At 42.1% G+C, this 144,179-nt stretch overlaps 1 protein-coding gene and 1 non-coding gene across 5 annotated transcripts; one reads left to right on the forward strand and one right to left on the reverse strand.

Moving 5' to 3' along the window:
- Nucleotides 1-5,789: 5,789 nt before the first annotated feature.
- On the forward strand, nt 5,790-98,856 carry Ndfip1 (Nedd4 family interacting protein 1). Of its 4 annotated transcripts, none has more exons than XM_063232283.1 (9): nt 5,790-5,858; nt 72,348-72,407; nt 77,949-78,036; nt 81,632-81,762; nt 85,636-85,723; nt 86,427-86,551; nt 87,946-88,012; nt 91,382-91,487; nt 97,813-98,856. In XM_063232283.1, exons 1-8 carry the CDS (start codon nt 5,805-5,807, stop codon nt 91,483-91,485), a joined length of 717 nt encoding a protein of 238 aa, XP_063088353.1. In that variant the 5' UTR covers nt 5,790-5,804; the 3' UTR covers nt 91,486-91,487; nt 97,813-98,856. The 4 variants fall into 4 exon arrangements, with proteins under 4 accessions (XP_063088353.1, XP_003477241.5, XP_063088355.1 ...); XM_063232285.1 differs by lacking the exon at nt 5,790-5,858 and adding an exon at nt 42,446-42,703; XM_003477193.5 differs by lacking the exon at nt 72,348-72,407.
- Nucleotides 98,857-114,088: 15,232 nt separating this feature from the next.
- LOC111753794 (small nucleolar RNA SNORA73 family) lies at nt 114,089-114,292 on the reverse strand. The gene has a single exon (XR_002788577.1). It is a non-coding gene; the product is annotated as a small nucleolar RNA SNORA73 family (small nucleolar RNA).
- Between the last annotated feature and the right edge of the window lie 29,887 nt (nt 114,293-144,179).

The following is a 144,179-nucleotide window of genomic DNA, read 5'->3' on the forward strand; positions in this document are numbered from 1 at the left end:
TTGGCAGTTATAACTAAAATTGCTATAATCATGTTTCCATTTCTCATGAGGAAATACCTAGGAGAGGTATTGTTGGATAATAGCATATGGATGTGTTAGCTTTATTTTAAAAACTGTTTAAATGATTCTGATGACCAGTCAGAGTTGAGTGAGAGATCAGTCTGGATGATTTGACTGATGATCTGTTGGTTGTTATTCACCGTGTGGCTGTCAGAGGGAAGTTCTTTCACTAGCAAAGCCCTCTCTGCTCTCTCTTTCCCCAGAGGAGGAGTCCAACTTTCCTCACTGGCTTTCCAATTTCTTCCCAGGAAGGAGAGTTGCCAGCCAGCGAGCCCCATGAGTCTTTAGATTGTATAGTCCGTAGATCCAGGAATCAATGGCGCTGAAGGGAACCCAAGAAGAGGCTGCCAATCTGAGGAAGGCTTTCTCTACCCTTGGGACTGCTTGGACAAAAGATGCCAAGCTGCAGTCCCTGGGTGGTGTGGAAGGTTAGCCTTTCTCTCCGCCCCAGCAATCCCACACCACTGTATGCAGGTTTGGGGTGATTGGGACAGAGGCCCTAGACAGGCCGTGTGTAAGCACCATGTGGGGCTTCCAAGGGAAGAGCAGGGGGCAGGGCCCACTTGGGCTCAGGCTAGGGCAGTCAGAATGAGGATCTGTAACTGTAATGAGAGAGGAAGGAGAAAAAGCTGTCAAAACACAACTGCTTTGTTCCAAGGGTCATGCTGGCTGTTGGCTCAGAGATCACATTTTTTTCTTCTTTCTTTCTGAAGTTGCTTTTTTCCTTTTTGGCATTATTAGAATTCACAGTTGGAGCAAAGATATGTAGGACCTGAAGTGATCCTCAAGGTCATTGTTTCCCAAAGAGTAATTCATATGCATGGGATTCAGCATGGTTTGGGCCGTCATGAAGATGAATATGATTAAAAATATGAACAGGTTTTAGTGCATAGTAGAAAACTGCAACTACACACAAATATGTGATTTTCTGGGTATGTTGCTTAGCATGAAGCCAAGTTAAAAAGCTAATTCAATTTTCAGAAAATAATAAGTAGATAGTAGCGTAGGTGACATATGCGAGTGACAAAATGCAGAAAGGAGGGGTGGGGTTGTAGACTAGTGGTAGAGCACTTGCCTAGCATGCACCATGCCTCAGATTCCATCTCCAACAGCACACGCACATACACACCCACGTGCATTCACATGCATGTATGAAAGTAGATAAGAATCAGGCACTTAGCAGATGAGGAAACAAGCCTTGAGATGCAAATGGGTCGCTCAAAGTCAGGCCCCTTCAGAGCTAAAGCAAGATCCCCAAAGTTATCTGGTTCGTGATCCAGGGCTCATTCCAGTCTATCTGGTTCTCCACTCTAGTAAAAAGGGAAAGATACTAGCAGAAGAGCTCACACAGACCACCCCCTCGATTCAGAGTGAAATGCACTTGAGGAACAGTCTGCAGGTGACTCAGACTAAACTACAAAGACAAAAGGAATCTGCCAGTAGATCTGGGCCTCAGGAAACCCGTGTTGATAAGAAGGGAAGGGTTCGGGGGAGCCTTGGTTACAACATGCTTGCCTAGGGGTGCTGGGGATTTAGCTCAGTGGCATAAATGCCTACCTGGCAAGCACAAGGTCATGAGTTCAATCCCTGGTACCAAACAAACAAACAAACAAGTGCTTACCTAGAAGGGACAAAGCAACAGATGCAGTTCTCAGCACTGCAAAAAAAGATGATGGTGATGACAATGAAGAGGAGGAACCAGATTTCTAAGGAATAAACACGAGATTTTGGTAGTTCTTTTTACACGAAATCTCAGAGAGAAATAAGGACAGAGTGGCATCACATCTGGTTTCCCTACCCTGCCTCCTGTCCCCCTAGCAGAATACAAATGACCTTTCAGACAAGCTAGGCCTGTGCACAGGGCCTACGTGGGTCAACTAACCAAACCCCATGCAGATTGTTCAGGTCCACAAAGTGGCCACAATTGTTTCTGGAAATTGCTTCAGGCAGCTGGAGACATATAAGGACATTCTTGGGTGAGTGTCATATTTTGAGTCCTTACAAACTCACCAGGGAGACTTAGAGGCAGCAACTCTGCTATAATTTGGCATTTGTTGATCCCACAGTACTGAGAGGGAACCGCAGGCCTTGGAAATTCAAGCACACAGGCCCAGAGTTCTCCAGGGGAAGTTGCTCTCCCTGGGTTTTGTTACTCTGTCTCTGCTCTGGGTGGGGTCTGTGTCCTTCTCTCTGAAGTGTCCCAGTGTCCATGGGCGGGGAGCTGCTTCTTATTCTTCTTTTGCCTTTACTTTTGGGGTGCTGGCTGGTGTGTAACTTGCTCGCCCTTTGTCAAAGAAAGTCTAAGAGATCTGAGCATCTGACCCCAGTCTAGCCCCAAAGGAGACACTGGGGGATACTACATGTAAGATCTCACAGTCAGCGTTGAGGGAGACAGCATCGTTATCAGAAGCCCAAACCAGAGTCTAAGGATGACCCCTCTGCATCCCACTTTCTGTCCTTGTGCTGGTCATTGAGAATGGGTTGTCTAAGAATTTAATAGTTGGTAAGTTAAACAAATAACTACAATTTTAAAGCTTCTCCTGCTCTTTGTAGGCTCAGAATGAAGTCTTTTGTTTAGCAAATCACCTTAATGTGTGTGTGTGTGTGTGTGTGTGTGTGTGTGTGTGTGTGTGTGTTTGAGACAGAGCTTCACTATGCAGCTCAGGCTGGCCTTGAGATCACTTTATAGACCAGGCTGGCCTTGAACTCCCAGTGGTCCTCCCTCCTTAGTCTCAGGAGTGCATCATCACACCCAATCAAGGGATTTTTATAGACTCAGCAATTTGGTTTGGATAAAGGCTGAATACCTCTGCAATTAGAAAGTAACAAAGGCCGGGTGTGATGTTGCACCCCTGTAATCCTAGTAGTTGGGGAGGCTGAGGCAAGAGGATCATTGTGAGTTCGAGACTAGCCTGGGCTACAAAGTGAGCTCAAGGCCAGCCTGAACTGCATAGCGAGACCCTGTCTCAAAAAAGACAAAAAAGAAAGAAAGAAAGAAAGAAAGAATAACAAAGAATTTGGGGACACCTGCAGGGAAGTATAGGGGAGAGGTAAGGAGGAAATAGCACAGCATCCTTAGTGTGAGCATTGAAGATAGAAACCAGTAAGAAATGAGGCTGTGGGTGGAACTTAAGTTAGTCTTGAGCTATAAGGTGTCCCCATCTGTCACATCCAGAGCTTCAGCAAAATCTGCAGTTCACAGCAGTCCAGCATTGGCTGGTCATGTGTGGAGTAGATGGGACTCCTCCTGGGGGCAGCACAGGTGAGGTGAACACGTAGGCCCCCAGAGCAGAGGTAACCTCCGGATCTGGCCCTGCACTGGGGCACTAGCCACGAGGTTGCCTCTCAGAAACAGAGGCGAGACTGTGAAAGTGAGAAGGCAGAGGGAGCGGAGGGCACGCACTGATGGTCTCACGGTGGACCCTGGGACTGTTGGCCCCCTACAGTCACAGACAGCCAACCAGGAACCAGGGAGCCTCCGCTGGGCTCTGTGATACCATATTTGGTGTTGGCTAATTAGTCCAAGGATGGGACCCTGTGGGCTGAGTCTTTTCTCCCGAAGTCTTGGGTTTGGAGAATCCTCAAGGTCAGGCTGTCTTTTGTGACTTTTGAAAAGTGAAATTCGCAGGACCCATCAGCAGTCATACTCCTGTCATGGGTCAAAAACCACTACATGGAGAAAGGAGGAAGCTGATGTCTAGAGTGAGGGGACCAGAGAGGAGACAGCGATAGAACCCTGGTATCCGCCAGGCCATAGAGCCTCTACTATGTCACAGCACATAGTGCTTTTTCCCCCTTAAACTGGCTGAAGCCACTTGCATCAATAGACGCTCAGTAGACACTAAGTGCCTCCGCCTCCCTCCTTCATAGTGTGTGTCCTGCTGGAAGCGGGGAGCAGAGCAAGCCTGGTCCTAAGATTGGTGCGCCCCAGCTCCTTTCCCCTCACTACCCTCATCATGACCCAAAATTCTCTTTGTTTGTTTGCTTGTTTACTCATTTCCTTTCATCACGCCTTTCCCTCCAGAAAATGTAAAGTCCCATTCCCTGTCGTTTAACATGGTATCCCTAGTGCCCAGGACATCCTGGGTGTTCACGTGTCACTGAATGCATAAATGAACGTACAAAGAAGCTGGCGTGGAACCAGGCCACTGTAGAACCCCTGTAGAGTCACAGTTGCTGCAGAAACATCCCAGTGTGGGGCACTGAATTCGGGATGTTTGAAGTTCGTGTGTCCGCGCTGTCTGCCCGCTGGGGCGTGTGTGCATGCTAAGTGTAAGGCTGGGTGTGCAAGCAAGGCTTCATAAACCACGGATAAAGAGCTGGGGGCTGGGTGTGGCAGGCAGGCTGGTGGGCGGAGAAGTTCAATACAGATCACAAAGATTTCAGAGAAGAGCCAGAACTGAAAGGCAGCTGTAATTAGAAAGTGTAAGCATTCAGAGCTGCCCGAGGTCAGAGGGGCTGGGACTGCAGGCTGGGAGGGTGGACAGGAAGCCCAGCACTGAGGTCCTGCAGTTCAGAGCTGACATAATTGGACAGAGAGCAGTAGCCAGTTGCCATGGTAACAGCCAATCTGAGGGGCCGCTCCTGTGGTGAGGAGTCAAGATTTCTGAAGAAGGGACTAAAAATGCTGCCTTTGTTCCCACTTTGAGCAAGTTGCCATCAAATCCCTGTGGGGGTGATGTGGCATGGGGACTGGGGATGGAGCCAACAAGTGCTGGCCACTGTGGTCAGGAGAGAGCCACGTGAGGGCCTAGGAGACTGGCTGGGCCTGGAGATGGGGAATCTAAATGTGTCCTTCCATGTAGCTATTTGTGTGTCTTCACATAGAGCAGTGTCCAGTGGCTTGGATTTCAGAATCTAGATGTCCAGTATTCAGATCACACCTGGGTCTCTTGGCAGCTGTGTGATCTGAGAATGATCAAGCCTGTCTCCTTACACATAAGGAAGGGTCACTAACACCTTTTCCCCCAGTGGTTGTAGAGTTTAGAGAGGTGAAATGTGTCGCATATCCACTTAGTGAGTAGTAGATGCTATTATTCATTATTTTGAAAAATGACAACAGCTTCCCTGAAGGGCTCTTGGCTGTTGCAGGGTAAAAATCAGATTTTGCTTCTTTAGGGGAACCAAAAAGGCTGTCAGCAGAAACTCAGACACTCCAAGGGGTGACTAGACTAACAAAGTGATATTTAGAAAGAAAATATTCTCAAGGCAATCTCGAGAGTGGTAAGTGTCTGTGATTTTCTGCCCAATCTGTGGGTGCCCAACCTGGAGAAGGTAATGAGACCATTTCTTCCTCTCCTTCTACAGCAGGAGAGAGCAAATGAAGACCCTGAAGTGAACGCTTCCTTGGATTATCCTGGGAGAAAGTGAGGTGACAGAGGAAGTGCCTAGTGACAAGGACAGGGCAGGCCACAAAGAGCAAGAGCATAGCTGCAGACCAGTACCCCTGTCTCCCCAGCTGGAGATACCAGGAGATGCAGACGTGCCTACTCTCTGGAGCTGCCCTCTGTTGCTATGGAAACTCAGTGGGCTCTCTGGCGGATGGAAGAAAACAGTGTAAAAATCGGCATCACAGGCAGCAGCCTGTCCTTTAGCTGCTGACAGGGGTGGGAACTGGGGGGAGATGTTATGTCTGCATATCAGGAGCTCACACTAAGGCCCGTGGAGCCCTCGGGCTTTTGCTGCTTGCTCAGGTCTACATGTGCCTCACTGCAGGGAGAGGTAGCCCCCTGAGAACCCTCACCATGGAGCACTTCCTCAGACCACGTGGTGACCTGCAGATTCCCTCTTCATTTCCAGTAAGTCTACCATTCTGTTGTTTGTTCATCCATTGAACAAGTATATACTGTACAAGCACTAGGACAGAGTGCACAATGCTTTTGCCTTCCTTGAGCTGATAGTATTTTTGGTTTTTTTGAGAAGACAATAACAAATAAGAAAGATCAAGAATGAAGATAATACACAAGGCCAGATGACCCAGAGAAGTTAGAGGAGGCGCACCCATTTAACCGGCAATCAGGGAAGGTCTGTCTGCAGCTGTGAAGAACCACAGGTGTGGAGGGTGGTCAGGAAGAGGCAGCCCAGAGGCCAGAACTGTGCGTGCTGGTGTCTGGAAGAAGAGGAGAAAAGGGTGCAGGTGCAGGCCAGCAGCGCAGGAGCTGGGGAGCACGGGCGGGATGCTGCAGATTGACAATCTGCCACAAAGCCTGCCTTTGCTCTGAAGGTGGCAAGAAGTACGGGTAGCTTTTAAGCAAAGGCAGGAAGTGTTTCAACACATTTTAAAACTTATTTTTGGTGGTGCTAGGCATTCAACCCAAGACCTTGCACATGGTAGGCAAGCATTCTACTGCTGAGCAACACTGCCAGGCTGGGTTTGCTGTAGATGCTCATTTTGCACCCTGTGGACACTGCATGGCAGGAAGGCCAGAGCTGAAGCAGGGGACCTCTGCAGTGGCCTACAAGAGAGCTGCTGTGGCCTGGGCTGGGGCAGTGGAGGTGGAAGTAGGAATAAAATAATTTTCAGGTAAACTTAGAAGGGATTGCTGGGAGGCTGAAGGTGGAGGATAAGGGGAAGCGTGAGTTCCAAATGTCTGCTCTGAACCTTGGCCGAGGGAGGTCCCACTGTGAAGGGAGGAGGAGAGCACAGGAGATCATCCAAGAGCCTCGGCGGGTTCACCATGAAGCCTGAGAAATGGAGCACGGTATAAGCAACACTTTCAAGGAATTAGGCGGAAAGGAGGCTTCCTTGCAATTGAGAAATGGAGAAGAAATGGTTACATTCAAACCTATCTGTGGAATTTCCAGAGTGGTGGTAGGGCTTGGGTCAACAACTACTCTTTTGGTAGGCTGGCCTCAGACTCCACAGCAATTCTCCTGCTGAGTTTAGCATCCCGAGTGCTGGGATTACAGGCATGCACCACTGTGCCCTTCGACTGCCTGCTTTAAATACATTCTAAGTTAACCCTGTTACGTGTTAAGAAATGGGAGCTGAGAAAGGTTAAGTAATTTGCAGAAGGTCAGACAGGCAGCAAGTAACACAATCTAGGTTTAAACAGATGGAGCTTATTAAGAACGCTACAATTCCAAGAGAGAAATGGCCACACCAAATAAAGCAATAGGAATTTATGAGCTGTTCTCTGGAGATTTGAATAGGAAGAGATTTGGGGAGATAAAAGAGGGCTCTTGAGAGAGAAGAGGCAATCCCCAAGTTACCACAAGGTCAGCTCCTGCGAAGTTCAGCCCACAGTTTCTGCATGGTTGAGTGGCTGATGAGTTTTCCAAGAGTGTTGCCTGGGGCTCATTGCAGTGTTTCCTATTTGGGATGGCACAGCTCCCCCTTTCTCACCCCAAACCTCAGTGCAATCAGTGGCCCTTAGGGACAGTAAAGAAGGGATGGTGGCAATGGTGAGCACAGAAGAGAGGAGAGAACAGAGGCCAGCAGCAATTCAGGAGCATGAAGTCAGGGCGGGAGGTGATCAGGAACGCATTGTTAACAGCCCTGGAATTCACAGAAGTCCTGAGAAGAGAGCTGGCCTTCTCCTAGGCTATGAACTGGGGAAAGACTCCCTTTTATTTGGATACTAAAGGGAAGGGTAGTGCTCAAAGGCTGGAGGACTTCAGTAAATCAGATCCTCCTGGTTTTATTGTACTACAAACCAGGAACAGAGCAGCTCAGGAGGAAGCTGCGTAGAATGAACACTTCTAAGTAAGCACAATCCACCAGCCATTTGCTCAAAGGGCCTGGCAACGGCAGCCTCCTGAATCTGCAATGGGGCAAACCCCCATTTTCTGTGCAGCACTGTTTCACCACAAGTCCCTGCTCCCCATGATGTTCCTGCCTGGCTTTATAAGAGCAGAGCTGGGCAGGCGAGGAGCCGGCCTAGAGGAGGGGCCGGGGCAGGTCCTCCTTGTGCTTTCTCCCTGCCCCTGTGCTTGATGACTGCACAGATGGTGTTTTATTTATTGTTCAGGGTTTGAATTCTCCTGCAGATTTGCAGGGCTCTTTTTGCTTGTGAACAATAACATCAGTTTTTGATCATAATCGCCAAAGGGGGGGAAAAATCACAGTTCTGTATAACTTACTCTGTTCCTGCCTAGTGGAAACCTCAAAAATTTCTTCTTGGAGTGTAATTTTGGAGTGTCTCTTAAAAATTTAAATGTGTTTATCAACCAGTGATTTCTTACCATTTGTTTTTCTGTAACTTTGTATTATTTCTACCCTTTTGTATCTCCATGTATTTTTTTTGTTTCCTTTTCTTTAAATTAAAAAAAAAAAACAAAAAAAATTTAAATGTGTATAACTTTTACCTCAGAAATTCTCCTTCTGGAAAAACAAAAAAAGAAATTCCCCTTCTGTATCTTAGAGACATTATTTTTATTTCTCCATGGATTTCACATAACACATTGTAGATAATAACAAAAAATTAGAAACAACCTACATATCCATCAAGAGGTAAATCCTTGTAGTACGCCCATATAATAGCATAGTAACATGGCGGTTGTAAAAAATGTAGTAGATGTATACATGTTGAATGGAAGAAGGCAAAGACTAAACATTAAATGAAAAAGCAGGCTATAAAGCATTAGGATATAGTCCCATGTAGAAAACAGAACACAAGCAATGTTCCTTACAAAACTAAATGCTCAGAACACACAAAATACAAATTGGCTACAGTGAGTACTTCTGGATAAGCAGTGAGTTTGGAGACTCAACTGGGCTTTGACTCCTAGTGCATTGTTTGACTTTTTTTCCCCTGCCTGGGAATATGTTTGGGTACTTCCTGTGCAATCAAAAAGGCTTTTTAAACATCTTAAAAAGAGCAAAGGTCTATAAGTGATGTCTAGAAGACCGAATTTGCCCTGCTGCAAGGTATGAGCCCCGGTCAGCCTTAGTGCGTAATTGCAGCCTGACTCTTCGACCTCAACGTAGTCAATCCAAGTTTAGCCTGAACCAAATCCCTCATCCCTTTAAGAATCCCCTTAGCTAGGAGTGGTACTGCGCACTTGTAATCCCAACATTCTGGGAGGCTCAGACAAGAAGATCACAAGTTCAAGCCCAGCCAGGGCAATTTAGTTATTTAGAAAGTCTTCATCTCAAAATAAAAAGGGCTGGAGATGTAGTTCAGTGCAAGGACTTTGAGCTAATCCAATCACACACCCACATGCATGCACACACACACATATACACACCCAGAACACCAAGTACACAGCTTGTTATAACCTCTAACAGGCACATGTAATGAGACTGGGTCTCCAGATAAACTACTGAGTAAAAAAAAGATTAAAAAAAACAAAAAGCCAGGCACAGGGCATTGTGAATAGAATTCCACTACTTGACTGAAAATGAAAATTCCAAGCATGAAGGCCCGGATACGCACAGGCTGTTTCTAGGAACTATTAATAGTGGTTGCTTCTGGAGCAGCCACAGGGTGATGAGAAGCTTCTCTAAGGCTCCTTTTGTACTTTCAGAATTTTGAAACATTTTGCGCTATCTAATGCACGATCTAATTTACTATCTAATTTAGAATAACTAACCTTATTTGGTTATTTTAAACATATATAACTTTTTAAAAATAAACATGCATATTGGTTCACTGAGGAGAAAACTTTCAGAAAGTCCCTTTTAAGTTGCAGAGACATGGTTTGGGATAAGCTCAGGGACTAGGACCTGCTAGGATAATACCAACCCTCAGATGCCTTTGGCAATGACATGGTGGCTCCAGTGCACACTGGAATGCCTTCTGAGTTATCCAAAAAGCATCCTTCTGCTGTGATTAAGAACTTCTGCAGGCATCTCGCCCTTTAGTTCCTACCAGGACTTTCAGGATGATGGGACACTCACTCATTACTGCTTTTCACCGGGTTTGGTTCATGCCGTAGGATTGATGTTTCCAAAATGCAGCTGAGAAAGCTTCCTGTTGCTCCTTGCCGAGGAAACATAATATTATAACCCAGCCACTCCGATTCCTTTGTGGTGAGCCAGGACCTAACTAAATGGAGGTGAATAATAAATACACCCTGCTGGGTAGTGAGTGGAGCCCATCCTAGTATCACACTCCAGTTTAAATATTGTGAACCTGCTTCCTTGGAGAGAAAATATGTGCACTTTTTCACAAGCAAGTGCTCTTTCCACTGTGACTCAGGACAGAAGAAGGTCTTGGAGGATTTTAAGCCAGGGAGTGTCTTGATGAGATCTGTATTACTGAGAGGTGGGAAATAGAAGGAATCTTTGTGAGGAGGAGAGAAGGGGCAGAGGCTACTGGCTGAGGTCCAGGCTGGATGTGATGGTGGTGATGGAGAGCAGGCTGGGTTCGATGGATGAAAGAAATTGCTTTGCAATTTGCAGAAGGTCCTTCTTACATATTCACTTATGTATGGACAGTCATTCTCTGTCCATACCATCCCTGTACAGCCCCATCCCGTGCTCCAGGCCAAACAAAGGTGACAGACTCTCCTTAGGAACAGCTAAAGAAACAGAAGGAGAGGGTTGTGCTCAGGTTGCTGCAGTTCCTGCAAATACACAGAGCGCTGAGAAACTTGAGTCTGTGCTGGAATCCTGAGCTGCGCAGGACTGCAGACCTCTAATGTGTCAAGGACAAAAGAGCTTGTTGAAAATGATATACGGGTGAAGGCAGAATGAGGCACAATTTCAGACAGAAGGGTAGAGCTGTTCGCTTTTGCCTTGCATTTATTTCAGCCAAAACTCAGCTCTCTTCTTTGAAGTCCACAGTGTTTAGCTCAGTAAGAAGTGCTGTGGGGCTGCAGCACAACAGACCAGGAGCACCTTAGCCCAAGTAAGAGCGAGGACACCTGGATACCTGGCTCCCAGCTCTTGACCGCATTCCCACCAGCTGCATGAGCCTCATGCTTATAACTCTTTGGACCTCAGTTCCTACATCAGTAAAATGGCGATTATTAACATCACTCTTGGGGAATTTAATATGAACAGTCTGTCCTTATCACATGCTGTCCTTCTGTCACAAGAAAAATAGCCATCTCATAAAGCAATGATTCTTTTTATGCAATACTCTGAGTGTCCTATGGTGACTTCCAATCTATTAAAGAGTTGAACTGTCCTCATGGGAAGTCTGGATAAGATTTCATGTGAACAAATCATTCTACTGCTAAAACAGCTTGAAAACCACTCTTACGGAGCATCTCTCACTGGGCCATTCAGGTGTCTGATCTTAACCCAGAAGTAGCACATAGATCAATGGTGGCATTCAGTGCCAGCAGCAGACATCACTAATCTATCATGCGTCCTTCTCTACTGAACTTTAATAAAGCCTCCATGTTATTGGCAACACAGTATTTTTAGCAGCTAGTTCTGCGGTGGCTGGGTGAGATAGAAACCAATTTTCTACTCTTGACTTTCCACTGTAAGTTGACCTTGAGCATTTCATTGAATTGAGGACAGTAGTTGCTCTAAAACTTCATATGCATAAATGAAATTCATGTGAAGTCTTTGCCTTCATGAATTTGCTTTAATGACACATATATTAGAAAATATCAGTTTCTCTCAATCAGTCCTGCATCCTTATACGCCCCACATTCCTCTCATTTGACACAGGCAAATCACCCATGTCCTTTAAAGCATTCCTTGGGTACCAGTCACTGTGCCATGGAGCTGCCATCTTTCTTTAAGTTTTCACAGCACTGTGTCTACTCTGCTTTTGGCATTTAATTCCTTGTATTATCTTTTTTTTTCTATAAATGCCTTATTTGTGTAATGTTTGTTATTTTATGCTATTTGAAATACACTATCCCAAAATATATTATGTTTGGCACAAGGATTATTTTGAGCTGATAACAATTGAGAAATGGATAGAAGCTAGGCTGTCTGCCACCCTATTTGCCTAAAGACAGGGCATACATTTGTAAAAGTGCCCTCTCCACTTCCCACCAGGAGGGTTGGAAGCTAATCACCAGAGATGGCTGTAGATGGAAAAGTAACAAAAGGCTGAGTAACAAACCTCACTAACCTTCTCTTCCTCTGTCCCCGGTAATCACCTCCCCTTGATTTGCTGCCCTAAAAAATCCAAAGTCTTTTTCCTTTGTCCTGTCACTTTTCTAAAATGTGTTTTTCTTCTTTCAAAATGCTCTGTAAGGGGGACTGGGGATTTAGCTCAGTGGCATAAGTGCCTGCCTTGCAAGCAGGCAGGCAGTCGCGAGTTCGATCCCCGGTACTGATAAAAAAGAAAAAGACAAAAAAAAAAAAAAAAAAAAAAAAAGCTCTGTAAGAAGATAGATAACAAGAAACAAAAGAGAAGGAGACAAGAGATGGAGGGAGGAAAAAGAGTGAAGAGGGAAGATGATGTAAGAACTAAGATGTGACATGTATGTGTAGCAACACCCCACGATGACTGTAATCATTGTGCACCACAGCTATGTAGTAATAAAAATAAACATTGAAAAAAAGATCCTCTGTAAGCCCAGGTTCTAAACTCTTTTTGAGGTCCTCATCGCAGAGTTACTCCCAGGAATGCACAATGTACATGTTAATAAACTTCCATTTTTTTCCTTGTTCATCTTTTATCAGTGTGATTCAGGAGCCCCAGCCGCTGAACCCAAGAGGGCAAAGGGAAGAAGCTTTATCTCCCCATCGAGGCAGTGAGAGCACTATACATTTGCTTTGCTGCAAAGTAGCTCAGTAGTGTCACTAATATTTCTTGAAAGAATAAATCAACACAAGCAAATCCAAATACTAGCCCAAAAGGTGATCACGCTTGTGAAGCTACAATCTGAAGCACACTCAGTTTTGTTGGCTCTGTTGGTGAGTGGTAAGGCGTTCCTAACCCTTAAATTCGGGCAGGTGGTCTTTGTTTCGATCATGCTTGACTGATACATAGAACAATCTCTGCCTGGCATATAGTGGATCCAAGATTTATCTTAAATGAATGAAAAGCATGAGCGAATGAATGAATGATAGGTTGAAAGAATACTATAGTCTGGGAATGACTCCTATTTTGCTTATCTCTTACAAAGTTAGCCATTAAATGATTAAAGAACATCCAGCCAGATTTGAAACCAGCTTGACAACTGCCTGGTGATTTTTGATAGAAACCTGCATATTTCATATTTTTCCAAACAGTTGAAAGTTAGGTGTGTGTGGGATGGGATTAAGCTATAACTTGATGTCTAACTGGCAGTTTGCTAGCTCCTGACTTGTGGAAACTTGAGTAGATATGTTCCTTTAAATATGAAAATATGATGCATACTTTTTCTGTTTATATTTGTTATCAAAATGACTTCAAAAATTACTTGCCCTGTATTTGGCAAATGAGGGTTTCTATCTTCCAGGATCATCCTATCATGGGAGGAATAGTTTGATGGTTGCTAGGAAGCAGGATTATTCAGTAATTAGGTAGTTGGTCTTACTGCTATGAATGCACTCACTGACAGAGAGGCCACATGCAGAGTATGATTATAGTCCTGATCCCCAGGCCAAGTATCATCAGTGAGATAGATTTTAAATCCTGAGATTTGTAATTCATTATCTGGTAGCACTAGGTGCTTAAGCAAACGTCAAATTCTTGCATTTACTATTCAACAAATAATTTTTTAATGCCTACCCTCCATCTGAGGTTACCAAGGTCAAATTCAGCTCTAAGAACATCACTGGGATCCTTGCTTAGAGTCAAGTTGGTTAGCAAAGGCAGACATGGTACTGTCTCTTGTCTGGCTACTGTTGCCAAATGGCTCAATTAAGGCAATAAAGCTGAAGAGGGCTTGATCTCCTTTTATTACTTATAATCAACAGGGACTCAGTTCCATTCTTGAAAATGACCCAGGGAGAGATTTTATTGGGCCCTTTGCCTCTTCAAAGAAGTATATAACCATTAACTAGTTCATCCAAATAGTCCTTAGGGAGGCCTGGTAGAACCATTATCTCTGCAATGCTGAAGCCAGGTGGCTTGTTCAAAGCCACCGAGCGAAGACAGAATTCAATCACAATGAACTGGAGCCCAGCCCTCTGCGCCAGTGTTGGTCAACTGCCTTACTCCTCTGGCACTTAACTGTCTGCCTTTACTTTTCCGACATGAAAGGAGCCCCGCTTCGCCACCTTCCAGCCCCGTGCACAGTGACCTCATGCTCACCGTCCTCTCTTCTCAGCACTGCCGGAATCCCTCTGTGAAACAGGGCTGGATGGACTGTGCTTCAGAAATGATCCCAAGTTCTCCGCAGACCTCAGCAGTTAAGGCAAATCTTAAACCCAAATCTTGGTTTCATTGCTTAGTAGCTATCTGACTTGGGGAATATCAGTCTGTCTCAAACCTCGATTCTTTTCTCTGTACAATGGGAGTGTTAATACCCCTGGTGTTGTTGTGAGAATTAAGTGGAATAATACCTGTAATCACTTGGCGTCACGCTGACACATAAATACTAAATGCTTAGCTATGAAATTATTAGGCAACTTACAAATGGCCTTTGGAAGGAAATATTAAGAGACTGCTAAATCAGTTACATTTCATCTTTGCAATAAAACACCCCTAAAATAATCTACAGACAAAACAACATAAGCCAGACTCTCAGGGATGGACAGATCTGTGTAAAGCTGCTCTGTCTCTGTCTCTATCTCTCTCCTCTACACAAGAAAGGAATATACCTCATGGAGATGCTTTCCCCAGATATAGAAAATTGAAGAGAAAGGAGACATACTTTGGAGAAATGCATTTGTTATCTTTGGAAAGCTGAGCTGATGTGAAACTGAGAAGCAAATGTTTTGACATTGATCTGTTTTCCTGATGCTTTATGGGCTCCATATAAAACCAATCTAATGACTTTCCCTCCGAGCTTGAACAATTTGCTGATAGAGCTGCAGGTTTCTGTGGGCTGTGTGTGTGTGTGTGTGTGTGTGTGTGTGTGTGTGTGTGTGTGTCTTTAATTTCATTTCTGGAATAAAGGAAGTACAAAGACATTAACTCTGAATCCATCAAAGAAAGAACTCTGTAATTGCAATTTGGCAGAAAATGGGCTTCGGCTGTGTGCACTGTGAAAGCCAGTGATAATTAATCCTGCCCATTTATCTGAGCCCAAGAGCAGATGCACGATAATGACAACTGTATGAGGCAAGAGAATTGTATCTGACCACTGGAGAGTGGGCCCACTCTCCGGTGATGCACACCGACAGCAGCCTAAATCAGATTGCAGCCAAGAAATCTAGACCTGTGTGCCCATCATGGCAGTCACCTGCCACATGGGCTACTGAGCATTCAAATGTGGCTCGTCTAAAATGAGACATCTTGCAAGTATGAAATATACACTACATTTCTTGGGTTCTGTGCATGCATGGGTGTGCGTGCAGCTCTAGAGACTCAGAATAAGCACTCTACCACTGACTATACCCCAGTCTCACACACTGCATTTTGAAGACAGTGTATATAGAAGGATGTAGAATATCTCATGTTTATATTGAGTACATATTAAAGTAATGGTATTTTGGATATATTTGGGTTAGTAAAATATATCATTAAAAATAACCTCACCTTTTTCTTTATACTTCTTTAATGTGTCTGCCAGAACACTGACAAGGACACATATGGCTTCCACTAGAATTCCCTGGGACAGAGCTGACCCACAGTCAGGGACTGATGGGAGGGGCGAACGTCTCTTACAGACGTCTCCTCCTCAGAGTACAAGTCCTCATTCTGGGTGACTGTCTTTGTCCTGATCGTGGAGTTGAGTGGCATCTTGGTTACCGTGGTGCAGGTTTTTGACCTGGGAGTGGACAGGTGCCTCATGCTTGTCAGTTGGAAGCTTCCTTGGACACTTGCACTAGGAACTGGGGGCTAGGGCCGCAGCACGCAAACCAGAGACTCCAGGTGGCTGTGGTTTTCTGCACATGGCTCCCAAAGGCACACAGAGCCAACCTGCAAAGAAAGATAAGAATGTAGCATGTGTGCGGGTGCAGAGATGGAAGATGGGGAGCCCTGTAGGGTTTTAGGTCCCGGGTTGCAAGTCCACTCAGTTGCAAAGGCCACTTTCAAAACGCTCCCCTCCTTCTGTGCAGTCCTGGAGATTGAACCCAGGACTTTCATGCTGAGCTCTATGGCCTGCCCTTTTTTAAGTTTTTGAGACAGGGTTTCACTAAGTCTCTTAAATTGCCCAGACTGGACTCCAGCTTGTGATCTTCCTGCCTCGGCCTCACAGAGTGCTAGGACTACAGGTGAGCACCACCTTGCCCCACCTGTACTCTTTTTCTGAAAGAAGGTCTCCCAAACTGTGTAAGGGTTAGGCCGATGATGGTGAACCTTTTATAGCTTTCAGTGATAATATAATCAGCGTAGTAATAACAAAATGTGGATTTTCCCTGCATGTGTATTCTTCTCTACAGCTGTAAATTACAGTGACAGTAGAGACTGTTACTGTGTCATACCAAATGTGTCATCACAGTCTTTGACAAGTCTCCTTCGGCATGCGGTATATTTCTTCTTTGCAGGACTGGTCTTTTTCTCCTCCTCCTCCTCCTCCTCCTCCTCCTCCTCTTCCCTTCCTCCTCCTCCTCTTCCTCTTCCTCCTCCTCCTCCTCTTCCTCTTCCTCTTCCTCCTCCTCCTCTTCTTCTTCTTCTTCCTCTCTCTCTCTCTCTCCCCCTCTCTTCCTTCTTCCTGCCTTCCTTTTAACATGGGCTCTCATTATTTTGCTCAAGCTACCTTCAAACTCTTGAGCTTAAATAACCCTCCCATCTCTGCCTCCTGAGTAGCTGGGACTACAGCTGTACCTCACCACACCTAGTAAATTTCCTTCTTGTGAACCAAGGCTTACTATCTATATGTCAAATGGAACCAGACACATATTAAAGGTGGAAAGGCTGATTTTATTCAGTAGTGCAGCAAGGTAGAGAGACCTCAGTGTAAACTGAGATGAGCTCATCAAACATAAGGTCTTTAATTTTTCTTTCAAGTACTGGGGTTTAACCCAGGAGTGTTCAACCACTGAGCTACACCCCCAGTTCTTTTTCTTTTTTCTTTTGAGACAGGGCCTACTAAGTTGCCCAGGCTGACTTTGAACTTGCAATCCTCCTGCCTCAGCCTTCTGAAAGGCTAGAATTAGAGGATGTACTACCATACCAAGAGCAAAAGGGCTTTTGTTGCTTCTCTGGGTGCTGGGATATGTTCAAGGGCAGGCCTATGGAGACACCAACTTCTCATACTTTTGGGATAGGAGGTAATTTTGCAGACTGAAGCAGGACAACCACCAAAGACAGGTTCCTACCCTCCCACAGAAGTGGGTGACAGGCAGGAGCCCAGTCTCCCTGGAGGCTTGTATTTCAAAGAGACAGTGTCTCTGTTCTCAAGCAGATGTTTCTGGGTGGTAGAAGATTTACATCTCATGGAGGCAGGCGAAGGATTTATAACTGCGAGCTTCCTAAATTAAATGTTCAGCCTGGGAACAATTGGCAACTCATAGTCCTGCTGCTCAGGAGGCTGCAGCAGCGGGATCACTTGAACCCACAAATTCAAGCCCAGCCTGGACAACACGGTGAGACCTTGTCTCAGAAAAAAAGAAAAAAGAATGAGAAATGTGACAAGCTGAAAGAAAAAACATATGTATATGTATGTAAAAATAGTTAAGACAGTTATACTGCTGATTTCTCTGAGTTCGCTGAAGAGAAAGATCTGTACTAGTATTGTTCAAACAATTGAAGGCAGATGTCTTGTGCTCTTGGGTGAATGATTTGGGAATGGCAATGCACAATGCATGTACCATTGTTACCCCTGAGTGATGTACTTTAAAATTTTGTTGTAGTTTCTTCTTCTTCTTCTTCTTCTTCTTCTTCTTCTTCTTCTTCTTCTTCTTCTTCTTCTTCTTCTCCTTCTCCTTCTCCTTCTTTCTTCCTATCTTTCTTTCTTTCTTTCTTTTTATCTATGACTACAATAGATTTGAAAAATAAAAAACTGGAAATCAATATTAAAATGACAACACCATCTAAAAACAAAGAGAGAAAGAAACATGGAAGACAAGTGAATGCTGTGCTAACAGGGAACTCAGTGCTGCCTTAGTCAGGTCTTGGCTGGGGTAAACAGCAAGTTCTCTTGGTGGTGTGAAACTTACCCAGGTGGGCACTTTAAAGGGCCCTGGGCTCATCCTAGGGACATAGTCTGGGCCAGTAGAAATCATGCTGGCGTTTGACTCTTAGTGCAGCAGAGATGGGAAGTGGGTGATGGTGTTGGACAGAGTCATTTTTGCTAAGAGTCACTTTTTTAAAGGATGCTTACATGTTGCCACCTCCAAAATGCCTTCTAGGTAGGCCTCTGAAGCCCCAGTGAGCTTCTGTAGCTCTGTCATCTTTTCCTTTTAATGAAGATTTCTTGCTTGTTCACTTATTTAGTCTTTTGGAAAAGGACGTGCGATGCGGGCAACAGCTCCCTGCAGCAGCCCCAGCGTCCGAACAGTGCCCGGCATGCCTCCGACACTTGACACACTTTTGCTAGAATTATATTCATGAAATCAGTACTTACATAGCCATTATTCTAATAGCTCGACAAACGAAGGAATAAATGCAGTTGCCAGCTTTCTATTATAGCTCATAGTCTGTGAGAATATCTCAATTCCTAATTTCTTTTTATAAGAAAGAAAACTGAAATTTATGAGCATTTATTCAGCTATGTTCGAGGCACTGAACGAAGCACTTGACAAATATCAGAAGCGTGGCCGGGGACGGAGTTCGATGGTAGAGGACACACTTAGCGTGCGAGAGGTCCTAAATTCAACCCCAGCACTAACACAAAACAAAAATAGCCATTATTGCAGGTGAATCTTCACAGTGACTTTCGAAGGCAGTTTATTCACTGAGGACTCAGCTCAGCTGTGTATCACTGGGGACAATGACTTAACCCACCAAGGGTTTCTTCTTATGTGTAACAAGAAGTCTGGGGACCGCATCTTTGTGAAGCCATCAAGGACCTAGAGCCTTCTGCTTTCCCACTCTGACAGTTTTAATGTGTGCCTCATACCCGCAGTGGCAAAGATCCTTTCCTCCAGACAGGAGAAGGGCAGGAACAGCAGGAAAACCACAGGTATCAGCTGAACGTCTCCTGCTGACAGAGACACACAGTGCTCGTAGAAGCCCCTTACATAAGCATATGGCTTCTGTTTTATTGATCAACCTGGGTCCCATGGCGACCCCGCCTGAGAGGTGAAGGCTTTGTAAAAGGGGATATGACTGCCCTGCAGACTCTGAATTCTGTTAGTACAGAGAAGGGGAAGGTGGACACTATGTGGGGAGTGGTGGCAAACGTATAGCAAACGTGTTGTTTTTCTTTTAAGACCAAAGAGGTTAATGTCTGAGTTGTTTTTCTAGGCTAACACCTCAGTACTCAGGTTAATTGCAGTGTTGGCACTTTGGGATAAACAAGTGGGTTTGGGGTTACAGTTTGGGCACTCGTGTCTGAAAGTTTTGCCATCACTGGCATGGGGAACCAGCTGCACTGGCCACGACTTGGTTTTGTTTACCGTGTCCTGGGTCTGAAGAGTGGCCCGGCCAGCCATTATGCTAGGAATTTTTCTGTGTTGAGGACAGCTGGAAACAGAAAAGTCTGATATCAGGTTATGTAGACTTTTAGGCAACTGAATAGAGAGAGAAAGGATGTTACTTTGCCGAGGAGGAACCGAGGTTATAAGTGGTGACATGTTTTCCTCAAAGTGTGGCATCTAAAAGAGATGCAGGGCAGAAAAACAAAGACAGAGAATCGCAACTCAAACCTGGGACTGTCCAATTCCAAAGCCCCGATTCCTAAGGATTGTGCTTTGGATACAGTTAGATGGTAACTGTCTGGGATCAAATGAGTCATCGTTTCCTGATAGCTTTTTGTTTTGTCTTGTTTTGGGAACTGGGATTCAACTCATGACCTCGTGCTTGCCAGGCAGATGCTTGTGCCACTGAGCTAGGTGTCCCCCCCCCCCCGCCGCCTTACTGACTGCTTTTTACATAGTAACAGCCACATTGACTGAGCATTTACTAGTTTTATGGTTTTCAATGCTTTTTAATAAAGCTCATTCTAAATCATTGTGTAAACAAAACAAACCTGAGAAATATGGAAATAAACTAAGAAAAAAATTTTAAATCTCCAGAAATCTCACTCCCAGAGAAAATCAAGGCTAATGTTTTGGTAAGCATTTTTCTAAACATGTCTTTTCAGATAAACACATGAATAACATGTTTAAATATCCAAGTGGGAGTGTGCCACATCGGTTTTTGACAGTCGTAAATTGTCCTGCCTGATATCTCAGCAACCTTAAGGAGTTGGCCGCATCATCTCCCCTTGGGGCTCAGAGTGTTGGTGATAAACCAGGACACACAGCGCTAACAGGGGTCAAATGAGCTTGATTCAGTTTACCTGACCCAACTACCCCAGTTCCCAGGCAGAAAAGACGTTGACAAAGTAAAAGTCTCTTTCCTTGTGAAATCTCTAGAAATGCATTTGTTCAGAGGTGCCTGCTATCAAGGCTCCTGGGAGACGGGAAGACATGCTGGCCCATGGGCTCAGCGGTTGTGATGATAACACCCTTATGAATAAAATAAAGTATTTCCAAGGATGACGTCTTCTGGGAAGCAGTCTGAAGTCTCAGTGTAAAGCAGTGCTGCTTTGATGTCACCCGGGGAGGTGCCGCTTGTCACCACATGCCACATGACCAAGTCCTCGGAGACTGTCACGTGTTTGCCCTTTCCGATCATTGCAGATAATGTTCATCCTGGTGCATGGAAAATTTATGGATACTGCTCCTGCCCCACATCAGGTTTGCTGGTGCTTGGCTTTGTAGCTGCGTTTGCCAGATGTTGTGGACCAAGCTGAATAATCTTTGTTTTTTGTCTTTTGAGACAGGGCCTCACTACATTGTTCAGGCTGGCCTTGAATTCACTATGTGCTAAGCTGGCTTCAAACTCAACTGATCCTCCTGCCTCAGCTTCCCAAGTGCTGGGATTATAGGTGTGTGCCACCATGCCTGGCTAAACTGGATGATTTTTGGAGCTACAGGGTTTTAAGTGAATTGATGAACTATAGCTCCTTCCTCCCTTATTGATGAGTAGCATTTCAAGTGGGTCACAGGCCCACTGGTCATTAGAGAGAAGAGAAAGAAGATATTTTGGTTTTGATTTGTTTACTTTGCATTATGCTACATTCCTAAGCCTTTTTTTGTTTTAAAATGGGAGTCTCACTCAGCTGCCCAGGCTTGCCTCAAATTTTCCATCTTCCTGCCTCACCTTTCTAAATTGCTTGAATTACTAGTGTGCACCATCACACTCTGCCCACCCAAGATGTCACACCATTAATAAGACATTGATTAGATAGATGAAGTGATGCACACCTGTAATTCTAGCACCCTAGGAGGCTGAGGCAGGAAGATCACAAACCCAAGGCCAGCTGGCTCCCTAATGGGTGGAGGGGACTGATAAAATACGACACATCAATATTCTAGGAAACCACAGGAATGCATAAAGTAGGTAGAGAAAGAATGCCAGAGCACATTACTTAAAGGTAAAAAAGGCAAGAAAAACAATATATCATTGAGCATGCTATTCTCCTCTCCTCCTTTTTTAAAAAGCATACGTATAGTTTGTGAAAGAACAAAATTACAGCATAATTTGTTTTTACTTTTTGTGGTTCTGGAGATCAAAGCCAGGGCCTTCACACTGGGCTACATTCCCAGCCCTTTTTATTTTTCATTTTGAGGCAGGGTAACCCAGGTACCCAAGGTAACCATGGTAGACTCAAACTTGCAACCCTCCTGCATCAGCCAGTCAAAGTGTTGGATTGCAGGCATGTGCTATCTGCCTGGCTGAAAAACTGTTAATCATTAATAGTTGCTGCCCTTAGGAAGAAAGGGAATAGAAGCTATAAATTGTCACTTTACACTTTCATGTTAAAATCTCTAAGCACATTCATTTTGCGAATGTCGTGTCAAAATTATTATCTATCACCAGCAGGAATAACCAGAGCAATAAGAAATGGACCTTACATGCTTTCTTCTCTATATTTCTCCATTCCTAAAAACTAGGTGTTTTTCAGAATATTTCTTCTTAATTTTTGTTTTCGGTGCCAGGGATTAAGTGCAGAGCCTCATGTATGGCTAAGCATTCCACCACTGAGCTAGACCCTTAGACTTGAAGATTTATTTCATTTATTCATTCATTTGTGGTACTAGGGATTGACCCCAGAGCCTTTGCACTGAGCTAATTCCCCAGGCCACTTTCTGTTTGTGTTTTTTATTTGGTGACAGGGTCTCACTGAGCCTCTAAATTGCCCAGGCTGTATTCAAACTTGTGATTCTCCTGCTTCGGACTCCCAGAAGGATGTGCCACCACATCTGGCATTAAATTTTTATTTATTTATTTATTTTTGTCTTTTTTGTTTTTATTGGTACCAGGGATCGAACTCAAGACTGCCTGCTTGCAAGGTAGGCGCTTATGCCACTGAGCTAAATCCCCAGCCCCTAAATTTTTATTTTTAAAAGATGTTTTAGAGAGATTTTCTTTCTCCTTGGAAGAAAAAGGGGCTCTGACATTTTTCAGACTTTTGGTACTAGGAGAAACTCATGAAGCAGTGCTGGATGTACAGAGATAGAGAGGATCCGAATGGTAGTAAACTGAAACCAGTTTGGAGGAGTCTTTTCTTTTTCCACTGTGGTAATAAGTCAGGCAGATCTGCCGAGCGAGCAGGGCAGGTAAGTTCAGTGTGGTGGAGGCTTGAGCACTGCAGTGAAAAGAGCCACTCAGGGTTCAGCTGTGACGTGAGAGCCCTGGCTGTCGCGGCTGTCACAGCTGTCACAGTGGTGCCCTCCGTCTGGGAAGCGAGCTGAGTGTGGGTGGGAATCACCAAGGGACAAGTCCTCCTGGGTCAGTCGTGGCCCCCCCCTACCTGCTGTGGCACCACAGCACGCTGTGCTCCCCATAAGGCTCCAACATCCCAGAGGGGGGGAGGCGTCTCTAATGGAAACAGGAGAGAAGATGAAACCTAACAACGCATGAAATTATCAGCAAGCACTAGAGAGTGGAAGCCACAGTTCTGTGTGTTCCGGGGTAGCGTGGAAAGCTCAGTCATTTCATCAGAATAATGAAAGCTAAAAAGAAAGCAAAGCTGAGTGTCAGCTGGACAGAAGGACTGCCATGGCCCTTAGAAGTAGAGGTCCTAGTACACACCCTGAGCTGGGAAAACAGAACTGGGCACCGCATCACAGCAGCCCAGCACAGCTGTGCAGCCCCTTGTATCCCATGATGCTGTGCAGTGCCAGGGAAGATGGGGACTTCTGAACTGATCACTAGATGGTACCTGAGAGCCAGCTCTGGCAAATCCAGATATGTCACCTGTAATGGGGGTACTCCTGTTGAAGCACTGTGGGGTTTTTCAGTCAGTAGGAGGCAGATCTGTCGTCTCTGATCTGACATCTCCCAAGTCTTGGCCAATGAGGACAAAAAGGGTTTTTCTCACAAAGGTCTCGTGTTTGTTTGTTGCGACAGGTTCAGGTTGGCCTTGAAGTCATGGCGATCCACCTGCCTCAGCCTCCTGAGTTCTGCAATTACAGGCATTCACCACCATTTCAGGCTCATGAAGAGCTCTTAGAACATCCTTCTACTTTGTCTTCAATCGGTCTGGCAGTACAAGGCTGTCTGGTACATAAAAGTGCTTCTTGCACCAAGCTCTATGTCTGCTATTTGCATGAACAGACTGGCCTGGTGCCCACAGTAGGAGCACTGAGCTTGTCTGCTTGGTCTGCATCTCCTGGAGCTGCAGTAGATTATATGGAGGAGTCAGGGAGGGTGAGGGTCTCAGCAGCCGCCTCTGGAACGTGGACAAATCATTTGCATTTAGCATTAAATTGGTAGGGATTTAGTGTTTTTGTTTGTTGGCTTTGAATTTGTGATTGGTCCCGCATTGTTCCAGGCTAGCCTTGAGCTCACAATCTTCTTTCCACAGGCTCCTGGGTGCTGGGATTATTAGAGGTGTCAGGCATTCACCACTGTCTTGTTGTGTTTGTTGTTGTTGTTTCTCAATACAAACTCTACATACCCAACTCTTTTCATTTTTCATTTGAGATAGGGTCTTCTTAAATTGCTAAGTTGCCCAGGCCGGGCTCAATGTTTCTGCCTCTGCCTCTTGGAGTGCTTGAATTACACCATGACCAGCCAAACATTTGGTTTTCCGTTTGTGGGCGCAGGCGCTCAACATACCATACCCCACCCGGGACTAAGGACCACACCACCTTCCGCAATGCGCTATGTCCCTCTTTAAATTAGCCAACCCGTGCGCACTTCGTGCTCACTCCGTACTCTGTGGCAACTCCTGATTGGCCACAGCTGGATATAGTAGCCAGAGCCTGCGTCCCATTCCCGCCTTGCTTCCTCGTGGCAGCCTGTGATTGGTCACAGCCAAATATATAAACCAGAGCCCGCGTGAATAAAGCAGCAGTTAACTGTCGCCCACAAGAGCGTCTCCTGTCTCATTGGGGAGCTGCGCCAGTCAGCTTTCCCCATAAAGATTAATATATTCTTCCAACTATGTTTACCTAGCTAGGTGTGGTGATGAATGTCTATCAGCCTAGCACTCAGGAGGCTGAGGCAGGAGGATTATTGTAAATTCGAGATCAGCCTGAACTACAAAGTGAGCTCAAGGCCAGCCTGAACTGCAAAGTGAGACTCTGTCAAAAAGAAAACTCTACCTACCTTAGATAATGTGTGAGGTTTTTGCTTTTTGATTTTTTGAGATAGAGATCATGCTATGTTGCTAGGCTACTTTCAAACTCCTGAGCTCAATCCTCCTGGGACCATAGAAGCCCACCACTGTATTGGCTCAAATCTGCCTATTCCGTGCCTCAGAATCCGGCGAGGCTAGGGGTTGGGGGAAGCAAACAATAGACTAGAGGCAGAAAAAGCTGGGAAGTTTGGTTCTAGACACTTCCCTCATTCTGTCATTTAGTAAGGACAATATATTAATGGGGTCTCTGCTGCCCTATCAAAGACAAGATGTAATCTTTGTTCTCTAGAACTAAAAGTTTAATGAGGAAGTCAAGTCCATTAAAAACTGTGTCTATCATATGTTTTGTTTCTTTGATTCCAAAGAACTTTATCTGTGGCAATTCTATTAATGGTAGGATTCATAAGAAAAACCCATTAGATGTTTATGCCAGTTTCAAATTGAAACTCAAATACGTGAACAATTAATGGAGTTCCTTCAACATCACTTCCATTGCAGGGGCTCAGAGAATGGCACCCCAAAGAGTGGCATTTTGAGATGTGGAGCAGGAGGAAGAGTCACAGAATGAAGGGCTCTCTGACATCACCCCCAGCATCTTTCAATCTTCAGTTCTCGTCTTCTTCTGAAGTGTAGAAGAAGGCTTTCTCTGAAGTTCTCTGTCAAAGAACACAGTGACCTTCAAGTCTTCTTATTCAAGGAAAAGATTGAAAATCAAACACCACACCATATCCCAGAGGAACTTTGTCTCAGGACATCATTTTTTTCCAAGCACATTTATTTCTCCTAAAAATCGTTTTCCACACCTTTAAAATTGTCTGTACCATTTGCATTTCCTTTCCCCTCTGAAGGAAGAATTTAAGATGTGAACATCTATGTTGGGTAGTATCCTTGTTACCTTTCTATCATTGCTGAGACAAAATACACCATACCCAAAGTTATTTAGTTCACAGTTTATAGAGGTTTCAGTCCTTAATCATCTGACTCCAAGGCAGGAAGGCAACCATTCACGGCACTGGAGGATGCAGTGCAAAAGCAGGAAAGAAAAAGGGGAAAACAAACCTCTTTCTGCCTCTTTTTTCTTATTCAGACTGCTGTGATTAAGGAGGCACCAATCCAATCAGTGGTCTCATCCAGCGATCACTCACCCTTAATCCCAGCATTACATTGCAAATCAATCACAAACTCTAGGTTCAACTGACTCTGGAAAAAACCCATCTAAAAGTGCATGAGGCCTTGGGGGACATCTAGACATAAACCAAAACAGGTACATTGGCACAGAACTGTAATTTCAGCTACCCAGAAGGCTGAGGCAGGACTAGGCAGCATACTGAGATCCTATCTCAAAATAAAATTTAAAAAGTGATGGGTATGTAACTCAACTGTACAGTACTCCTAGCCTTGAGCGCCAGTACTACCAAAAAAAAAGGTCTTTCTTTTCTTCTCTCTTTCTCTTTCTTTCTTTCCATCCTTCCTTCCTATGGCCCTGGGACTCAAATGGCCTTGTCTATGCTAAGCAAGTGTTCTACTGCTGAGCTCTGCCTTATAATACCTTATAATACCTCTTCTGAAAGAGTTTTAAAAGTTTTTTCCACATAAAAACTTGTATGTGACATTCATAGCAGCATTATTCATAATACGCAAACAGTGGAAGTAGCCAAAATGTACACTCAACTGATGAATAGATGCACACAAAATGGTCTTGTCCACACTGTGGACCGCTCAACATAACAGGAAGGAAGTACAGGTATGTGTGATGATGCCCAGGAACTTCGAAAACATTGTGCTAAGTGAAAAAAAAGACAGTCACCCAACATTACATACTGTATGATTCCAATTGCTTGAGAAGTCCAGAACAGGCAAAGTCACAGAGACACAAAGCTGATTGTTGATTGCTGCAGACTGGAGGAGACGGGTGGAGAGTGAATGTTACTCATTTGTGACTCCTTTTTTGGGGTGATAAGCACGTTTTGGAACGAGGTAGTAGTGATGGTTGAATGACATAATGTCATGAATGCCACTGAATTGTATTCTTTCAAATAGCTTCGTGTTACATAAATCCTACCTCAGTAAAAAAGAAATGAAGTTCAAATATATGCTATGCGATGGATGAACTTTGAAAACATACACATGAAGAATTCAAATAACAGGGGCTGGGGATTTAGCTCAGCGGCATAAGCGCCTGCCTTGCAAGCAGGCAGTCGTGAATTTGATCCCTGGCATCGATAAAAAAGGAAAAAGAAAAAAAAAACAAGAATTCAAATAACAAAAGGCCACATATTGTACAATTCCACTTACATAAAATCCCAGCTCTTAAGAGGCTGAGGCGAAAAGATTGTGAACTTCAGGCCAGTGTAGGCTATGTAGTAAATTCAAGGCCAGCCTAGATTACAAAGGGAGAAACTGTCTCAAATCAATCAGCCTTCCCTTCCAGTGGTGTAACTGAAATTTTGTTTACTTATTGGGACTTGATTATCGTCTCACTCCTGATTTCTTGGAAGCTACATTTTATAAATAAACAAGTTAAGTTTGGTTTGGTGATGCGGAACATTAGCATGGTATGATTCCATATTTAATCTGCTGTCTTTTTTAGAACTACTATGAAACTGATCGTAGCAAATGCTCCAAAATATTAATATATTGAAAGCCACTAAAATGAACGTTTTCTTTTTCTTTATTTTCTTTGTGGTACTGCGCTTGCCAAGCAGGTACTTGTGCCTCTGAGCTAAACCCCTGGTCCAAGCTGAACATTTTAAGTAAGTGAAGCATAGGGTACGGGAATGAAGCACCAATAAAGCTGTTATAATAAAAAGAGTATGTAGCCAGAGATGCATGATGGTGCACTCCTATAACACCAGCAACTCAGGAGGCTGAGGCGGGACAATTAGAGGTCAATTTGGGAAATTTAGTAAGAGTCAGTCTCAAAATACAAATCAAAAAAGATTTGGAGGATATAAGCCAGTGCTAGAGTGCTTGCCTGCACAAAGCCCTGAGTTTGATTCCCAGGGCCAAGGAAAAAACAAAAACAGTGGTGCTGGAAGCACTTATAAAGCTTTTCAAAAATTGAAACAGCTGGGAATGTAGCTCAGTGGTAGAGTGCTCACTTAGTATGTGTAAGGCCATGGGTTTGGTCTGTGACAAAACACACACATACACACACATAATATGTGTATATATTTTTTAAAATGGCTGGACATAGGAAACTTAAAAATATTAAAGCTTTTTTTTTTTTGTATTTGGTTTAAAATAGGGTTTGCTATGTATCCCAAGTGCACCTCAAAACTGTCAATCCTCAGGCTGGGGATTTAGCTCAGTGGTATAAGAGCCTGCCTGGCAAGTGCAAGGCTATCAGTTCGCTCCCCAGTACCACAAAAAAATAAAAGAAAAAAAACCCCCAAACCTGTCAGTCTTCCTGCCTCAGCCTCACAGTGCTGAGATTACAGGTTTCTACCACCACACGTAGCTATTTTGAAGGTTCTGGGAAGTGAATCCAAGGAACACGCAGCTGTGCCCTCAGCTTTTCTGAATTTGATTTGGGGACAAGTTGCCACCAAATTTCCCAGGTTAATTGTGAACTTTTGATCCTCCTGCCTCAGTCTCCTGAGTAGCTGGGATTGCCAGTATGTGCCACAATCCTCTACCAAAGTGTTTATATTTGAACAGTGGAATTTCAGGTAAATTCTATTCTCTCCCTCATTATAGCCAGCTGTTTTCTAAATTTTCTACGATAAATATTGATAGCTGCAAGACCACTGATCTCTCTTATAGAGATTGTGTCCAGCGGAAGAAAAGATGCTCCTTTTACCTGGAACTGAAGCACTGCATCAATGGAAAAGTTTGAACATCGGGGTGCAGGCTGGAACTGGTCTCCCACTTGCCCATTTAGGTGGGGATCTTTGTACGTGAGCAGCATGCATAACTGTTTCGTTAGAGTGCTAATACTTGAGTGACAAGTTTTCAAAATAAAAGAGGATAAAAAAGATAGCAGGTGTGGTAGCACACACCCAAAAACCCAGCACCCAGGTTGTGGCAGGAGGATTGCTGAGAGTTCAAGGCCAACCTGTTCTACATAGAGAGTTCAAGGCCAGCCTGAACTGCATAGCAAAGCCCTGTTTCAAAACACCAACCAACCAACCAACCACACACAATAAATATGAAACAATGGGAGAGGAAAAGTAATTTTAAAGCATATGACCTTTTAGAGCATCTCCTCTGGATGAACTACTGGTCCTCGTTCTAACAACACTGAACGCATTCTTCCTCCTCTACCCAAATGTGACTAATCCTTCAGGGTGCAGCTAAAATCACTCTCCCAGTGGCTTCTTTCACAGCCATTTCAGCACATATGGCATTTCTTTCTTTCCTGAACTTCTGTTGAACTTGGTCAAAAATATTTGGATGGAAAGGGAGGTGGCTGGGTGGGTTGCATTTTACTTGCCAACTCTAGACAACTGGCAATGACTACCAGGCACATGGTACTAGGAGGATTCCCGGCTGCATCTGACTTCCGTGGGAGTTCTGTGATTGATTACTGATGTCTGTCACGGGTGTGGGAAACAGAAAGCATTTGCACTTTCTCTGCCTGGCTTGAGCACTAACATTTTCTGTATCTATCTTCAATTGAAGGTGATGATAAACACAGAAAGCCCAGGCAGCATGTGTTACACATTTTGATCTTCTCATTCGTTTGTTTGCTTGTTTTTACCAACTACACAAGAACCATGGGCCTTGTTCTGTTTAATGAGTGATCCATGTTACTGCTTTTACATTTCCACACAAACTAGTAATAATACTATACAAAAATTAGAAAAAAGAATCTGGGCATAATGGCACCCAGCTGTAATCCCAGCCACTTGAAAGGTGAGATTACAGCCAGCCAGCCTGAGCAATTCAGCAAGACCTTGACTCAAAATAAAATGAAAAGGGCTGGCATAGAGTTCAGCAGTAAACTGCATAGCTAGCATGCAGTGGGCCATGGGTTCCCTCCCTTGAACCTCAAAAAATAAAATAATAAGGGACTGAGGATTTAGCTCAGCAGCATAAGCACCTGCCTTGCAAGCAGGCGGTCGTGAGTTCAATCCTTGGTACTGATAAAAAGTTAAAAAAAATAAAAATAAAATAAAATAATAAAAATAAAAAGATGATGATGGCCTTCTGAAAATAGTGCTTTTCAAGAGCATGATGGTTCCCAGAAACAGAATTATCCTAAAGCAAAACTTGGTTTATTGGAGGAAGGAAGAGAGGGATACAACAGAAATAGGCACAGTTTTACTTTCTGTAGTTAACAAAACCTGTTTACCTGTTTACCTTCACATTATCCTTACTGTATGTGGGCAGAAAATGTAGTTTTAAACATTGAAAGCTGTGCAGTCTGAATTGAGTATCTAATTATTGGATGGGTGAATGCATGAATAAAATAAAAGAACTACAAATGTCCCCGACAGAAAAAGTTTCCAGGGAGCTGAAGCATCGAGTGGTCTGGGCATGAAGCCAAGAGAAATCTTTGTATTAAAATCGATCCGGACTGGGACCAAGCTGAGACCAGCCTCTGGGAGGTCCTCGCAATGGAGCACTGACTTTTGCACGTCCCCGGTGCATTTGGTATGCTGGAAACTCAGTTTTAGCTGGCACAATGAGCTCAGCCTCAGGTCTGTTTTCTGCCATGGTTCTAATCTCGCACACAAGGAGTCACCCACAGAAATCGTGGGCTGGGAAAACTCCCCGGGTTTCATGGCTGGAAAGTCTGTGTCACCAGAAGCCGCACCAGTGAGGTCTCCCTTCTCACTGCGATTTTGCAGAAAGACAGGAAATGGGTGCAGGGCACATGACAGTCCCTGGTGTTTGCAGCATGAAGTACTTTTACATGGATTGCCTTGGTTAGTTGGTCTTCAGGAGGTCAAAAAGACCAGAGACTCCCATCCTTCTCCTGTGAAGTCATCCTCCTTTAGAGAAAGCAGTGTGTGCTAATGTTTTATGGGAACAGCGTTTTCTGTCTGGCAAGGGACACCTTTCTTCAGCAAGGAGGAAGACGAGTTCCAAGCACATAGACGCTCTCTGCATGGGAAAGGAAGGCACCCTCACTGGGTGATGAGGGCTGTGTTTTGGAAGGGAGAGGGGAGAGATGTTTTTGGTTACAAGCCTGTTCTTGGAGAGCTGAGTATTGGTCTAGTTTTAATGTGTTCTTTGACACCTTTGAAGAACTGTAAAAATAACCAAGAACTTGAGGGGAAAGTTAAGGTCCACCCTGCTTCTGCCTGTTCTGAGTTACACTGATTGATTGATTTGTCTTTTTTGAGATAGGGTTTCACTATGCAGCTCTGGCTGGCCTCGAATATACAGCAATCCTTCTGCCTCAGCCTCCTGAGTGCTGGGATGACAGAGTGTGCACCACGCCCAGCTTCTGAGTTACGTTTGACTTCATCAACCTGATACCGAAAGAACATGACACTTTCTTCTTTTCCTCCTCCTCCTCCTTCTTTTAAATCATAGTTTAGTTCTGAGGATGACACAAATCCTCAAATCATGGAAAACTGGGCCACACATTTCCAGAGAGCATGTGGCCATGGTGATACGTATTCTCCCTCAGCCACTTCCCACCATGTGATCACAGTCAGCTGGCTGAGCCTCTATGTGCCCATTTTCCTCGCCTGTAAAATGAAATCTCAGACCAAGTATTTCTAAAATTCCTTCGGCCTCTCTCTCTGTCTCTCTCTCCCTCTCTCCCTCTGTCATACAAACACGCTAATTAACCTTAGAGACTCATCCACGTGTTCATATTCCACCATCCACAGGATGAGATGCACGGAGACTCTACCTCATGTGGAGAGTGCTATCATTGTGAGTGGTGAAAAGACAATAAATGTAAAACGCCTTGTTGCTCTGGACATGTGTTATTCTGGCAGTGCCATGGGGGCCATTGACATCAGAGGCACCTGTGTTAGGGAACTGGATAATAAAAAATATTCCTTAAAACATTTAATGGTGGAATACTCAGTTGGCATGGAAACTGGGGCTGCAGGCAAGCTGTTAACTAGTATTGTTGCAGTTGATACATTGTGTCAACTCGAGAAGTTTCACTGAGAGATTCAGCAGGGAACCAAGATCCTTACTTTGTAAATATCCTCAGCCTGTGCAAGAAGAGGACAAGGAGATACTGTGAGTGCTACACTGGCCCTGGGAAGACGCCCTGTATATAACATAAGGGAGGAAAAGAGGCTTGCTCTTCCCTGTTTTGCTCTGGCTGCTGCTTTAAAGTGTCACTGTAGTACCATGGCCACCCTGCCTTGTAGCCAGCTGATTATGGACCAAACCTCCACAAACTATGAGCTAAATAAACCTTTCCTCGCTTCATTTTGGGGGCTGGGTATTTTGTTCCAGCAATTCAAGTAAAAATAACCAAGACAAGTATCTTGTCCATGTTTGCTTATGGAGTGGGGCTGCCTTATGTGTAAAGGAAAGACAAGGCAAGGGTCAAGGGATTAGTGTTTGGAAAACCAAGAACATGCCTCCATTCATCCGCCAGGCTGGTGCCTAGTACACCATGCAGAGATGAAATGTGAGGTTCATCACCTATTTCATTCATAATCAATTCTGAGCAGTGCTTATTTCCAGGGTGCTACTAATATAGGAAAAATATAACTCCCAGTCGTCAGAAGTCAAATGTGTGGAGTTCGTGGTCTCACGACATCAAGGAGTGAAGTTGTGAACCAAAGGAGGAAGTCAGGAGAGCTTCGCTGGGAATAAGGAGAATAATCAGCAAAATCAGAGTGTGGGTACAATGTGGGTCAAATTACAGTCAACCTATAGGATTATGAGTATAATGGCTTAGCTAAAATCCATCCAATAGGAAAATGAGTCACGTAGCAAGAGTACATGGAGAGAACAAAGGGAGCAGTTTGAGCCGGAATGTTCTGGTCACTCACCTATGCGTCAGATGCCTATCTGGGCCCACTGGACCAAGTGGTGCTGATCTCTCAGGCCCAGCTGTGTGGCTCCATCCTGAGGCCCAGCCCCTTTCAGATTTGCTGATTTGTTTTATTTTTGTGCTGGCTTCCTTGAGGGCCCAGTCGCCTTCTGACTGCTCATGAATTCTAACTTGTCTATAATGTGATCCTAGCTCACATCACCACTCATTAGCAGTGTTCTTTCCATTACTGCAACAAATACCTGAGACAACCGACCTTTAGAAAGAAAAGGTGTATTTGATGCCTAGTTTCAGAGGTTTTAGCCCAGATCTGTTTGCTCTGTTACTTTTGGGCAAAACTACTCTCTTCAAAGCTGGGACTTGGAAAAGAAAACCAGGAAGAGACTGTTCCCATAGTTCCTCTTAAAGGCACACCTCTGATGACCTCAGACCTTCCGAACCTGCTGGGAGGTCTCTTTTTTTTTTTTTTTTTTTTTCTGTCAGTCAAGGTCTTGCCATGTAGTTCAGACTGGCCTTGAACTCACTATGTAGCCCAGGCTGACCTTGAACTCACAGTGATCATACTGCCTTAGCCTCCCAAGTGCTGGGATTACAGGCATGTACCACCACACCTGGCATGGGAGTGTTGTTTGTTTGTTTGCTTTGAGGAAGAGTCTCACTATGTTGCCTACACTGGTTTTGGACTCCCAAGCTCAAGTGACCCTCCTGCCTCAGCCTCCTTAGGACTACAGGTATACACACTATGATGCCTGGCTTTCTAAAAAAAAGCTCCATTTCCTAAATAGTGCCATAGTGGGACCACATCTTTACCACATGGGCTTTTGGGGGTCATTTAAGATCCAAAGTATAGCACCACCTTCTTATACCACTGCCCACTCCAGAGGAGGAATTTGGCCTCAAAGGATCCTGTCTTTGATCCTATCTGCGGGCTTTGGTTATTGAGGATATTATAACAAATAAATAGTCCCTCTTCTGCGTAGTGCTAAAGAGAAAGTCCTGAATACTTTTGCCAGGATGTCAACCCAACTTTTTGAACTGAAATGTTATTTCCTGGCCCTCTGAGATGCTCTTATTTAGAGATGGAGATTCACTCTTGTACTTCGCCTGAGGCCTGCTCTAAGTCCCCGGGGCAGAGTTCCCTGGAAACCTGTAGGAATTGCCAGCTGCTGTGGAGTTTACAGCACCATCAACTTCTTCCAGTGGGGGCCCCTGCAGTGGCTTCTCTGTGTGTCCTAATGAGCACATATTGCTTCTCCCTTGACACACCCCAGGCAGTGCAGAGCTCCTAGCTTTAGCATTTCCCTAGTGTAATTTTGTTTCTTATGATACTCCCTAAACATAGCACGAAAATGAGCATCCTGGGTAATGTGAGAAAGCCTTGATTTACTTTGTGCCTAAGCCTGGGGGCTCGCAGGAGGTAAGCACCTTTCCTACCCTCCTTTTTCTTTATTCAAGGAGCTTAATAACTCAACTGCCTGGGATGTTGAGCTATTTTCAAAGATGAGGAAGAGAGGAAGAGAGGGAAATACTGTGGATGGACATTTTGAAGTTCGTATTTTCTTGGCCACCCACAATGCCCTTGTTGGGAAGGGAAAAATAGTTTTCCCTCTACTCTTCTAAATTCTAGGCTGGGACCCCCAAGCAAAAGACATTACCAGAAATGTGCTAGTGTTTGTATCTCATCTATACATAGGAGACACTCAGAAGAATGAGTGACTCTGAATTGGTTTAGAGTTTAATCTTAAATATCATCTTCAGCTACATCAATGACAGAAGGGGTTTGGGTAGGTAAGGTATAGGAAGAGGACCAGGAAACATAGCATAAACAAAAGCAAGATCTGTTATGTATATTTAAGGTAGCAACTTCATTGGTGTTTCTTGTGATGTACAACATCTCTCTCTTCCTGGTAAGGACTGGGACTCACCTTTGCTGTCTTGGTTACTTTTCTCTCATTGCTGAGACAAATACCCAACACCCAAAATAAATGAAGGAAAGGTTTATTTAGCTCAAGGTTTGTAGAGGTTTCAGGCCATAATCAGCTGGCTCCATGGCAGGGTGGCATGGCAGAGGGGCAACACTTCAAGGCAGCAGCCCCAACAAAACTGGGTGGGGAACAAGCCTTTTCTCCTCCCTTATGTTGTAAGTAGGCTAACCTCCCCCATTCCCAGAGCAGATGTAGCACTGGCAAAATCTCTGAGCCCTCTTTTTGCACAGGATAAGGATATTTGCAAAGTGAGGATCCTGGCTCCCTGCTGAGTGTTTTAGTTAAATTCTCAATTTTTTAAATTGATACAATGTATCAACCATGACACTTGCAGATGGAAATTTCCTTTGTAGATGTAAATTTTTCTTACAAAAGAATCACTTGTATATTTTCATAGTTAATCTTGTATCTCAAAATATCAGCTCAAGCTAATCTTCATGCGTAAGAGTCATATTTTGGGGTTGGGATTCTGGTCTCCTACAATCCTTAAATATACAGAGAACAACCATTTGTCAGAGAAGGATTACCCAGAGATTTTTATGGGACCCCTCTGATGGTTGTTCAGGCTGAGTATTGTGTAAATGTGGGGTGGGGAGTGTCATTTGCACAGACTACACTGTGATAGTCACCTCTGGAGTTGGTGCACAATTTGCACAACCAAATGTGGCAGCCCATGTGGAACAATTAACCATAACTCTTGGGAGGAGGAAACCCCAGATTTAAAGTATATAATCTGTTTAGGATAGAGAGATTAGTTTTAGCATATTTATAACTTCTTTTTTCATCTTTATAATTAAATATTAAAATGAGTATGGTGGTGCATCTGCATTCCCAGTTATTCAGGAGGCTGTCTAGACAATCAAGAATTTGAGTCCAGCTTGGGTAACATAAGATGCTGTCTCAAAATAAAACAAAAAGAAAAAAATTAAATGTTAGTGATGACTTTTAGAAGGAATTTCCGTATTGAGCTGGGAGTGTAGCTCACTGGTACAGCCCTTTCCTACTGTACACAAGGACTCAGGGCTAATCTCCAGTACTTTAAAGAAAAGAAAAAAAAAGAAAGAAAGAAAGAAAAAAGAAAAGATATTTTATTGGTCTTAGAGACATTGGATGGAGTCTGGGAAGGTCCCTTAAAGAGGGGATGAGAACACCATCTCAGCACGCCAAGTAAATTCTTGACTTGTGTCACGAAAATTTCAGAATGCATGAAAGGCATGGGCAGATCTATTAGGCAAAATTAAAAATTAAAGGAGAATAGGAAAAGAATTCTAATTTGAGTACCTGGAAGGGGCATCATCTGATGCAGGGATTCAGGCTGGCCTGTCACAGGAAAGGAGCCAGTTTTATGGGGTGCTGAGGTGAACTCCGGTCGGTTGATGATGATCTTAGTTTTGGTGTTGTAGCTCCAGAGGAATCCTTATAGCTTGAGGAGAAACTGGGTTCCCATGGGATGACGGTCCTTGGCTGGGAGCCTCAGTTCCCGTCATGGCGCAATTGCTCCTTCACAGGGGAGGTGATCTCATCTTGGGGTAGTCTGCAAAATTCTGCTTTTCCTTTAGCCAGCAGGGTGATTGTAGGTTTGAGGACTTCTAGGCATCACTCAAGGGGTCCTGGAACTGGGCATTGTAAAAAGCTGGCACAGTTATCCCCGAAAATCCTGAAAATTATTTTAGTTACTCTTATCTTGGGGTCCTCAGCATTGAAGGGGGATGAGATAAAACTAGATAAATTTAGGGTTAATAAACCTTTAAATACATATACTCCTTAAGTGATTGAAATGCCTCCATGCAGAGCTGAGTAGGGATCTGATCCAGGTTTTAAGATACTAAGAGAAAAAGATGAGTTTCCTTTCTACTTATTGTTATTCCTTCTACCTTACCTAACTTACATCATCTCTTTTTTATTAGCTCAGGATCATTCCCAACTACTTAACCAATCAGGCCCCTATTTTAATTGTATACCCAATTTATGGTGCACTTGTAATACACATAGCTTCATTTTTGTGTTAATTTTATTCCTAGTAATATTTTAATTCTAACAGGAATTACTATTCTCAACTCTACCTGACCGTTTCCATCACTTCCCAATAATGGCACTACGTTATGGTCTTATCATTCCACTTGATGAAGTTAGAGCCTCATGATTCAATCATTTCCCAAAAGTTTATTAGTTGGTATTGTGGGGGACATTATATAACCAAAGTCATAACAAGCCACAAATGTATCTCAAAGAAAGATTTTTCTTGGGAAGGCTGAAGCAGGAGGATTGCTGTGGGTTCAAGGCCAACCTGGGGCTACAGAGTGAGTGAATTCAAGGTCAGCCTGAACTGCATAGGGAGACTTTCAAAAAAATTTTTTTCTATTATGCAGATAAAATCTCTCAGGTAACAGAAAATCTGTGGTAATCTTTCTCAGATTGACCCCTAATGTCTCCCTGTAATAAGGTCTTTTGTGTAGGAGGATGAGGGAGGCTCCAAAGAATGTTAGCATCCACTATCTACTTCTGCTACAGATACAAATCTCCCCTCAAAAGGACAGCTTTTCAGAGCTGGTCCTATTTCTGCAGGCCTTCTGAATAGTCGTGTTGGCCTATTTTGATCTCCCTAGGTAGCAGTGCTCAATTTTGTTGAATGAAAGGATTAGTTATATTCTAGCAGCAAGAAAGTAAACCAAGGAATCAGGAATCCTATGTTGTATACTTATCTGATTAACCCTTTTCCTCTGACTCAACTTTAAAACAAAACAAACTTTTACCTGCCTGTGTTTTAGGATCTTTATAGAGCCTTGTCCTCCTCTCTCATGCCCTTCCCTTCCCAGTAGGTCCTTCGCATTACTCTCAGCTTTTAAACTCCCTGCTGATGATCTTAGCAAAGAGCTTTTGCCTTGCTGCTAAGCTAGAGATTGGCAAACTACTGCCTGAGAAGCAGATTGAGCCTCCTGCTTTTTTTTGTATGTGACTTGAGATAGAAAGAGTTTTTACATTTTAAAGTAGTTTTTAAGAATGAAGAATAATATTTCATGACATGTGAAAACCATATGACATTTACATTGAAATGTCTATAAACGAAATTTTATTGGAACAGAGCTGTCTTAGTTCATCAGATGGTGCTATGACAATATCAAGTCTGGATTAATCATAGGAATTGTTTTCCTCATAGCTCTGGAAGCTGGAAAGTCCTATATCTTTTTGTGGCTGAGTCACTTATGTCAGAGGACAAGAAGGCAAGAAGAGCCAGGATGCAATAATTAACTCACTCCACAGACAACAACATTGATCCATTATGAGGGCAGAGCCCTCAAGACCCAATCACCTCTTATTACGTTCCACCCTAACACCACTGCATTTCAAATGAAGTTTGAGACACAAATCATGTTGTCTACGGCTGTGTTTGCAATACAATGGCAAAGTAGAGTAGCGGTGACTGCTTATAACCCACAAAGCCTAAATTATTTACTATGTATCCTTTTACATAAAGGTTGCTAAGCCCTTGCTAAGCGTTTATGCAGGAACAGCATGACTGTGTATGTCTTCCCCTTTTCCCATCACAGCAAAGACTTTTTCTCATTTAAAATCCTTTCTCTCTCTCTCTCCAGTCTTTACCTGATTATCCTACTGGTCATATAATTCTCTCTACAGTTTCTCAACATCAGTTAATATAGCTCAACATGGCTGCAATTATTATTATTATTACTTTGTATGTGCCAGTGCTTAAATCTAGGGCCTCACACAGTCTAGGCAAGCCCTGTACCACCGAGCTACACCTCCAGCTCTAACTTGTGATGTCTCTATCTCCATCTCTATCTCTTTTTTTAGTCTCCGTGGGGATGCTGGTATGCGCCTGTAATTCAGGTTACTTGGAAAACTGGTAGGAAGATTGCAAGTTTGAAGCCAGCTTAGGCAACTCAGGGAGATGTTATCTCAAAACAAAAATTTATTTTTAATTAAAATGTTTATTAGTACGTATTTGCAGTACATAATGATTACATTCATCTGAGGGAGTTGATACATACAGATGACACTTCTTAATTTTTTTGTACCACATTCTTCTCCCTTCCCCTCCCTCTCTCTCCATCTCTTGGTCACTTTCATTTGCAAAAGCTGTATTTCCCTGTTTTCTATTATCTACCTATTTTTTTTTTTTTTTTTTTTTTTTTTTTGGTCTTTTGAGACAAAGTCTCTCTATGCAGTTCAGGCTGGCCTTGAGCTCACTTTGTGGCCTACGCTGGTCTTGAACTCACAAAGATCCTCCTGCCTCAGCCTCCCGAGTGCTGGGATTACAGGCATGAGCCACCACACCCGGCCCTATAATCTATCTTTCATTTATTTATACTTTGGGTTTCTCATATAAGAGAAGCCATGAGATATTTAAGCTTACATATCAGATTTATTTCACTTAATGTTATGGACTCAAGGTGCATCCATTTTTCCTACAAATGACTCAAATAAAATTAAAAAAATTTAAAAAGGACTGTTGTAGCTCACTAGTAGAGTATTTGCCTACCATGTGTGAGGCTGTGGGTTCAATCTCCAGTGCCTTCGAAACAGTCTTGACTATGTTTACTATCATTTTTTTTTTCACTGTAAAGACCAAAGGTCTTCTATGGCCCATTTGTGTCTTATTTTTTCTACTATGAACACAGCAGCGCTCACATTTGAGTGTCAGACAGGTTTGTATTTTGTTTCAACCATTCTCTAGACAAGCAAGTGATGTAAATTCCCGAATCTCTTGTCTGCAGAACAAGTTTGTTTGGAGGATTTAGGAGACAGTGTATGACAGTCCAAGAACAAAAACAATAGCAGCAATCGTCGGTGGATAATCTATTTTGTAATATGAAGATACTTTGGTCATAATGAAACTCATGGAAATATAGTGAGGATTAAAAATAATTAGAAATGAAACTGCTTGGTTCAGGGGTAAAGATTAGCTGAGAATTTCAAGGCCTCAAATGAGAGAGATGTTAGGCTAATGAAGTCTGAACAAATTTAACAAATACTGCTTGGGTACTTACTGAGCAGGCCTCATGTGCATGTGAAAGATGGATGACTGAATCTATCCTAGAAATTTTTATCTAAATTAGGAAGAGGGCAAAATGGATTTAAACTGTGCTTTTACTTGTCCATAATATTTCACCTTCTCTCTCAGAATGCGTGATTCAAAGTCAGCAATTCACATAAAAAGCGTTGCACATGGAAAATATTATCGTTATTCTGTGGGGAAGTAAGTTTCTAAGTGTAGCAATACGAAATTAATAGCTTTCTCTATGGAAACTCTCTTGACAACATCTTGAGGTGAAGCCAAAGTGCAATTTTTACAGTTTTGAATTATACACTCTGTCTTCCTGGCTTGTACCAGGCTTGTATCCTGAGTACAAGAAATTCAGATTTCCCCTTCATTGGACGGTTCGCTTGCCAACTGGAGCCCTTAAACAGCGATGACTCACTCTTAATTCTTCAGTTTACCCACCCATTGGATCAGGGCAAATAATCTCAATTTTCTTATTAAAGGGTTTGGAGAATTGAGAAAAGAAAAAGAAAGTAAAGTCTTTGCTTTTCCTACAAAATACTGATTTTTGGTTGAAGACATCAGAAAAGGAGAAGGAAAGGAAGACTGACAGTTAGAGATCAACTCTCTTGTGCTTTTGAGAGAAAATATTCCTGGGAGAAATCCTGTTATTTATACTGTGATCAATAAACACTGGGGTTCACATGCAAGGAATATGTAGCTATTGAGGGAAACTAATTTAGGAAGAAGTAGGAAGGGCAGCAACCTTTTTTCCCAGAAAATCCACAGCACTGCAGATACGCATCAAGGTGGCCGTTGCTCTAATAACCATATACGGCAGGGCAGACATATTTCTTTTTATACTTTCTTATAGGTGAATTTAGACAATCTGGACAAAAAGGCCTGGATTTCTATTTTCCACTGACAACATTTTTTTAAAATTCCACTTTAGATTCCCCCTCCCTTAAGTAAGACCACATCCAGGACATGCTGTTTGATTCACTGTACCTTATTACATTTAAAGGCTGTTTTTCTAGGTTAAAAACAATAGAGAGTGAGGAACCTCTCAGAAGGAAACCTGATAGCTTGGTGTGTGTCTGGATTTGTTCATCTCCAAGCATGCACATATGTGAGACTAATTATTGAAAATAGGGTTTAGATGGTGGTGGAGCCCCTCAAAGTGAGAAAGATAAACATCTAGAATTTTTATTGATTACAATCTCCTCCTATATGTGGAGACTTCAGGATGTTTCAAAACACACCTTCATTTTTTTTTTTTTTTTTTTTGGTCTTTTTCCTTTTTATCGGTACCGGGGATCGAACTCACAACTGCCTGCTTGCAAGGCAGGCGCTTATGCCGCTGAGCTAAATCCCCAGCCCCCACACCTTCATTTTAAAATATATATAATAAACTATACAGCACATGCCTGTGTTTCTAGCAGGAGACTGAGGCAGGAGGATCAAATGGGTATTTTGCAACGTACTGGGACCTTGTCTCAAAATAAAAACACAAAAAAGACTGGGGATGTAGGTCAGTGTGAAGGCCCTGGGTTTACTCCTCAGTACTAAAAGAAAGAAATGAAAGGAAAGGAGGGAGGGAGAAAGATGGGCAGAGCAAATCAGCAAAGATAATCATGAGTATTAATACCAAGTCAAGACTACCAATTTTCAATAGAAAGCAAGAAGAAATCTGCCAAATGTAGTTCAACACACCTATAATCTCAAAAATTTGGGATGCTAAGGCAGAGGCAGCAAGTTCAAGTCCTGCCTGGGCAATTTAGTGAGACTTTCCGTAGTTCAAAACAAAAAATAAAAGAAGTTGGGGATGTAGCTCAAGGGTAGGGTGCCTCGTAGATCCCTAGTACAGGAGGAGGTGGAGCGGTGACAGGAGGATTCGAAGAAGAAAAGGGGATTGCAATAAGCTTCAAAAAAATCCCTTCCTCTTTGGGCATGTGGCTAGCAGCCATTCTAGACGACTGGAGCGAGAAGAATGCCCTGAATGTGGCATTACTGTGCTAGACGTCATGAATGGTAAGACTTAGATAACTACTGTTTTCATGAAGCTTATAATTTAGTTGCATGATACAGTTAAGAAAGCTAGCCTGAAGGGCTTGCAGCTCAACTTTACCCCTTGCTAGGCCTGTGTCACTGAGGCAACCACAGTTTCCTCATCTGGGAAACACTGATAATTATTGTCTCCTGCGTGGCAGCCATGCCAGCCTCCTTCCAGTTCCCCCACAGGTCAAGTTCTCTTGTCACTGCCTTCGCTTATTTATGTTCCTGCTGCCTAGAGAGCTCTGGGCATGGCTAAATCCTGCAAGTTTTGGCTTTCACACCTTTCCCCTCAGGAAGGTTTGTTCCAGAAACTAGGGTTTGTGTATCTACAGATGAGGCTGTCACTTTTCAACTGCTATTATAAATACTCCACAATAACTGAGATTTAGGATGAGCAAACTTTTTCCTGTATAGTCATCAAGTAGTTTAGTGTTTGCAGGCTAATTATCCTAAACCAATGAACATGTCCGTGCTCCAATAAAACTTTGTTTTCATTTGTGGCCTCCGGATTTGGCCCCGGCCTTGTCGTCGTCCGACCACTAACCTATGAGTATGGCATAGACGAGAATCCAGCTCCCGTGCCAGACAGTACGGCTCGGGTCGCCACCGTGGAGCGCTGCAGAGAGCCGAGGGGACGGGCTGTCGCGACGGCGAGGGGCGGGGAGGCGCGGGCTGGGCGGGGCTGAGGAGCTGGGCGGGGCGAGGCGGCGGCGTGCGTCGTCGACGTCCCGCCTCCTCCCCAGGGGCCGCGGCGCAGCTTGGCGGAGGCGGCGCCCTCGCAGCCTGGAGAGAGCGTCTCTTCGGAGCGGCGGCCTTCCAGACCCGCCCGCGGCGCGTCCTCCTCAGCCCCGGTGCTGCCGGCCGCGGCGCCTGCACCCTCTCGAAGCGCTCGCTCGCGCGTCCTTCTTGCCCGCGTCCGGCTGCGCCATGGCGTTGGCGTTGGCCGCCTTGGCGGCTGTGGAGCCGGCTAGTGGCAGCCGGTACCAGCAGGTAAGCAGCGCCCGAGCCTTGTCCTGGACTCCGGACCCCGGCCTCGCCCCGCCCTGCCCGCCGGCCGCTTCCGGCCTCCTCCGCTGCGGTCAGCCGGACCCCAGGCCGGAGGCCGCGCTGGGCCTGGGCGCGCCGGGCGGGGTTCGAGGGCGCCGCGTCCCTCCGCGCCCCCGGGCGACCCCGAGCGGTGAAAACCTGGCGTCGGGCCTGGGCGTCCGCAGTGCGCGGGCTGGGCGAGTCCCGAGCCAGCACTCGCGGTTCTTCGGAGGCATCACCCAGAGGCCCTTGTTTTTCCTTTTTCCGTCTTGGTTTGATGTCATGGAAAGGAAGGAAGAAAGAAGAAAAACACGAAAGGGAAACGGGGTGGAGAGAAAAGATTAAAATCGCTGCTACTGCCTCCGACAGCTCCCCGCAGCGACATGCGATTACTCAGGGTTTTCAGAGCCTTGTCTGTCGAAACCCGTCCCCCTTGCCTCAGTTTTAACGCGAAAGGCAAGAATAAAGCGAGATACAGCCCGCAGTTTGCAGTAGATTTGGCTGGGGTGATGCCCTGCAATCTGGAGCTAAGATGAAGCCGCAGGGCGTATGCCTGAGTGTATTTTACACGCTTGGGAGTGACGATTTAAGAGAGATAATAGCGCAACTAAGGAGGCAATGTATACGGAATGATTAGGTTATTACCCTGGGTATGACTTGTAAATTGAGACCCCAGGGGAAGGAGCTCCTGGTTTTACTCCACGTCTGTACAGGCTTTCCCCTAGAAATTTAGAGAGACCTGCGGAGTTTCTAGAGATATTAATGTAATGCATCGCAATTATGGAAATACTGTCGGATAGTAACTGATTTTGTCGAGAATCACAAAGGGCTGCTTGTGTTTTGTGGCTTTCAAAGTGCTTCCGGTTTGGGGTACAGATGTCAATCCTGCTTTTGTGAAATCAGATGTCTGTTAAATGAACTACAGTATTTTTGTATCTTAGAAATGAGGAAAAGCAGTCGATTAAAACATGTAGATTAAGTCTGGTGCCGTCAATTACTGGTTTGTTTTGCCGTCTTAAACCTTGTGCTGGTGTGTTGTAATCCGTTGTGTCCCACCCCCAGCCCCCTCAACTGGACCCATGAAATAACTAGTTAAAGAATTTAGCGTCTTGGGGCTGGGGGTTTAGCTCAGCGGCATAAGCACCTGCCTTGCAAGCAGGCGGTTGTGAGTTCGATCCCCGGTACCGATAAAAAGGAAAAAGACAAAAAAAAGAAAAGAAAAAAAAATTTAGCGTCTAGGTTTCATAAACAAATTGTGGCCTAATCCTTAGGTATCTTCACAGCCCAGGGTAACACATGCTTTTTTGTATGACCTTGGACTAGACTCTGGGTTCTTGAGTCACAGATGCCACTTAACTGTTACCGAGGTGTTTGCCAATCATCTGTACCTTGTAGTGTCATCTGATTATTTTCTTCCTGACTTGGGTAAGGCAAACAAATAAAAGCTCTAGTTTTTCTTTGTACTGCCATCTTCTTGAGCTGTTGGGTAATGCTGCTATACTGTTGGAATACAGAAAATTTGTTGGTGTGTCAACATTATGCATTCCTCGGTGTGGTGTTTGGTAGGTTTTACTTACAATTAAGGTATGCCAAAGATGGGCCCTTTTTATTCTTTCAAAAATAATTTGAAGAAATAACCTTCAATAAAAATATGAAAAAAATCTTTTTAGAAAAATTGTAAAAACAAGTCAGAAAACCTCCCATAATAAAGACCTATCAGCCATAGATAATCAGTTAATAGTTTAATGTGTAATTCTTGTGGACTTATAGCTATACAAATATACAGAATTGCAGATCTGTACTACATTTGTACAGATAAGGAAAGCTAATATTAGTTTACTGTGAACCAGTCGCACGCACATAGTTTATATTCATTTTTTTCATTGAATCCTTATAAAAACCTTTTGAGTGAGGATGGTAGAATCAGGTTTAGTAACTTCTTTTGCTGAAGGTCACAAAGCTGCTAAGCTGTCATTACAAAGATGCATTTGTTTACTTGAAACACAGTCGATGATCCAAATATAGGCATATACCTTAGCATATGCTACGTATGTGTGCACATGTGTTTCTTGTGCACCCATACATATATATTTAAGCACATTTTTATATGTTCATATGCAGTTCTATGGGCTTCGGGCCATACTAGCACACATTTTTGTACATTTGTCCATGTGTATCATGTTTTCAGACCACTTCATTACAAATTTGCATGTGACTATTGTTGTACAGATATCTGTACAAAGGGATAGAATCTACACACATACAATAAAGTGGACTTGTATTTTAATACTATTTGTTTTTTAATCTTTTTTACTGGAGCTCAAACGATTTCATGTTTGCCACACAGGTGCTTATGCTGTTGAGCTATATCCACAGCCCTTTTAATACTGTTTTGTAATGTGCTTTTTCACATAATTATATCTCATGAATATCTTTCTATATCTATGGGGTTTTTTAATTTTTGTCTTTTGAGCAGGATCTTGCTACAGAGTTCAGGCTCTCCTTGAACTCATTGTCAACCCAGGTTGGCCTCAAACACATGGTAATAATCCCCCCTCACCCTGGGGAGTGCTGGGATTATAGGTGTGTACCACCATGCCCAACCTTTTTTTTTTTTTTTTGAGGTAGAATCTCACTATGTTGCCTCTACTTGTCCTGAACTTGTGAAAATAATCCTCCATAACTCAGCCTCCCAAGTTCTAGGACTATGCCCAACTTGTATCAAACATTTTTAGTTTCTTCACAGCATGTAATTGTATGACTGGACCATAGAATCTAATCATTTGCCTATTTGTGATCGCTAACAATGTTTATAATGTTTCATTTCTGAGTTTTTAAAAAACTTAATTTTTAGTACTATACTCAGGGATAAACCTAGAGTCTTCACACTAAGCTACATCCTTAACTTTTTTCACTTTTTTGAGATAAGGTCTTGCCAAGTAAGGTGGGGCTCAGAACTTTACATTCTTCTGCCTTGTCCTCCTGAAATTTTAGGATTGGTTACAGGTGTGGACCAACTTACTTTCTTTATAAATTTCTAAGTGTGGCAGTGTTTGGTTAGGGAATATACATATTTTAAAGGCTTTTGAATTATAGAATGTTAGTGAATTGTGCAGGCAACTTGATAGGAGCATGATACTCTGTCACAAAGGTTGACTTATATATGATATGGTTAATCAAATTGAAGTGTTCCTCCAGCCACATAAACATAAAGAAAAGCTGTATGATTCATTCATAAGTGCAAACATAGCTTTCTTTAGGTCACAATTTGAGCATAGTGAGTCTGCATAGAAAGGCTGGCCTTGTAGGTTCCCTGTGGTGTGATGTTATTTTTTTTTTTTCTTTTTTGCATTCTGAAACTGAGACTCTGGAAGTATATGGAAGGTTATTTGAGAAAGGCCTAGGTAGACCCAGAGACTCTCTAAGGATAGGAGTTCCTGTCCGTCCACACCAGACCCTCTTTACTTTACTGCAGAGCATCTTTTCTGTGTCATGAGTTTTGCCATTTTGCATCAAATGTTTTGAGATATTTGGATTTGTATAAGTGGGCAGTAACAACCTTTTCATATATGTTAAAAAACAAAAAGCAGTCTGGGACTTAATTTGATGATGATGATGATATAGAGCAACTTCGGGGATAAAACTTTGGGTCAGTTTGCCCAGGTTTGTGGAGGAATATTTTGATCAGTGAAAAAAATTTGTATCTCTACCAGGTCAAACTCTAGGTGAAGTCCTGATTTTGGAAGAAGGACTGAATAGTGCCATGCGAAATATGCATGCATACATGTTTTATGTATATCTCTTTTTTTGTAAGTTTAAAAAGTCATGATTATATCACAGAATGCCCTTTGTAATGTTAAGATTTTTTTTTAGGTTACTTGCTGTCTTTGTGGCCGATATGGTCAGTGATCAAAGAGAACTTTTTTAAACAAAAGGTACTGGGAAGATAAGTAAATTATTTCTTTGCAAGTTCTTGGCTAGTTCTGGTGGTGCACAAGGCAGGAGGGTTGCTCTGAGTTCGAGGTCAGCTTGGCTTACAAAGTGACCAGCCTGAACTGCATAGTGAAACTCTGTCTCAAAAAGACAAAAATAAATTAATTAATTTTTAAAAATCTTTAAAACGGTGGTAAAATACAGTCTATATCTAGAACTTTATTTAGCCATACAAAGCTGAAACACTGTACTCATGAAATAATTCCATTCTCTTTGCTCCAGCTCCTGTTAACCACCATTCTACTCTAGAGACTTCTCATAAGTGGAATCATTATTTTTCCTTTTATGACTATGATAATGTCAAGTTTCATGCACGTTGTAACAAGTGTCAATTTCTTTAAGGCTCAGTAATATTCTGTTGTATGATTTTATTACATTTCTTCATTTATTGACTCATGGATGCTGGGTTTACCTCTCTATTTTGGCAGTATGCATAATGCTGCTATGAATGTATTTGAGTCTGGTTTTGACTCTTGAGTCTATACCCAGAAGTGGAATTCCTGAGTGATGTAATTCTGTTTAAAAATTCTTTGAGAAACAGCCATACTGTTTTTTGCAATAGTTGCACATTTTACAATCATAGCAAGAAAGTGCATAGGGATTCTGGTTGTTCCATGTTCTCAGTAGCACTTGTTCTGTTCAGTTTTGTGGGCTTTTTGTGTTTTTGTTTTTGTTGTTTGGAGACAAAGTCTTGCTATATAGTCCATGCTGACCTCAAACTCGAGCCTCTTGCCTCAGCCTCCTGAGTGCTGGGATTACAGGCATGTGCCACTTTGCCCAGCTCTGTTGCAGTTTTTTGATGATAGCCATCTAATGAGTGTATAGTGGCGTGTATGACCACTTGCAGTATTGATTGCCAATTCTCTAATAATTAGTGGTGTTGAACATTTTGTTGCATTGTCATTTGTGTGTCTTCTTTGGAAAAATATCTATTCAAGTTCTTTGCCTATTTTTGAATTGGGTTATTTTGTTATATATTTTGTTACATATATTCATTTCTGAGTGATGCTCATATTTTCAAACTTTGTTACAGGGATTTCAAACAGGAAAACAAAATAGTACAGTAAACCTTAGGAACCCAACACCCAATTTAAGCAGTTATCAACAAATAACTATTGTTACTTCATTTGTACTCCCCACCATATTTTGAAGCAAATTCTAAAAATCAATTTATGTATTTCTCCACAAAATAACTGTTAAGCAGATACTGTTATATGAGAAATGTATCATAAGCGCTCTTTTGTAATTTCCTAGGAAATGGAAACAGGATTTGTGAATGTTAAGAACCATGAATCTATAATTGTCCTATTTGATTTGACTCACTTTGTAAAAAGTAGTCAGTTTATTTATGTGTGTGTGTGTGTGTGTGTGTTTCTTGCTTTTAGAGACACAAGATAGGGTCTTCCCTTCCAAGATAAGGTTTTACTTTGTAGTCCAGCCTGCACTCAAAAACACTGTAGCCCAGGCTGGCCTGGAATTCTTGATCCTCTTGCCTCAGCCTTCTCAGTCAGTGTTAAGATTACAAGTGTGTGTCGCCAGACCCAGCTGAGGAACATTTTTTTTTTTACATTTACAGAAAGTGTGAGGCGATAGCATGGAATTTTTCACAACCCACACCTATTTTCCCCTATTAACATCTTACATTGATATGGCACACTTTTCATAAATTAGTATTAAAGTCCATACCTTCCGTATTCAGATTTCCTAAGGGTTGTTTTATTGTCTTTCTTTCTTTCTTCCTTTTTTTCTTTCTTTCTCTCTTTAGAGTTTGTTTTTTTATTTCTTTCTTGGTGGTAGGAATGGAACCCCGGGATTCCTGTTGCTAGGCAAGTGCTCTACCACTGAGCTATGTCCCTAACACCTTAGTTTTTACTTAATGTCCTTTTCTGTTCCCAGATCCTATCTAGGATGCCACATTAAATTTATTCATCGTGACTCTTGGCTTGGATAGTTTCTCATATTTTCTTGTTTTTTATGATCTTAGTTTGGGGTAGATACTTGTCGAATGTCCCTCAGTTGGAACTTGACTGATGTTATTATTAGATCAGGATGGTGAGTGTTTGGGAGGCAAACTACAGAGGTAAAGTGCCATTCTTCACATCATATAAAGAATGCGGGGCTGGGGATTTGGCTTAGTGTTGTAAGCTCATGCCTGGGGAGCACGAAGTTGTGAATTTGATCCCCTGTACCCTCCCCCCAAAAAATACGTAGTCACCCACTGATGTTGACTTTGATCTCCTGGCTGAGGTAGTGTTTATCAGGTTTCTCTTTTATCAAGTAAATGTTCTTTCTCCTTTTACCTTACTGTACCCTGTGGGAGGAAGTCATTATATAAGATCCAGATATAAGGCGTGAGGAGTTAATCCTAAAAGCAGAGTACAGTATTTACACAAATTGCTTGGAATTTTGGTTCATGTTTCTTCTCTATTAATTTATTTATTCAGTCATTTACATTTCATAGACTCATAAATATTTATAATTATTTTGGGTCATAATACTACTTCATTTTCTTACTCAAACTGGTCCCGCCTGGGCTGTTGGGAACTCTTTTCAGTTGGTACCTGTGTCCCTTTGGCAGAACTCTATCGCTGAGATAGTTTTCATCTTGTGTTTCCTACACTGTCCTAGAATCAGGCATTTTTTCTAAGGAGACCTGGTTCTTTATATTGGAAAATGATACTAGAAACTAGATGTGCATTCCTTGCTAATGAGGTATTCTAAGCTTCTAAGTTAATAAAACAAGGAAATATATGGGTGTATATTAAACTTTCGGTGTATTATCTATAGATCTTTTTCTTTCTGCCTCCCTCCTCCCTTTTTTCCTCCTTCCCTCCCTTCCTGCTTTCTCTTCCCTGACAGTTGAATCCAGCACCTTGCCCATGCCATTGAGTCACACACCAACGAGCCTTTTAAATATGTCTGTCTATGTGGCAGTCTGTCCAAACATAAGTTCATGGTAAGATCTGTGATTCTAATTCATTACCACATAGCTCACTGTAGCCTACTCTCCTTATTATCTGTAAATTCCTACTCCAGTAGTGGTAAATTTTGCTCCAGCCATCTGGGCTCCATTTATTTAGTTCTTCAGTTCTAACGTACATGTGTAAGTGGTACATTACATACTGCTGTGAGAAACCATCTCGTTAATAGAGGACAGGGCATATGTACATTATACACTACTTATTTCCAGAAGTACTTTTCCCTCTGACCTCGTGAGTGAGGTTGCTTCATGTAATAGGGTTGTATGATTACATTTTACATATCATTCTGGGACTTCCCAGCTCTCTAATTGGATTTTTAGCAGTTGCAGGCAGTAAGATGTACTTTGTACTTTGGAGTTCTGTAGGTTTTGACAAATGCACAGTATCTCTTTCCCTCTGCTTTTTAAACAGTATATTTTAAGAGAAATGTTGCAATATTTTTTTTCTTTTCCATGTGTCATATTAATGATTCTTTATACTTTGTGTATGTGTGTGTGTACTGGTAATCAAACCCAAGACCTGGCACATGATAGGTAAGTCCTGTACTATTAGGCTACATCCCCTGCTCTCTTTAAGTGCCTTAAAAAAAAAACTTACATTCCCTTTACACATGATTTTGATGAAATTTTGCGGATTAGGGGATCAGCAGTAATACTCATAGTATTTTGAAACATTTGTGTTAGGAGCTTTATATTTCGCACACAATTTTGTGTTAATAAACAGTTCCCGCCCTCTTCCCTCCCCTCAGTTCTTTCTCTCTCTCTCCTTTGGGGAGTGCTGGGATTTGAAACCCAGGCCATCTGTATATGCTAAGCACATACTCTTATTAGTGTGTTACATACACATTTTTGAAGCTTGCAATGTAAGCTTCAATATCTGGAAGCTATAGGACTGTTAAAACATTTAAGTGACAGTAGTTCACCTTGTGTCTTAAACTAAATAACTTTGTGATTGTGGACAAGAATACCAACCTGTTCTAGCCTTGTTTTCTTTTATGAGATGAAGTACTTGTACTCATGTTAGTTTGATGGTTCCTTCCACATTTATAATTGATTTTTTAATGTGGCTTTGATCCAAAGAATACATTATAATGATTTATCAAATTTTCTTTCTTTTTTTTTTTTTTTTGGTGGTGGCACTAGAGTTTGAATCCACAGACTTGTGCATGCTGGACAAATGCTATACTATTCAGCTATACCCCCAACCACCTTTTTTATTTTTATTTATTTTTTGAGGCAGGGTCTTACTAAGTTGCCCAGGCTGGACTTGAAATTAAATCCTCCTTCCTCAGCTTCTCAAGTAGTCGAGATTACAGAAATGCACTGTTGTGCATTCCTGTAATTACCAATTAAATCAACAATCTTAAAGGCAAGAAATACTGTTTTTTTTAAAAGCCTTTTTACTTTTTCTAAGAGAAGCTGTCTTTTTAATTTCTTGTAGCTTATTAGTAGTTGCATTTTCATAAGTTTAGAAAATCCATGTTACTCAAGAAACAGCATTAAGTGTGAGCCGAAGGTTAACTGCCATCTTGAAGATCTTCTGCATGATTGCTGGTTAAGAGATTGTTTTTAACACTCTTGGCCTGTGTAGCTGAATAGCAGTATCATACAGGTTTTCAAGGGTGCTTAAAATCAGTTCTGCTCATTTATGCATTAGTGGTGGATAGGCAGTAACAGTACTTACTCAACGTTGAACACATTGCTGCAATTTCTTCTCATGTGCCTGAGTCAGTAGTAGAGATGATCAGTTAGGCAACAGATCTTATGAGCTTTATAGCCAGCCGTCTTGCAGTAGCCCTGGCCACAATGGCTTAGAGGCAAAGAAGAGACCAGGCTGTGTTAGGCATTACAGGTAGTCATTGGCTTATCAGCACCTGCTGTTGTTTGGAAGATAAAAATACCTTTTTAAAGTTTTGATGTTTCAGATAGATATTTACTTATTGATTTTTTTTTTCCTAGCACTGGGGATGGAACCCCAGGGCCTTTGCATTGAGCTATATCCTCACAAGCTGCTTTCCTCCCTTTCTGTTCCCCTTTCCTCTTACTCCTGTCTGTCTATCTGTGTCTGTCTGTCTGTCTGTCTCTCTCTCTCTCTGCTTGGAGAGGAAACCCTGGACTTTTACATTAAGCTACATCCCTGACCCCTTTTTTTAATTTTGGGACAAGGACTTGCTAACTTGCTCTGACTGGGCTCAAAGTTGTGATTCTCCTTCTTCAACCTCCGGAAATGCCGGCTTCCTTCCTTTACGTGATAGCATATAGAAGGTACTCAATAAATACCTGCTGAATGACTTTAATCCAGAATAAACAATGGTATGGATATAGTCAGGTGCTAAGTTAACTTAGAGAATGTGGTGCTAGATAAAAGACATCCTTTGGGGTAGACATTGAGAAGTAGGAGATCACCTAGTGACAGAAACTTCTAGGAAAACAGATGAAACTGAAACCTGGTCCTAAAGGATAAATGTTGTACAGATGGGGGAGACAGGATTTGGGGAAGGGAATGGACCCTGATCGTGTATTACTACGAGGAACTTGTTTCATTTCCTATCACGCATCATCTCTGGCCTGGTGGCCACCCCACGTTCTGTTTTCTCTGCCTGGAATACCCTTTTCTCCTACTGTCATGTTAGTTTAAGTTGGTTGCCCTGAGGGGAGTTTGAGTCCCCATTCTTGCCAGTGGGTTAATACTCTCTGAGCGGGGCTGGGGATTTAGCTCAGTGGCATAAGCGCCTGCCTTGCAAGCAGGCAGTCGTGAGTTCGATCCCTGGTACCGATAAAAACGAAAAAGACAAAAAAAAAAATATATTCTCTGAGCATGATGTTTTCCTTTTGTAATCACTTCTGGGTTTGTTCTATTTTTTGGTGGTAGAGATGGAACCCAGGCAGAACCTTGTGCATGCCAACTAAGCATGGTACCACTAAGCTACACTCCAGCCCCTCTTCAGTTTAAATCTGTAGACTTGTGCCACTTGTGATACTCCCGTGGCCTTTACTTTACTGCCTTTGCTTTTTACTTTTTATTCAGTGGTGTTTTTTGGTTTTGTTTGTTTCAGATAGGTATTTACGTATTGATTTTTGTAGTACTGGGGTTGGAACCCCCAAGGCCTTTGCACTGAACTATATCCCCAGCAAGCCTCTTTCCTCCCTTCCCCTTGTGGGATCAAACCCAGGATCTTGTGAATGCTAAGCACTTTACCGCTGAGCACTTTATCTCCAGTCCTTAATTTTTATTTATATCAAAATTATAAATGCTTGTGGTTTAAAATGAGATGAATCGTACACGCTTATTACAGACCCCAAACAGCAGTCTTCTGCTCACTTATGTACCCTTCAGCTCTTGTAGCTATTTCTCCATGTCATTTTGATATTACGCCTGTAGCTAAAAAACATTTGTAATGTGCTACGTCTTGATTTTCCAGCATTTTAAAAATTTAACCTGGCCCTGTGGGATATAAGGATTCATCTTTCTTGTATCAACTTTACCTGCATATATTCACACTTTCTGTCCCTTCATTTTTCATTTTCTGTCACACTTCATTTTTCTGATGCACTTATATCCATATGATTAGACTAATGCTTTAGCATTTATAATAATTGACTCCATGATTGCTATTCATAGCTGAGACATGTGCTGTGGTTGTTTTCCTTGCTTGACCAGATTTTATTTCTCAAAATTTTATTATTAATTTTTGTTGAAATTTTTTGTATATATTTCATACATAAATTTTCCAGAAGCACTAATTCATTTTCAGACTTTTCCCCCAAGTATGTTAATTGTTTTTTGATATTCTCAAACATATAAGGTATTTCACTGATTTTGTTTTGGGTGGTAGTGGTGGTCCAGAGATCTTTCCTTGTCTTTTAACCTGTTCTGGAAGGTTGCTCTCACGGCCCACTCATTTGTCATCCTGGGGATTTCCTTTCTCTTAAGTCAAATCCCTTCTTTGATTTACATCTATGTCTCTTGACTTACCTTATTTTTGTTTCTTTTGTTGTTTTTTGTTTGTTAGTTTGCTTGAATTTTTTTTTTTTTTTTTTTTTTTGGTGTTTGGTGTTTTTGTGTCTTACTATGTAGTGCAGAGTAGCCTTGAGCTCATGGCACCCTCCTGCCTCAGCTTCCTGAGTGCTGGGATTCCAGGTGTGCACTACTATGCCCAGCCCATCTCATGTTCTTGAAGCACGTTCTCTGGTAGCTTTCTGAGGAAAAATGCATGGCAGGTATTACCTTTCCTGTTGCTGAGACAATATCTGACCTGCAAAAAAGGAGAAGAGGCTTCTTTTGGCTAACATTTAATTGGGTTCAGCCCAGGGGTAACTGACTTCAAGGCAGAAAAGCACAGTAGAGGAGTCTGTGGAGGAGAGCTGCTTACCAGGTCCCAGCCAGTGACCCACCTCCAGCCAGGCCCTGCTCCTAACACGGTCAGCCCAGAGCTCATCCTGGGTTAATCGGTTTACCAGGGTAGCGCCCTTCCTAGAGCCCCACCTGAACTACACAAGAAGCTGTTTTTTCTCTTCTTAAGACTGTATATCTAACCCCGCCCCTTCATATTTCACTGAGACTTCTGGTTTATCAACAGTTTCCTTTTTAAAGTTTTGAGAGAATTTGCTCTGTTGTCTTTTAGCTACCAGTGTTGCTCGTAGGAAGTCTGGAGCTTTGGAGGTGCCTGATTGTTCGGGTGAGAGCCCCATCCATACACCCATGCCTCTGTCTGTCTCTGTGTCTGATTCATTCTGAAACTTCACCATGTCGTATTTTGGTATAGATCAGTTTTCATCCATTGTGCCACTATGAAAGGTGGCCCTTTCGTCTAGACGCTTGTGTCCTTCAATTATGCAAAATTCAAAAAGGATTTATTTGATTTTTCTGTCTCCCCCCACCCATTCTCTTTGGGTTTATTTAAATCTTGAGACTCTTACATTTTTTTTTGTACTGGGAATTGAATCCAGGGCATTCACATCAAGTTGCATTTCAAGCCTTTTTTATTTAAAATTTTGAGACAGGGTCTTGCTCATACTTGGCACTAACTTGTGATCCTTCAGCCTCATACTCCCAGAGTCCTGGGATAACAGATATGTGCCATCATGCTTAGTGCCTAAATTTTTGTTTTTGTTTGTTTGTTTGTTTTGAGACAGGGTCTCCCTATGCAGCTCAGGCTGGCCTCGAACTCACTTTTGTAGTCCAGGCTGGTCTCAAACTCACAATGATCCTTGTGCCTTAGCCTCCCAAGTGCTGGGATTACAGGCATGCACCACCGTGCCCAGCTAAATCTTTATTGTTTTAGGATTTTTTTTTTTTTTGGTACCAGGAATCAAACTCACGACCTTGTGCCTTCTAGGCAGACGCTGTATCGCTGAATTGTATCCCCAGCCCTAATTCTTTATTTTTTTAAATAATGTTTCACCTCTTCTTGTATATCCCATCTCTTTTTCCTCTCCTATGAGATTGCCGAGTTTACTTTCTAGTTGTTGGCTAAATTTTGTTTTATTTTTTTTAAAAACTCCTATAATTGTTCTTCCATTTATAAATACATTGTCTTTATTTTAATGTTCTAAGTGCCTTATCCATGCACATGCTTTAGCACTGGAGTTAACATCCTCAGCTGCCTTTTTTCCCTCTTAAATTTTCATTCTCCAGCCAAGCATGGTGCACTCAGGAGACTGAGATAGGAGGATAACTGTGAGTTTAAGGTCAGCCCCGAACTACATAGTGAGTCCTTGTCACAAAACATATACACACATACACCATAAAAGATTTTTGTTTTCCTGTATCGTTATGTGCTCCACATTACTTTTTTTTTCACTGATCTTTGACCTTTGATGTTGGGTTTCTCTTGCAATCTTTGCCTGCCCATTTAATGCCTATTAAGGCAGTTTGGAGTTGGGAATTTACCTCAGTGGCGTAAGCACCTGGTTGTGTGTGCCCCAGTACCAGGAAAGAAAAAAAAAAAAAAAAAAAGCAGTGGCAGTTTGAAAGCTCAGTATGTTTGATGAAGCTTCTCACTGGCCTGCACCATAGCGTGACCTGGTTAGGCTGTTTCTTTGAGTGTAGTCATCTTCGGGTCTTTTCTCAATTTCCCCACAAGATAGGCTTAGCTGCTGGTATCCTGAGAATGATGGGAGGAAGAGTGCAGGGTGATCTCAAGATTTAGTGTATAAATTTCTGAGTCACTCACTCTCTGTGTGTTACTCTTTGTCTTAAACTCTGGTTCCTCCATTCCACAGATCTGTTTTTCCTGACAATAAACTTTGGCTTCTGCTGAGGGTCCTTAGAGTTGTGTTTGACTTTCTTCCCTTTTCCTTTGTTTTTACTTGCAGGTACCTAGGACCATTAAATTCTGAGTTTTCTGGGGTGCAAAATGGATTGCTTTTCTGCTTTTTGATTTAGGATGCAGTTTTCTTGGGTTTGTCAATTACTCCTTGGCATCCTGCTTCAGCATTCAGGTTTACTGCTGCTGCTTCTCCTGTTGCTTGCTTTTCTAGATACTTGCTTTTAAAAGATACATTGTTTTAATAATATTTTCATTTAAGAAGATTTTGGAAGGGATTAGAGGCAAATGTGTATTTAATCTTTAACTGGGCCATTACAGTTGTAACTACTTCTTTGATTATCTTTTATTTGCTAAGCTACAGAGTTAATGAGATCAGAAACACCAGCCATAGTTACCTTTGGGTCCCCTGACCCCACGCTTGTGGCCTGACAGCCTTTATCAAGTGGCATTGTTAACATAGCAGTTAGGCACTTACAGAATGAAATATTCTGTGAGAGCAGAGTAGTGGGAAAGATATTATTAAATGCTTGATGCATCCATGTCTTTTTTAAATTAGATTTTATTGAAATACTTTAGATATGCATAATGATCACATTGATCACAGAGAACTTGTATCTGTACATGATATAATGTTTCCTTATTTATTTATTTATGCATCTACTTCTTGACTGTTACTGTTCTCACCAGGAAAGGGGGCCTCATGTCCAGGCCTCAGTCAAGGCAGGCCATCTTGAATGTTTTTTCCCTCCATAATCTCTGTATGAGTATACTTGACCCCAGGTTAATGGACATGTGTAACTGTTGGAACTTCTCAGCCTGAGAGCAAGCTCTGGTAGTGCATTGGGTTGTCAGACCCGAGTAGGCAGTAGTCAGCAGGTATACTTGAGTTGTAGTTGTGGCTTTGTTACTGATTTTTAGTGTCTGTGCTGTCTTTTTTAATGTGGAATATTCTGCTTATTGGATATGCTAATTGGTCATTTTAGAAGGAAAAACATTCTAGAAATTAGTGTGATCAGAATACCAAATTTTCTTTATACATACCACAAACATTTATCAAACACCTAATTGTACTTAATATGGTATGCTAAGTGTTATAGGAGATTGAGCGCTAATTTTAGTTCTAATTCTTTCAGGAGGGACGGTAGTGAGGCTTGATCCCAAGATCTTCATACAGAGCTACATCCTCAACCCTTTTCATTTTTTAAAATGTTGAGGCAGAGTCTCACTAAGTTGATAAGTTCAACTGTGCTGAGTTCAACTTGAAATTTTCCTGTCTCAGCCTCCTAGAGTGCTGGTATTCACTGGTATGTGTCACCATATTGGGCTAAATGTTTCCTATTTATAGAGACAGAGATTGGAGCTGTCTCCTCCTTTTTGTTTTTAGTTCTTTTGTTGCTATTTTTAAATGAGCTATAGAACTATAAACTTTATTATTATTGAATGTGTACAAAGAGAGTACATAATGCATATATCCTTATGAAGAGTGAAAATAAATCTGTGTGACTACTGCCCAGGTTATAGCAGTCTTTTTTGAAAGTGTGCCCTGCCTGCATCTTTGCTTTTAGACGAGTTATTAGAAGAGGACCTTAGTTGCTTTTTAGAGGTGGGAATTTTTATACCAGGAATTGAACTCACAACCTCACTCATGACTTCACATGTACCAAGCAGGCACTGTGCCACTGAGCTATATCCCTGGCCCCTTAGTTGCTTTTTAAAGGCCTTTCCCTGTTTTCTCTGTTTTACAGCCCCCTTTGCTAAGTAGTGGTAGAGAATGTACTTGCTGAGACACAGTCACCCTACAGCCATTGTCTTCCATGGTTATAACAGTTATCTGTGCTTAGCTACTTACCAACCCTGTAAATATATTTATTTAGATACTTGTTTTATTTATTTATTTTTTTTTTTGCAGTGCTGAATATCAAACTTAGACCCTTGCCCACACTAGGCAGCGCTACCACTGAATTGCTATGAGCCCTAGAATGTAAAGGTATTTGATGATTTTAAAGTAATGTATAGTGAGGTGTTGCTTAATAGTGGGGAGCTCTTCTGACGATGCATTGTTTAGGTTATTTAATGTATGAGCATTGTAGAGCAAGTGTGTCCAGTCTTTCAGTTTGCCTGGGCTGCAGTGAGTGAAGAAAAATTGTCTCGGGACACATATAAAACATCAAATACATGTTATAGTTAATGTATATAAGTACCAAAACTCCCTTTATTCTTTAGTATTTGAGAAAAAGGGCAGACCGACTGCAGGCACCCGTTTGGACACATAAACTTAGATTGCGTATCTTGCTCAACAGTGAGGGCGAACCTTTGGAGCTTTCAGTGACACAGCCCACAGCACCATGTGTTCCATGGGTTCACCGTCACCAGTGGGCTACAGTGCTGTTTGTGGTTGTGCGCGTGGTTGACTAGAACATTATGTGGTACTTGACTCCACTTTGGATAAATGTGAACTGGTAAGTTAAGGTGCATTGAGATTAGTTGCCATGTCTTCAGGTAGATTAGAAGTGCACCGTTAGATCTTTTTATCTGTTCATCACTAAGAAGCCATGTTGGAAGGTGCCGGTTCACAGAAGGCTTTCAGTCTGCATCACTAGTCCTGACAGTTTCCCTTTATTCTTTTTCTGAGTTTGTGAAGTGTGATATACATTCAGAAACACAGAGAAGTGGCAAATACGCAACTCAATGAATTTTTGACAAGTCAACAGGCATATTTAACTAGACTCAGATAAAGAAGCAGCATTACTAGTATTCAGAAGCTCCTTTGAGTGCTCTTTTGGTCACCTTCTTTCTTCTCTAGGGTAACCCTGTACTAGTGTTAGTGTGTTAGGTTTGTTTTACTAATTTTTTTTTCTTCACTGCTGGGATTGAATCCAGGAAATGATGATCTAAAAATAACCCTTTTTAAGATAAGATCTCACTAAATTGCCCAGAATGGTCTCGAACTTGTAATTCTACTGCTTCAGCTTCCTGAGGGAATGGGATTACAGCTGTGTGCCACCATACCTGGCTAAAACATTGTTATATAAATATGATCACACAGTAAATACTCTTATGTCTGGCTTATTTTGCTTAATATTGTATGTTGCTATAGTTTATTCATTCACATGTGTACAGAATTCAGTTGCATGAAGTTAGCACAGTTCAGTTAGCCATTCTGTCATGGGCACTTGGGCAGTTTCCAATTTTATGACGTTTCCTTTGATTTTTTTTTTTTTTTTTTTTTTTTTTTGTACCTGGAATTGAATTCAGGACCTCATGCTTTCAAGGTAGGTGTTGTGCTGCTGAGCTGTATCCTTGGCCCTTTTGAACATTTTTGTATGGTTTTTAATGTATCTGTGACTGTCTCTTTGACTATCCGTATTGGATTATAAAGTGTGTGTAAGTTCATCTTTAATAGATCCTGCTGAATAGTTTTCTGGGATAGTTGTATAAATGTAAAGTCTTATGAGTGGTTTGTTACATATCACCATTTGTTATTTTCTCCTTTATTTTAACCATCATCTGTAGTTTTAGTTAACATTTTGGTAATTACTAATGAAATGGAGCATCTTTTTGTAAAATTTATTTGACATAAGCTGGGGATTTAGCTCAGTGGCACAAGTATCTGCTTGGTAAGTACAAGGTTTTGAGTTTGACCACCAGTACCAAAAAACAAATAAAATTTATTGGACATTTGGATCCTCCCATCCCGTGTGCTAGGGGTCAAACTTTGATCTTTTTCATTTCATACTAGGTAAGTAACCTGATCTATATCCCCACTTGAAGTATCTTTTGTGCAGTGTCTGTTTAAATCGTTTGTCTCTTTTTCTTTTTCATTGCTTCCTTTTTTGTAGCAGTTTTTAGTTCTTTATATGTCTTGGATATGGAACTTTTGAAAAAATAACTTTTCCTGTGTTTATGTTACCTTTTTGTTTTCTTTAATGGTATCTTTTGAGCAAATAGAAGTTCTTAATTCGGGTAGCAATGTGAGTGAACCTCTTTGTGTCCTTGGATATAAGAAAGCTAGTAACTATAAAAGAAGAAATAACCCCTCTCTGAAGAATGGTCAGATGCAGGAAATAACAGACAGAAGCATTCACAGTCCCCTGTGATGGCCTAGAAGCTCAGCTGAGCTCATGGTAGAGCACATTCACATATAACAAGTAGAGTCCTGCTGGAGCAGCTGGGGCACCAAAGAACTGTGTTTGGTATTTTAGGTGACGACATGTAGTATTTTGTCAGCCAATTTCATGGAAAAACTCTTTTGACCTTGTTGACAGATAATTGATTCTAAATATTGTATACAAAGCATCATTCAACAAAATTCTCATTGAATTAACTCCAAGCCTCCAAAATTATTAACCTAGATAGTATTATGGCTTAAAGTAACATCTACATTTAGTAAATTAATGAAAAAGTAGACATACTCTTTCAAGGGTAGTAAGAGAACCATGACTAAGTAGTAAAAAATTATGGATAGTGAATGAATCTGACTGCCACCCTCCTGATCAGAGGCCCCTGTAAACCACCCCTTCCCAGCGCAGCTGTACTGGGGACTCAGAGCACTCAGCGCTGCTGTTGATAGGAGCCACTGTTTTCTCAGCTTTCCCGAACCTCATCCTTGGTCAACCCTGCTCAGGTGTACTCTCTCCGGCCTTATTCTTGGCAGGTAGGTACAACCCCCCTCACTGAACTCCCTCTCCCCATGAGCCTACAAAAGACCGCACAGTCTGTAGGAGAATTGCTGGTCTGGTCTCTAGTGTCAGAAGGGCCCTTTTCAGTTTTGTTCTGAAATAAGCCTGTCCTCTTGAGCTTGTGCCTGTTTCTTCCTCCTTTGCCTAACACTTAGTGTGATCCTGGTGTGCAGTAGCCAGTACAATTTCAGCAAACTGAAACTTGTGAATGTCTACAAAGAAGGGTGCTGTGGGCTGCAGTAGAAAAGGCAGTGGAGAGAACAGAAGGCTTGAATAATGATATATTCACCTTTTTTTTTTTTTTTTTGAGACAAGGTCTCGCTGTGTGGGCCACACTGGCCTTGAACTCTGGAGCCAAGACTGGCAGTCCTCCTGCCTCAGCCTCCCAAATGCTGGGATTATAGGCATATGCCACCATAGCCAGCAGTATATTCACATTTGATCCCAGTTCTGTAGGTTAGATATCTATATTATTTTAGTATTTCCATTTTAAACTTGTATAGAACAGCTGTTTTTCAGAAAACTCAATACAAATATATTATCTTTTTTGGTGGGGAAGTGGTATGGGGAGTGAAACTCAGGTGGACTCAAAGCTCACACTTGGCAGGCAGGCACTATGCCACTGAGCTAAATCCCCAGTCCCTAACGATACAAATAAAACTAATTTGTATTGAAAGGTATGTAACTTAACAAAACTTTGCATTGGAGTTTTAGAGTTGATTTCTTTTCTCATTTCCTTTGTAAAGTTATATTTTATATAAAGATCTGTCTGTAAAAATGTTACATGTATCCTAAATATATGGATCTTTTAATATGTGAATATACATGTGGGTAGTTATCTATATGTATATATAAGATCTTAACAGAGGATAGAAATGCCCCATATGCTAAGTCCGGAATCATTTTAGCTCTGTTTGTGAGTTTTAGATTATAAGTGATTTTTAAAATTATTCTTGAAAGCTGGGTGTGGTGGCATGTGCCTGTAATCCCAGCATTTAGAAGATTAGGGGCAGGATTGCCAGGAGTTCAAGGCCAGCCTGGGCTACATAGTGAGATTCTGTCTCAGAACACTAAAAATAAGTAAAGTAATTCTTGAAACCTGAAAGAATTCTTGAACAGATGGTAGTTGTAATCCATTTTCTGTTGTAACAACTTTTTTCCTGAAAAGGGCTACTCATACATTTATTTAAATGGTAAATAATTAGAAGTTTGTTTTTGCTTCTATTTAGAATGTCAACATGTTTTAGTTGAAAATTCTATGTAAGTTTTGTGTTTGTTTTTTAGTAACAGGGATTGAACTCAGGGCTGCTCTGTCACTGATCTGTACCCCCAGTCCTCTTCTTATTTCTTATTTGAGGTAGAGTCTCACAGAGTTGCCAGGCAGGAATCGAATTTGTGATTCTTCTGCCTCAGCCTCCCTACATGCTGGGGTTACAGACATATACCACTGTTCTCAGATCTAACTCAGATCACTGATCTCAGATCTTAAAGTTTTAAGGCATAATGATGCATGCTTGTAATACTAGTTAGTCGGAAATCAAAGTAGGAAGATTGCAAATTTGAGGCCAGCCTGAGCAATTTAGCAAGGTTCAGTCTCAGAAAATAAGAAGGAATGGGGATGTTGCTTGGTTAGGAGAGCACTGTTTGGGTTTGATCCCAGTACTGCAAAAGAAAGAAACCCGGATGGGGAGAGTAGGGGACTGTCTGTGCTTTCACATTTAAAATGTGAACTGGTTTTTAATACAAATGATTTAAAAGTGATTCTAGTCTAGCTACTATTTTAAATTTTATTTATTCTAAACAAAAGTTGGTTGCTACTGTCCATTTCCTTAGTAATCTGAGAGGTTTTCTCTTGAGTATCCCTGGAGCTCTTAGCTGAGCCTGTTTTCTTATGCAACCAAATGGAGAAGAGGCCATGACCTGATTTTAAATAGTTTGGATGTTGTTCCTTAATAAAAGTACTACAGTACAAAGTCAGAGAAACTAGTTAATACCTATTTGAAAATACCAAATGATTGTTCTCCTTCTTCCCAAATCATTATAAAATTGATGACCCATTAAATATGAACCATTAATCTGGAAGGCTCTTGACTGCAGATGTACTGAAACTGGGTGCCAGAAAACACAAGGTCCATTTGCTTGATTATATCTTGGTGGGACCACAGTGCTAAGAACTATTTGAACATATGTATGAGACGGGTTGGCAGGTGACAAATTGTGGTGCCACTCACAAATCTGATAGTGTTAGTACTATAGCCATATCAACTCATTTAAATGTATTTGTGTATGAGGAATGAGTTCTCAAACTGCCTTGGCATCTTAGAAAGTTGAAGATGAGTGCCCAGTGTATTGCCACCTACTTTGCTTTCTTGTTTCGTGGACCTAACATTGAAGATTAGAAAGTCAAGAACACCCATCAAATCAGTGGTCCAAGTTCACAGTATTTGTGCTCTCATTTCTAAGGACTTCTATAAATACTGACTTAGAGTATTTTCTCTGCTACAAAACCAAGGATTCATCAGCTGTGTTCATGTTAACAGTGACAGCCGCAAAAATCTTTAAATAGAAAGCATTACAAACTGAAGACCTTTCTAAGGAGATGTACTGCAGTATTCTCTTCATCTGTTACTGCATTGACTTTTAAATTCATTATTTTAATTACTTGCTTTTCCTTTGCTTTAGTGAATTTGGGGTTTTAATTGTGTTTTCATTTTGTTATTAAGAGGATTTGCATTTATCCTTTCTTTATAACGTGAGAGATGCTGTTGGGGCCAGTCTAAATCCAGTAGTGAGTATTTTGGTTTTGATACTTGCTCTGTCTCTCTGTTCTGCCCCCACTTCCCTCATCCCCCACCCTGGTGGTGCCAGAAATCAAACCTAGGGCCTTGTAGTACCTCATGCATGTTGGATAAGTGCTGTACCACTGAGTTAAATTGCCATCCATTTTTTTCAAAGTTATCTTTGGTGCTTGTATCTCGAGCTGAAAGCCTGCACAGCAATCTCCATATCCAGCTGTGCAACCTTGGCACATCACTGGAAACTTCTTAGGGCCTTGCCTAGCATCCTCAATCACCAGAGGACCTTCGAGTAGGTCCCTCAGGGCCTGGTTGAGCCCTGCCAGGCAATCCCAAGTGGTCAGGGAACAGCTTGCACTCCGTGTCACGAGCTGAAAGCCTGCACAGGGAACCCCATCCAGCCGTGCAAACTTGGCACAACACTCAGAGCCTGATAGGACCCCACCCAGTGACCCCCAAGCAGCTGTGGAGCTTTGGTGCGCCCTGCAACATGAGCTAAACGCCTGCATAGTGTACAGCCTGTTCAGCCTTAGTACACTACTCAGAACCTAGTAGAGTCCTATCCAGCAACCTCAAGCAGCTGGGGTCAGAGCACCATGGGGGCTGTACTCAAGGCCCACCCAGCATATGCCCCACATTTGAGGAGCCTACGCATGCCACTAGGGACCTGGTAAGGGCTGACTAATGACCTCCACTCAACAGGAGAAACTCCCTGCTATACAGACAGATATTCTCATCCCAGGAAACAGCTGAGACCTTGGATTCAGCTCCTCCAGGGAAATACAGGAAAATGACAAAATGAAAGAGCAAAATGCAATCTCAAACCTCCAGCCCATCCCAAACAAGCCTTGGAGACATGGACATAGAAGAAAATGTAAGCCATACATCTGAAACTTCTGCAATGATAGCTGCTGAAGTAAAGAAACAACTTCGGGAAGCAGTAAAGGAACTCAGATCAGAAATAATCTCCCAGGTAAAAGAAGAAATGATAAACGTAATAAAAGATGCTGAACACATCTAAAAATTGAGCACTGCAAAAAGATGGAAACTTTGAATAATACAAGAAAGAAACATTGAATGAGATATACAGGAAATCAAAAATTGGCAAAACCACTTCAGTGAAAGTGAAGATAGACTTTCAGACCTTGAAGACAAGATTACAGCTAGTGGACAAGAAAGGAAAGATCTTTTAAAAATAACAAAGAATCAGGAAATAATTCAACAGTTGCAAGATGATACAAAGAAAAACAACATAAGATTGATAGGTGTAAACGAAAAAGGTGACAACACAAATGGTATCAAAAGACTGTTTACAAAAATAATAGCTGAAAATTTCCTAAATATGGGAAAAGACCTCCAAAATTAAAAGACCCAATCCAAAAATGGCATCTGAGATGAATATATACTTCTTAGCTGAAGAAATACAAATGGCAAATAACTACATGAAAAAATGTTCAGCATCATTAGTCATTAGAGAAATACAAATTAAAACAACACTGAGATTCTATCTCACTCCAGAAAGAATGACCAGGATCAAGAAAACTACCAAAAACAAATGCTGGAGAGACTGTGGGGAAAAAGGAACTCTTTTTGCACTCTTGGTGGGAGTGTAGACTGATGCAACCACTGTGAAAATCAGTCTGGAGGTTCCTCAAAAAGCTGGGATTGGAAGTCCCATTTGATCCAGAGATTCCACTTTGGGCATAGTCCCAGAAGAATTGAAAACATTTATAACTACAGTGATATATGTGCACCCCTGTTTATACCAGCACAGTTTGGGTTTTTTTGTTGTTGGTTTTGTTTTGTTTTGTTTTGTTTTGTTTTGTTTTTGGTGCTGTGGATCAAACTCATGACCTCATGCTTGCCAGGCAGGCACTTAAGCCACTGAGCTAAATCCCCAGCTAGCATCACAGTTTGTAATAGCTAAATCTTAAAAACAATCCAAATGCCTATCAACTGAGAAATGGATAAAAAAGATGTATGTTTATAAAGTACTACTCAGCTATAAAGGATAACAATGAGGCTTTTATACGTAAATAGATGCAACTTGAGGCCATACTCATAAGTAAAATAAATCAAATTCACGTGTAAATACCATTGTGTCTCCCTAGTGTAAGAAAATGTAAGAGTAATTAGGATACAGAATCCTCAGTAAATACTGTGAAAAGGTAAGAATCTGCATAAAGGGGAAAAACTAACACAGAGAAAAGGAGAAAAAAAGGAAGGAAAAATAAAGATATAAGTTTGTATATACACATACTTAAGATAGCTACGATGATTGTGCTGCTAATTCTACTAGTTCTTGGAACAAAACAGTTAACATTCATAGGATTAAATCGATTGTGCATGTTTATATCTAGTAATCTGAGGAACTCTTTTGAAGATTATTGTGCTAAATAACAATCTTAATTGCGTTGCTACTGCCTTGTTTTGAAAGCCTATACTGTCATTGTTTGGGGTTCTTTGTTATTATTTATTTGTCTTTTTTGTTTCTTGTTTTTCTAGTAATTGGTTTTGTTTTGTTTTTCTCTTTAATACAAAAAAGATAGATGTATATTTATGCATACATGCCTAGAACTTCTAAAGCGTTTACAAGAATTGATTATATTATGTATGATGATGTGAACAGCTACTTTGAAGAAAAAGAGACAGTATGGTAGCAATTGCTGATTTCCTATCATCATGTTGTGAGGTCCAGTAATGCTTTTATTCTTTGTTTAGATTTAGTCTGTTTTGTATTATTTAATTTCAATATATATAAAGGTATGGACAGCTATTTTGAAGAGAACAAGAGATATTATGATAGCCATGGTTGATTTTCCTATAGTGTGATTTTGAAGGCCTGTAATGCCTTCATTCTTTCCTTTTGATCAGTTTTATACTGTCTTGTTTTGCATTATGTGTGAAGATGTGGACAACTATTTAGAGGAAAACAAGAGTCAATATGGTAGCCAGTGAAGATCTCCTGTTGTCTTGCTTTGAAATACTGTGTCACTTCCATTGTTCTGCTCTGATCTGCTTTGTTCTGTTTTGTTTTACCCTCTTTAAAATAAAAAAAAAAATTTAAAAAACAAAGTCATCCTTATTGGAGCTCTTGAAATAGGGGGAAAAATGATTTTCATCCCTCAGCTCCATCTTTCAATATTAGTCCATATTAATTTTACAAAGTACTGGCTTTCAATACCTGTGTTTTGATTATATCCCTCCAGTGCTCCTCCTTTGTACCCCATTACTCCTTTTAGGTCTTTTTTTTTTTTTCAGATTATACTTATTAAAGAAAACATGTAATATTTGTCTTTCTGAGTCTTACTTATTTCACTCAACACTCCCACCACCATATTCATTCAGATTCTCCTGCAAATTTCATTCTTGAGCCAGGCATGGTGGCACATGCCTGTAACCCTATCATCCAGGAAGCTGAGATAGGAAGATCACCTCAAGTTCGAGGCCATCCTGGGCTACATAATAAATTCAAGGCTGGCCAGGACTATGTATCAGTACTCTGGTCTCAAAAAACAAAATCAAACTTCAGTTGTTCCTCACAGCTGAATAAAATTTCATTGTATATAAATACAATTTCTTCATCCAGTTATCTGTTGATGGACACCTAGGTTGGTTTCATATCTTAGCTGCTGTGAATTGCACCACAATAAACATCAGTATGCAGGTACCCATGTAGAAGAAATAGCAAATCTAAGACACATGTGCAGCGGTGGGCTTTTTTGTATCATTGAAAGCAGCTGCCCTATAGTGTGCCAACTTTGTTTCGAGTATATACCAAGGAGTGGTGTAACTAGATCAAAGTGGTAACTATTTCTAGTTTTTTGAGGATCCTCCACACTGGTTTCAATAGTGGCTGTACTAATTTCCGTTCCTGCCAGCAGTGTGGAATGACTTCTCCCCCATAACCCATGTTGCCTGCGGGCTCACCACCATTTACTGTTTTTCCGTATTCCTGATGATAGCTGTTCAGAGCGGGATGAGATGGAATTTCAGTGTAGCTTTGATTTGGATTTCTATTATCTCCTTGGTTAGATTGATCTTTTAAGTTTCTTTTAAAGATGTTTTGAATGGAATTATTTTCCTGATTTCTATCTCAGCTAGTCCAATATTGGCATACAGAAAAGCTATTAATTGGGCCAGAGATGTAGCTCAGCAGCACAGCGCCTGCCTGGCAAGCATGAGGCCCTAAGTTCAATTCCTGGTACCAAAAATAATAATAAAAAAAATTCCCTTAAAAACAACTCTTGAGAGGCCGAGAATTTAGCTCAGCTGTGTAAGTGACTGCCTGGTAGACGCAAGGTCAGGAGTTTGATCCCCAGCACCAAAAAGAAAAAGAAAAGAAAAGAAAAATCCAACCAAACAAAAAGCTATTGTTAAATGTTGATTTTTATATCCTGCTACTTTGCCGATTTTGTTCAGCAGCTCTAAAAGTCTTTTGGTGGAGTCTAGGATTTTCCAAGTATGGGATCATATTGTATAGATTTATATTGCATTTCTTTCTTTATCTTGCCTAATTGCTATAAGATAAAATTTCAGGTATGACACTGGAGTGGTAAATAGACATCTTAACCTTGTTCCTGATTTTAGAGAAAATACTTCACTTTCTCCCTGTTTTGAATAATGTGAGCTGTTGGTTTGTTGTACATGGCATTGACTGAGGAATGATCTCTCTCTCTCTCAGTACCCGATTTCTTTAGGCTTTTATCATGAAGGTGGTGTTGCACTTTTTTAGGGACCTTTTTTGTGTCAATTGAGTTGAAGGTGTGATTTTTAGCTTTGCTTTTATATGTGGTATATTATGTTTATTGATTTGATTATGTTAAACCATCCTTATATCCCTTGAATGAAACCAACTTGATCGTGATGCATGACCTTTTTAGTATCGTCAAATTTGGTCCAAAAGTATTTTATTAAGGATATTTGCATATGTGTTCATCAAAAATATATTCTATAGTTTTTGTTGTTGTATCATTGCCTGATTTTGGAATCATATCTTTATCGATTAAAATAGGATATTAACCAAGTTTACCTTCGGATATCTTGATGCTAATATTTTTCTCTTCCAGAAAGGAGAATGTTAAAGGGAAAAATTTTCTTCAGCCATGGTTACTTTATAATTCAGTATGTTTGTTACACAAATAACATGTTTAGGAGATATCCATGGGAACATAACCCATTTTTACACCAGAACATTTTTAATCACTTCAAAAAGAAGCTCAAGATTCATTAGCAGCTGTCTCTTTCCTCCTTTCCCAACCCCTGGCAGCCACTAATCCTTGTCTGTGGATTTGCTTTCAAGGTTTACCTGTGTGGCACCATGTATCCTGTTTTCTGGCTGAATAATATTTCATTGTATGGATATATCACATATCCATACAATGGATTCTAAGTTAATGGACTCTTAGCTGCTGTAAATGATACAGCTGTGAACATTCATGAGCAAGCTTTCATGTGAACATGTTTTCAGTTGTGTTCCCACTATGTCTTGTGTTTAGATGTCCCCCCAAAGCCTCGTGCAGTCAGAGGTGGGGCTTTTCAGAGGTGGCTGGTATAAAGTGTGTAATGCGTGGGATTTAAGGGCTGACTAGGATTAAAGGTGTGAGTGCTACCCACCCTAGGGTAGGTAGCCTGAATAAGATATAAAGGACAGAAAGAGGCTCATCTCATCAGTCCCTTGCTTGGTTTGCTGTCTTATGCCTGCCTTGAACTGTTTCTCTTCTGACATGCCCCTCTGCCATGCCACCCTGCCTTGGAGCCAACTGATGATGGACCAAAACCTCTACAAACTGAGCCGGAACAAACTGTTCCTTCTTTAACTTTGGGTGTCAGGTATTTTGTCTCAGCAACAACAAAAGTAACTAAGACAGATATATACCTAGAAGTGAAATTGCTGGATTTTCTTTTTTTCTTTCTTTTTTTTTTTTTTTCGGTCTTTTTCCTTTTTATCGGTACCAGGGATCGAACTCACGACTGCCTGCTTACAAGGCAGGCACTTATGCCGCTGAGCTAAATCCCCAGCCCCCAAAATTGCTGGATTTTCATATAATTCTTTTACAGATAGTTTATTTCCAAAAAGTGGCTTGCCAACTAAACATTACTGGATTCTAGATTGCTTGTCTCTCCTTCTGGAGTTGGATTTCAGGTTCTTCTTGCCTTGAACAACGAATTGGACAAAAGGAACAAAAAGGAGTGGCAAAGTTTATTCAAGAAGTAAAATTGAAGAATGGGAGAGAAACTGATTACAGAATGGTCTTGGGCCAAATAAATAGAAAGAGGTTGAGAGTAAAGATAAAAAAAGTACACACTGCATCTGAGAATCACAGGATGGGCTAACAGAAACTCTTGTAGCCAAGCCTTGGCATGACCTTTTATGTTGTCTGAATCTCAAGGAACGATAACTTCTGCAGGTCTCACACCGCTCACACAGGCAGGCCATCCTGTTGAAAGCCTGCTGAGTTCTTGAGGGAATTCCACGTGCAGGCCTTTGGTAACTGTTTTGTGTGTATGTCTGGGATCTTGTAGTTAAAAGTCACACTTACTTCCCCAGCCAGGTTTTCTATGCCCTAGTCTCCTATCTCAATTCTGTGTTTAACTTTTTTGGGAAACCACTACTTTTCTGTAGCAGCTACACTATTTGTATTCCTGGTACATGTCTTATGTTTTAGCTGTCTCAGTGGGTATATAATCGTATCTTGTATTTGGACTTGTATTTCTCTTACAACTTAATGCTGCTGATCATTTGGCATTCACACACCACTTGCATGTTGTCTTTGTAGAAGTGTCTGTTTAAACCCTTTGCCTGTTTTTATTATTACTGTACTATTTTGGTAGCACTGAGGATGGAACCCAGGAGTACTCTACATCCTAGCCTTTTGAAATTTTTTTATTTCAGGACAGTATCTTGTTCCAGCTGGCCTCTAACTTGGCGATCCTGCCTTTATGTCCCCAGTCTCTGTGATTACAGGCCACCCATGCCTGTCTACATCCTTGCCCCTTTCTAACTAGGGTTACTGGTTTCTTAAATGTCTGTTGCCTTGTCAAGATTGTTTTGAAATATCATCTAATTAATAGTAATTTAATAGAGAACTACTCTGAAATATAAAGAATTTCTTGATGTTAGATTGAAACAATTTGCAGTTTCAGTTGCATGTGATAAAACTTTCATAGTCCTCACAAACTTTCTAATTTTTTATATTTTTTATTTTAAAACAAAAAAAGAACAAAAACAATGATACAGACCTTCAAAACAATATAACAGAAGATTAGCAAAGGTTACTATAAACTTTTTATTTCTAATAACAGAAAAAAAGCATAATCAGTGGTTTACTGAAAGAAATACGGTTGTTTACTTTCTGGTAATCATACTGTCTGATCTGGTAGGACTCACTATGTAGCCCAGGCAGCCCTCGAACTCACAGTGATCCTCCTGCTTCAGCCTCCCAAATGCTGGGAAGAATTTTCTAATTGATTGTTAATAACTTAAAGAATGAACCTAAAATCTGCAAGAATTAAGGAGTTAAGGAATTAAATACTAGGAGCTTTATGGATTTTATTAAACACCTTGGCATTATTTTTCATATGCTTGTTGTATTTGGATAAGAGTTATATTGATGCTTCTCCACAAGTATAAGGATTAATGTATTTCATTTAGTAGAGTTCTTCATTGTTTTTCCATTCTCAGTAAATACAAGAGAGTGACTTTTAAGAATAAGAATGACTTTTAAGAGCTGAGGATCTAGCTCAGCGGCAGAGCACTTGTCTGGCAAGCACAAGGCCATGAATTTGATGCCCTGTACCAAAAAAAGGAATGACTTAAGTTTTTTGGCACTGTCAGTTGATTCAGTTATAAATGTTGCCCCTTACAAGCCCCAGTCCTATCCCTTGCTCTGGTGTTGCTCAAAAATAGGTCCATTCCAGCCAGGCATGGTGGCACACACAACTAATTTCTCCTCTCGAGAGGCTAAGGTTGGTAGATCATCTTGAGTTCAGGGCCAGTTTGGGATACATAGATGAGTTTAAGGCCAATTTGGACTACACTGTAATCAATTCTGACTAAAGATCAGCTTTAGAACTACTTAGGGGAGGGTAGTAATGAAGTTTTCTCACCAGGATGGGAATTCAGATGTAGATGTAAACCTACAGGGTATAAGTATCTACAAATATAAAGTTTCTGTTAGAACTAGAATTGTATATGATTTCTATATTGAAGGGTTTTTGTTTTATTATTGTGGCTTTACCATGTTGCCTAGGCTGGTTTGGCCTTAACCTCCTGGGCTCAAGTGATTCTCTCCTGCATCAGCCTCCTGAGTAGCTAGGATTATTGGCACAGGCTGCTGCTCCTAGTTCATGGAGATTCTTTAAATACATATTTGGGACCCTGAAGTAGGAGGATGGCAAGTCTAGGCCTGCCTAAATAATGTAAGAAGACCTTGTCTCAAAATTAAAATAAATAATAGAAGCGCTCAGAGTATAGCTCCACAGTGGAGCACTTGTCAGGCGTGCGCGAGGCCATGCATTCTGTCACCATCACCCCCATGCGTTGTATTTATGTCAGATAGTGCTTGGCTTCAGAGGAAATTAACAAAAAAGGAAAGAAATCTTTATTTTAGATAGAGTGTAGTTCAATTAATCTTAACAAAACAAAAGCATTGTTTATAGGTTAATATTTTTAAAATTAAATATGATCAAGCCCAAGAGGTACCACATCAGATTGTGATATATCTAAAATAGGAACATGTCCAACAAATTACTATTCAGCATAAATGCTGATCACTAAATACCTCTTTTTGAAAGTAACTGCCTCTTTTCCTTCAATTTTGTTTTATTTTAAATAACTTACTTAAAAAAAAATCTGGTTAGGTGTGATAGCTCATATCTGTAATGCAGGTGTTCCAGAGGCTGGGGCAAGAGGATCACTGTGAGTTTGAGGCCAACCTGGGCTACACGGTGAGTTCAAGACCAGTCTTTTTTTTTTTTTTTTTTTTTTAATTTTATTTAAGGAGAAAAAGAAAACAAAAAGGGTACGTTATACAGAATTTCAGAAAAAACAAACAGTAGGAAATGACTAATTAATAGATTACACATTGTCATCTTAGAAGTAGTTCAAGTTACAAAATTAAAGCATATAAAGTGGACATTCAAACAATGAGACTGCAAACAGTTCTGTTCAATGATCCAACAAAACTCAGTAATATGGTTATCTATCTTACACACTTAAATATACATGCAGTTATATCCGTTAGAGCACTTTCTTTTCCTCTCTTTTGTACAATGACAATTAACACATTTTGGGTTTTATTACTCCCACAGTTCTTATTACTTTTTTTGAAGAGAATAAAACCAAATGTGACATAACAAAACAGAGTCAATCAAATCAAAAGGATGGACATAATACATAATGTAAAAACAAAATACAAGGTGATCAACAATAGTTACTATAATGCCTCTTGCTATCTTAAAAAGAATTGCCTATATTATCAGTTATAGTAAGATTGAACAAAACAGTAAAGAACAAAACCAATAAAACCAAAACATTGGAGACATTACAGGACTTCAAAAGAAGATAAGTAGTCAAACCAGAATGGGCGTCATAATGAATCTTATTGTCTTCACAGTTGTTGCCTATACTCTCGAACTTGGTACATCAAGCAAAACAGAATAGAGGAAAATCAGTCAAAACAAGATGGTGAGAGCAATTCAGGGTTTCAAATCAAGTTAACAGGAAATCAAAGTGGGTTACTATAATATATCCTGCTATTTTTTATTTATTTTTCCCTTAATTAAAAAGATAAAAATAAAAAAGTAAATAATAAAAAAGGAGATTGAGATAAAAGAGGGCATAACAACAAAACAGCACAGGTCAAAACATAACCATTTAAGCAAAATAGTGTTTCACCACAAGATATCCTGACAGGGCTGGGGATTTAGCTCAGCGGCATAAGTGCCTGCCTTGCAAGCAGGCAGTCGTGAGTTCAATCCCTGGTACCAATAAAAAGGAAAAAGACAAAAAAAAAAAAAAAAAGATATCCTGACATAAAAGTAGTTACCATAGTGTCTCTTTCCTTGAAATCTGTGAGTATAACTTCGTATACTGTAGCATCAAACATATCAAGGCAATGTAAAACCATTCAAGAGAATGACAGTATTACAGGGTATTTAGAATCAACTAACAGAAAATGAACAATGGTTTCTGTATAGTCTCCTTGTCTATAAAAAGTTTTTGTTTATATTATCACGTATAATAAAATTCAATAAGATGCAACATGTTAAGACCGATGGAGACAGAAGAACAAAAGCTTGGGCTGGAGATTTAGCTCAGTGGCATAAGCGCCTGCCTTGCAAGCAGGCAGTCGTGAGTTCGATCTCCGGTACCGATAAAAAGGAAAAAGAAAAAAAAAAAAAAAAAAAAAACCCAACAAAGAACAAAAGCTTGCTGGGACTTCAAAACAAGAGGATATTAAATCAGCACTACCTATTATGATGTCTTGTTTTCTCCAAAATAGCTGTTCCTACCATCCAACCTTCTCTGCCTCATTTCTGTTGAGCTCTTTTTCTGTCATTAGTTGTCAGTTTGTCTTCTTCATTTCACTTTCTGCTCCATTCATTGTGCCTCTCTGCCACTGTTTCTGGAATCTTGGTATTTTTCTTTTTTTAGAATATCCTATAGTATTCTCTGTAGTGTTGAATTGATGGTTGCAAATTCCCCTAGTTCTTCTTTATCCTGGAAGCACCTTGTTTTTCCATCAATTTCTAGGGACAGTTGTGCAGGATATATCAATCTTGGCTGGAGGTTATTATCTTTCAAAGCTTGAATTATTTCCCCCCACACTCTTCGTGATTGATGGTTTGTGAAGTCTGCTGTAATTCTGATGGGTGTTCCCTTGTAAGTGATCTGTTTCTTGTCTCTGACGGCTTTTAATATTCTGTTCTTATATTGGATTTCTGGAATTTTGATTATTATATGCCTGGTATAGTTCTGTTTAGGTTGTAGGTGGCTGGGGTCCTGTATGCCTCATACATCTGAGTATCTTTACCTTTTACTAAATTAGGGAAATTCTCCTGGATTATTTCTGTGAATAGCCTTTGTAGTTCATTTGTTTGTGTCCCTACTTCTTCTTTTATGTTCTTAATCCTTAAGTTATGGCTCCTCTTATCATCTTCTAGCCTTTGTATTATTGCTGTTTGTTTCCTTATTTTTTAAAGAAGTTTTTCATTACTGCTCCCACATTACAAATCTGTCCTCCAGTTCAGATAATCTGTCCTTAGTCGTTTCAAGCTGTTATGCCAGCTTTCAATAGAGTTTTTAGTTTCTGCTATGTTTTGTCTATTTTCTCCATCAAACAATTCTCCCCTTTTTTTCTGTTCTTCCATTCCACCATCTTTTTTTTCTTGGTGGTGCTTAGCATTTCTCTAACTATTCTACTTATATCTTGCTTTACTTCCTTAAATACTTCACTTTTGAACTCATCTATGAGGCTCTGGAGATGTCACTTTATGACTATTGGTGCCGTGTCTGATATTGTATGTTTTCTGTCCTCATTCTCCTTTGCATTTACCTTTCCTGGATCAGTGTTCTCAGGATTGGGGACTGAGGACCCTTTCTTGTTGCTCCCTCTTCTCATACTTTTTGTTCCTTCCATACATATATAGGAGGCCCAGTTTCTTTCTTTGTCAGGTACAGTGTGTTTGAATTGAGCCGGCTAGGTGTTCCCACCCACTGCAGTGTACTAGGGAGACACAGACCTGGGCAGCCTCTGCTGGGCCCGCCCCTCCAGGTCAACCTACTGAAGGCTTTAGTGCTAGGGTGCACTGCCAGACGCTGGGATCTGGTTTACGCTAACCTATTGGGTCTTAGTCCGCAGCGTCACCCAGGCCAAGCCCTCCCCACCAATCCCACTTGAGAGGGGAATATGCGACTTAAGTCCCTGCAGTGTCCTGTTCCAGCTAGTCTGCCCAGTCCCAGAATGTACTCTGTTGGAGCTTCCTAGTCTATGGAAGGGTCCCTGTTCGTCTCACTCACTGCCTGTCAATGCAGGGCTCCCCGCCAGTCCCGCTCTCAACTCTGTTCGCTGATTCCTGCTCTCAGAGGTTTCGTGTCTCTGTCCCTGCTGTGCTGATTCAGATGCAGCAGCGGCAGCAGGAAATTCAAATCGTGGCTTCCAGAGGCGTGGGTTCCAGCTTCAATGCTAAGATTTGATCTGTTCCAGTTATAGTACCGGGATTGCATTTCCAGTTGGTTTCTCTCAGCTTAGTTCGTTCCTGGGTCGACAGGGTATATCTCCCCTTGCTTAGGACTCCTCACACCGCACCATTCCTGGATTCTAAGCTGGCTATCTCAGAGAGCCTCTGTAGCTGCTGTTATCTATCCGCCATGTTCTCCTGGAAGTCCAAGACCAGTCTTAACTACAGAGCAAGACCCTGCCGCCCCAAGATGAATAAATAAACTAATTAAATAAAATTAAAATTAAAAACCTCTTTGCTGATGGAACATTGTCTTATCCACTGACATTATAAAAACAAGCCAGAATGGGAAGGCTGTACAGTGAATTCCTGAGGTTATCCCAGTTTGTGGACTCTCCAAGGGCATAGTAGGAATTTTAGTTGTTAATTTCTCTTTTCTGTTGGAAATACTACTACATGATTCTAAAACAGTGAATTTTAATGGAGCAAAGTGTTTCCACTGCTAATTTTTTTCCTCACCAAAGAGAAAAGTGAAGTTTCTGAGAAGGTTGGAATTTCTTTGCTCTGTAATAACCTGTTACTGTCATGTGGAGGATGATCAGATTGCAAATTTCCAGGTAGCTAGGAGACAACTTACTTTATAGATAGTGACATGGTAGACCTCTTTACCTCTTTATTCTTTGAATGTCTATATTTCTTAGAATTGCCTTGCTTCCTTTCTGAAATCTAAATTATGTAGAGGAAACACGATTACTTTGACCCAGCTCAGGACATCTAAAACAGGTTAGAAATGTCAAAGCAGGTTAAAGTACAGGACAGTGCTGGCTGCCGTAAGTAAGGTAATATTCTCAAAAAGTCATTTTCTCCCTTTCTTGCTGTTGATTTTTGCTTTTTTTTTTTTTTGGCAGCCTTTTTTTGACACAGGTTTGAGGTGGTTGAGAATAGCTTTTTGAGAGCTTCAGATCACATTAATCCAGTAATTGTGGTGATCCATGCTCTCAGGAACTCTTAAAATAACTCACTAGTTTGGTATCCCAAGATATTTGGCTTTACTAAGGCTATTTTACCCATATACTTTCATTAGCACAAAAAATTATCTTAGGTTACAATAATTTATTTGGGAAGTGCTTTAAGGTTAGATTACTGAGGTGGGGATCTAGCTCAGCAACACAGTGCCTGCCTGGCAAGTGCAAGGTCATGAGTTTAATGCCCAGTACCACAAACAAAAGATAACTAAAGGTTCAAAACATGAGCCCATGTGATAGATGCTGATAAGTCTGTGTGGCAGAAGAATCATTTGGAGTTGAGTTCTTTGCAGAATTTCATCAGAAATGTTTTGTTTAGTGTCTGATTTCAAATAGCCTAGAGCCTGGAGATTGTGATGGTTGGTTAAAATTTAATGGGTCAGTTGTACTTCAGGTTATGACATCTCAGTCCCTCAGTTGCTCTGTTTCATTTCATGGTAGAGAACTTGGCCAACAGTAAACTTTAGAGATGTGCATTTTAAAAATACCTCGGTTGACTCCTACTTTTCATGATGATAATGAAGCCAGGATCAGATCCCTAAATTGGTTGTATCAGTAAATATTGTTACTGCTTTGTAGATTGACTTGCAATCTCAACCAGTTCATCTGTTAAAGAAATGTCTGTTGTCACACAGGAAATAATTTAAGAGATGTCTTTGTTTTATGACTTATGTAGACTATTCATACTGGCAGCAGCAGGCAGATACATTTTCATTGTAGGTTACTTAAAGTAACTGAAAGGGGGCTTGATATTTATGTTAATGGTTGAACACTTGGCCTAACATACCAGATGTCCAGTGTTGAATCCATTATTATCCCAATTATTTAACATTTAATTTCTGTATGTAAATCAAATATAATGCTAAACTTTGATTTGTATTAATCGACACATTTTTCTAACTTTAAAAAACTTTTCAAGTAATAAAATTTGGTTTGTTTTTTGGACTTTATTTTTCTTTTGTCAAGGCATGATCTTGCTATGTAGTTTAGGCTGGCCTTGAAGTTGCAGCATTGCTCCTGCCTCAGCCTTCTGACTGCTAGGATTACAAGTGTGCACCACTGCACCTGCTGCAAGTAATAAATGCTCATTACAGAAAATTAGAACATATATAAGCAACAAAACCAGAAAAATTGCCTTATATTTTCATTGTCCAAAAAGATTTGCACGTGTTGTGGCTTTTGAAACACATTGGTAGCTTTCATTCTCTCAGCTGTTCCTGCTGTCAGGTTGATGTCTCTCTAATCAGTTTTTGGTCCATTAAAATCTGCCCTTTGTATTCAGTTGCAGAGTGAAGAAGAGGCTGGGGAACCCGCGCAGGCTGCCGGTGATGCTCCTCCGCCTTACAGCAGCATCTCTGCGGAGAGCGCAGGTGGGTGGCCCAGCAGGCCGTGTGTGCACTCCTTCCATAACTCTTACTCTATGCCTTGTCTGGTGTGTACTTATTGGTGTTTGCTTTTGCATTCTTAAGTTATCTTTGGCTTTGTTTTTATTTTGAAGCCTAAAGTAAAAGAAATTCACATTGTTGTTCTGAGAAACAAAACCTCATTTTAAATAGAGATTTTGGCCATTGTTGTTGTTTTGAGACAGAGCTCAGTACGTCAGAGTGGGTATGATGAGCTCACCATGTAGCCCAGGGTGGCCTTGAATTTGTGGTGCTCCTTCAGGGCTGGGCTTACAGGCAGGAGTCAGCACACCCAGCAGAGATTTGGGTTTTTTAATAGAGCTCAATTTCATTCTAATTGATTCTTCATATAAAGGAAGTAGAAGTCAGGAACTGGGTGATCGCCTACTTTTAGTTTTTGATTATTTTTTTTATTAGCTGTTTTGCCTCCTTTTTAACCTATTTTTAAAATTAGTGTATGTTTTTGATGCATAATAAATGCATTCATTGTGGAGAATTGGTGCACATGTAGCTTGCTTCTTGGTCCTTTTTACATCTGCTTCCCTTCCTGTTTTCTTTTCCTCTCGTCTCCAGATCCCCTTCCTGTCTCCACATGGTCTGTTTCACCCTTAAGTGATTCCAGTCTCTATAACCAGGAATGCACTATGTCTTTTATGCTAGTAAATTGTTGTGTTTGTTTTTCCAGTCCCAGGGATTGAAGCTAACAGCGTTCTACCTCTGATCTGTATTCCTCAGAGCTACACCTCAAGTCCTTGCCCACTTTTTCTTTTTTTAATTTGCAGTTTGTTAAGTTGCCCAGAGTGGCCCCAAACTTGCAGCCTTCCTGCCTCAGCCTCTTAGGTAGCTGGTATTGTAGGTATGTGCCACCATGCCCAAGTGTGCTAGTAAATTTTTGTTTTTCCATTTTGGACTGTTAAACTTGAACATAGGGCCTTTGCACTGAGCTATATCCCCAGCTCTTTCTATTTCTTATTTTGAGACATTCTCACTGTTACCCAGGCAGGACTTCAATGTGGAATCCTCCTGTCTCGGCTTCTTAGAGTGTGGAGATTACAAGTATGTGCCACCATGCCTGGCTGATGCTGGTAAATTCTTAATGAAAAAACCTTGGTCTCCCAACTCTTTCATACTGTTCTTGATAGTTTAAACTCTTTGTTTAGCCTTTACTCGTCACATTCTTATGCTAGATTATGTCTTCAGTTTTTGTGTATATGTGTGGATGGATTGCAAAAGAAGAAATGTCAGTAGTTGAGAGCCTAACCAGTTCTACTATAAGTCCTCACCAGTTTTGATAGAATCTCTTTCATATTCTCCAAAACAGGCAAGTACCTGGCTCATGTGCTGCTACTGAGCCCTCCCTGCTACACGGATAGGTAGGCAGATTGAAGATATCATTCATCTTTGTAAGTCGAAACACAACCCTGGAATCCTTTGCATTAGAGCACTTGAGGTATTGTTATTAGTCAATGTGAGATTAAATCTGTTGGTGGTCTCTCCAGTTCAGAGGCTGCCACTAGTTATTTAGAACTTAGCTCAAATTGTGTTTCATTTCAGTTTCTGAACTCATATTAGTTTTGTTGTATTTCCATTTCATTGTATAATTATGATTCTTTTATTTGTAAGCAACTGAAACTAACCCTGCTAAATTGAAGATTTTGCAAAAATTCTAGGGTATCTCATGGAAGCAAATCAACATCAGTGACTTGAAAAGAAATCACAGTGTCATCCCCTATTAACTCTTTTCTGTGCAGACCATAAATACTGGTCTTCCATTAAATGTACCTGGTGAAAACCCTAATATACAGTATACGAATTTGGATTACTTGTTTATTAATGATAAAAAGTCCTTCCCACCTAGCTATTCAGAATTATAATGTAGTTTTTTTTAACCTGGATATTGTCTGAGTTTCTACTTTCTTCAGTTGTAAAACTTCTGACCATTTTAAGTAGAGATCTTTTCTTGGTTGCTTCACTTCTTTATACACATAATATCTTTATATTCTTTTAAATTTTCCTCTATATTGAGAAACATTCCTTTATTCATTAAGAGTGTAGAATTCATCATTGAAGAATAGGTGCTGTATATCCTGCCCCCTCACATTGTCGGATGCAGTTCCTATTGTTGTCAGCATGGTGTCTCTTGTGTCGCTGTGTTTATGTTTGTCTTAGGGCCTGAACAGTAAACAACAAAACTTAAGCTGGTACAAGATAAAAATAAGCTGTTTCTGGAATACAAGCCTGAAGAGCTCTCTCTTAACTATAGTCTGAGCTTTGTGGTATTTCATCTTAGTACTCAGAAGCCTTTAAAAAATACTGTTTTTGGCCTGTGCAAGAACATTTGATGGATTATATTAACATTGTGCCCAGAAACTTTGCTAAATTCATATATTTTGATCGCATTTTTTCTCCATATATGGTAAGATCGTCTGTAGTAGACAATTTCTTTGTTTCCTATTTGTTTGGGTTTTTTCTTTTTTTGGGGGGTGGTACTAGGGATTGAACGCAGAGCCTCCCACATGCTGGGCCCCTTTTCCAATTCTTACGGCTTTCATTTTCTTGCCATTTTGTATCAGCTAGAATTTAAACCTAGTTATTAGTGGTGATACCAGTAATAGGCATTTTATCTCCTTCTCTTAATACTAGGGGAGAGAGCATTTAGTAATTTAACACTATGGCATTGCTCCTTTTTTTGGTTTTTTGGGTAGATATTTGTGATCATATTGAAGTTTTATTCCTATTTTGTAAGTATTTTAATATTGAATTTTATCCATCTTTTCTAGATCAAGGTGAAATATTTTTCTTTTTTTATTAAGATATATTATGTTGGTTGACAATTTCAATAGTACAGTAAAAAAGTTAGGCATTAATTACAGTTAACTAAAGAAATTTTAATGTTAACCACAGGAATTTTTCAAAAACTGAAATTTAAAGCATTGTGTAGACATTTAATTGATTTACAAATGTATTTTTGCTGATTATATTGAATCTTTTATGATGCAAGTCAGTGAAAATGCCAATGTGGTGTAAAAAGAATGAAAGATTTTATGAAGATAATCATTCTATAACTGAGTTAATTTTAGCGTATCAGAGAGAACAGTATATGATAAGAAGTAATGTTAAGAGTCAAAGTGCCAAAACAAACCTGTAAGAAATTAAATTTAAGCTTTTTTCCTCTCTTAAAGGTGATTTTCCTGTTTGACAGAAAGAAATTAGAATACCGATTTACACATACATTCGTAACATTGAAATGTTTTCCTTATTTCTGTATTAAAATTAAATAATTAAATGAGAACCCATGTGGTGGTCTAAAGTAGTATTTTGAAACCATTTGGAAGTAAGGCTGCAAAGTGAGTCTGGCTTTTATGTAACTGGAAAGTGGATACATTTTAAAAATCACCACCAGATTCTTACATACAACTATAAATATCCTTTGGTTCAGTTATTCTACATGTACTCTTAGGGAAATGCCTGAATTTAGTTTGCCTCAATTTGTGGAGATCCTGGTATTCCTTTAGTTAAGCTAATTAACTATCAGATGTTGTGACTTCCTTTTTTTCTTCAGCATATTTTGACTACAAAGATGAGTCTGGGTTTCCAAAGCCTCCCTCTTACAATGTGGCTACGACACTGCCCAGTTACGATGAAGCTGAGAGAACCAAGGCTGAAGCTACCATTCCCTTGGTTCCTGGGAGAGTAAGTATAGTTTGCCATCTTGAGTACCTGATGGGCAGCTTTATGGGAGTTAGTTTATTTTTGTTACCCAATTTTGAGTTATTAGGGTTGATTAGAGAGAGTTCTGTTAATTTTAAACAAATACATTATTAAATTTAAACAAATTATTTTCAGATAATAAACATCTCTTTCTGCAAATGATGAGATCATGAGGTATGAGTAAACAGACAATTCTCAGTTTCCCCTGTTTCCGAGACTACTGTGGATCTCTGCTTTCTTGTATCTGCTGGGGTGGCTGAAATGTCTTGGAGCGGGAGCTGATTTAGAAAGTACACTGAGTTTTTAACCCTGCACACTTAAAACTGGTGTTGTGGGTACACGCTAAGGAGATCTATGGAGAAATCAACTCACGAAAGGAACTTTAACAGTCACAAAGTCTCCAGTAGTTCAGATCATACCATTTATAGGGATGCAGTTAGATCAGATCCCATCCAGCATCCTGTTGATTTGTGGGGGTTAGCCTAGGGTATAATGAGCCTGTACTGCTTTTGGCTACTCTTGGCTCTTGACATTAGACTTGTTTGTAGGTGTTACAGATGTAGTTTCATAAATATTTATGCAGATGTGGTTAGGGCCTTGGGCCAGATATTGGGAGAATGAAGGCAGGATACAGTCCCCAGGAATGTGGAGGTGATTAAGGCTCCAACCTGTAATTTTCACAGGAAATTGGAGTGAATCATAAAAACAAAAACAGAATCCTGGTCTGGCAGTGCACTGGCATAGGCCCTGGAGTTTCTTCTAGCTTTAGGGTAATACATTTATTTATAAACTATACCTGTTATAAGAAATAGTAGTATGTTAGCCCTAGCTTAGGAAAAATAGTTTATGAGCCTGGTCTAGGCTGGATTTACATGGTAATCTGCATTCAAATCTTCTGGGTACCAGGGAAAAACTATCAAACCTCATGGAGCTTATTGTCTAAAGACAAAACAGTCATAACATAACAGCTGTATATTGGAAGCAAATATGCTGAGTGCTCTTAATATATTTTTATATATTGTTTGCAAAAGATGCAAAAATTCAGGGCCAAAGAGATGAAGTAATTTGAAATTATTTGGCTAATAAGTAGCTTAAGTTAGTCAACTTCAGATAGAGTAGACTCCAGAGGGCTTCCTTGTATGTTTTACTGTATTCTGCAGAACTGTTGGGATATGTGGTGAATATAAATATGTAGAAATTAATTCTGATTGCTTACATAACTCTTCAGAGTTCTTTTGACAGGTAGACATATTTGGAAGCTTATTAAAGCTTCTGAATATTAATTCTTAATGTATGTGGCACTTTTTTCCTGTAAGGTGCTATGTATTTTGCAATGTGTAAGTGAAAAGCTTCCTACAAATCAGGATACAGAGTTTAAAACCCTAGTAGGGTAAAAGGCCAGCAGATACACCTACACTACACAAAAGTGTCAGGCATTGTATCAGTCAGTGTTTTACTGAGAAACAGATATAGTACAAGATATACAAATACACAATCAATTACTAGATTAGCTTATGATGGCCAGCCACAGAGTTGGATGAGGAAGAGTTAGGGAGTGTGTGTATACTGGAGATCAAAGGTTTCATTCCAAGGCCTGCAGTTCACTGCATTGTCTGTGCAGGTCCATATCAGGGCTGATAAGTCTCTTCCTTAAGACTGAATAAATCAATGTAAACCAAATAAATAGTCCGTGCTAAAAAGCTGAAGAATTCATGCCGGAAGCTGAAGAGTCAACACTGGAAACCAAAATATGACATCCAAGCAGAAGGCAAAGACTGGAGCTCCTCCAGAGAACAGAAGCCAGAGTGTCCTTCCTCATTTTCTTTTATACTATCTGGACAACTAGACACCCTAGGGTGGTCTTCTACATTGTACGGTGTAGAATTGCTGAGCTGATGTAGTTTAAGCTCCTATACTTCTCAAGTTGACACAATCAGTCAACCATTACAGGCATCAAGATCTTTTACTTCACTAGATGATCATAGAAAAAAATGGGTAAGAGTTGTAGAAGGAAAAAGCCCAGAAAGTAGATAAGAATTCAGCCAAATTCAGGGCAGTTCATAGGATTATTTTTGCATAAGCAAGACATTTGTGAAGGATGCTACAAAGATGAAAACAACAACTTTTGTTGGCAGAATGCTAGGCTGAGACATATAAATGTAGTACAGCATGTAGTTCACATAGTGTCTTAAGTTGTTTTTGTTTTTATCATTTTTGGTATCGGGAATTGCATTCAGGACCTTGTGCTTGCCAGGCAGGCACTGTGCCACTGAGCTATATCCTCAGCCCAAAAATGTCAGCAATTTTTTTTGTACTGGGGATCAAACTTGGGACCTTGTGCTTGCTAGGTAGGCACTTAGGCCACTGAGCTAAATCTCCAGCCCCATATCCTAAGTTTTTGAGCAGGAGTATGGAAGGACTGTTGTACTGTTTTGGAAACATTAATCTGGTAAGAATTTGTGGAATTATTGTAGAAGAGACTAAAGGACAGGAAAAATAAAAGACATTTACAATATTGAAAGCTGTGTCTGTGTACTTTAAGAGTATATTTCTGAGTGCTTATGTACAGAACTCGATAAGTCAGAATAGTGATATTTAATATTTTAAAAAATTATATAACAAATGGATTCTTGTAAAAGTTGCAAATATATAAGAAGTATGTGCAGTTAGAAAAGAAGGCTATCAGCAACACATCCCTTTCATCCCTTTACTCTAGTGTGTACTCAGGAGAAACGCTAGCTACAGGTTAGTATGGATTCTCCTCTTTGCTTTTCTTTTTTGTGTTTTTGAGACAGGGTGTCTCTAAGCAGTTGGGGTTGGCCTTGGGATCACCTTGTATCCCAGGCTGGTCTTGAACTACAGTCCTCCTGCCTCAGCCTCCCAAGTGCTGAGATTACAGGTGTGCACCACCACGTCCGGCCCCTATATCATTTGAAAAAATAGTCCCACCTGTATTGATACTGATCAGGATCATTTTCCTTCTAGAGCCACAATACTGTCTTCAAGATAGGATCAGAGAATCTTATCTACCAATAAGATTAGAGGTTAAATTTTGTTTTGATTTGTTTTGTTTTGTTTTGAGCTTTTTGAAAAGAGTCTGACCATGTAGTTCAGGGAGGTCTTGAACTCACTTATGTAGCCCAAGCTGGTCTCGAAGTAGTAGCAGTCTTCCTGCCCCAGCTTCCCAAATGCTGAGAGAATTTGTTTTGGATCTGTGTACCAATACAAAGAAGTGCTAATGGAGTTGAGCCAAGTCAACTCTGTATGGAGCCTAGGTATGCTTCCCTCCCCTTCCAACGCTGGTCAGTTTTATCTCCTTGGTAGGCCCTGATTCTTAACTACTGTAGGGACAGTGGTAGTGAGTTTGTATCATTGAAAGCTTTAAAGCTACACTGTCCCTCTATTGGTTCTAAACATGCCCTAGACTATGAAGATTGTAGCATGTATCTCAACCAAATACATAGGAAATTTTCTTTTTTTCATTTCTGGAGATGGGAACTTTTAATGTTTGCGGTATATTGCTGTAAGAATTTCGATTGGGAATGAGTATGTATCTTAGGGCTTTTGATTCAGTCCTAAGTGCCAAAAAATAATTTGGATTGTAAAATGAAGCATTCATTTAGAAAACTGTGGAGATAGAAGGAAAGATTTATTTCAGCTCTAGTTGTTTCTTACATATAATGCAAAATAAAAAGTTTAACATATACTGAACCTCTAATGCTAATAGCTTTCTTTGAATTGAACCAGAGCAATAAATTTTGTCCTTGGTGCTCATATCTGTCCTGTTATTTTTATTGATGTCTTTCTTGTGCCTAGAAATGATTTATTAATAATTTACCTATTCTTTTTATTTAGGATGAGGATTTTGTGGGTCGAGATGATTTTGATGATGCTGACCAGCTGAGGATAGGAAATGATGGGATTTTCATGTTAACTTTTTTCAGTAAGTATATACACAGCAGAGTCACTTCCTGAAAACCACAGTGCTTTGGATTATTTTGTGAAAAGTAGAATTAAGGCACTAATGGGCGTGTTGTGTTTTTACATGCGCTAACCTTCATCTTTTAGGTCTGTGAGGCTTCTTAGCATTTCTCCTACTCATGCTCAAATGCCCTTTTCTGATGAAATTTTTCTGAAAGGTTCTATTGTCTGATAGATCAAAGTCAGGTTGATTTTCCTCCTTTTTTTTGCACTTACCTTCTCATGAGTTTCATGTAGATAAAAGGAATTTATTTGCTTTATGAAAAGCAAAATGCAGTACTTTCAGAACTGATTTTATGTAAACTCCTAGAAATTCCCAAAGCAGGAAGATGAATCACTTGATTTGGGGGCAGTAATTTAACAATTTAATGTCCAAGACATTCATTTACTAAAGTATTGAATAACGCTGCAAAGAGCACAGGTCCTGAGTACACAATGTAGTGAATTTAAGACAGTGAATAGCAGTAGACATGATAGTGTAACATGTCAGAGAAGGTATTTTCTTGTTGCTTGGAGGAAAGGCAGAAAGATGAGTGTTTGGGAGGAGGTGGGGTGAGGCTGTGAAGGGTAAGTCATCTTTCATCCTTGGGAAAGTCATTCAAGCAGAGGCCAATGTAAGGAGCACACAAGACATGTCTGAATCTTTTCCCACCCTGCTTGTATAGTGGCATTCCTCTTCAACTGGATTGGGTTTTTCCTGTCTTTTTGCCTGACCACCTCAGCCGCAGGAAGGTATGGGGCCATCTCAGGATTCGGACTGTCTCTCATTAAGTGGATCCTGATTGTCAGGGTAAGTTACAACAGAAAAGGTAAATTCTGCCAAGAAATGATAATTAAAGTGATTTTGAATCTTGGTTTTTAAAATTATGTCAACTTTTTGTTTCCTCCTGCAGCCATTGCCCTGAACAATATCCCCACGCCCCTTTGAGCCAGGATCTCCCTAAGTCACTGAATTGCTCAGACTAGACTCAAACTTGTGATCCTCCTGCCTCAGTGTCCCAGAGTGCTAGGATTACAGGCATGTGTTAATCATGCCCGGTTTATGTCAACACTTAAAATTATATTTGATTTATTTTTGTTTTGGTTGCATGATGAAGCTGAACCAAAAGCAGTTGCAAGTGGTTACTGTATACAAATTTTATAATGAGTTGAGGTGGATGTTGGTCGATTCTATAGGTTGAAGTTGTTTTTGCAATAATAAGGTTATCACATCTGTGCTAGTTTCTCAAAAGTACGCATTCCTCTCATTAATTCTTGTTGAATTATAATTACTTTTCTCCTTCCTTACCGGGCACCCTCCACCCTCCCTTCTTTGCTTCCTTCTTTCCAGGATTATTCCAAAATATGGGGGTACAAAGTATTCAGCAACTGTTACTCTGTTAGGGGTCAACATGTGAAGTAAATTAAAGAGATGTATATCTTCATTGATTTGGAAGTTGCCTGTTAGAGTTACACAGAATAACTCAAAATTCTCAGAGATCTTAGCTTTAAAAGTATTTTCCAGGTAGACATGCTCTTGTGTAATGTGATCCTGGTCCTTGGGCTGAGGCAAAAGACAGTCATGAGTTTGATGATATAATGAGACCCTGCCTCAAAAAGAAAAACAAAAATTTAAAGTATTCTTTGACTTTAAAATATTTATTGCAAGTGCTGGCCTTAGAGACAGAACCAGTTTATTTCTATTAAATTGGCATACCAGCCAAACAGTTGGCTTTAGCGCTATTGGATAAGCAAAGTAAAATTATCATCAATACATATTTGCATTTGTCACAACTTTGATATCAGTAATGTATAAAACCTTTTTTGTGGTGGAACACACCTGTAATATCGCCACTGAGGCTCTAGCAGGAGGATTGTCAGAATTTGAAGGCCAGCCTGGGCTACATACATAGTGAGTTCAAGGCCAGCTGAATTACATAGTGAGACCCTGTCTCATGAGGAAAAAAAACAAGTTTTTGAAATTATTGTCAGTAGGGCCTAGGATTTAGCTCAGTGGCATAAGCACCTGCCTGACAATCACGAGGTCATGGGTTCGATCCCGGTACCAAAAAAAAGAAATTATTGTAAGGATGAAATCACAGCAGCGGTATGACAAATAATAGCCTTGTATTTTGTATGTCCTTGAGTTAATATAGGAAATTGTGTGTACTAATGTGCTGTAAAGTGTTTGCCTCACTTTTTCAGTTTTCCACCTATTTCCCTGGATACTTCGATGGTCAGTACTGGCTTTGGTGGGTGTTCTTGGTTTTAGGTAAGTACTTTTAAAAGAAAAGGTTATGTTAAACTCCATAACTGAAATTCTTTTAGTAACCCATTACCTACCTCATTTATTGTATATTATATTAACATAATACAAAGTTTAAAATTATAATTTTAAATGTCTTTTTTTTTTTTTTTCATAAAAATGAAGCAGTTGTCACCATCAAAGTAACAGGCACAGTCATAAAAGTTCTTTGTAGAGTTAGGTTTTTCCTAATCCATTTACATATATTTCTCTATCCCTGATGAGCAGGCCATACTAAATAAGATGATCCTGTGGTGTGTGGATTTTTTTCCCCCTGTTAATTATTGCTGCCAAAGATTCACAATCTAAACCTCCATTTGCTTATGGACACATTATAAACACATGAACTAACTCATGGCTGTATGTAGCTTATCTTTGGTTAGACCTGACAAACAGCAGAAAGTGTGTTACATCATTAGATATAACTTCTGAAAGAACCATTATTGGATTTCCAGAATTTTTCTGTTTACTATTGGAGAAAATAAGAATTATTTTTGAGTGACTAGGAGGCTTTTAAAAAATATGCCTATTAGCTGGGAGTGGTGGTGCACTCCTGTAATCCCAACACTTGGGAGGCTGTGGCAGGAGGATGGCTGCAAGTTCAAGACCAGCCTAGGCTACCAAGTGAGCCCAAGGCCAGCCTGAACTGTGTAGCAAGATCCTGTCTCAAAAAGAAAAAGAAAAAAAAAAAAAGCCTAGATAATTTAAACTGTCAGGCTTCATACTATGTTTTTTGCTGTAAATATTTTTAAATCTTTTCCTAAAAATTAAAGCAAAAAAGTGGGTGACTCTTCATTATTTGTAAAGAAAATGTATGTTATACAATAAGAGGCCACCGTCATTGCTATCATCTCTGTAAGGCAATAGGCCATCATGTACTTGCTAAGGATCTTGTGATTGACTTACTGCACAACTGTGACATCACTTCTTCCTGTCCCCTGGTTTGGGCCTTTATATTGTGTCCTTATTAGGGCTACTGCTAATGGGACTGTGTAGGACAGCCTAGCACCAGTGCCCACCAGTTGCTTAAAAGATTTGCTTGGGCTTAGAGAGCCATGCATAGCTGACTTCAAATTTTTCTTAGAAAATGCAAGTCATCTATCATGTCATCCTCCCTGATAATATCATCTGCTCTAGTCTTGGTCATTGGAATTCTAATAATTCTAGAAAGAGAAATACAGATTTTTAAAAATCTTCCTTTGATTACTAAGAAATTTAATAATACAAATGATTGGCAAGGAACACAACTTACCAGGAGTAAATCATTGTCATGGTTATGCTTTAAACTGCTTTTCAGGGAGACCGGACCACATCTCTTCACCTGAGCCACAGTTAAATAAAGTTCTAAGTAGAGCTGGGGATTTAGCTCTGTGGCTCACGTACTTGCTTGCCTGATAAGCTCAAGGTAGAGTTCAATCCTTAGAACCAAAGAAAAAATTCCATGTTTTCAGGTTATTTATAAGCACGTTATTTTAATAAGCTAATGTTGATTTCCTTTCTCTTTTAAAGGCTTATTTGAGATGGACTTATGTACTTTATTGTTGGTCACTCTTAACCATGTTTACTTATGAACAGAAAATGCTGCAGCGGCAGACACCCTTATTTGCTTGCCTGGTGCTGGCTCAGTGTAGGAGCTTCTCTTCACACAGAACCGCTTGGGGAGTTTCTCCTTCAAGGGCAGAGCTCTTGAAGCTGGCAACTCTTAAACTTCCTCTAACCTAGAGATGGGTTTGTTCCGTGGTTATTTGAAGTTTTTAAAGTTAATTGCCAACACTTAAAAACCAAGATTTTTCAAATAGGAGATCTGAATTTTTAAGTTTTTTTCTTAGAAGTTGGAATAGTTAGCAGAACTGGCCTATATTTATACATGGTACTTTTTGGCTGGAGCTCAGCTGGGTGTAGCTGTCCAGCCCCTTTAAAAAAAAAAAACAAAACTCTCCCCAAAACAGTTTTGTGCTCTCCATTTTAGGAGGCTCCCCCTTGACCCAGACCCTGGTTACATTCTCTTTGTACTTTTGGTGCCACACAGAAGAATGGTGTTCATCAAACTCAGCTGTGACAACTCTTGGTTATTGCCAGAAACCATTTCTCCTATGTTGAGGGTAAAGAGTTTCCACCACTGATAAATGTGTCCGAAAGAAAGCTGAACCATTGTCCAGGGCTGGGGAAGGGGACGAAGGAGTAGGCAAACCAGGACTGCTAGTTGGTACAAGGTTTTTGGGGAGTGATGAGTATGTTTTAAAATTACATTGTAGCTGGGAGGCTTTACAAGTCTGTAAGTACACAAAGTGAACTCCATAATATATAAATTGTATCTCAGTACTTAAGACTCAGGAATCAGCCAGGTATGGTGGTGCGCGCCTGTGATCCCAGCACTCCATAGGCTGAAGCAGGATTGCTGTGAGTTTGAGGACAGCCTAGGCTACTTAGTTCAAGACCAGCCTGGAGTACGATAGGGAGACTGTCTCAAAGAAGGGCTCAGAGGCACTCTGAAGGAGTTCAGGAGCATGTGACTTTCCATGGAACGGGGCACGTCACCCCCTCTGAGGACCCTCTGAAGAAGTGCAAGCGTCTGAGAATTTGTAGAGTCTAGTGCAGTTGCACAAAATCAGCCTTAGGCTGGAAATAAAGATCAGTAGTGTGAGACCTTGTCTCAAAAAGACAAAAAAAAAAAGAAGTTAAACATCAGTGGTAGTGCATTTGGAAAGATAACATAGGTAAGTAGATTGACTGATGTGGGTGAGTGGATGGATGGATGGATAGATAAATTCATCCTTAATAAAAGAGAAATAGAGCTCAGAGTTGAGACTGAGAATTATTTTAATAGGTAAGAGGATCCTGACATCTAGTGGACAACATTATGTACTGTCAACTGGAAAAAAAAGCACTGAAGGAAGCGTGCACACGCACACTCCCTCCCTTCTTCTCTCCCTCCCTCCCTCCCTGCATCCTTAATTTGGGAAAACCAGTTCTAATCTCTTCGTTTTTTGTGTGAGTTAATTATCTTGCAGTGATTTTTTGGGATACAGAATGATTTGATGTGCTACTCAGTGAGGCTTCCAAATATAAATGTTTGGTCGCATTTTTTCCTTTTGACCAACTACATTCTGAATGTACAAAAGAAACTTGATTTTTGACTCTTAAGGTTATGCTTTCTCATTGAGGAGTTTATAATTTGGTATGAAAAGCCTTAGGAGGCACTGAATGAAATGTTCGTGTTTTCATAGCCTTTAGCAAAAAAATGATAGGCTATTGCTGTCAGGAGAAGTATTTCTGGGGAGGAAACTTAACATGAAAATTGTTAATTTATGCTTGACTTTTCTTTTTTTACAATAGGCTTTCTCCTGTTTCTCAGAGGATTTATTAATTATGCAAAAGTTCGGAAGATGCCAGAAACTTTTTCAAATCTTCCCAGGACCAGAGTTCTCTTTATTTATTAAAGGTATTTTTTAAAATGTGTTCTAGTTTCACTGCGATCATGTGATATGTTGCAGATTTCCATTCAGTGTTGGAGTAAAGATTGCTGGTAGGGAATATAGAAAAGGTAAAGAAAGTACAATCCCTGCCTCTTCTGCAGTTTCTAGTTTGGGCTGGAGAGGTGCACCAAAAAAAGTGTGATAAGGGCAAGTTAGACAAACTGCTGTTTTTCTGTCTTAACATTTCATGTTTTGACAGATGAATCAGGGGACTTAGTAGCTATCAGGGAGCTAAGATATTGTTTGATTAAAGCCAGCATCCCAAAGCCACTGCTTATTTTTGTACCAGTTCCAAAGGATATCATTCAGAACTAACCCTTCAGGCCTGTAAGCACACACAGACTTCTAACCCAGAGTAAAGAGACTATAAGCACGGGCTGCTGTCAAGCTCAACAAGACTTCTGTCTTGTAAATTTAGTCATTGAGTCTTTCCTAGTGTCTTTTTCAGGTTCACACCCAGGTATTTTCACTCTTGTGAAGAAGGTTCGTTCTCAAGACAAAGAAGGGGAGAGAGGATCTTCCCCCCTTGTCTGTAACAGGACTAAGCCCTGTCCAGGTTCTTTGATTGATCCCTGGCTTTTGCAGAAGCTGACTTCATCTCCATCTGTTGCTACCTAAAGGAAGGAATAGGGAACTTTTAAGGTCTCCAGTAAGACCATCTAGGTATTCTTGACCTGGCTTTTTGTTCTTAGGACTTGTGGCACTGTATGGATGAAGAAGTAGACACTTATATATCAGCTGAAAGTCTCAGGCAAGGGTTTTCAGCGTACATGTAGCAGTTGTGACGAATCTTAAAGAATAAGTAGAATTTCAACTAGTAGAAATTGTATAGTGAAGGGAAGGATTTCAGAATCCCATTAGGTAGAGTGAGAGCAAAAATAGAGGCAGAGAAATATAACGACAGCAACTCAATTGAAACAGAAAGAAGTATTTTGAGGGTCAAGGCTGGGAAGCCATGTTGGGTCAGTGTTGTCAGTGTTGCTAAGTACTAAGCCCACTTGCAGTGTAACTGTCAAGTTTGTAAAGCTGCCTTTTAACACACCAGCATGTTGGTATAATGCAAGGCTAAATCCATGTGAACACCATTTTGTTCTCTGGTCACTGTTGGGTTTCATAATTACTGTAGATATTCACATACTAACAGTGGGAGTCTCAGTTTTCAAGACCAGTTGTGGCTGTATACATCAAGAAAATATATCCATGGGGCTGGGGATTTAGCTCGGCGGCATAAACGCCTGCCTTGCAAGCAAGCAGGCAGTCGTGAGTTCGATCCCCGGTACCGATAAAAAGAAAAAGACAAAAAAAAGGAACAGTTTCTCTTGGCTGTTCCGAGTGCAGTGGTGTTTACAACTAATTGATCACAACCAGTTACAGATTTCTTTGTTCCTTCTCCACTCCCACTGCTTCACTTGACTAGCCTAAAAAAAAAAAAAGAAAGAAAGAAAATATATCCACTATGTTTAATTTTCCTGGTAATAGGACAGCATTGACAGAATTAGATAATACCTTGTTTAGTGTAACAAACATTTTCCAGGCATAATCAAACAACACTAATATTTATAGTTCTCCATGTATCAGGCACTATATTAAACATTTTACATGTATAATTAAATGTACTTAACACATAGCTTTAGCTTATGTTAAAGTCAGTTTCTTTAAGAGAATATGCTCTGTGTTTACGTGTTTTTTTAAAGGGGAAAGAAATTTTGCATTGCATGTTTTAAAGTGTATGACATGACATGAATTTGAACTCAGAGTCTGGACACATCTGCACATGAGCTACTGGCTTAGATTCTAAGGCTTATGCTGTGTCTTTCTGTTTAGCGCATCCTGATCATAAGAGACATAGCTGATGTTTGGCACAGTTTTATTCAGTTAAGTAATGGATTCTGTAGGTGTAGTATAATGGTAGCTCTGAATTCTTTAGTGAACTGAAATCACTCCTCTGTCAAAGGAGGAGTCTTAACCTAAGGAGGAGTCTTCACTTAAAAAATTTGAATCTTTCTTAGGAAATTGCATACCTTCTTCATCTTCGGTTTAATGCATAACAAATAGGTCACAAGAAAGCCTGAAATATTATTTTCTTGTATTTTTGGGGGACTTCAGTGACATTTTTATTGCTACTTTTGTTTTGATTTCTACAAAATTTTTGAAATGTTTCTTGTATTTCTGAATTTTCTTTTTTTTTCGAATTCTGAATTTAAAACAAAGCATCTTTAGGGTTATGATTTGGACTTGGCAGTCCTTAGTAAAATGCTAGGGATCTGTTCAGGGAACTTCTTTGAACTCAAGAGCCTGAGAGAGCTTTAGCAGTGTGTTTTAGAAGTTGTTTGAAACTTGGCCACAAATAAATGAAACTTGGTCCCACATCAGAAGCATGATGGCATTCATTTGCCTCTGTGCCCAGCATCGATACCTTGGTTGGTTTGAAGTCATTCCCAACAAGTCATAAGAGTTCTAAATTAAACATTGGGAGAACTTACAGCATTCAGGATTCTAATGGTTTCCTGACTAATTCTTACGGGAACCGCAGAAGGAATCTGAAAAGCCATAATATCCTGTGGCACTAAGTGTCCTTTGTTCGTTGAAAGCGGTCAGAACTCTCCACCCAGATCCAAATGTGGAAAGATCATCCTTCTCTAGTTCAGAGTAAATTTAGTTTAACTTGGTTAAATGATGTGCAGGAAAACCATGGTGTGATATCTGGAGGTTTTCTTTTCTTTTGACTCCTATTTTAATGGCAGTGTCACTAGTTACAAAGCTAACTGTACGCTTACTTTATGCCAGAAAGCCCACAGGTAGAGAATTTAAAGAATAACTCTGCTATTAACAGAAAAGTGATATTCCTTCCATGCTTCTCTAACACTTGGCATTTTACTAGAAGATCTAGAAATAATGACTTTGTTTAGGTACCCAAGATATAGTACAAATAAGCCAATCTTAAAATAATCACAGAGGACTCCTCTGTAATCAGCTAAAACGAGTGGTGTAAAACCTAAGAAGGCTGCTGAGCTTGGGTTATTACCACAGGGGACAGTCTGGGCCCTCGCAGAGTTGCCTTGGGCCTCAGGTTGCGGGTGGGGTACTTTAATTTTCTCAGTTAACTTGTTTCCCACTTGACACAAAAGCCAGAAGGAACTGCTAAAAGTGGGCACAGTGGCACCAAGTGTATGTGCCTGTGAAGAAGTGAAAGAAACGAAATGTTTCTTGTGTATTATTTATAAAAAACCGTAACTTTTATGCAGACATGTGTTACTGAAGTGAATGGTTAAAAAATGTAAAGCATTCATACTTTTTCTCAATTCTAGTTCACTAAAAAGTACAGTTCTGCTGGGTATGGTGATAAACACCTGTAATCCCAGCTACTCAGACTCAGCCAAGGAGGAGGATTGAAAACTCTTAAGCCTGCTTGGGCAGCTCTGCAAGACACTGTCTCAAAATTAAAAGGGCTGAGGGTGTATTCAGGGGTAAAGTGCTTGCCTGGTATCATAGGTGAGACCCCGAGTTCAGCTCTTAGTTGCAGAAGAAAAGAAAAGAAAAGCACTCTCTTCCCTGATGCTGCCAGGTAAAGGAAGGTTAGCTCCAGTAACTACAGGTGGTAACAGTTCATCGTTATAGCTAACACGACCTGTGTTATGCCAGAAGCACCTGCATGTGTGAAGCATAATATTTAAAAAATCTATTGCATCTAAAATAGCCAGGGATGTAGCTCAGTGACACAGTGCCTGCCTGACAAGCGTGAGGTTATATGTTTGATCCCTGGTACCATAAATAAATAAATAGGAAAATATTTTTAAGCTCTGGCATTAATGAGTTGAAGACTTCATAATTAAAAAGTGATTCCTGCGTCTGGTTAAACAATACACTTTAGGGGTTATATATTTTAATTTTTTTTCTATACAATAGCAAAATCATTTTTTTCCCTTTCTGTAATTTTCCCTCGTTCCAAGTACCTCTCTTAGTAAAGGAAATCATCTTAAGATAAAGTTTGATTTAGAGGACCATGTTATAAAGTAACCAGACAGTAGGGATGGTGTTTCCCTGCTTAAAAAAGTGATGGACTCTGCTTTAAAAACAGAAACACATACGCACACACACAATGTCCGTGAAGAAATGATTCAGTTGTCATCCTCCAGTTAAATGATGTGTAGGCTGTTGGTTAAATGATCTGATTCTCAGTGCTGTGGTGTCCCTGAAACCTCTAAAAGGTCCACGACCACTGATTCCAGGAAACCTGAGAGGGAGTCTGTAGGATTCCCCAGTCCCAGAGAGTTCTGCGACACTGCCTTTCACAGCGGCCTTGGACAGCGAGCTTCTCTAGCAGCCTTTTCGCTCTGGAGTTTGTATGGTGCTAGAACGAGCCTGCGGCAACCTGTCTGGGTCCTCCTAGGGGATTTTAAATGACTGTCAGGGCTTTGATTTGAAGGGCTCAGTTAGAGCTGTTATGAAATAACATCAGCTGAGGAAGTGCTCTCTACTCTTCTAGATAGACATTGTTGCATCATGTCTCACCAACTCATCAAAAGTGGCGGGCCAGAGATTACTTGAGTTTCTAATGATTCTACCTCATTGTAATCCTTCATTTGGTAGCAGACTTCCAGATTCCTGTTTTCTTCAGCTTGGTGTGTTTGTTTGTGTGTTTGTTTGAGGTACTGTGTATTGAACTGAGGTACTGTGTATTATTTCCATATCTGCTGGAAAAGTACATTTTTTTTTTTTTTTGTACTGGGAATCAAATTTAGGATTTGGCACTTGTCAGGTAGGTGCTTATGCTGCTGAGATCCATCCTCAGCCCTTTCAGCCTGGTTTTTACAGTTCTTTCTAATCTTGATACCTTTTTTGGTGTTTTTTGTTTTTGATTGGAGGCTTTTCTGAGTGTAGTTCAGGCTGGTCTTGAATTCACAGGGACCCTCCTGCCTCTACCTCCCAAGTACTGAAATTACATGTGTGTGACACCATGCCCATTTCTGATACTGTTACATTCTGGCATCCTTCTGCCTCTTAAGATGTCTCTCAGTCAGAATAAAAGTTTCAGTATCATTGGTTTACTAAGAAGAATTCAATTTTGAGTTTGAAAAATCATTCACAGTTTTTAAAGAATATTTTAATTTCTTGCAGTATTGTAGTTTCTGCATTTTGGCAGCCTTTTAAAGATTTATGCTTTTAATCAGAAAAAATAGAAGTTGTTGTGACTTTTTCAGTAATCTAGATTGATAGAGAAGTACTTGTCACTCAGTGCTGGTTACCACAAAATAGTTCTCTGTAAATACTAAGGTTATTAATATATCTATTGTTTTCTTTTAACATTATTTGTCGTTTTTCCCTAAATTATTTCCACAAGAACCAAAACAAGGATCAGTGATTTAGCTCATTAATGTAAGCACCCCAATCTCTGGTACCCAAAAAAAGGAACGAGGGGAGTCTACTGGTCTGGGGATTTAGCTCAGTGGCACAAGCACCTGCCTAGCATGCACAAGGTCATGAGTTTGATCCCCGGTTCCAAAAAAAAACAAAAAACACCAAAACCGTTTACTCTGCCAGTCCCAGAATACCTCAAAGAAAACTGAATTTAATGAAGGATATGGACAAAGTGAGGGATGTGGTTCAGATGCAGAGAATTTTGGCTGACATCCACAAGGCTGTGAGCTCCATCCTTAGCACCATTAAAAACTAATTATTTTGAGATCATATATATATGTATGTCATATATACTTCTTTCTTAAAATTAGGAGTACATTATTACTTTCAGAGAAGCATGCTCCCAAAATACATTGGCTTTTAGAGAAAACTTATTTTTAAAAAGTATTTTACCGTTTTTTTAACTTTGCTGATGACATTACATCATTGCCATCCTCACTGGAAATCACCCTGTGTGACATCTGGCACAATTGTCAGAGGAAACCACAGTTTCAGTTGTGTGAGGGAAATTACCTGTGCACTTGAATTCTGTCCCAGTTTTTAGTTACTGCTGGCAGGGTTAAATGTAGAATGAAAAATGGCTGTTTCCATTTTGTTCTCTTGCTAAAACAGAAGAGAGAATAGGGCAAAACTATTGACTTCATAGGTTTTTAGAAAAAGAATACCAGTTCTTTCTAATTCTGGAGGCCTTAGTAATGTTAACTAGAATTTTAATGTTTATGAATACTTTGATGTTGGTATATGGTAATCTTAAAACTATGCTAAAATGCGCCTCTCATCCAAACATCCTGCCTGCCTTTGTGATGATATCCTTCTCTTAGCCAAAATAACAAGCTAACTAGAATTTCACTATTCAATATCCTTCTCTGGCAGATGTTTTCTGGCAAACGCCTTCCTGCATTTATGAATTTCCTCTCAAGAAGCAAGAGAACACCTGCAGGAAGTGAATCAAGATACGGAACAGAGGAATAATCACCTGCTTTAAAAAATAAAGTACTGTTGAAAAAGATCATTTCTCTCTATTTGTTCCTAGGTGTAAACTTTTAATAGTTAAATGCAGAATTCTGTAATCATTAAATCATTAGTAGTTAATGTTTGAAAACACTCTTGCAATCAAGTCTGTGATGTATTAATGCCTTATGTATTGTTTGTAGTCATTTTAAATAGCATGAACCATGTCCCTGTAGTCAGTAGGGGGCAACCTTGCTTTACTCACCCTCCATCTCAAGAACATGAATTTGGAATTAAGGATTTTAGTGTAAGATATAAAGCTGGTTATTTTCAAGGGGTTTTCTCAAAAGGTAATACTTTCGTTACGATTGTATCTCTGCTCATAATCCATATTTGCTGTTAAAATTAATCTAGAAATTTATTCCATTGTACTATGTGTGAATACCTGGAAGCAGAATCATAGTGTGAAATACATTTAAGGTGTGCTCAAAAAATACATTCTTAATTGGTAAATAAGCATTAATTTTTTATAGTCTATATTCAAAATTTTAAAGTATCTCATTGTTCTGTGGTGTATACCTAAAGAAGAATTTTAAAGTATCTTATGTTCTGTGGTGTATACCTGAGGAAGATACCTCAAAAAGCGATGTTACTGCATAAATGGAAAGGACAAAGACAAGTACAGTGTAATTACTAAAATGTAATTCTTGACAGTCTATATTTCCTGACATTGCATAATTAAGAGTCTTAAAAGATTAAGTAACTAGGAGCAAAGAAGGAACTAGCTTGGAATTTTTGAGATGATCCCTAACATACTGTACTACTTGCTTTTACAATGTGTTAGCAGAAACTGATAAATTAGAAATGTAGAATGATGTACTTTATACCCAAGTAGCAGTTCACCTTGGTTTGCTATATTAAAACTGTAAATACAACAGAACATTAATAAATGTTTCTTGTGTAGCACCTTTTACTGTAGATTAGTGTTTAATTTTTTTGCATTTAATTTTGTTTGCATTTATTGGTTGCCAAAACAACTTCTTATGAGAATTATTCAATGAATATTAAAAAACTGATCTTGGGTCAGTTTTATTTTTTTCAGCATAGGAGGTTCCTTTCTTATGTGTCCTACTCCATACATTCCTAAAAAACCGTTTGTCAGCATTGGTTCTGCAAAAGATAGGAATGAAAATAAGGAGGAATTGTGCAGACTTTCATTCTGGAATTCCTGATTGTGCTTTACTCTGTAGACATGATCTTTTAGTGTTTTCTGCACATTCTCTACATTTATCCCTTTTCTCAGTTGAGACTAGCCTGAGGGCCAGGGTGGTGGCATTGCATACCTGTGGTCCCAGCCCTTGGGAGGCTGAAGCAAGAGGATTGCCATGAGTTCGAGGCCAATGTGAACTACATATTAAGACCTTGTCTCAAAAAAAGAAAAAGAAAACAAATAGCCTGTGGTTTGAGTCCATATATACCCAGTTGAGGCTAAAGATTCTTCATCTGGATCTCCATTCTTGTTTGTATTAAATTTAGAGACCAGTGGTTCTTAAACTGAGTTATTTGATTCCCCCCCCCATATTCCATTTAAATTATGTTTGAAGAAAAATGCAGCAGAATAATCAGATTGCGTGATTAAAAGCACAAATCAGCACGAGTTTGGTGTGATAGCTATAGATGTTCATTAATCCGATACTCATGAATATCTGTAATCACATGACCATCCAGAGTCAGCATAGGAAGTATTTTGGGATATCAGTATGTAATGCACAGAAAAGAAGGCTGTTTGACAGCCACATAGGAAAACCAACCTCCTGGATTTCTATAACAGTATATTCTTGCTTAAATGTTATTTATAATAGAAAAGTCCCCATGCCCATCCTGGGCAAGGATGACCCTAGTACCTTTAAAGTAGGCCACATTCCAAGCCCCTTTTCTCTTACTTTTAAGTGTTGATAGACAAGATCTTGCTGAATTGCCCAGACTAGGCTTGAACTTGTGATCCTCTTGCCTCAGCTTCTCAAGCAGCTGGGATTGCAGGCATACACCAGTGCACCTGGCAGGATGGAGTTTTACAAAAGCTTCTGAAGATTTTTGAGTTAGATTATACCTACAGTAAAGTTTAGAAATTTTCGGAACCTATAATACCAAGTTCCAGAATGAAAAGACCTCTAGCAATCTAAATAAATGTGGACTCATAGAGCAGAGAGAACTATTTAAATTACCTTGCAGAATACAAGGGTCCTAAATTCATTCTAACATTGTAAACCAGCTCTGAGTTTGTTCCTTTGATCCATTATTTGGTTTTGTATAATCGGCGAACTGAAATACTCAGAATTAACTGTTTGTATGCATTTGGTGACCCATTGAATCTGTTAAACATAAACCTATAGTATGATATACTTCTAAAGCAATCAAGTGGTGGCACATGCTGTAACCCCAGCACTCAGCAGGCTGAGGCAGGAAGATCTCTGAGTTCAGAGCCAGAGATCTACTACATAATGAACTGAAGTCTAACCTGAACTACATAGCAAAACACTGTCTCCAAAAGCAAAAGACAGTGGGGGTGGGGGCGCAAGCTGTCAGTAAGATATTTCAAGTCTTTTGAGGTATGTAAAATCAGGATTGTACATTACCTAGACTGTTTGCCATTCACTTCTCATTTTACTCTGCGTTTTCTTTCTTTCCTTGATAGGCTATTCTTGTTACTGTTAAGATGGAGGTCTCACTGTTGCTTGGGCTGGTCTTGAACTCCTGGGTTCAAGTTTCTGAGTAGCTGGGACTGTAGGTACACACCGCTGCCTCTGGAGTAGTTCACAGTTCACTCTTTCAAGTACAAGGTGGGTCTTTATAATAAATTACTTGGGAAGAGGAACTTCTCTTAAGAGAAGATTTTGGAATAAACCAGATTGAATACTGAGCTACAGACAGCTAGGATTTACTCATTATGAAAGAAGTTGCTGTGTCTCTTGTCATTTAATTTGTATTTATGTAGCTACCCCTCCGCAGAAAACTCGAGATTGTTTTGTGTGGAAATAAAAGGCATTATTAAAGTTTACTTATTGCTGAGTGTGGTGGCTTGCTCCTATAATCCTAGCACTCTGGGAGGTTGAGGCAGGAGGATGGAGAATTCAAGCCTGGCCTGGACAATCTAGTAAGACCCTGTCTCAAGAACATTTTTTTTTTCATTTTTTTAATTGGTACTGGGGATCAAACGCAAGACCGCCTGCTTGCAAGGCAGGCACTTACGCCACTGAGCTAAGTCCCCAGCCCCCTAAGAACATTTTTAAAAGGACTAGCGATGTAGCTCAGTGTGAAGGCCTTGAGTTCAATCCAAGGCAGCATTGGGGGGTTGTTTATTAAGAACTAGGTGGTGCACACCTGTGATCTCAGCACTTATATGACTGAGGCATGAGAAGCCCCACAAATTCGCGACCAGCCTGGCAACAGTGAGTGTGAGTTCAAGGCCAACCTGAACAACATAGCGAGACTCTCTCAAAAAGCCAAAAAAATTAAAAATAAAAATAAGGCTGGGAGTAGAACACTTGCGTAGCATGTGCAAAACCCAGAGTCAGTATTTAGTAAAGAAAGAAAAAAAAGAATAGAATTTAGGAAAGAAAAAAAAAGAATATTTTATTTGGGGTTTAGCAAAATAAATGGGTTTTGGGTTTTTTGCAGTGCTGGGGATTGGATCTAGGTCCTTGCGCATGCTAAGCAACTGCTTTACCACTGAGCTACATCCTACCCCAGAAATTTTGTTTATAAACAGAATTTTTAGTGAAATAAATATTTGCTTCCTTCCCTCCTTTCATTTCCTTTCTTGTTAAGAATAAGTTTATGATTTGAGCTCTGGCTCACCATGAGTCATTAGCCTCAACCATTATGGTCTTAAACTAAAATACACTTAAATGTAATGGCTGAAATTAGAAATAACTACTGATGTGGAGTATCAGAGCCAACAGAATTGACAACTCAGTTTGAGTGGTTGCTTGATGTGAGAAGTTTCTGGATGAGAACGAACAGAAAAAAGACCCGAGAAGAAGCCTTAGCTCTGCTGCTCTTCCCATTATGCTGACCTTTTTGAAGGCTAACACAGTGGATACTGACACCAGCTACAAGCACACACACGCTTGCCCAGGTTCTTCTATACTGGTTATCAAATTTTAACTTAATGCGTACCAGAAGTTGGCATAGAGCATTTTACCAAAAAAAATTATTTGGCCCCCCCCATTTACTCACTGTGGTCTTCATTGATTGTTAGAGGTGAATCTAAATAAGTTATGTGCAAAACGTAGTTTAGTAATTTGTAGGTGCTATCAGTGTAGGACCTTATTTTTCAGCTAGTTGCAAGATTTTCACTTTTCAGGCTGTGAAGATTTGAGGAAATGAGGTTATAATGATATAAAATATTTCCATAGACTGTTTATATATGTTTAAACATTTGTTTTATATATTCTTAAGCCTAAAGAGTACTTGTAATTTATAGGGTAGTTGAGGTGAATTAAATTGGAGCCTTTATTAAGCAGTATTAAAATACTCTTTTAACTGTCCCTTTGGCATAAACCTGTAAACTATTGCATATATGTATGATCGTACTTTTATAATACCCACAAAAAGTGTTCCTCAACAAGTGGCCTGTGCATATTGGTTATATGTAGGCTCTACTGCTTAGGTGGAAGACATCACAAACAAATACACCAGAATCCAAAAGGGGAGAGTTAGTTTTAAGTTGAGAGTAAAGGGGGTTTTTAGGAGGAAACAGTGGTTACAGAAATTGGTCTTATGTCAGTCTCATTCCAAGAAGTTATTTTATAGCCCAGTTCATTGTTTCACCGACAGCTTTATGGCCTATGGAATGAGGAGCTTTTATGAAAAAGACATGAATGGAGAGCTGTCTTCTTGAGCCAGTTTCCCTGTCTATAAAATCTGAAATAGTCTGTTTATGGTAGCATTTTAGTCCCTCACACATGGCAATTATCCTCAGAATTTGCCACTTGGAGAAGGTATATATTACTGAGGTTTTGGTTTAAGTTGGTACTTTTATCTTTTTTTTTTTTTTTTTAATTTAAGGAGAAAAGAAAAAAAAACAGTGAAAGGGTACAAGTTATACAGGTTTACAGAAGAAAAAAATGAACAGTAGGAAATCATTAGTTAATGGATTACATATTGCCATCTTAGAAATAATTGTTCAAGTCACAAAATTAAAGCTTGTAGAGTGGACATTCCAACAATGATACTGCAAACAGTTCTGTTCAATGATCCAATAAAACTGTGATATCATTTTCTATCTTATACACTTAAATATACATGCAGTTATATAGTTTAGAGCACTTTATTTTCCTCTCTTTTGTACAATGACTATTACACATTTTGGGTTTCATTGCTCCCACGGTTCTTATTGCTTTTTTGGAAGAGAGTAAAACCAAATGAGACAGAACAGAATCGGTCAAGTCAAATGGGTGGACATAATAGATAATATAAAAACATAATACAAGGCGATCAACAATGGTTACCATAATGCCTCCCGCTATCTCTTAATAGAATTGCCTATATCATTAGTTATAATACAATTGAACAAAACAGTAAAGAACAAAACCGACAAAACCAAAACATTGGAGACATTGTAGGTCTTCAAAAGTAGATAAAAGTCAACGAGAATGGGCGTTATAATGAATCTCATTATCTTCACAGCTGATGCCTAAACTTTCGAACCTGATACTATCCAGCAAAACAGAATAGGGGAACCTCAGTCAAAAACAAGATGGTGAGGGGCTGGGGATTTAGCTCAGTGGCATAAGCACCTGCCTTGCAAGCAGGCAGTCGTGAGTTCAATTCCCGGTACCGATAAAAAGGAAAAAGACAAAAAAAAAACAAAAACAAAAAAAACCCAAGATGGTGAGAGTAATACAGGGCTTCAAATCGAGATAATAGAAAGTCAAAGTGGGTTACTATATTATATCCTGCTATTTTTTTCCCTTTAAACGGATAAAAATAAAAAAGTAAATAATGGAGTGGAGATTGAGAAAAAAGAGGGCATAACAGCGAAACAGCGCAGATCAAAACATAACCATTTAAGCAGAATAGTGTTTTACCACCAGATAATTCCGACCCAAAAGTAGTTACCATATTGACTCTTTCCTTGAAGTCCTTGAGTACAACTTCATATACTGTAGCATTAAGTATATCAAAACAATGTAAAACCATTTAAGAGAATGACAGCATTACAGAGTATTTAGAATTGACTAACAGAAAATGAACAATGGTTTCTGTATAATCTCCTTGTCTTTAAAAGGTTTTTGCTTATACTATCATACATAATAAAATCCAATAAGATACAACCTGTTTAGACCATTGGAGACAGAAGAACAAAAGCTAGATGAGACTTCAAAACAAGATGATACTAAATCAGTATTACCTATTAAGATGTCATTTTCTCCAAAATAGCTGTTCCTATCATCCAATCTTCTCTGTCTCATTTCTGTTGAGCTCTTTTTCTGTCAGTAGCTGTCAGTTTGTCTTCTTCATTTTGTTCTCTGCTCCATTTGTTGTGGCCTCCCCGCCACTATTTCTGGGTTCTTTGTATTTTTCTTTTTTTAGAATATCCTGCAATACTTTCTGTAGGGTTGAATTGGTGGTTGCAAATTCCCCCAGTTCCTCTTTATCCTGGAAGCACCTTGTTTTTCCATCAATTTCCAGGGACAGTTGTGCAGGATATCTCAATCTTGGCTGGAGATTATTATCTTTCAAAGCTTGAATTATTTCCCCCCATGCTCTTCGTGATTTGATGGTTTGTGCAGAGAAATCTGCTGTAATTCTGATGGGTGTTCCCTTGTAAGTGGTCTGTTTCTTATCTCTTACAGCTTTTAATATTCTGTTCTTGTATTGAATTTCTGGAATTTTTATTATTATATGCCTGGGTGTTTCTCTGTTAGGGTTGTAGGTAGCTGGGGTCCTGTATGCCTCATACATCTGAGTATCTTTACCTTTTGCTAAATTAGGAAAATTCTCCTGGATTATTTCTGTGAGTAGCTTTTGTAGTTCACTTGTTTGTGTCCCTACTTCTTCTTTTATGTTCTTAATCCTTAAGTTATGGCTCCTCTTATCATCTTCTTGTCTTTGTATTATTGCTGTTTGTTTCTTTGTTATTTTTAAGAAGTTTTTCATTTCATTCTCCCATATTACAAGTCTGCCCTCCAGTTCAGATAGTCTGTCCTTAGTTTCTTTCAAGCTGTTATGCCAGTCTTGGATAGACTTCTTAATTTCTTGATAGTCCCTTTGAACCTGCTTCACGTACTCTGTGCTTTCTCTGTTTTCTCCATCAAACAATTCTCCCCTCTTTTTCTGTTCTTCCATTCCACCATCTGTTTTTTCCTGGATGGTGCTTAGCATTTCTCTAACTATTCTGCATACTTCTAGCTTCAGGTCGTTGATAACTTCATTCCTGAATTGGTCTATGAGGCTCTCTATATGGCGCTTAATGTCTATTGGTGCGGTGTCCACTATTGCCTGTTTCTCAGAATTGGGGGCCGAGGAGCCTTTCTTGTTGCTTCCCTTCCCCATTTTCTCCGTTCCTTATAAAATGCAAGCTTACATAGGAGGCCCAGCTTCCCTGCCTGTCAGCCACAGCCTGATCAAATTGCGCTGGCTAGGTGTTCCCGCCCACCGCTGCGCACCAGGGAGTTGCGGAGGAGGCAGCCTACGCAGGAGTCAGTCGCCCCTCCGGGCCACCATCAGGCTCTGGGATCTGGGTTAGGCCAGCCTACCAAGTCCGCCCGCAGCGTCACGCAGGCCAGGCACTTTTCACCAATCCCGTCTGAGAGGGGAATGTGTGGCTGGAGTCGCCACCGCGCCTTGCTCTTGCAGGACTGCCCGAGCCCAGCAAGTCCTCCACTGGATTCAAACTGTGGTAGAGTGTCAGTTTCTCTCATTCGCCTCGCCACCAGTCAGTGTACGCCTCCTTGTCCATCCTGTTTTCGACTCCGTTCGCAGATTCCCGTTCCCAGAGCTTCTGCGCGTCTCTCCTTGCTGAGCCGCTGTGGAGGCAGCCAGCCGCCGAGCGGCGGGAAACCCAAACCGCGGTTTCCAATGGCGCGGGCTCCAGCCTCCACACCGAGTCTTTTCTGTTCCTATTTTAGCGCCAGGACTGCATTCCAAGTTGGTTTCTCTCAGCCCAGTTCGTTCCTGAGTCAGCAGAGCATATCTCTACCGGCTCATGTCTCCTTAGTCCGCATCATTCCTGACTTCTGAGCCGAGCCTTTCAGAGAGCCTCCGGTAGTTGCTGTTATCTGTCTGCCATGTTCTCCCAGAAGCCTCGGTACTTTTTTCTTAAAAACCCAATTTTTTTTTCTCCACCAAAAATCAGTTTCTTGATTTTCAGAGACGTAACTGTAAATTCCTCAAGTGACAAATTAGTAAAATGCAAACCTTTTAGACCTGACAACACAATTTATAGAATGTAGAGGATTCTTTAGCATTCATGCAGAATTTCATCCAGGTCAGAAGTGGAGACTGCAGATGTGTGAAACGCACACCACGCAATCTGCTTTGTGCCCTGTTCATCCTGCTGTAAAAGCATGTAAAGTAGCCTGTGGACTAGAGATGCAGCTCTGGTAGAAGACACAAGGCCCCAAGTTCAATCCCCAGCATAGCAAAGATGCTGACAGGGCTGGAGTACTGTATAGCTCAGTAGTAGAGCACTGGCCCAGCATGGGTTCCATTTCCAGCACCACAAAAACACCAACAAAAACCAATCGTTTCTGTGGGAAATGAAATGTTTTACAAACTTTTCCCCATCCACAGCAGGTTTACAGATGCTAAAACTAAGGAAAATGGTAGATGACTGGCAGAGGTATGGGAATAAAGCAGGATACATTATAATTCTTCACTTGCCTTCAAGGTTTAAAAGTATATATACAGGCTGGATGTGGTTGTGCACACCTGTAATTCTAGCACTTGGGAGGCTGAGGCAGGAGTATCCTTGTGAGTTCAAGACCAGTGTGGCTACAAAGTGAGCTCAAGGTCAGCCTGAACTGCCTAGTGAGACCCTCTCTCAGAAAGGCAAAAAAATACATATATACAGTCTAGGGAACAAGAAATTGAAAAGAAATCTCCAGAGATGGTGTTGCGGTTTCTATCTTTCTATCTAAAGTGTTCCCCTAAAATTATGATGTGTGTGGTGTGTGTGGAAGGCAGTTGGATGATGGGTCTCTGTGCACATCAGGGGATTCAGCCCCTGTTGAGTTCCACAGCTGAATGTGCAGTTAGATGGTAGCGTCAGATAGGAGCCTACTCTTGGGACATGACCTGGAAGGATGTGTTCTTGTCCCAGGTTCCTTCCTTCTGTTTACTGCTGCCAAGGGTTGAGTATGTTTTCCCCTGCCATGCCCATCTGCCTTGGAGCCTGCCAACCATCCACTGAAACCATGAGCCAAAATAAACCTCTGCTTTACGTTGCAAGGGTTGGGTATTGTCTCCTGGCTGAGAAAGCGACTTACGAGAGACAGTGATTCCCTGACAAAGCATTATTAGGAAAAGGGGAACCAAGGATAAGTACTGACTTCTCATTGTGAAACCCTGACTGTGTAGCCCTTGTGAAATTCATCCAGAATGCTAGGGGAGCTATCGTGATTTTCACCTTGCATAGTTGGGGTTTGTGTTTGTGTCCCTGCTGAGGGCTACTTCCCTCGTGTAAGCCACTTACTTCCTGAGCCAAGGACATAGAATTGAAGCGACCTATTATTACAGCTCAGCTAGTATTACCCTTGTTCTACGTTTGCACAACAGTCATCAGTACCTGAAACGTCCTTTCAGCAAAGGTTTTAGAAAACTTTTCCCATCTCCTTCCTGATTACACATTTTTATTTTCCCAGAACATTTCACAGTCCATATTTGGCAGGCACTATGTTTTAGTGTCATCGTGGTCATTTTAGTATGTTGGTTTTCTCTCTGGTTACCAACATTGAGGACTTTTACATATGATTTATTTCCAATTTATGTTTTAACTGGAATTGCAGATAAGTTGCACATTTATTGCTGGCATGATTTGATACTGTATGGTTTAGAGTATGCTGTGTATAATAGAGTGTGTATGCTTAGTTACTGGTGGCCTCGATGCAGAATTAGCAGTATGCTGTTCTGTAGGTTTGGTTCTGACTCTCAGGCCCTGTATCTGTGTACTCACGGTAATGTGTGTGACAAAGCTTCTACTTACTTTTTCTATTACTCTTACATTTCATCTCTTGAGACTGTATTATGAAATAGGGCCTCCAACCTATGTGGGTCTTTGTGTGATTTGGCAGTTCCTAGATTTAGGTATTCAAATTAAATCTGTTCTTCCAGTACCTGTCCCACTGAAGTATTCATGGTCAGACATTGGTTCATCAGTAGATCCATGGAGCCTCCAAATAAGGAAAAGGATAATGCTGCACACTTAGATTTAATCTTCACTGTCCGTAGGAGAAGGCCAAAGATAAGCTTGAGAACAGGTATACCTGCCCTTATGAGTTAATTTTCATTAGAATATTTTATGGCATTGATTATTGGGTAAGATTAAGAATCATTTCATTTGGAGACTGAGGGCAAAACTTAGGCTCTGGGTTTAATCCCTAACACCACCAAAAACAAATAGTTTTAAAAAAACGTTCATACAGGTCTTGCCAAGCTCCTGGCCACAGTATTTTCCCTTCTTTACGGCAAGACTGGAAAGGGTGTGTGCCCATAGCAATGAGGAAAGGCCATAGAGAAATAATTTCTAAATATTTGGCCGAAAGTGATGTGGACTCTTCCTTGGAGGTCTTTAAGAACAGAGTGGATCTCAGACCCCTTCTGTGTGGAACGTGTTAAGGGGAAAGGAGAAGGAATGGGTTAGTGTCCCCGAAAGGTCCCCAGGAGTTAGAGGTTTGTATGTGGCCCATGTCAGTGACAGATGGAACAGTAGGTTCAGCAGATGTCACGGGTGCTGTTCCCAGGCTGTGCTTCCTTTAATGTGGTGACCTTCTGGGAGCATTGTCCTAAATGGTCTGCAAGAGGGAAAGAAGCATATCCAAGATTCTGCTAACCCTAATGTGAGCAGCTTAATTTCTACTGCTACTTCATTTTAAAGATCCAAAGAGTTGTGCTTTACCCAAGATTCTATTAAGAAATAAACCGACTACCACTCTAATTTCTGAAGCCATTTTCAGACCTTCGTTGAAATCCTGAAAAGGATTTCAGGAATTTTACTCTCTCTAGTGTTACTCCAAGAATCCTTTCCTGCTCGATGTGATAGCTCATGCTTGTAAACCCAGCACAACATATATATATGTTTTCCCTAAGAGACTAGGGAAGGGAAGGCGACACAGTGGCATCTTCTTTGCTCTTGCTTCAATCCTTCAGACTCACCAGGATAAAATTGCCAGCAAGTTGACGAGATCCTCTATGAAGAGAATTGGCATCACTTGAAAAGTGACCAAGGATTTTAAAAAATTCTTTATTCATGTCATGTTTTTTAAGTATATGCATATGTTTCCAAGAAGTGTTTGGATATCCAGTTTTTGAGAAGTGGTTGAGAAGTTTTCTTTACCAAAAAAAGAGAAAAATAGTGTCTTTGAAATTCCAAAGACCGTTTCGCTGCCACTGTAGCCCTTACATGAAAGCATGATAAACTAAATTTACCAGACTCGAGTTTAAAACTTTAAAAAAAAAAAAAAAAAACTCCACAAGATTAATGTGTTTTATGGTGGCATTTTTATACAAGTGACTCGTTGCTGGAAGTATATTGGCCATTTTAATGCGGTCTGATCTTTCAGTAGGAAACATTTAAATTCTCAGTATAGACACTGTATTTGGGGCTAATTACTGTGTTTGTACTTTGGTGCTGATCTCAGTTGTGTCCACATTAGGCGCTTGTTTCCAAATAATACCTGATCCATCCAAAAACAGTATGCTAAACCTTGTCATTAAGAATGTACAAGTTTAATAGCAAGCCATGGATTTTTTTACTGCTTCTTATTTATTGCTGGGTGTATTTTATTAGAAGGAAAGGTAAATAAATGTGTTTTGCAGAAAATATGTAGTGTAAGCCACCAGTAGCAATTATTATTTTTTTACTAGATGGTAGAGCATTTACACACTCGGTTTATTGGTGACCTTCTCATAAAAATTTTTAGGAACCCAGGGCTAAACAGAGGTCATGAGTTTATTCAAGCTGGCCCTCTAGGAAACTCCTTTGGTGACATCAGACTGCTGAAGAGAGGCCAAGAAATGTTCCCTACATTTTACAAATCCAAGTGGTGGTGACTTCCCTTCTCTCTGTGTTTTTCGTTCCCCTCACAGAATTACAGATGAAACTTCAGTTGTTAGTTGCATTAGCAGTTGATTTGAGTTACACTTTTGAAAAACAAATTTATATATCATACATAATTGTGCTCTGACTTCTTAAATACAGTTATTAAATGGTAAGTTAATTTTTATTAGCTGATGAGGACGTGAGTGACCTATGAGGGATAATGCAGGGTGCACAAAGGTTTATAGAGAGAGCTGCTGGCTGCAGGAGGTTCTAGCCTGGTGGGAGTTGGGCAGAACACTAGTTTCCTCTCCAGGAATCTTAATGCATAATGTACGTTTCTCTGCCTTATTTGCATAGTAATACAAGTTTTTAACACTTTTAAAGCCATGATTACCTGTTATTAATTTAGTTTTTGACTAAAGAGCTTCGTAAAACCCTAAACCCTCAAAAGAGGGAGAGGTTAGCTGGTGTGGTAGTTTAAGCTCGTCCTGAGCAAAGCAGCCACTTGGAGAGACCCTGTCTCAAAAAACTGTCAAAGGGCTGGGAGTGTAGTTCATTGCAAAGGCCCTGGGTTCAGTCCCCAGTATTGCAAGGAAAAAGTTACAGCCACCTAAAGAAACCACCCCAGAAAGGACTAGAAGGAGGACATCTTGGAAATGGAGCTGGGGCCTGACAAGCAGCCACCAAGGGAAGACAGACGGGACCCTCTCATCCCCAGGCCTTGACCCTCACCTCCAGCTTCCTGGCTGTGGAGTCTTGGGGCATTCAATTGCCCTGCCAAACCTTTAGTTTTGCAGTCCGTGTGCCAGAATATTTTCTCAGGGGGCTGTTTTTAGTTCTTAATAGGGTAACGTAGGTAAAAGTCCCTGGCATATAGAGGGTAGTTTTGCAGCTCTCCCACCAGCTACAGCATTAATCCAAGGGTAAGACGTTAAAAGCCTGAACCTATAATTCAAACCCAGGGCATTCATTTCCTTCTCAGGACCACATGCTTTTTATAAACCCTACCTTTCCTCATTCCTTCTTCCTCAAGGCTGTCATTACACCATCCTGATAAAATCAAACCGTTCTTTTCTTCCTCAGTTCCTACAGCCCGAGTGGTAACATCACTAACTCATACACAGAGTCTCCCCCCCCCGCAATAAAAAATGTATGCACGCTTCATGAAAAGAAAAACTTGTAGAAATATTTTAATATTAAATTTGAGACATCATGAGATTAATAAAAGTTACCTTTGGGGCTGGGGATTTAGCTCAGCGGCATAAGCGCCTGCCTTGCAAGCAGGCAGTCGTGAGTTTGATCCCCGGTACCAATAAAAAAGGAAAAAGACAAAAAAAAAAAAAAAAAAAAGTTACCTTTGGCCTCTGCAATCAAAAGAGATCCTCATAGTGGTCATTAGCTTCCAGACATGCATTCATACAGCAAACTACTGCTTGGGTAACCTTGGTCACTGAGATTGTGCACATGCATTTTCAGTTTCTTCCCTGAGAGCTGGTGGGGGAGTGGATTTTCTGCAGTGTACCAAACCCTCTACAGTTCCTCGTACAGATAACACTATCTGTTGGAAAAACTTTTTTTTCTGAAGTGTGTATACACTTTTTGATGGACCGTTGTTCATATGAAGATCTTTACAGAGTATGACAGAAGGGATTATTTCATGTTCTATACTACCAAGCAGGCAAAGCCTTCCTCTTGACAAATACTTTTTTAGCAATCATTTCAAAATACTGTAAATCTGGGGCTGGGGATTTAGCTCAGCGGCATAAGTGCCTGCCTTGCAAGCGTATGGTCATGAGTTAGATCCCCGGTACCGGTAAAAATACAAAATACAAAAAAAAAAAAAGGTACTGTAAATCCAATAAGCTGTGTTGTGCATTTCCCTCCCTGAGTTGTATGAGCTGAAGCTGCGCCTTAGCATGTGTATTACATCACAGGATTTGCCATATATGCTGTCTTTGTGTAGAGTTAGGCCTTCAAACCCGGCCTTGAACTTGTTACCCTTTGCTTGTTTCTTTCTGCACTTCCCTTAAATTCTCTGTTTTCTCTGCTCCTCACATCTTACTCATCAGACTCTACACCGCTGTGTGTTATTCCTAACATTTCTTAGTATTCGGGTGTGTTTTTTCTTTGTCTTACTCCACCCCCAGTTTCCTGTGCAATTTTGAACAGGGCCCCCTTCTCGGTGGCCGCTGAGCCCTTTCTCTGTGCCTTCCGTGACTGTTTGCACCCTTCACTTTCTGTTTGCCTTCATCATCCCACTTGGTGCCACCCAGCAGGAAAACCATGTTTTATTTTCCTTCTTGAAGGCCTCCAAGTAGCTCTGAATGCCCTTAGATGGGCCCAGCCCATGAGTGTGTGCCTCCTCTGCACCCTGCAAATCCAAGCCTGTCCACGTGTAACCTGCCTGCTTCCTCTTTGCTTAGGACAGCCTCCCTCTGCAGTCCCTCCTGTGCTGTGTTTTCACATGGTCCTTAAACGGAAGACGGGGCTGAGGGGTACCCTCTGCTCACTGTTCGTCCTCAGTGTGTATGACCCAAATGACTTCCTCACAACCTCCAGGCCTCTAGAAACCACCTGAGAATCTCCTCTATACTTCTTTTTTTTTTTTTTTTTTTTTTTGTCTTTTTCGTTTTTATCGGTACCAGGGATCGAACTCACGACTGCCTGCTTGCAAGGCAGGCACTTATGCCGCTGAGCTAAATCCCCAGCCCCTTCCTCTATACTTCTGAAGAACCTTTCAAAAAGCGCTACAGTTAGAGCTGGGCGTGGTGGCTCACGCCTGTAATTCCAGCACTCAGGAGGCTGAGGCAAGAGGATCATTGCAAGTTCGAGACCAGCCTAGGCTACAAAGTGAGCTTAAGGCCAGCCTGAAGTGCATAGAGAGACCCTGTCTCAAAAAGACAAAAACAAGGGACTGGGGGTTTAGCTCAGCGGCATAAGCGCCTGCCTTGCAAGCAGGCAGTCGTGAGTTCGATCCCCAGTACTGATAAAAACGAAAAAGACAAAAACAAAACAAAATAAACCGCTACAGTTGCGAGCTGAGAGTGGTCATGTGCACCTGTAATCCTAGCACTATGGGAGGCTGGAGCAGGAAGACAGTGTAGTGACAGCGAAAACTTGTCTCAAACAGTAAAAGAGCTAGGATGTAAAGGTCCTACAGTCATTCCCCAGTACCACAAAAAACAAGACAAACTGTAAAAACACTGTGGTTTTGTAAGCTTTTAATTGAAAGAATATTAAGAAAGGTATAATGTCTATATGCAAATGGATATGTTCAACCTGTATAGTGTTATCATTAATAGACAAAGCAACTGAACATCTAAGTTTACTTGATAAACCTATTTTTACATTGAAATGTCAGTAAGAGATTTTGTTTACAGAAGGATTCTGCAGCTGAAAAAGATTTGAAAACTACTGCTGTCAGTGCATACCACCACCATCTCACCGTTGGGCTGTCATACATCTTTCCTCCCTTGATCTTACAGGGGTTTCAAAAATACCCTAATTTAGTTGGGTGCAGTGGCGCATACCTGTAATCCTACCACTCAGGAGGCCGAGGCAGGAGGATCACTGCAAGTTTTAGGCCAGTCTGAGGCTCCATCATGAGTTCAAGACCAACGTGAACTATCTAGTGAGACCCTGTCGCAAAAACAAAACAAAAACTCGTTTTACACACACATAGTCATCTTAATTGTGATGCCTCCAAAAATCAATTTATCATTCTTTCCACTCTCAGTTTTGTGAACTTACATTTTTACCCACAATTGCACTGGTACACTAGTAAAGTCCAGTGAGGTGGTCTTATTAGGCCATTCTGCTTGTATCAGACAGTAAGTTTCTTTTTATAGTCCTTTTGCTGCACTGGAGATTATCTTGCCTTTTTCTGCTTTTTTTCTTTCTTTCTTTCTTTCTTTTTTTTTTTTTTTTTTTTAACATTGTTTCCTGCATGGTTTATCTCCTCAGTCACTGCCCAAAGGACTCTGAGAAGTTGTAGGAATATCCAGGCGCAGACACAAGGCCCAGCTTCTTCTCCAACGTCGTGGAAAGGGACTGTACATCACAGGGCAGAGCCCTATGCTCCCCTATGCCACCTGGACGGAGCCCGGGGAGAGTGACCTCCAGGGGTATCCACGTTGATCTTTTTCTGCTTTTCAGCTAGTTCTGACAAGTCCTAAATGATCCAGGTTTATAAGCCAGTGTCTAATACCTCTCCTTTCATTTTCGTTTCACTGTTAAAGGAAATGACTTAGAGTTTTGCAGCAAGCACAGCAAGGGCTTCCAATACTTGTGGTCGTCTTTCATCCATAGAATGTCCAATAGAGACCCAGTTTCTTACATCAAAATACTTGATGCCAAGGATTAAGCCTACAGTAAATTGTAATTACTGTGTTGCAGATGTTTGTCAAAAACACATGGTAAGAGGTGTCCTCTATTGAGCATTTACCATGTGCTAAGAGCCCTGCTGTATTTTGCACAGACCTTATCTTATTCAGTCACCTCCCACCCTGTGAGGTAGGTAGTACCATTGTCCTCATCTTACACTGAGAAACAGGCTCAGAGCTGGTAACCGACTTCCTTCTTGGAGGGGGAGCTCTACAGTGATGCAGCCCGTCTCTTAGGAGTGTGCACTTGCTTCTCTTGCCTCTGCATTGCTCCTCTGCTTGATCCACGTGTGGGGCAGTGCGGGCACTGAACCCAAGACCTTGTGCATACTGGGCAAGAGCTCTAGCACTGAGCTACATCCCCAGCTGCCATCCACCACTTTGAGACAGAGTCTAACTAAGTTGCCCAAGGTGGCCTTGAACTCGGGATCTTCTGGTTTTAGCCTCTCAGATAGATGGGATTACAGGTGTGCGCCACTGTACCCGGCTTGGTTTGCCTCCCCTCCCCTCCTGCTGTCTTATACTGGAAACTGAAGCTAGGATTGGCCCTTGCTAGACAAGCACTCTCTCACTCAGCCATATCCCCAGCCCCCGGTCCATTTTTCAACGCTTTTATCCCCCAGGACTCCCTCTGTTGGAGGTGGAAAGCGGGTCCTAAGCTGGGAGCACAGAGCACCCAGTTTGAGATGTTGTTAGCCCGGCAAATTCTCCGCCAAGGGGCTCCCACCCTGCCACATCGTGTGCCTTCTCACCCCACTCCCTTGTGCCACCAGCTTGTACCGTTGATTTGGTTTTTATTTGCTTCATTCAAGGCCAGTGGGGCAGGTACAGCTTGATAATCTTAATTTTTTTTTCTCATTGAAGCCCCAGTGAAGTGATTTCTTGCAGGTTCTTACTGCTAATACTGGCTCAGATGTATCTGTTAAAATGACATCCTGCTTATTCTCAAGCAAAATGACACTTTGAGACAGGATTTCAATACTGACTTTAATAACAGTTGATATTTATTCAGCATTTCCTGTGTTCGAATGCTGCTATAGGTCTCTTCATACTAAATCTCCTAATCTACAGTTCCCCAGCAGCCATGCTGTTAGCCCGGTTTCCACGAAGGGAACTGGCTTTCAGGTCCAGGGACAGGGAAGGTCTCACAGTGGTTGGAGCAAGAGTCCAAATGTAGAGACCCTCAAGTACTAACTCTTCCCCCTGCCCTATGTTTTGTTTACATATTTTGTTTATCATGGAGGCGTTTTGATTCTAATTTTAAAACTCTGTCTCCTGTGCACAGTGCTAAATCTAGAGTGCTTTTTCAACATCAGTGCTAGTCTGTAAAGAAGTCATCCTTCATGGGAAGAGTATAGAGTTCGGACCACTAAAACATTATGTCCAAGGAAAGTAAAGCTACCTCATTGATTCGTACATAGTGAGTTACTCATAGAAGAAAGTTAGCTTTGAGAGTTCATGGTGATTGTTATTAGTCTCATTCTCTCAAATCAAAGTTCTAAAAAGTACACAGTATTTAGGTCAAGAACTGTCGCAAATCTGAGAGGAAACAGTTGATAACCTGCTACTGTCCTTTCAGATACTTCCATTAGAGTAAATGCTCTAGTCTGGAGCTTCTCAGGCTTTGCCAAGCATTTAGCTGACCTGTAATCTTGTTAAAGCACAAGTGAGGGGCAGCTAAAGTCCCACTTTTTGATGAGATTGCAGGATGTCTTTGGAACCAAATTCTGATAAGCAAGCATGTTGTCTTCATTGATACACAAGAAAGAAATTTAAGCTCAGAGGTATAACGTTACAAGTTAATTAAAAAGCCAAAATTCAAACAGTCCTAAAGAAAATAACCTGTGTCCTGAGGCCCCAAAGCAGCCTGAGGTTTTTGGAGTCTATTGACTTGATCCTGACTTTCTTTTTGTTACACTGGAGCAGGCACATAACCTCTCAGGCTCCTCTCCCGGTGATTTACGCATTGGGTCATTCATCCCTGTCTGCAGTGATGTGGGTGGGTGATGGCTTGACCTGACCTACATGTGCTGCTAGGTTTCTGCAAATGCATTTTCTAGAAATCTTTCTAAATCTCCATTGTTAAGAGATACCTGTAAGGCAGGTAGAGGTCAGGGAGAAAGATTCAGAGCGGATGAAGTATTGAAGATCAGCTTAGCCCAGCCTGGTTGCATTTATCTGATCAAGCACAGGAAGAATTTGCCTCGCTCACACCCCCACTTTACCACTGTGAGCTACAGCCTTGTCCGGACTGGACCCCGAGGGCAATTTGGATGCTGGGAACACAAAGCCTTCTTGTTTGCCCAAGGGGTCTATCAGTATTTAAACAGAAACTCGGAAGCACAGGTCCACCCTATCAGCAGCTTATCGGGCCCAGGCTTTTCCGTGTACATGTGTAGTGACTCGAGTTTACCCAGCTACATCAGCACCAAGTTAGAAAATGCAAGGCCAGGCTGCGCTGTGCTGAGACAGAGCGAGGGAACAGGCCAGCTCCGTGTGAGCCTGTGTTTGAGTCCTCAGGGGCTTATTTGCCTGCTGCTCTTACATAGAAGAAGGCTGTGGTGGCCTTATTGAAAGGTAACCAGAGAGAACCAGTGTGGTTTGGGAATGCAGCCCAAGAAGGCAAGAGTACTCCGGGTTGGTGGAGAGAAAGTAGACGGAGATAGCTCTTGTGTCACTGTTTCTCTATTTCAGTTTATCAGAGTGGTAGTCGGTATGGGATGTGGTTTAAAAAGCTGGCAATTGGAGATGTAGGGCCTATAAACATCTCAAAATTGTGTGCAATTTGGAATGCAAATTTCTTGATGCATATTTATCTGGCTGAAAATCTGTGACCCAAAAGGCTAAATGTTCCTGTAGTATTTGAGTGACTCTCGAAAGATAAGCTTCAGGGAGAGACATTGTTGGGTGCCTACCTTAGAAATGACTCCTGCTTTGCTAATCTACCTCTAAGCCCTTGCTGTATGCCAGGGGCTGTGCTCAGCATCTTATAAGTATTATCTTATGTAGTTCTCAGAACAATCTTCTGAGATAGGAATTTTTATTCACCCTACAAATAAAGAAACTGAGTCTTAAGGAGTTGTGATTTATATAATGCTCGATGGCACACACCTGCAGTCCCAGCATTCTGGTAGACAGAGGCAGGAGGACTACAAGTTTGAGCCCAGCTGGGGGAACTTAGTGACATAGCAAGATGTTGTCTCAAAATATTAAGTCAAAACACACAAAACCAGCTGGGGACTCAGCTCAATGCAAACACCTTGAATTCAATCCCCAGTACTTCAAATTAAATGTTTTTAAAAACAAGTTGTGATTGGCCCAGCATCACAGTATTAAGTAGCCAGTAGAGGTAGGATTTCTTGGATTTCTGATTCCATAGCTCTTAGCAGGGAGGAATTCTGTTTCTCAGATATCCATCCACATTGGTTAAATTAAGTAACTGGCTCAGGATGGGATACATGGCTCTTTTTTCTAATCTTTGCCCACCTACAAACCAACTTTGTGAAATTTTCCCTATTTATACAACATATGTACCATTAAGTTATTAAATTTAGTTAAAATGACTACTTATCTTCATCCTAAACATTATCCCTGAAATGTGGTAATTTTGTTTTTCTTGAATTCACACTAGATAACCATTAAAGTGAAAAATGTGAACTACTTAACATCATTTAGTGTACTGTCCCTGTGTTAATACCAGACTGTGAGAAGCTTAATGTAAGGTTTAGAGGCTGCATGTCTGGGTTTCAGCAGGGCTGGGGGCAAACTAAAATCACCCTCATGGTTGGTACTGCCCACTTGCATGCAGAAGCAGGCCGGGGTGTGGAGGGATGCTGGGAGCCTCCAGGCAGCATGGTTGCCCAGAGTGTACTCCTCTGGCAGAGGCCCGGCCTGTGTCTCTCAGAACTTGTTTAAAGACAAAGGTTCCAAGAAAGACCTCGTTACTGCACTTGCCTCAGGCAGGTGAAGGGTCTCAGGGACTAGAGCAGCATCGAAGCAGCAACCCTGTGCCCTTGCCTGCCAGACATGGGGGTCTAAGGAAGCGCTGGCCTTGCAGGAGTCAGAATGGGAACTGTAAAGGGATCTCACCTAGGAAGAAAGGGACCTCCAACTAAACTCCGTTTGTTCCCATTTCCGTTCTTACCAAATGTTCCTCCATAAGTCTCAGCCCCTTTGGGGGGTAAATTAAAGGGAAATTTGGAGCCCTGTTGTCTTAACTGTATGTGCATTTGACCTACATTCCTCTGCCTTTAATACAGATAGCTAAGGAATAATTCCTAATTTCCTGACCTCATTCTTATTCCAAAGTATGCTAAGACCCTCATTAACCAAGCACCCTCACCCTTCCAATACATTTGTATTTTACTTGTTAAAATGCTCAGTTTTGGGTTAAGCAGCTTTATAATTTGGCAAGTTGCATAAAGGATAGCAACATACTCGTGCTCAGGGACCAGACTGTTGCAGTCTGTCCCCCTTTACCTGCCCGGAGGGATCCAGAGTGGAAAAGGTGCTTCTGAGGACCAGCTGGTAACAGGATCTCTCTGATGAGGCCCACAGCTGAGCTGGTACCCTGATCATCCCACAGACAGCCATCCCTTACCTTTGGGGCGCAGGCTGTTCCTGTTTCATTACTGAGATACCGAATAAATGTGCAAAAGAACGCACAAGGCGGAGACAGGCGGCCTGCTTTTTGGATCAAATTCAGCCTTTAGTGACTGTCACCATCCTTGTGATTGGGCAGTAGCTGACTGTAATTAGTTGTGCTAGTCTTTAGCTCTACTATCTCGACCCCAAATGGCGTGGCTTGGCCATGGACTCCTTTAGAAAAGGGTTCTCACCGCCGTCAGCATCCTAGCCCATCCCCCACGAGGTCCCTTCTCCTCTGAAAGCTTGAGCTTGAGCCTGTGGGACAGCCCGGCAAGCCAGTCGCAGGAGATCCCGAGAGAGATGAAAAGCACATCTCTGACCACTTCTTTACCAAGCAGACCCAAGATGTGTAATTAAAGGCCCCGGGACTCTGCTAGAAATAGGTTTAAACTTGAGGTAATCCCTTCTGGCACTTCCTCTTCCTAATAACCATCAACAAAAATCAAACAAATCCACCTGGCTCCAGTCAGTGAGTCTGTAACCAGCAAAGGTCACGGGAGGAGCGATAAGAAAGCTGCCACAGACTGCGAGTTACTGGAAACACATGTTGGGACGTGTTGGAGAGCGACTCCTGCCAGGTCCACCCTGGCGCTGGGATGGGCTCTCCTGCCTGGAGAAGCAGGGCAGCCAGGGCGGCCACCTGGGAGGGAAGGTGCTGCGGAGAGCTCACGGTGCCATTTGTCCTCCCCTTCCTTTGCTCTCTGGGAGATGTGACTGCAGGCACAGAAGATGTAGAGGTATGGCAATTCCTGACATTCTTTGAATTAATTTCCCCTGTCTTTCCAAAAGTAATGCACAGTCACTCCTGAAAATGCCAATAAGCAAAACAAAGCATAAATAATTAACCCTAACCACCAAGCATGGTGGGACATGCCTGTGATCCCAGCTGTTCAGGAGACTGAGGCAGGAGTATCTTGAGTCTAAGGCCAGCCTCGGGAACTTAGTGAGACCCTGTCTCAAAGATTTAAAAAGGGCTGGGGATGTAGCTCAGTTGTAGGGAACCTGCCTAGTACACACCAGGCCCTCAATTCAACTTCCAGCATAGTGTGCACGCGTGCACGCACGCACGCACGCACGCACGCACACACAGTGCCCCTCATGCCAGTGTGCAGTGGTTCCCTGTTTTAGTGGATGGTTATCAGTCATTTCACAGCTTATGTGCGTGTATACAGCCATGAAATGCATAAACACTTGTAGGGCGATTTTTTCTTATACGTTCAAGCTGCATTACACTGTTTTACTGGTAAGCTTACACTACTGTCACAAAATGAGTAGATTGGGGTTTCAACAGAAACTTAACTTTCTCACAGTTTTGGAGGCTGCAAGATCAAGACCAAGGTGCCGGCCATTGTGGGTTCCTGGGAAAGACTCTGGTCTTGGCTTATAGACGGCTTCCCGGTCGCTATGTCCGTACATAAAGAAACAGAGCCCTGAATCCCAGGCAGATGACCTCATTTAACCTGTTACCTCCTTACAGGCCCTCACAGGTCACACGGGGATTAGAGCTCCCAAATATGAATCTGAGGGGACGCAATTCAGTTCAAAGAAACCTTTCAAACTCAGCTTACTTTTCATTTCATTGAATTTAATTTGGGTTTTTAAAAAAGCATCCTGAGTTGCATCATTTGGGTTGTACTCTATCACCTGACTACACCATAACTTACTATTGCTGCATGTTTAGGTTGTTACCGTAGCCCTGCCATGGTTAACCTTGACTGTCAACTTGACTGGCTCGTGAGGCACCTAGATCCATAAAGGACACTTGTGGATCTGTCTGGGTGGGTTGCGGAGTATGAGCTTGGGCACTGTACAGTGCCTGGTCCTGGCCCCTGTCTCAGGCTCTTCCCTGCTGTCTGCTTCCCAGACGCCCTGAGGTGACATCTCTGCTGTGTTGTGCCCTTCTGCCTTGATGTTCCTGCGTTGGAGCCAGCTGACTATTGACCAAATTATCTGAAACCTTGAGCCAAAATAACCTTCTTTTCTCATTTAAGCTGTGAATGTCAGGCATTTTGTCCCCACAGTGAAAAACTGACTGAAACAGTCCTCTTGCCCGTGAAGCTGTGGTGGAAACATTCTGATTATGAGGACAAATGGGTTTTTGGCTGAAAGGGTGGGTGTGCTGTGGCTTGAGCTGATTGAGTGAGCTCAGCTGCTCACAACCACATCCAGAAAAGTTTGAGTTTCTTAAAGACAGCTGAGTCCTCCCCACATGTCCGAGGACCGTAGAGGTGCGGTTAAACACCAATTAGGTCCCTCTTCGGTGTTGGGGGGCAGACACAGAACCTGAGGAGGTCAGTTTGGTGGACCAGCCTGGGGAGTGGTGGTTTACTGAGGGCAGAGAGTACAGAGGTGAGAGGAATTTTGAAGAGCAGAAAGCCTTCATCCCCTTCCTGGTGTCTGGGCCTTCTGGGTGCCCAGGCGAGGGTCATGATAGCTGGATCTAGTACCCTTGGCCACTCTGTTCTCCATGTGTTCTGGGTGATGTTTGTGGCAGGGGCATTGCAATGAAAGCAAATCCCAAACTTGGGAGAGGGTTGCATTTGTCGAAGTGTTGAGTGCTTGGCCAAGGCCACACAACTGAGACAGTGGCGCTGGACTCTATCCCAGATCCCCCACCCCAGAGCCTGCTTCAAACCATCAGACGCCATACTGCCTCCTTATGGTACATTTAGGGAAGCTTCCTAGTCAGGAAGTGTATGAGTCACCTTTTTACTACAGGGACAAAATACCTGACAGTCACAATTTACAGAGGAAGAAGTTCAGCTCAGCTCATGGTTTCAAAGATTTCAGGCCGCAGTCAGCTGGCTCTAATGCAGAAATAATCAGGCAGAAGGACAAGGCAAAAAAAAAGCTGCTCATCTCATGGCAGCTGGGAAAGGCCAGGGCCAGACAGAGTCCCTAAGGGCATTCCCCAAAGGACTGCTGCCTCCAGCAAGGCCCCAGCTCCTAAATTTCATTGTCTCCGAGTAATGCCATCAAATTAAGACCTTGTCAATGGATCCACCCACTGAGGAAGTTAGAACTCTGGTGATCCACTCCCTTTCCCAACAGCCCCACCTCTGAACATGTCACTTTGGGGGGAAATTTCAGATCTAACCTATAATAGGCAAGTTTATTTATAAAATTTAATTATAATCAACAGTACAAAAGAAGTTCATTGTAAAAAACACCATTGTTTCGGTGGTATTTAGATAACAAGTTTTGCCAAAATCTTGACGGGGCAGGGTGAGGGCAGGTTCTAGAAGGGTTCCCGTCAGAAAAGTTTCTAGGAATTTGTCACAATGGGAGCAAGACTAGTGGGGGTTCATTGAATGCTGCTATCAGGATAAGACTAGGCTTCTGCTATTTGTTATGTGGAACTGACTTTCTTAGTTTGAATGTGTCGTAAGAATACTGTAGGAGAGAAGGACTTTCATCTCCTCGCCAAGATTTATGGCTGATGCCTCTGTAACAAAAGGTAGAAGAAGCTGGGCGTGGTGGCTCATGCCTGTAATCCCAGCACTCAGGAGGCTGAGGCAGGAGGATCTTTTCGAGTTGGAGACCAGCCTGGGCTACAAAGTGAGCTCAAGGCCAGCCTGAACTGCACATCGAGACCTTGTCTCAAAAAGACAATAAATAAATAACAAAAGGTAGAAATAGAGAAAATCATAGCAAGTTTATGTAACCAAAGTGTTATCCTGAGAGCTTATTGCAAGTTCAATCCCTATTTATAAAATGTTTCATTCTAATTTTTTTTTAATCTTTTTCCTTTTTATCGGTACTGGAAATCGAACGCACGACTGCCTACTTGCAGGGCAGGTGCTTATGCCGCTGAGCTAAATCCCCAGCCCCCTATAAAATGTTTCAAACCAGAATAAAATAGTAGTAGTACAATGAATGCCCACTGCCTAAGTTTGTACATACATTTTATATTTTTGGTTGGTACCAGGAATTGAACTCATGACTTGCACTTGCCAGGCAGGCACTTTGCCACTGAGCTATATTCTGCGCCCTGTACATACGTTTTTATAACATAAAATTCACCATTTTCAAATACATATCTCAGTGGCATTAAGTACCCTTGGACTATGGGGCAGCTGCGACACCATCTGTCTCCAGAAAGCACGGTCCCATTCTGTAATCTGTGTCCATTCAAAGTAACTCCTGCCCACCTTCCCCTCAGCCCCGTAACCTCTGTTCCATTTTCTGTCTATGAATTTGACTATTCTAGATTCTTTACTTTATGTGTTTACCACCTAAAAAATTTAACAATCATTAATATTTGCTCATATCTCCCTCTTTTCATCCAAACACCTTGAAGTATTACTGACATATTTCCCCCAAATATTTCCATATGTCTCTCTAAAAAGAAAAGATTTGTCCCTTAATAGCTTCAATACTGTGCATCACAATGTATCATATTAGCTCTTTAATATCATCTAATACCAAATCCATACTCAAATTTCTTCAGTGGTTTTAAATTTTCTTACAGCTGGTTTATTCAGTTCGGGACGGCGTACTGCCTCTGATTGTTACGGCTTTTAAGACACTGTTATTCTAGAGCATTCCTCCCCCACTCACCCCTCTCCTATGACATTGTGTTGCTAAAGAAAGTGGCAGGTTGCCTGTACAGCACATGTGCACACACACCCACACGCCCGCCCGCCCGCCCTCCTTGACGCGTCTAATTGTTTCCTTATGAGATGTTTCACCTCTTCCCCTCACCTGCTCTCCTGGACGCTTGGAGTTAGAGCTCAATACCTTCAAGTGTGGTTGTGCCGCACCCTTCTGTCGCCTCACATCAGAGGGATGTCCTGTCTGCTGGTCCTGCTGTGGATCCAGCACTATACCTGGGGCAGAGGTTGGTCTGGGGGAGAAGTGAATTTGCCTGCTCCCCTGTGTTAAACTGCATTTTTGTTTGCCATTTTGCAACCAGCATGCAATTTAGGGGGTGACATTTTGGCCCCCAAGTGAATATCCAGTTCCCCAAAGATCAGTTTCACCCAGTGACTGTAACATCCATCATTCATGATCCCTGCCAAAACCTTTATTTCATGGGGCCTTCAAAAAGGGATTTTGGCTAAGTGTGGTGGTGCACCCCTATAATCCCAGCACGCGGGAGGCTGAGGCAAGAGAATCACTGCAAGTTCAAGGCCAGTCCAGGCTACAGAGTGAGTTCAAAGCCAGTCTGAACTGCATAGGGAGACCCTGTCTCAAAAAGGCAAAAGCGAAAAAAATAACAAAACGGTGATTTCCCCATTCTTTCTTCTCCTTTACAGCCTAGAATTTGTAAAGCTCTTCCTCTTCCCCATGAACTATCTGATTTTCCTGAAATATAGCTCCTCCTCGCAAGATAGGATTAAATACTAAATTTTAGCCTTTCACAAATAATTTTCAGAGGGAGGAACCAAGGGAAAGTGTCTGGTCCCTAGGAGGCTGAGGAATGGATGTGACTGACAGTTTGAGGCTCTTGTCCATTATAGACTGCAAAGCTAGGGAGTAGTATGGGGGGCTGCACCCCCAAAGGAGCTGGTGCGGAAGATAACGTGTTGTAGCTGTGCTGGAAGCACATTCCCTGAAGGCCAGCATGAAGATAAGGATGGAATGACCAGACCTGCACACCTTCCTAAGGGATAAACAAGGATGACTCATAGTCTAAATAGGCATCAGTGGCCCAGGTAGGTGAGCAGGACCTCTTCCAGAAAAGGTTCTTGTTCTTTCCTTGCTGTGTGAGTGAGTTCATGTACTCTTGCTCCACGAACTGCTTCCCACTGGACCAACATTACCTAAGCAGCCGTACTTGTAATCTTGTTGGCTGATCATAGCTTTGTGCTACCTTGTACTCCCCTTGTGATTTTTGTATCCACTTCATGATTTTGCTTATAAAACTTCCTTTGAGATGGGCTCGTAGGCAACCCATTTTCCAGGTCCCCTTCTTTCTCTCTTAGGCAGAAATTGTCTCTCCCTCAATAAAATTTCCTACTCTTAACCTCCGTGTTTGTCAGAATTCATTCTTTGATTTTGGGGAACACGAACTTGGCATATTGGACATGTAGCAGGTTGGGAGTTTTAATATTTCCCTTCTGTCGCTTGGAGGCCCATACCACCTCCTTTCGCTCTCTCTGTGATCCCTCAGCTCTTTAGGAATGGGTCAGAGGGCTCTGCATGTGTATGCATGCATTTGTGGGGCTCTACCCAGAAGTTTGTCATCGCTGACCGCTGCATGGGTGAGGTGGGAAGAAGGGTGGAGAAAGTCAGCTTCGGATTCCCTGCGTGGGATTTTCTGCATCTGGGGGTGAGCTGGGAGGGGGAAGGGCAACTCTACTTCTCTCCAGGCTTCTTCACTCTGGTACTGTGCTAATGGGAGGATCACTGGCTTTAACAGTCTCTTCAGAGACCGCATGATTAACAGTGGGCCCAGGGTTGGAGTCCACCTTCACCTACGGGCAAAGGAGCATCATTAAGGGCACTGGTAGTGAGCCTAGGGTAGGCTGCCGCAGGCTGGTGGTATCATTACCAGCTCTAAAAAGTTCGCCATCACCGATCTAAGGGCTTTGTCCTCAGGTTAACCCCAGAGGGGGTGACCTGAAGGAGTCACTGTGTAGTTTGGGAGAGTGGCATGTACCCATAGAGAGCAGTCAGCCCAAATGCAGGTGTGGAGACAAATTGCCATATGTTTTCTGGTATGACAGCAATCACTTACTGGTTACCTAACATATATTGGGAAGTTATCATTTCAATAACATCCTTTATGCTGAGCAGCTTCCTTTACACTGAGCTACATCCTCGGTCCTTTTTATATTTGTTGAGATATGCTCTTGCTAAGTTGCCCACACAGAGCTCAAACTCAAGACCTTTCTGCCTCAGCCTCCCAGAGCGCTGGGATTACAGGCTGTGTCACCATGCCCATTTGGGCAGTTATCTTTAAAATATCTGAATAGATAGACATGATCATCTATATCTCAGTGAGGAAGGTGAAGCTTTGAGAGGCTTGTCCAAGTCTCACAGCTCTTCAATTTAGGCCCTCAACAACTTACCAGAGCCTTGTCTACTCATCACACTGTGCTGTTCTCTTGCTACATGGTAATTGTTGTGGTCAGGGTTTAAAAGGAAAAACTTTGATGCAGGATGCATAACTTATAGGGTTATTTTATAATATTCACCCAGAGAGTCAAATGCAAACAAGTGCAGGAGATCTGTCTATACCCTGGAGACCCAAAGAATCCAGCTGAGGGCCGGAGCCCACGGCATTGGCTCATGCAAATCTGTATCAAGGATCTGCGCTGAGAAGGCCCAAAGGTCAGTGATGGAAGCTAGAAAGCCTGCACCAGTAGGATAAAGGAGCTGTGCCGGCAGGCTGAGAGACTGGTCCTGGAGCCAGGAAGTGATGCTCAAAGTAGGGATCAGAGCTCCCCAGGAGAGAATCACAGCCATCCTCAGCCATAGGAAGGACCCGAGCTCCTCCAATGATGAGAACAAGAGAGTTCATATCAGGAAAACCAGCGTGACAAGCTTCTCCAGGAGAATCAACAGGGCACCGTCTCCTCCTCCAGCTCTCTGTTGATACTATTGGCAACAATCCTCGGGTGAGCCTTCCACACTCAGACCCACCCTGACTCAGTTCAGCTGCTTGGACAAACTGATCATTCGTTAACCCACCACACTAACCCTAATCTTTTCTTGCTGCTGCTTTCATCCTCACTCCATCCATCCACACAGAGCAGATCAGGCCAGAGGGCACGCTCCTGAGTCAAAGATTTACTTCTCAGTTTTGTTTTGCTGGGAATGTGCTTGATTCACGAACTATAGGACATCTACTAACCTCCTGCTGAACGGCGTCAGGCAGCTGTGCTAGGAGCAAACAAGACCCAGGGGCAGGTAGTGTGATGCCCTGAACTATAGGTGCTCAGAGGGAATGATTATTCTTCCCCAGGCTATGGGGAGGACTGGGGAAGGCTTCAGGGAAGAGCATCATTTCAGCAGGGGCTTGAAGGGTGAGGAAGCCTTTACCTAGTGGGCGGAGACAAGAAGTACTTTCCAGGCCAGGGAAAATGCTTGGGCAGGTGTCTGCAGGTGTCTGCAGATGGAGCATGGTTGAAGGTTGGAGAGGCGTGGCTCAGAGACAAGAGGAAAAATCCCTGAAATCATAGACTAGCTGCACAGCCTGGGGATACCTTATTTCACTTCTCACCATCATGGTTTATCTGTAAAATGGGGACAAGATAAGCAACTTCTTAGAATGTTTGTGAGAATTCAAAGGCACACTGAGCCAGGCACACCTAAAGTCCCAGCTGATCAGGGGGTTGGGTTGGGAAGATGCCACATTTGAGGCCAGCTTGGCAGTTCATGAGCCCCTGTTAAAAACAAAGACAAAAAACCCCATTAGTGAATCCAAAAGGTGTAAATTATGGGCGCAGTTTCTGTTACTACTGTTACTACTAAAGGTGGGCTTTTCTTTCTTTTCTGAGACACACGGCTTGTCCGCACACCAGACCAGGCCCACACCTGGGATGTCATTTAGGAGCTGCTGGCCGTCTCAGGGAAGGAAGCTGGTTAAAGAGAATCCACAGGGCTGGGCCTGCTGACCTTTCTTTCAGACAGCGGCACCAGGATAGAGGGTGGCTCTTGATGTAAGTAAATGAGGTTCTTTTTAATTACTTGCTGTCCACACCTACTTATTACAACCCGCTGTGGGTCAGGTTCGGGGCCAACGTCTTCATCAGAATGTGTGGGTAAAAGTGATGAGGTGAAGAAAAAGAAATCTTCTTAAAACTAGTTTTGTAAGATCAGAGATGTTTTGAGATGCCATGATTTAACTGCTTTTTGAGACCTTATACCTGGAAACTCCTGTCCTCTCACAGACCGGAAGAAAAAAGCGGAAAGTCCAAAGTATTGCTGTGCTGTCCGAGCAGCACTTTAAGCTGAAGTGGACGCTTCTCAGAGAAGGGAAGGGCAGGCAAAAGTTTGGAGCAGGGGCCCCCCAGTTCCAGTCTTACAACTCATTTTAATCTCTGGGGGAGGTTCCTTAAAGAACAGCTGCTGATGACATCCCCCCAGCTGGGATGTCACTTTCTACTTGCAGCTGACATCAGCAGTGGTGAGGCAAGGGGGTGACCGCCTACTCCAACACTCCGACACTTTGAAATCCATACCGATCTCATTAGAGGAAACAGCTGCCTCAGACGTGTTAAGAAGGAGACCAAAGAGCAATAAAACTAACTCAAAGTGGCAGAAAGTAGCCATCATAGATAGATAGATAGATAGATAGATAGATAGATGATAGTTTGTTTGTTGCTGTACCAGGAATTGAACTTATGACCTCACATATGCCAGGCAGGTGGGGTGCCACTGAGCCATATCTTTGGGCCAGTAGCTGTCATTTTTGAGAATTTACAATGTTCTGAAGAAACAAACACTTTCCATATGTTATTTCATTTAATTCTAACAACAGATGGCCAAGTTCATGCCCATTTCACAGAACTAGGGGCTGCAGCCAGCTCTATCAGGCACCAGAAAGAATCTCCCTTCCCTCCCCTCCTCTCTTTCCTGGCACCCTCTCCCACCTTCCTAATGATTCTCAAGTTACCTAAGCCAGGCCTGGTGAACTCTCCCAGGCTTCCTGGGTTATTCACAGGAGGAGCCCCGCCCCTGAGCCGCAAGGGTTAAGCTTGGCCTGGAGCCCTTGGGAGGCAGCTTAGCTCCCCTTCTAATTAAAAATCACCACTGCTTTCCTCCCCTCTCTAACTAGAAGAGTGTGTCTGTCTGCATGCAGAGCGCTTTATCTCTATTTCCTGTTTCATATTTAATTTGACATTTTTTCCAAGTTGTGGATGTGGAACACATGTAAAGTTGGGACCGGGTCTGTTTGTAATCCCTGCATGTAGGGGCTGGCTTGCTCCTGTGGAGCCTGACCAAAGGCTCACGGGTTCTAATCTTCCTGCCGCACCAGAGTGATTTCATCCTGATGGCCACTCTGCTTCGGGGCAGCGGCTTTATCTCGCAGTTGCTTTCCAGGTCTGGGATGGTTCTTGTATAAAAGGGGGTGGGCGCAGTATGGAACCCATGTGTTGGGAGATTAAGAACTAGGGCTCTGGGAAAGATAGCTCCTGTTGCCCTATCCTCACTGGGGGCTGGGTTGGGGTGTCATGTGGCCCCAGGCCTTGGGCTGTCCTGCTTCAAGGTGGTGGAGGACCGGATGAATGTGTTCACTTTCTGCCTTTACCTAGGGGTCCAGACCAGGCTGGCCTGGCCTCTCAGTCCGTCCTGGTCCTGCTCAGTGGCATAGCCTTGCAGACCCCTACTGGGGATTCTGACAGGGTGATGGCACTGGGAGGCCTGGCCATTGCCTAGGCCTAGGTGATGGAGTCCTGTTGGTCCTTAAGGTCCAAGAGGCCCCATCTGCAAGGCTGCTCCCCAGGGGTCGATGACAGTTCCCCAAGCCTTCTTACCACAGTCACCATTCTTGTCCTGCTAAGTTGAGCCGCAAACCCTGCTGAATGTTTTGCTTTGTATTGATTTTTTGAGACAGGGTCTCACTTTGTAGTTCAGGCTGGCCTCAAACTCAAAGTAATACTCCCTGCCTCAGCTTTTCAAGCAGAATTATGGGTATGTGCTACCATGCCTGGCCCTTTGGGATGCTTCTGAGCCACTGGGAGCTGTCATCTGATGCCCAGGTCTCTCTCATCTACAGAACAGGTATCGAATGAGATCCAAGTGTAGACTGAGAGCTGGAAAAACCCACCAGTCACTCTGACTCAGGACTCTTGGGGTCCAGGAATGCCTACCACAGAGCACAGTGTGGGGTTCACATCTTTCCAGGGACAGGCTCCTCGCCCTTTGTGAGCACCCGGAAGTGTCTGGGAATTCTCCAGAAAGTCTTGTCTGGATGGCACACAGTGTGGGATGCCCTAGGGGTGCGGGGGCCCCATGGCCGGTCCACACACGTCTAGGCCTCGAGCTTTCAGGTAAATTCTGGGGGTGAGAAAGGCACTCTGAAGGCAAAGAGCTAGGGTAGAAATAAGCAGCTTAGACTTCTCTGCAGATGAAGACGGCCAGTTGTTATTTGCTCTTAGCTTTGAGGATGTCCAGCAAAGCCTGTAATATAAAGAATTATAAGCAGCCCCAGCTCCCTGACTTTGAATCATCCATTATAAAAGTATAGTTTTTTTTTTTTAAATCACAATATTCTTATCTTCTGTTTGCTTCAGAGCTGAAAAGAAATGCCCTAAGCTACACCCCAGCTGTGCAGTTTCTAGACGAAAGGCTACTGTTTTCTTCCTACAGGAACCCTAGGGTGTTTCAGGGTTAAAAGGCCTGGGCCAGCCATGTTAAAAAACAAGGCTGACTCCGAAGCCGCCAGCGGCTCCAGCCTGACTCCATCCTGCTGTTAATGGAGGACAGAGGACCACTTACTACTTCCTCTCCACCCCATAACAAATAACCCACCCCCAGGCCTTCCTGCGCCCCGCCGCCCTCCCGCTGGGGCAGCGCGGCCTGGTCCAGCCTGCTTTCTCCCTAGCCCTGCAGTCTGGTTGCTGGACACAGTGTCCCAGGCCAGGGTCCTCTGTGATAAGGCCCTCACTAGCAGCTTTGGGGAGCATGGCAGCTTTGCCCACCTCTGTGTGGTGCTAGGACATTGCTGTGCCTCCCAGCACGGCGGAGGCCTTTGCCCTGCCAACGAAGTGCGGTTCCTTTAAGCCCTGCTCCTCTGGCACCTCCTCTGGGGAGTCCTCCTGACTGCTCTTGCCCAAGTGGTTGTCTCTGTTGTATTTATTTAATATGTGCATTTGTGTGGGCCTGGGGCCTGGGGATTTAGCACCTGCAAGCAGGCAGTGGTGAGTTTGATCCCTGGTACCAACAACAACAAAAAAGAAATCCTGTTTTGTGTCATAGCCTGTATGCATGCAGCTCAATGCATGCTCCTCATCCTCTTTGTCCTCCTCGTCCCCGTTTACCATAATTCACCGTGCACTCCGCCTGGTACTAAGCATCTAACATGGAATTTTTATTGACTCAGCACAAGTTGTTCTTTGAAGTTCACACCATCACTATCCCATTTTACAGACAGCAAAATAGAAGTATTCCTTTTTCCTTTACTTCACGGTGGTTTGTTTTGGTTTTGACTCAGTTTTTATCACTTTCTGTGGGCAAAGCATGTGTTTATGGCTCGTTTCCTATCTGTCTCCTGTGTTACATCATGAGCTTCGGAGAGCAGGGATTTCCTTCCCAAGGGCTGAAAAGCTAGCCTGAGCAGCCCTGGCCCTAGGCAGTGCTTCATAGATGCTTGTTCGATGGTTGAGTATGACAGAGGCTGTCACCACCTATGGCCCTGCACCTGGTCAGCAGTTGTTGCATCCAGCAGGTCCTTGCAGGTGCCTTCCTTCACCTGGGGCCATGGGACCTGCCCCAGCTCAAACCCTGATTCTCACTGCTTGGGGTGACACTAGCAAAGCTGCTATCCATCCTGCACCAAGCACCCACATTTCTGAAACAGGAAGCAAAGGCATGGGCTGTGTGACTATGTGGTGCCAGGCTCCTTCCAACCCCCAACCAGGGGCCTGGGCTGGAAGGGCTTGGAGAGCCATCTGTCATCTGCTGTTAGGCTGTAAAGCTTGTGTATGAGTGCGTGCTCATTGTATGTCTGTGTGCGGGAAGAGGGAAGAGGAAGAGGAGAGGGGAGGGAGGGAAGGGGAGCAGAAGGGAGGGGAGGGAAGGGAGAGGAGGGGAGAGGAAGAGAGGGGAGAGGAGGGGAGGGGAGGGAAGGAGAGGGAAGGGGAGGAAGAGGAGGGGAGAGAAGGAGAGGAAGTGAGGGGAGAGGAGGGAAGGGAAGGGAAAGGGAGGGGAGGGGAGGGGAGAGCCGAGCCACATATGATGAGACATGTCCGTAATCCCAGCTACTCAGTTGACTGAAGCAAGAAGACTCCATGTACAAGGCCAACCTGGGCCTGTCTCAAATCTCTTTGTCTTTTTCCTTTTTATCAGTACCAGGGATCGAACTCACGACCGCCTGCTTGCAAGGCAGGTACTTATGCCGCTGAGCTAAATTCCCAGCCCTCATTTTGGGTTTTTGAGGCAGAGTCCCTGCTTTGTAGTTCAAACTGATCTTCAACTCGCCTTATAGCTCAGGCTGACCAACTCCCGGTGATCATCCTACCTGAGTCTCCCGAGTGTTGGAATTATAGGCATGTGCCACCACGCCTGGCTTGTGTCAAAATTTCTCTTAAATGGCTGTGCAGATTGTGGTGGCCCATGTCTGTAATCCAGCAACGTGGGAGACGGAAAGATCACAAGTTTGAGTGCAGTCTGGATAGCTGAGCACTTTAGCAAGACCCTATCTCAAAATAAATATATAAAAAATTTAAAGATGTTGCTCAGTGCAGGCCCTGGGCTCAAGCCTCAGACTACAAAAATTAAATAAGTAAATAAATCAATAGCATTGGGGACATAGCACAACACTCTCTGGCTACAATCCCCAGTACTTCCCCGCCCAACTTACATACACACAAAGAAAAGAAAGGAATCAAATACAGAAATCAAAATTACAAGTTTCTGTATCTTTCTTTGCCCCGAATAGCCCATTTCTCTGCCCTGATGTAACACCATTAATATGTAGGTAGGTGTCTTTCAGACAGTTTTACATGTGTTTACCCGAAGTGCATATTTTAACAGTTATGGAATCACACTGAGCATGTCGCTCTGAAATGTGTGCTTTTCCTTAACCTGTCTCGAGGTGTTTCCAGGTGCAGACAGGAGATTTCCCTCAGCTGACCCCTGGCTGTTTTGTGCTCCTGCTACGGCTGGGCTGTCACTTATTCAGCCACGCTCCGGTCCGGTCGGCAGCTCTGTAAGCTCTTTCCAGTTTCCCCCTATTTCACACCAGACGACAACTAATACTTGTGCTGTCTACTGCTGGGCCACCAGTGCCCTGGCTGGAGGCAGCAGTCTGTGATTCTCCTTGTCCTTGTGTGGTGTCTTGCACAGTACTGTCTGGCTGTCCTCTCCGTGGGCTCTGCATGTGGCCTGGGCTTCCAGAGGGCAGAGTGTGGAGCTACCACGTCCACCGATCAACGCTGCTGTCACAAGGGCAAGGAGATTCCAAGGGGCTGGGATTTGGATGCTTGACTGTGTGCCGCGGGGGTGGGGCGCTCTTGCCCCTCTGGAGGGGCAGGTTCCTGCTGGTTAATTCCCAGAAGAGACTTGTTAGAGCTGGGTAGAGACTGCAAGTTGCCTTCCACAAGGCTGTGTGGCCAGGTCCTCTCTGCATCTCAGTGAGCAGCAAGTGGTCCTGGCACTCCTCGACTCGGGTTGGGTATTATTAGAAGTTTCCATCTTTGTCAGTCTGATGGATGAGAATTTGTGTCTCATTTTTATTGTTAATGGTGTTGAGTCTTTTTTTTTTTTTTCTGAGACAGGGTTTTGCTGTGCAGCTCAGGCTAGCCTTAAACTCACTTTGTAGCCCAGGCTGGTCTTGAACTCACACCAATGCTCCTCCCTCAGCCTCCCGAGTGCTGGGATTACAAGCGTGTGCCACCATGCCCAGCTTGAACCTTTTTTATGTATCTCATTATTCTTTTAAGTTCATTTAGTTTTATTTGTGATCCTGGGAATTGAACCCATGCTAGGCAAGTCCTGTACTACCATACTATAATCTTTAGCTCTTTGGAAAAAAAAATTATCATAAACCAGGCATGTTGGCGCGTGCCTGTAATCCCAGTACTTGGGTGGCTGAGGCAGGAGGATGGCTGTGAGTTTAAGGTCAGCCTGGGCTCTGGTGAGTTCAAGGCCAGTCTGAACTATAGTGAGACTCTGTCTCAAACAATCTAAAAAACTTTTTTTTTTATCTTAAGACAGCTCTAAGTTGCCCAAGCTGGCCTCAAACTTGCCATCCTTCTGCCTCAGCCTTCCAAGTAGCTGGGCTTATAGGCATGTACCTCTATGTCCAGTTTATGTTCCATTATTCTTTGTACTGAGTTCAATCAGGGAATAAGGCCATCAAAGAAGCAAGAGGATGGTTTGAAGGCAGGTCAGGGAAGCAGAAAGCACTGCAGATAAGGACCCCGATTCAGGACCTCCTCGCTGAGCTCTGTGGCCTGTGACCTGCCTTTGAAGGCTGAGTTTAGAAGTGTTGGTGAGGAAATTATGAACTCTCTACGGCCTTCAGGCTCGTCCCATAGATGGGCCTGGCTGTCAAGGACTGTTTAGTCCTGGAGAGAGAACATTCCGCACTTCCTGGCATTGGGAGGCTGCTATGCACTGTGAGCCCAGGGCTGGGCCGACACAGCCCTTGCTGGAGGAAGTGGCCGCTACAGGAGGTTTGGGGGGAGAGCTGCCTTTTTTAAGTGCCCTTTTTAGATTTTTTGACTCTTCCTGTCCCACTTTCTGAAGAGAAGGGAGCTAGAGGATAGGGGGTGACTTGGATATAGCAGTCCAGGGTTTAATTCAGAGACACTCGGTGATCCAGGTTGTTCTGTGATGCTCCCAGCTTTGAAGCAAGCTTTAAATCCTGCACTTCACAACTAGCCCGTCAGACAGGACGTTTTACTCAAGAGGCAGGAAAGGCAGCGTACACTCTGGCTTAAGGTGGGATGTTGGCTCACATCTGGGGCTATCCGAGGGCTGGGCTGGACTGGGCTTACTGCAGGCTGGAAACAGACTTTCATCAGTGCTTGGCTCTGTGTTCCGGGTCTCCTCACCTCACCCTGAAGTCCTGGTGAATGCACGAGGGTGGTCCCTGTCACAGCTCTGGGTCCCTTGCACAGATCCCTGTGGCTCATTGGCTCCCCCAGGGTGCTATGTCCTTTCTTGATCCAAGCCCTATGGCCTGCAGGCTCTGACAGAATAATCACCTTAAACTGGGGTGTGTGTCCCTCCCCGAAGCATGACCTTGAGAAGAGCAGCAGAGTGAACCCCAAACCATTTCCTACAGGAGTCATTTCCTAAAAGCAGAGAAAGGGACTCTAGGGATGCCACGACAAAAGCCACTGCCCCGGCTCCTCCCTGGTGCACGTCACACTGTCATTATTTAGAACGTGCCATTGACAGTGGGAAGAACTTGGGGATCCAGCTTGTCCTTGGCTCAGGCTGATCCATTTCTCCCCAGCACCAGCAGTGGTAGACAAAATGCTGGATAGTTGGAGGAGGTGTACAGATGATCCCAGAGCCTCTCTGGTGGGGTTCAGGACCTATTATCGGCCTTCTGCAAGCGGGTGGTAAGAAGGCCAGATACTGAAGGAAGGAAGGAGCTGGGGAAGATCAAAGGCTTCTTTTTGAAATTACTTTCCAAGATTGTTAATTATAAAGCTGATTACTGCAAATTATCAAGAGTTTCAGGGCAATGGCTTGTACGAAGGTGTGTGTTCAACCATAAGAAATATTGTTTGGGAAAGCCAAATGTCCTTTGCCAGACTAAGGGAACAACCCTGGAAAGTGCTAACAGGCCCAGTGGGCTCGTTAGTCTTCTGTTAATCCTTTTATGATTTACTCTTTTTTTAAAGTGAAAACTCAGGTTAAATATTTATTGTACAGGAATGGAATGCTGCCACTTCCTTCTGCTTTCCTGTGTTGTTGGTGTGAATTATTTAATTTAGGTTATAGCATACAAATAGTACAATAATTCCTGCTATGGCTTGTGTTTAGATGTCCCCCCAAACCCTCATGGAGACATAGGTAAGATTTTTTAGAGCTGGTTGAATCTGGAGTGTGCCTCTCTCATGGTGCAATGCTGGGATTAACAGTGGGTGATTACTAAATCAGCCCACTGATTGGCTTGCCACTGCCCTAATCCTGGTAGCCTAGATAGAATATAAAAAGGGGCAGAAAAAAAAAAGCCACTGAGCTCTTTGCTTTAGTTTATTCTGCCTACCATGAATTGTTTCCCCTCTGCAATGCCTGTCTGCCACGCCATCCTGCTGTGCAGCCGGCCAATGATGGACTGAAACATCTACAAACTGTGAGCTAAATAAACCTTTCCTCCCTTAACTTTGGTGTTGGGCATTTTGTCTCTGCAATGAGAAAAGTAACTAAGACAAGACTTAAATATATAAACACTGTATGGAAAAAGTATGTTACCTGTAGAACCTCTATCCCTAGGCGTGCCCCATTTTTCAAACCATCACCTCCCAGGCAGTTTCTATTAACGTGTCTTTCCTGAGAAAGTTCACTGCTTTCTTTTGGGTAGAAAATTGTACCACACACATATCACTTAATGATGAATTGGTTTTTTATTCAAAAACAAAATGATTAGAGTTTTCCACCACCATGACTTAGTGGCCTCAGAGTTAAAGAAATATATCTAGCCCTGCCTCATCTGGTGACCACCAATGAAAGGCCACAGCTTCCAGAGGTTCTCAGGGGAGTTCCCATCCCTGGGGCCTCCATTCACAGGGCTGTACTACTTCCCAGTGCTTTTGCCCAAAAATGGTCTCAGCACTGTTTGACAGGCTTCCCCTGCTGTATTTGTCATCTGGGCTCCAAATGCCCTACAGTTTCCAAAAATAAAGTTGAAAACTTGTCACCACGGAAGCTGTGCCAGAGCTGATGGCTCAGAATCTGCAGGCACTTCAGGAACAAGAGGCCAAAAAGCACTTCAAACAGAAGTGAGGTGCCACTGGAGAAGCATTCCTGGAGCCCCTACAGTGTCCCACACCTTGTTCTGGGCCCCAGGGACAGAGTGACAGATTGCATGCAGTCCCCTTTTTAGCGTGGTTACTGCGGTCCCCAAGGAACGGGCACTGTCTTAACACTGGAGTGTTAAGCCTGGAGTGTAGGGCTGGCCCTGTGGAGGTGACTGCAGTGACTTTAGACACATGTTCTGTCACACTAGTTATTTAGGAAAGGACTGTCCTGTGATCTTTGTCTTGCAGTGCAGCAAACAGAAACAAGTTCAGTTCATAATAGTAAATTCCCTCACACTGATGAACAAAATAATCGCTCTGCCCAGGTGTCAGGCCCTACAGTGACTTCCCAGGCTTTACACGTTGGCACCTCCACGAGCCTGAGAACAGGGTCAGTATCACCCTCACTCCGCAGGCCAGTCCTTGGCCCAGAGAGAGGAAGTGCGTGTGCAGCGTAGGGCCACAGAGTGGGGTGGCGAAGTGGCATTCACACTAAGGTGTTAAGAGCGGACACAGAGGCCACTCTCAGACCAAAAGGCCCTCTGATTCAGGCCACCCTGGAAGAGCCAAAGGGAGCTGGCACATCTCCAATCAAGATGCCAAGAGTCGCACAGTCTCCCAAACACAACAGTTCATTGAGCATTTATTACATTCACAGCAAGACAGAGGAGAGCTCACCTGTGGCATAAGCTGGGAGCTGGAAGGGGCACGTGGTGCAGGATCCTGCTTCCACCCGGCCGACACACTGTGAGAAGACGGTGCCCAGTGGGCTGCCCCGGAACTTGGCAATCCCGAGACTGAGCCCCAGATCTCACAGTGCTCTGGAGACTAGTACAGCCGGCCAGCCAAAGGGGTGTTCCAGGCAGGCAGAGAGACAGTCAAGGTCAGTTGTAGAGCTCAACCCCAGATTCAGCACCACCTGGGTGAGTCAGGCAGGAGCAATGTTTCCTTAGTGTGTTCCGTGCAACGCTAAGTCCAGGGAAGAGCACAGGGTTACTGGGGGAGACAGTAGCTGGACACACGTGTTCTGTGGCCCAATAGGTTTGGGAAGCAAAGTTAACCAGGCTTTTAACTTCTGGACTTGTCACTTCTTTCCCACGGGGAAGAAAGAAAAACAAAGCTGTTGGTCCCCTGTGGAGGCTACCACAGATAGTATCCAGATTTGCTTTTTTCTTTTTCCTTTGGTGGTTTGGTTTGGTTTTTGTAGAGCTGGGGACCAAATCCAGGACCATGCACAAACTAGGCAAAAGATCTACTGCTGAACTGCAGTCCCCGAACTGTTTTGAAGAACATTTCAAAGCACTAATGTTGCATAGAACCTGTTCTGGGGAGTGCTGATCTAGAGTGAACCAGAAGAGGAAAAAAAGGAGCTCATTTTATTTTAGTATTTTCTTATGAGCAACATTCCTGATCCCTAAAGCCGAGGAGGAGCCCTTAAAACAGATGGTTTCATCTGGTGACCTTCCTCCTCCAAATATCCTGGAGCCCCCCAGGGCCACCTCCTGCCCACAGGCAGCAGGTTGCTCTAGAGGAAGGGGCGGGGGGACAGTGTGCTGCTCCACTTGGACCTCGGAGGTTTTCCAAGCTCTGCTGGTTCATTCACAAGAAGTAAATCTTCAACCTGGCTCCTACTCATCCCTAGATCAAACACTGCAGCTTTCCTCCAACTAAACAACACTCACAAAGGACAAGGGGACATGAGCAGGGATTTCAAGAATGTCCATGACACTTCCTTCTTTGCTTTAGCAGCTACTGCTTTAGACTGCAAACAGGGTCTCAGTCCTGCCATGTAAGATTTGAGTGACAACTGGTTGTCAGGGAGGATTCCAGTTACGTTTTGTTGTTGTGATGCCACTTTGGTTAAGGCTGTAGAAATGGTAGAATTAGCCAGGGCATGTGGGTCTTAGCAAAATTCCTTTGTAGACAGCAAAGAGTGACCCTCCAAACTTTGTGGGCAAGATGAGAGCCCTGTAAAGCTTCTAGGGCTTCAGGATGGAGACAGTCTCTGTCTCCCAGCTCTGCTGGATCTGTTGTGCAGGTTTTCCAGGCAGTAGAGAGACTGCCTGTATGGGGAAGTAAGGTTGGTGATACTCTGAAAGAATCTATAGACAAAAACAAAATCTTTCCTGCCTCGGAAGACCTCTTGGGCAATATAACACCCTCTAACAGATTTATATGTCTGAGGTATGAAGCTGGGTCTTGGAGAAGCAGTATTATGAAAACAAAGCCACAGAGAGCCTAACTTTGCTGACTGCACAAGCCATAAATCAGTGGTAAGGGGTTTCCACTCCCGGAAAGGCCCAGTGCCAGCAGAATAAGAGGACCATGTTAGTAGGAGCCTGGCCAAACCTGCCTTTCCCACTGCCACGTACCCAGCTTCCCCCACCATCTCTGTCCTAAGAACAGAGGTGCTGCTGATCTGTGTGGGATGGGTGGGGTTTGTTCCTGGTAATTCTCAGAGCTCTTGCTACACAATCTTGGCCATCTTGAATCATTTTCTTACAGTCTCATACATCAGTTCTGTTCAGAGATTGTTAGCTCGAGTGTACAGATTATGCTGTGTCTATTTCTATGTACTTCACAGCCACTGCTCAGTCCTCTGCCTATAATAGGCGGTAAATGATCCTTTTCAGGGGTGTTTGACCAGGCTATTGGCTCACCAATTCCTAAAAGTGCATTCTCCCATCAAAAATGTGTTGAGGTACTGGAGACATAGCTCAGCAGCATGGCGCCTGTCTAGCAAGAGGGAGGTCCTGAGTTCAATTTCCACTACCAAAAAAAGTTATAAGGCAGGAGGATTGTGAGTTTGAGGCCAGCCTGGGCTACATAGTAAGTCTGAGGCCAGCATAGACTACATAGCAAGACCACCTTTAAATATATTAAATCAGTCAATTGAAGAATGGGCTGAGGAACCGAATTTGAATATGTGTCCCTGTCCCCTAGCATAGACCTATAATCTTCAAAGCTATAGAGGTGGATTACTGATTCGCACTGGGCCATTCAGATTTTTTCTCCCAGGAGTTTGGAACAGGGCCTCAGGTACTCCTTGTCTTCACCTGTCTTTTGTACAAGAGTGTGTAAAGCAGGAGCTGTGGGTCACCATTGCCATCTTCTGCCACTTGCATGGAAAAAGCAGTCTTCCAAAACAGAAGAATGGAGCAGATATACGGGTCAAAGCCAGGGCCTTGTGCATCCTACAGAGGTGCCTCGTCACTGAGCTCCATGCCAGCCCCACAGCAGTGGATTATTACCATGGGCTGAGTTAGGAAACCATGACTCCACACTAACATGAATGAATCCTTACATAGTTCCAAATATTCTTTCCACAAAATGCTTATTTCAAGGCGGGCAAAGAGCTTACTGTGAAGCACTTTGGCAGACAGAACTTCATTTATTTATTTTAAAGAGGGTAAAACAGAACAGAGCACAGCAGAAGAAAACAATGGAAGGGACACAGATTTCAAATCGAGACAACGGGAGGTCAGCAGTGGCTACCATAATGTCTCTTGCTTCCTTTTAAAAGAACTTTAATCAGGAGATCCTCCCTCGCAATGGGACAGGGAGAAGTCACCCGCTACTGAGAGGAGGCGGGAAGAACAAAGCACCCCTTCCCGATACTCTTGTCAAAGCTGTACCACCGGCATCTAATCATGAGGACAACGCTAAGAGACGTTTTACGGCATTACTGACCTATCGTCTTCAAACGATAGAGTGTCGAGATCTTGGAGGCCACCAGACTGTCGCAATTTGAAGGAAACAAAAGAAACATGATGATTAAACGTGATGTGTGACTGTGAGCCGACTGGCCAGCTGGGGCTCACGGAGCTCGGCTGGCTTCTACCGGCCCTGGCGCCAGGCTGTGGGTCGAATCCAGGTCTGTAACACAGGTCTCCTGTTTGCACTGGACCCGCAGGTATCCAGCACAGTATCTCACAGCCCTAAAGCAAAGCAGGCCCAACTGCACCATCATGTTTCAGGTTGCTGCTCCTTTCCTATCTGAAGTCTCTAATTAGCTAATTCGAGTCACAAGGTCACGCCCAAAGCCACAGGAGCAAAGCTGTGGATATGCGATGCTGCTCTAGTGGGGTGGCAAAGAATTGAGACTGATAATCCAATTCCCCACTTTCCCTGTGTGCCTTACACTTCTCTAGGCCCACTATACAGTCTCAGACTTCCTGCGTTGGGTATGTGCTAGTGTTCACACTGCAGAGGCCAGAGAAGTTGTTTCACAAACCGACTGCTGCCAAATGATACATTGCTCTATCCTGGCCAGAGAAAAGGTTAAAATCACCCCACTCGTGTTCCCTGCTTTGGTTGGTTCTGGACAGAGGCAGACTGCCTACAGTTTGGACCCATCAACTAAGGTGTAACATGTAAATATTTTTGTCATCTGTTTTATTTCTCTGTCCTGATGAACTAATAACAGATATGACAAACAAAAAGACATAAACCAGGGCACTTCTTGGTGCGTAGTTTGTAAGGGTGACAAAATGTAACTCACAAAGGTGCCTCAACAAGAGAAAGGCTAAATGCCACTGGTGTTTCCATGGCTGCTATAAAGAAAAAAGAACGAAATAGCATTCCGTGTTCTTAAAGTTTAGAGACATGGAAGCACTAGGAGGTTTATTTTTGTGTGCACTTGTGTGTGTATGTGTGTGCCCATGAGCGTGTGACGAGGGTTGGACTTCACACAGTTGGGGGAGATTGCTCATCTGTCTTGGTAAAGCCCTTGTCTTCTCATCCGGAGCTGGAGTCTGCAGGACAGGCAGGAAGAGGGAGACAAAGCAGAGGGAGCAAGAGCCAGCTGGAGCTCCTGGGACTCGGCTCCGTCGTCTCCAGCGCCAGCTGTGTGGGATGTGGGCCCGACGGGAGCAGCTGCTGCCAGCAGACAAGCAGCAGTGGGCCAGTTCCCGTCGCAGCAGAACTGTGTCTTGGCACAGCCTGCCTGGCTCTGTACAGGCAGGGAATCTGGAAGAGGGGATTCAGCCTTCCCAAGCACATGGATTGCAAAGCCACTGTGCTGCTGCTGTGGGGACTTTCCAGGACACAATGTGTGAAAAATGTAAGTTTAGGGCCTGGTAGACAATTACTTTTTTAAATGATATTGAGGATTGCACCCAGGGAGCATTGAGTTTCTAAGACAGGACCTCGCTAAGTTGTTCCGGCTGGCCTTGAACTTTCAACTCTGCAGTATCAGCCTCTCAGGTAACTCAGATTTACTTTTAAGAAATCCTTCTAGCTGGGCATGGTGCTGCACACTTGTGATCCCAGTACTCTGGGGGCTGTGGCAGGAGCATTGCCACAAATTCGAGACTAGCCTAGGCTACATAGTGAGTTCAAGACACAGCAGGACCCTGTATCAACGTCTTACTCCCCATCAAAATATGCTTCTGCAAGCTGGGCATGACGAGAGGCTGAGGCAGGAAGACGGCAAATTCAAGCCCAGCCTGGAATACAGTGGGGCTGTGTCTTAACCACGGCCCCTCCTGAATGCCACCATGAAAATCACTCCATCCCCCCATGTATAAGAAGGTCCATACTTCATCACATATTTAGAAAGACAAACACTGACCAGGCTCGCTGCTCAAAGGGAATTAGAAGTGGGGAAGGGGATTCCAATGGGAATGGGAATTACTCTGGATTGAAGAACAATTAAAAGCAAATGTGGAGGGAGGGAGTAGGGGGAGGCTGTTTTGATGGTAATGAGTATGAGCAAAGCACACTGTATGCACTGAAACTCCCTGGGCTGTGAGCCCGGCAAGGAAGGTGATGAGGGATGATCAAAGTGCGTTTTATACGTGTACAAGTCTGCCCAGATGAAATCCAGTCATCTGTGTATCCTCGTATACGCTAATAAAAAAGCGGAAAAATAAAAGCAAACATAAAATCATGGTGTGATGGCCACACCGCGGTAATCCCAGTGCTCCGGCTGAGGCAGGAGGACTGCTGAGAGGGTGAGGCCAGCCTGAGCTACATAACAAGGGCTTGTCTCTCTTTCTGTCTCTGTCTCTGTCTCTGTCTCTGTCTCTGTCTCTGTCTCTCTCTCTCTCTCACACACACACACACACACACACAAAGCTATCAAGAAAATAGAAGAGCTGGGGCTGGAGATTTAGCTCAGTGGCATAAGTGCCTGCCTTGCAAGCAGGCAGTCATGAGTTTGATCCCTGGTACTGATAAAAAGGAAAAAGACCAAAAGAAAAGAAAAAGAAAATAGAAGAGTGTTTTACTGCTCTATGAGTATCCTCAAAATGAGTATTTTAGGACCCTGCACTGTGTATGCAGATGGCCCCAGTGTCAGTCTCGCGTCCCTTTGCTCTGTATTTTAAATACATATGCCCCTCCCTTTACAATGTTCCAGTGTGACGATTTTGAGTCCACAATGGTATGAAAGGGACCTGCACCGAGAAGCAGATGTACTTGGATTTTTGTTTTGTTTGTCTTTTTCCTTTTACCTTTTTCCTTTTCATTGGTACCAGGGATCGAACTCACGACTACCTGCTTGCAAGGCAGGCGCTTATGCCGCTGAGCTAAATTCCCAGCCCCGTACTTGGATTTTTGCACTTGAGCTTTTCCCGGGCTAGTGACAAGGCATGATGCTCTCTCTTGATCTGGGCAGCAGACGGCGGCAGATCCCAAGCAGGCACGAGATTATGAAAGGAGGTCATAGGTCCTCTCCAAGGATGACAACCAGGGCACTCAGAAGGTAGGGGTTTAAATGCATATTTGACTTACATTACTTTACACTTTAAAATATTTTATTTTAAGGAGAATAAAAGCAAGCAAAATAAAACAGAATAAGGTCATTCAAAACAAACCAATGTAAGTGACACAGGACTTCAAAACAATAGGAAACCAACAATGGTTACCGTAATGACTCTTCTTGTTTTCAAAATAGCTGCAGATACCTTCAGCCATAGTAAAAATCAAACAAAATAGAACAGAAGAAAACCCATAAGAACAAAACAATGAATGCAATACAGGACTTCAAAACAAGGTAAGAGTAACTCCAAAATGGCTACCGTAGTATGTCTTGTTATGTTTGAAATAGCTGCCCATGACATCAGATATAATAAAATCACACAAAACAAAACAGAACAAAAACCCAACCCAGCAAAACAATGAAAATGATACAGGACCTCAAAACAAGATGATAGGGAATTAACAACGGCTACTACCCAGGAGACCCCCCATAGATGCTACATTGTTACCCTCTCAACAGATGGTCAGACTATGAGCTTTAGGCCGGCAAAGTCAGTGAACAGTAAACACTGCAAGCATTACATTGTATTTTACCTGAGTAGCTGTCATCAGAGCCTGTGTTCTCTGGATCAGCAGTCACTGTCAGCAGGGTGGGGCGTGGTTTGGCTCTTCTTGCTCCCAGCCCCTGAGACCGCAGGGCCT

This window comes from Cavia porcellus, unplaced genomic scaffold, assembly GCF_034190915.1.
Source record: "Cavia porcellus strain 051 isolate PalLab524CR breed Dunkin Hartley unplaced genomic scaffold, mCavPor4.1 scaffold_21, whole genome shotgun sequence".
NCBI lineage: Eukaryota > Metazoa > Chordata > Mammalia > Rodentia > Caviidae > Cavia > Cavia porcellus.

What these genes read in the sequence shown, in the direction of transcription:
- Ndfip1 (XM_063232285.1), top strand. Translation starts at nt 42,641, where the DNA reads ATGGCGTTGGCGTTGGCCGCCTTGGCGGCTGTGGAGCCGGCTAGTGGC. An exon ending in TTCCCTTGGTTCCTGGGAGA is followed by an intron (nt 81,763 to 85,635) that starts GTAAGTATAGTT and finishes CTTTTTATTTAG; the next exon opens with GATGAGGATTTTGTGGGTCG. An exon ending in GTGGGTGTTCTTGGTTTTAG is followed by an intron (nt 88,013 to 91,381) that starts GTAAGTACTTTT and finishes TTTTTACAATAG; the next exon opens with GCTTTCTCCTGTTTCTCAGA.